Source organism: Dama dama, chromosome 21 (assembly GCF_033118175.1).
Source record: "Dama dama isolate Ldn47 chromosome 21, ASM3311817v1, whole genome shotgun sequence".
Taxonomy (NCBI): Eukaryota; Metazoa; Chordata; class Mammalia; order Artiodactyla; family Cervidae; genus Dama; species Dama dama.
The window spans coordinates 73889155-74033333 of record NC_083701.1 but is presented as its reverse complement, the minus strand read 5'-3'; the positions used below and the strand labels follow the sequence as shown (position 1 = coordinate 74033333).

At 42.9% G+C, this 144179-nt stretch overlaps 1 protein-coding gene across 3 annotated transcripts; it reads left to right on the top strand.

Moving 5' to 3' along the window:
- Nucleotides 1–80685: 80685 nt before the first annotated feature.
- On the top strand, nt 80686–130245 carry ATP6V0D2 (ATPase H+ transporting V0 subunit d2). 3 transcript variants are annotated; one of them, XM_061122879.1, is made up of 8 exons: nt 80686–81082; nt 94408–94579; nt 118136–118314; nt 119498–119577; nt 121370–121447; nt 125931–126089; nt 127257–127334; nt 129364–130245. In XM_061122879.1, exons 1-8 carry the CDS (start codon nt 80953–80955, stop codon nt 129523–129525), a joined length of 1038 nt encoding a protein of 345 aa, XP_060978862.1. In that variant the 5' UTR covers nt 80686–80952; the 3' UTR covers nt 129526–130245. The 3 variants fall into 3 exon arrangements, with proteins under 3 accessions (XP_060978862.1, XP_060978861.1, XP_060978863.1); XM_061122878.1 differs by having other exon boundaries at nt 80692–81082; nt 125931–126107; XM_061122880.1 differs by lacking the exons at nt 80686–81082; nt 94408–94579 and adding an exon at nt 115563–115771 and having other exon boundaries at nt 125931–126107.
- The last annotated feature ends 13934 nt before the right edge of the window (nt 130246–144179 follow it).

Sequence of the window (144179 nt, the reverse complement as noted above, 5' to 3'; positions counted from 1 at the left end):
TCTACAAAGATGAACAGAAAAATGACTCATTATCTCTTCTGGGAAGGAAAGACTATAGGGGTTTATTTTAATAATTTAAATCCTCTTTCCATAAAATACTCTTTACACAGACTATACCTTTTAAACTCATTGTTAGGGAGAAGCTGATACTCGGTGTGACTTCAGCTCAGGAACTCAATAATTAATCCCTTAGAGACAATAGAATGTTTAACCACTGGATGTTTACTTGAGACATTGCTAATGAAAAATATTCTAAGCCTCCCAATTTTACAATTTGCACGTGGAATGAGAAAATGTTCACTTAGGGGAAGATACTGAAATATTGAATAATAGAAATGGGAATTTGCTTATGAATAAGATAAACTCTAAGCTGTGAGGAGCTGGGGTAAAGTTTGGGGGTCATGGTGGAGGACACTAACAGGATCATTTAGGAAAGCCAGCTCTGAGGAAGGGCTCTGGGCAAAGGCCGGGCAGCCTACGGTCTTCTCCTGGGCCTTCTCCGGCCAGCTGTGACCTTCATCACAGGGACTGGCTCCGTTTCTAGAGGTAGAGGGGAGGAGGGAGGCAGTGTGAGAAGCCAGAGGAGCTGCGGTGGTTAAAGGGCTTTATCCAAACATTCTAGAACTAAGTGGTATCCCCACAACCCCAAACACCTTAAAGAAGGTTTCTACCTGTGCAGGAACTCAGAGTTTTTAAAGTGAAGTCGCTCAGTCGTGTCCGACTCTTTGCGACCCCGTGGACTGTAGCCCACCAGGCTCCTCCGTCCAAGGGATTCTCCAGGCAAGAATACTGGAGTGGGTTGCCATTTCCTTCTCCAGGGGATCTTCCCGACCCAGGGATTGAACCAGGTCTCCCACATTGCAGGCAGATGCTTTAATCTCTGAGCCACCAGGCAAGCCCAAACAAGGTCCTAAATACAGACACCCACACACACACACACACACACAAAGATGGGTAGGAAATTCTCTTTTCTGTCAAGGCTAATTAGAAATGCTTATTAAGCAATTCAGACAAAGAATACAAAGAGAAGGAAAGTGAATGACAGATCACAAGGACTTACTAATTCAGCTACAGGGGCTCAGTCTAACTCCCTAATTTAAATGATGGTGTATTTTCCCTCGACACTCTCAGTCAGACACACCACTTCTTAACTACAGCTAAGTGATACTTCCATGGTCACAGGAAGGGCAGTCCCTACTTCTCAGAGACCATTCACCCCTGAGCACCTCCCAGCGCTGTGGCTTTATGAGGAACACAACAGAAGACGCTCAAACCGTGTGTTCTCCCGTCAGTCACATAGCTTGCCCAGTGGCTTTGTATCCTGCAAGGAAAAGTAAGAACTGTTCTCAAAAGTGACTTTGCAAGCAGGTAATGTAGGAAAATCCCTGGAGAAGGAGAACGAGGCAGGGCTTTCTTGACATAAGAGAAACCATTTTTCGTCTGAGCCATTTTGTGATCTAAGTTTGGCCACAATGCTCATCCTTGAACAGGTCTCAATAATTAATAATCTTATGGCAGCAGGAGAATGCAGAAACAAACAACTGTTATCAGGCAAGAAAAGTAACCACAGCAAAAATAATATGTCAGTTGGCAAGACTCCCAGTTCTGTTTCCATGGTAAAGATTAGCCTGAAGTTCTCAACCACTAGATTAACTGAAACATACTGCAGCCATGAAACTAAAAGATGCTTGCTCCTGGAAGGAAAGTTATGACCAACCCAGACAGCATGTTAAAAGCAGAGACATTACTTTGCCGACAAAGGTCCATCTGGTCAAGGCTATGGTTTTTCCAGTGGTCATGTATGGATGTGAGAGTTGGACCATAAAGAAGGCTGAGCACCGAAGAACTGATGCTTTTGAACTATGGTGTTGGAGAAGACTCTTGAGAGTCCCTTGGACTGCAAGGAGATCCAACCAGTCCATCCTAAAGGAAATCAGTCCTGAATATTCATGGGAAGGACTGATGCTGAAGCTGAAACTCCAATCCTTTGGCCACCTGATGCAAAGAGCTGACTCATTGGAAATGACCCTGATGCTGGGAAAGATTGAAGGTGGGAAGAGAAGGGGAAGACAGAGGATAAGATGGCTGGATGGCATCACCAACTTGATGGACATGAGTCTGAGCATGCCCAGGAGTTGGTGATGGATAGGGAGGCCTGGCATGCTGCAGTTCATGGGGTCGCAAAGAGTCAGACACGACTGAGCAACTGAGCTGAAGGGATGATTAGGTTGCTCTTTTCTGATGCTCATCACTTCAATCAATTAAAACTTGGGCTCTGTCAACAGTCCAAGCTCCTTCATAAGATACTGCTTTGGGAAAGACCCCTGGTATTCTCCTTACTTGCTCCAAGTGCTAAATCCTTCCTTCTCCCGCTCTTTGGCCTAGTTGTGCCTTTTGGCTCAATACCTACCAAGAGGCAGTTTTCAGGTAACATCTTTATAGGTAGGTGCTGCATGCAGCTGTCCGCTCTGGTTCAAGGCTCCTTACTCCATCAAGTTTTGTTCATTTGTTTCTTTTTCAAATAGCTTTATTGAAGCACAGTTTATATACAGTAAACTGTACATATCTAATATGTACACTTTGATATGTTTTGGCATACATGTACAATCACAAAACCATCATCACAGTCAAGACACCAAATATGTCCATCATCCCCAAAGTCTCCTTGTGCCATTTTGAAACCCCTACCTCCTGTCCCTTCCCAGTCCCTCAAATTTACTTTGCACTTTCTAAAGTTTTACATAAATACTGTCATATGATATATACCCTTTTGGTCTAACTCCTTTCACTCGGCGTATTTTTTTATTCATTTATACTATTATATGTATCAACAGCTCAGTCCTTTTTATTACTCAATTAAGTTTTCCTACACAACCTCCAAAAACTTCTAATCCCACCATGAAACTCCGCTTTGGGTCAAGAAAAGTTTTTCATGTTTAACTTGCCACATTTAAAAAGGCAAACCTCTACCCAAAATGTGTCAGTTGGCAGCTTCCTTGAGAGGCTGGTGGCAGCCAGCTGTGAATTTGATGCAAGTAGAAGGGCTCCAAGGGAAAAATAGAAACAGGGATGATGGCAGTGGGACTCACCAGAGAGAAATGATGAGTTTTTGCTGCTTCAGTGATGCCCACATTCAGCCTATCAGCTATGGCTACTCGAATTACATTCCCTATTTTCAGTAACTGAATAATTACCTTTCCTTATTTCTCAGTTTCACTGCCAGCCAGCCTCATTCAAGTGCCAGGGCTGGGGTTTTCTCCGACACATTCCCATCCCCTTTTGAGTACTGAGGATAACTATTCTGTTGCCCAGAGCCTAAGCCTGTCCTGGACTGCTGAGAGTTCATGGGCATCAGAGACTCTCCGGCATCAGTTGGGATCATCTGGGTCTCTGACAGTGGAGAGACGCTTGGCAGTTTCCCCAAAGCAAGGAGTTCTGCTTCCCTCAAGAGACGGCTGGCACCCCTCAGCCTGTGTGGTTCTCAGCAGTTTCACACCCCAGCTCCACACCTGGGGTCTGGCTAGCTCCCACCCTCCCCTTTCCCCTCCGTCCAGTCTCCTGGAAGTGAAGTTCCTACCTCCTGCTCGCCCTCCGTCATTTCTGCCTCTTTCTAAAAACTCCGATTCTGATCTCAAGGGGTTGGAGGACAGTGTGGGTAGAGTGCTTGCTTCTTCCATGTCTTTCCAAATCTATTGTTAATTCACACCATCTGGGGCTGGTTTACTTCACATATTTCTTCCTGGTGATTAACAAGAGCGTGACTTGGATCTTTTTTTTTTGTTTAAATAATAAAGATGGACAAACTATTAATCTTTTGGTCCTAGTAAAACAATCTTATTCTTGGATTAATGTGGAAGAAAGATCATGCATAAATAAGTGGGGAAAAGTAAAACACAAATGAATATGTGTGTTTTATGAATATTTCAAGATACTGTTTTACTACATGTATTTAAATAATTTACATGTATTTGCAATCCCTTAATATTAATGTATTTAAAAACATTTTTAAACAGAATTTAGTAAAATATCTCCAAGTCTTAGAAATACCTACAATATAACAATAAAATTTACCTGTCCAAGATATGCTTTTTGACCCCAGACAGCCTCCTTAGCTATGGCTAAATGGAAAGATTATTCTGCAGCCCTTTATGAAGATGAACACTTTTTAAAATTTTTTAAAATTGATATACTTATTATCCAAAACTATTTACCAAATATATGTAGCACGTCTGCTATTTTGAGCAAGTGAAGTCAAGTTGGGCTGAATGTGCAATGAGGCCCTGAGGATCACCTCAAGACAAGCACCTTCCTTTGATGGGAACATTTTTGATCCCTGAGCAAAGCAAGGGGCTTGGCAGGGAAAAGGAAAGAGCCATCCTGTATAAAGAAAGAGCTTGCAGGTAAGGAAAAATTGTGAAACTTACAGCCAAACTTGTTTCAAAGTTTTCAGAAGGCAGTGCAGCTCCCGTCTGTCCTTGATGAGTGACAGGCTTCCCTCCGCCAGCACATGGGATCTGGTGCTTCCCTGAGACCACACAGGCAAAGGTCTACTTGTCCTGGAAACCATCAAGAAAGCCATGCCAGCAGATTTGATCAGAGGGGTCACGTGAATGGCAATTTCACCTAGAAATGTAGCCTCACAAGCACATTTGAAGGTTCCAAAGACCATTCATCCATCAAGTGCTAACTCTACAATCAGCTCACTCACAAGCCAGCAGAAAATGGATCTTGCCTCTTTCACTGAATAACCGTCCTTTCTTGTCTCAAAAGCACTCAGCTCAATATCCTTTTAGAGGCAAGAGTCCTTTGTTTTCATTTGATGTACATGAGCTTATCTTATCTTTCATGGGCCAAGAGGAGATTCATAGCCTAGGAATCATAACTGATACCCCCATGTATTTATTTTTTTAATAATTAAATGCCAATGTAACAATTTAGTACCCTTGGCAACTATGACATCTTCAATTTATTTTTTCCTTTTTAAAAAAATTGTTATTGAAATATAGTTGATTTACAATGTTGTGTTAGTTTCAATTGTACAGAAAAGTGATTCAGTTATACATATATATGTAGAGTGTTTCTACATTCTCTTCCATTATAGTTTATTACAAGATATTGAGCATAGTTCCTGTGCTATATAGTAGGTCCTTGTTGTTATCTACTTTATGCAATAGTAATGTGACTATTTTAACCCCAGATTCCTAATTTATCCTTACCTCCTTTTTCCTTTTTTAAAAAAAGCACCTAGATGTTCCTGAGATTCTGAAGACAAACAAAAAAAAATTATGTAAATGATTGTATTTACATGACATCATGAAAAACACAAAACTATAGGAATGAAAAAACAGATCAGTGGTTGCCAGGGATTAAGTGTGGAGAGAGGGGTGACTAAAAATACAGCAGGAAGGGGTGGTGGAGGGTGTTTGGCTGTCTTCTCTACACCTTGATTTTGGCGGTAGTCACAAGACTTTACACACGTGTCAAAAATCTTAGAACAGTACGTCCCCAAATGTGAAGTCTTCTATACATAAATTAAAAAAGAAAGTGCACTGAATCTTATTAAACTGGCTTCTATATGAAATGGAGTTCGGAAAATGTCTTGCTGTATCTCACTGTTCCGCTGAACCCAAGGTAGGCAAGGCACGAGCGGGGAAGCTGGAAGAAAACTCGGACATGCTTACCCTCTGCGGACCGGCACGGCCGCCATAGCAGCAGACACGCTGCATTCCGTCCTGGCTGACCCAGCGGACACGGCCACAACGCCTCCGTAACGCGGACGCCAGGGCTTCTCAGGGGCAGCTTACACGTGTTTACTCGGCCTGTGGCCAAACAGGTACATTGCGATGCGCATGTGCAGTGCTATGAGCGCGCTCAGCCGTTACGTAACCACGCATTCACAAAACGTGGGGTCAGAGCGAGAGGGCGACGGGCGAGAAAGCATGCCCGCCACCATCTTGGCCAACTGCTCTTTCCCTACAGAGAAGCAGTGGAAAGGACAGAGGCTCAACTTCTTTTTTTCTGTTGACATCTGGGAAAATCATCTACTTCTGTATAACTGTAATTAGAATCGTAATCATCTTCTCAAATTATGCATTATACGGATATTATGGCATATAAAGGATAGCAAGGTAGATACAACTACAGCCTTGTCCGGTATTAACAGAACCCTTTAAGCATTATTCCCAGCCCCCATCCAATCTTCTTTACCTTTCTCTTCCTAGGTAGACACTTCTCAGCTAAAGAAGATTTTATTAAAGGGATATATTGTTTTTTTATCCTGAAGCACTTGACACTTACAAAAAAGTCAGACACCCACCCCATCAGTGGAAACTGGTTAATCATCTTCACATATCAGATTGTTTACTGGTAAAGCTGAACTGTCTTGCAGTTTTTATTCACATCTGTGTCTCCAGAAGCTCTTCAGCCTGCTCATGTGTTAGTAGCCAAAGACCTTTTCTCTTGGGTAGAAACTGCAAATTTGCTAGTTAATTAGCTAATTTGTTTCCATGCTTTATGAGCAGATTCATGCTGCTTGATTCTTTTCCAGTTTGAACATCTTCCACTTCCCCCGAACCCCAAGTAAGATGACTAGAGTCAATTCATTGCCTACATATTTTTTTCATGTGGGTGTGGGTGTGGGTGTGGGTGTGTGTGTGTGTGTGTGGGGGGGGGTTATGTGTGTTTAATTAAAAAAAAAAAAAAGACAAGGAATAACATGGTCTGGAATAGTTCTTCTCTAAGGATCTCTCTGAGAGAAATAGTACTACTTTTTTTTTAAGTATAGTAAGTTTCCAGCTGATATGTGAAGACAAGCAATGCTCACTAGATCAGTTTAGGGTGATATCTCTCAACCAATTAAAAGGAGCATTTTTTAGCTCTAAGGGATATTCCTATAGGAATATCTAACTTAGAGCTAAAATATGAGTCAATAGAAACAAATGAGTCAATAGAAGCAAAATACTTAAAGGTCAACCAGCTATTATTCCTCCTGGTCTCATCTCTACCCATTTGGCAGCCCATTAAAGAAATAACTTTACAGGGAGAGGTATAATGGCAGCAATGTATCAGTACCTTTTTACATTCTCGAAACCATAATTTTTCCTTTCACTTTACCCCCCGAAACAACATAAAGTCTGAGTGAATATTTAGAGACCTGTTCTTACACAAGTGACCTATTAAGAGAGAAAACTGTTAGGCTTGAAAACAATAGGGTAATTTTGCTTTGGGTTAATACTTGCACTATCTTAAAAACTATCTGTAAAAACAAATGACCTGATTATCACTAAAACATCCGAGAGACTAATTTGAATTCTAACAGTCTGTATTCTTTTCTCCAACTTCAGGGCTGGGATTGCATGTCTCCCTGGCCTCTGAATGCGTCACTGTAGCCTTGACTACAAGGGAGCCATTGATTTGAAACACAAAGCAGACCCAGGACCAACCCTGAAAAACAGACACCCTGCACCTGACTCAAATCTCTCCTGGACCTGGGCAAATGCTTTAGGCTACGCTACACTCAATCTGACAAGTCCCTCATAGTGAATAATTCCATGAGTTTTAGAATAAGGTTTAAAAAAAAAAAGTATCAACTTTTAAAAACCTACAATGATGTCAGCATACACATATTCTTTTTGTTGGGTGACCCAGCAGCAGATTAGAGGATATTTAACTAAGCTTCAAAACTCCTTGGCATCTCAATAACCTTTTGAACCGAGATTATTCTGACTGTAAAAGAATACAGTCCAAACTGATTTTCTACCATGGGTAGCTAAGAAAAATATTTGAATATGTGCTGACATAATTAAATAGTGAAAAAATTATATGGCAAAGACAGAAAATTGGAAAACAAGCATGATTTTCTACCACCTTCTTCAGTTTTTTAAAGTTGGTTTTGCACTGGATTTTTTTCATACTTACGAATTTCTAGGATCTAAATTTGAAAGCATTTGTATCATCTTTTATCAGCAATGAATAGTAATAATCTTCCAAAAATACTATAGTCCCCAAAATAATTTCTGATGTGTACAGCTATACTAAGATTAATTTATGTTGATATCTGATCAATGTTAAATTCTTCATCCAGTTGTCAAGCATCAATACCCAGAACTTGAGCATGATAGTCTCATAAGTCTATTTTATATGGCAGAAAGTGAAGAACCAAAAAGCCTCTTGATGAAAGCTAAAGAGGAGAGCGAAAAAGTTGGCTTAAAACTCAACATTCAGAAAACAAAGATCATGGCATCTGGTCCCATCACTTCATGGCAAATAGGTGGGGAAACAATGGAAACAGTGACAGACTTTATTTTTGGCCTCCAAAATCACTGCAGATGGTGATTGCAGCCATGAAATTAAAAGATGCTTGCTCCTTGGAAGAAAAGTTATGACCAACGTAGACAACATATTAAAAATAGAGGCATTACTTTGCTAACAAAGGTCCATCTAGTCAAAGCTATGGCTTTTCCAGTAGTCATGTATGAATGTGAGAGTTGGACTATAAAGAAAGCTGAGCGCCGAAGAATTGATGCTTTTGGGCTGTGTTGGAAAAGACTCTTGAGAGTCCCTTGGACTGCAAGGAGATCCAACAAGTCCACCCTAAAGGAAATCAATCCTGAATATTCATTGGAAGGACTGATACTGAAGCGGAAATTCCAATACTTTGGCCACCTGATGTGAAGAACTGACTCCCTGGAAAAGACTCTGATGCTGGGAAAGATTGAATGCAGAAGGAGAAGGGGATGACAGGATGAGATGGTTGGATGGCACCACCAACTCAATGGACATGAGTTTGAGCAAACTCTGGGAGCTGGTGATAGACAGGGAGACCTGGCTTGCTGCAGTCCGTGAGATCGCAAAGAGCTGGACATGACTGAGCAACTGAACTGAACTGATGATTAATACATGTTATCAATATTAAATATAAATTTTAGGGTTAAATCTAAATTTTCTTTTATCTCTTGGTGAAAGAATAATACACAGAACATAAACCACTGTTTGGCAAAGTCTTCATAATCTAGCTTCAGAAAACAGATGGAGACAAACATACAATTCAGTAAAGCATCAACTTGCACCTTCAATGACTCACAAAATAAGTCTGAATGCTTTTGCATAGCATTCAAGACCACCAACGTTTGCACCCTGCTTCCTCATCACAACTGTTCCAACATGCACTTTCAAATATAAAATGCCCAAGATTGCTCTTTTTTTTTTAAATTCAGCACTCATTCATTTTTTTGTTATAAAATCCAGGCACTTTTTCAGCACTGGAAATAGATCAGTGAACAAAACAGATAAAAATGTGTACTACTATGGACCTCACATTCTAATGGAGAGAGAATCAGTTCAGTTCCGTTCAGTCATCCGGTCGTATCTGACTTTTTGTGACCCCATGGACTGCAGCACGCCAGGCTTCCCTGTCCATCACCAACTCCCAGAGCTTACTCAAACTCATGTCCATCGTGTCAGTAATGCCAGTCAACCATCTCATCCTCTGTCATCTCCTTCTCCTCAAGGAAAGAGAATAGCAATAAATAAATGATCAATTCATAGCATTCCTTTTTCACATTTTTCACCTGTAGCTACCATTAAAGGGTAATTATTCCTCAAAATAAAAACTTGTATATTGATATAAAATAAACACGTGTTAAATATTTTATTTAGCTAAATAAATGAAGGTACCATGTAGATGTTATAGAAGAAACCAAAAAGCAGACTTATTTACAAATCAGAAATATTGAAATGAATGTGCAAATGGGAGCAAACCTGGTTTTTCCAAAAGGGGCTGAGAGGTGGGAAAGTCAAGTGAACCTCTAAGAAAAGACATAATGTGCTTGGCTGCAGATAAGAGTTACTTTGCACTGTAGCAGGTTGAATGGTAGTCCTCAGAAAGATGTGGCCCTGTATTAGCTCCTAGAAACTGTAAATGTTAATTTATTTGGAAAGAGGGTCTTTGCAGATGTAGTTAAGAATCTTGACATGAAGAGATCATCCGGGATTATCAGGGTGTGGCCTCAGTCCAGTATTCTATTCTTAAGGGACACACAGAGGAGACCGGCAGACGGAAGGGGAGGGGGCAGTGAGAGTCGGAGGCAGGAGGACCTGGAGCCGCCACCCTCAGAGAGACAAGGGGCAGAATCTCCCGAGGGCCTTCGAAGGGAGAGGGCCCTGCGGCATCGGCCCCGCGGCACCTTGGTTTCAGGCCTCCGGCCTCCAAAATTACTGGAGAATAAATTTCTATTGTTTTATGCTACCAAGTTTGTGGCAATTTGTTAAGGCAGCCTCAGGAAACTAACGTACATTGCGATCAGTTACCTCCAATTTACAAAGTTGTAAAACAGGTCTCAGAATCAGATAACCGAAAGGATCTTTCTCTAGAGCTTAGCTTTCCACTGAAGCACAATTTTGGCAGACAAACTTGCCCCTGAAATAGCCTTCCCCATGCTTTCTCTGCCCATCAGAACCCTATTCATCTTTAGAAGCTAAGTTCAAATGCCATCATTTGTTTCTTAATGAGTTTCTATTGAATATTTTAAAATCCATCTAACTAGAATGGACCGCTCTGCTAATAACTCCTTTGACCCTTAAGCGTGCCCCCTTACCTGTATTTCTCAGGTACTGTAGTGTCCTAGCAGGGCACCGTGTACATGGCAGGTCTCACTACTTGTTTGAAGAAATGGAGTTGAGCTGGGGAGCGCTTGGCCTCTGGCGGTTCAAAGGAAAACTGGATCCCTTCCAGTAGTTACTGACCGGTCTTTGTCCAGGCTTGTCGTGTCCACACTTAATGTTATAGAGTCTCACATCCAAAGCATCTGACTACATAATTGTGCGTGTGGTCAGTGTATCGGTTATCTAACAAGAGGCTTGGTCCTTTTAGAAAATCAGCATCTAAGGCATGGGGTGGGAGGGGTGATATAACAATAGCTTTAATGATAAAATAATAATAACTTTCCCTTTATCTCGCTGAAGATTCACTTAAAGCAGATTTAATGAGACTGCATTTTATATACATATACATATGTGTATATATATATATGCTTGAAACTCACTTGCAGACACAATTCAGATTGTTTTCCTAGGAAACACTTTCAAACCTCTGTATAACAGTAGTTGCAAAGAGATGTTGCAACTCTTTGATGCAAAGAGATCAACTGCAACCTGATGCAACTCAGTAGATGCAAAGAGTAGTTGCAAATATCCAACAGATACTCCCCAGTCTCAGTCCCTTTCAACTGGCCCCACTCCCGCTCTCATATAGAAAATGGACTTCTCCTCATGGGACATTTATGGAAATTAAGATTATGTGACGTCTCATAGATCAATGCAACAGAATAAACACCCCAGAAATAAAAGCATGCACCCAGCTGATTAATCTGTGGTAGAGGAGGCTAGACTATACAACAGAGAAAAGACAGCCTCTTTAGCAAGTGGTGTTGGGACAATTGGGCAGCCACATGTAAATCAATGAAATTAGAGCACTCCACCCCATACACAAAATTAACTCAAGACGGCTTAATGACTTAAGTACAAGACAGGACACCATAAAACTCCTAGAAGAGAATAAAGGGAAAACATTCTCTGATATAAACTGCAGGAATGCTTCCTTAGATCAGTCTATCAAGGTAAAAAAAAAAAAAAAGCAAAAATAAACACATGGAACCTCATTAAACTTAAAAGCTTTTGCACAGCAAAGGAAACTGTCAACAAAACAAAGACAACCTACAGAATGGGAGAATAATGTTTTCAAATGATGGAACTGACAACAGGATAATATGCAAAATATAAACAGTTCTTGCAACTCAATCTCAAAAAAACCAAACAAAGCAAACAATCCAATCGGAAACTGGGCAGAAGATTTGAATAGACATTTTTCCAAATAATACATACAGACTACTAACAAGTACCTGAAAAAAAGCTCAGTATTGTTAATTATTAGATAAATACTAATAAAAACCACAATGAAATATCGCCTCACACCTGTCAGAATGGCTATCAGCAAAAAGGCTATAAAAAACAAATGTTGTTAATAGGACGTGGAGAAAAACAAACCCTCCTACCCTGTTGATGGGATGTAAATTGGTGCAGCCACTATGGAGGACATTGAAGAGGTTCCTTAAAAACTAAAAGTAGAGATACTATATGATCCAGCAATCCCACACTTGGGTATGTATCTATAAAAAACAAAAACACTAATTTGAAAAGATACACACAACCCAAAGTTCACAGCAGCACTACTTTCAGTAGTCAAGATATGGAAGCAACCCTAGTGCCCATCAACAGATGACGGTGTGAAGATGTATAAATACACGGGCTCCCCAGGTCATGCTCCTGGTAAAGCATCCGCCTGGCACTGCAGGAGACAGTGGCTGCGGTCACCATCTGCAGGGACTCTGGGGCCAAAAAATAAAGTCTGACACTGTTTCCACTGCTTCCCCATCCATTTGCCATGAAGTGATGGGACCAGATGCCATGATCTTCGTTTTCTGAATGTTGAATTTTAAGCCAACTTTTTCACTCTCCTCCTTCACGTTCATCAAGAGGCTCTTTACTTCCTCTTCGCTTTCTGCTATAAGGGTGGTGTCATCTGCATATCTGAGGTTATTGGTATTTCTCCCGGCAATCTTGTTTCCAGCTTGTGCTTCATCTAGCCCAGGGTTTCTCATGATGTACTCTGCAAATACGTAAAAAAAAAAAACCAGGGTGACAATATACAGCCTGACGCATTCCTTTCCTGGTTTAGAACTAGTCTGTTGTTCCATGTCCAGTTCTAACTGTTGCTTCCTGAGCTGCATATAGGTTTCTCAAGAGGTAGGTCAGGTGGTCTGGTATTCCCATCTCTTGAAGAATTTTCCACAGTTTATTGTGATCCACACAGTCAAAGGTTTTGACATAGTCAGTAAAGCAGAAATAGGCATTTTTCTGGAACTCTCTTGCTTTTTCAATGATCCAGTGGATGTTGGCAATTTGATCTCTGGTTCCTCTGCCTTTTCTAAATCCAGCTTGAACATCTGGAAGTTCACAGTTCATGTACTATTGAAGGCTGGCTTGGGAGTTTTGAACATTACTAGCGTGTGAAATGAGTGCAATTGTGCGGTAGTTTGAGCATTCTTTGACATTGCCTTTCTTTGGGATTGGAATGAAAACTGACCTTCTCCAGTCCTGTGGCCACTGCTGAGTTTTCCAAATTTGCTGGCATATTGAGTGCAGCACTTTCACAACATCATCTTTCAGGATTTGAAATAGCTCAACTGGAATTCCATCACCTCCACTAGCTTTGTTCACAGTGATGCTTCCTAAGGCCCACTTGACTTCACATTCCAGGATATCTCGCTCTAGGTGAGTGATCACACTATCGTGATTATCTGGGTTGTGAAGATCTTTTTTGTATAGTTCTTCTGTGTATTCTTGCTACCTCTTCTTAATATCTTCTGCTTCTGTTAGGTCCATACCATTTCTGTCCTTTATTGAGTCTTTGCTTGAAATGTTCCCTTGGTATCTCTAATTTTCTTGAAGAGATCTCTAGTCTTTCCCATTCTATTGTTTTCCTCTATTTCTTTGCATTGATCACTGAGGAAGGCTTTCTTATCTCTCCTGGCTGTTCTTTCGAGCTTTGCATTCAAATGGGAATATCTTTCCTTTTCTCCTTTGCCTTTCACTTCTCTTCTTTTCCCAGGTATTTGTAAGGCCTCCTCAGACAAACATTTTGCCTTTTTGCATTTCTTTTTCTTGGGGAGGTATTGATCACTGCCTCCTGTACAATGTCACGAACCTCCAATGATAGTTCTTCAGGCACTCTGTCTATCAGATCTAATCCCTTGAATCTATTTCTCACTTCCACTGTATAATTATAAGGGATTTAATTTAGGTCATACCTGAATGGTCTAGTGCTTTTCCCTACTTTCTTCAATTTAAGTCTGAATTTGGCAATAAGAAGTTTATGATCTGAGCCACGGTCAGCTCCTGGTCTTATTTTTGCTGACTGTAGAGAGCTTCTCCATCTTTGGCTGCAAGAATATAATTGATCTGATTTCAGTGTTGACCATCTGGTGATGTCGATGTGTAGAGTCTTCTCTTGCATTGTTGGAAGAGGATGTTTGCTATGACCTGTGTGTTCTCTTGGCAAAACTCTACTAGCCTTTGCCCTGCTTCATTTTGTACTCGAGGCCAAATTTTCCTGTTATTCCAGATATCTCTTGACTTCCTACTTTTGCATTCCAGTCCCCTATAATGAAAAGGACATCTTTTTGTGGTGTTAGTTCTAGAAGGTGTTGTAGGTCTTCATAGCACCATTCAACTTCAGCTTTTTCAGCATAGACTTGGGTTACTGTGGTATTGAATGGTTTGCCTTGGAAACTAACAGAGATCATTCTGTCATTTAGGACATTGCATCCAAGTACTGCATTTCAGAATCTTTTGTTGACCTTGATGGCTACTCCATTTCTTCTAAGGGATTCTTGCCCACAGTAGTAGATATAATGGTCATCTGAGTTAAATTCACTGATTCCAGTCCACCTTAGTTCACTGATTCCTAAAATGTTGATGTTCACTCTTGCCATCTCCTGTTTGACCACTTCCAATTTGCCTTGATTCATGGACCTAAGATTCCAGTTCCTATGCAATGTTGCTCTTTACAGCATCGGATCTTGCTTCCATCACCAGTCCCATCCACAACTGGGTGTTGTCTTTGCTTTGACTCCGTCTCTTTATTCTTTCTGGAGTTATTTCTCCACTGATCTCCAGTAGCATATTGGGCACCTACCAACCTGGCTAGTTCATCTTTCAGTGTCCTATCTTTTTGCCTTTTCATGCTGTTCATGGGGTTCTCAAAGCAAGAATACTGAAATGGTTTGCCATTCCCTTCTTGAGTGGACCACATTTTGTCAGAACTGTCCACCATGACCCGTCTGTCTTAGTTGGCCCTACAGGGCATGGCTCATAGTTTCACTGAGTTAAACAAGGCTGTGGTCTATGTCATCAGATTGGTTAGTTTTCTGTGATGGTGGTTTTCAGTCTGTCTACCCTCTGATGGAGAAGGATAAGAGGCTTATGGAAGCTTCCTGATGGGAGAGACTGACTGAGGGGGATACTGGGTCTTGTTCTGATGGGCAGGGCCATGCTCAGTGAATCTTTAATCCAATTTTCTGCTGATGGGTGGGGCTGTGTTCCCTCCCTGCTATTTACCTGGGGCCAAACCATGGTGAGGTAATGAAGGTAATGGTGAGCTCCTTCAAAGGGTCCCATGAATGCACTGCTACAGTCAGTCCCCCAGCCCTGCAGCAGGCCACCACTGACCCACGCCTCTGCCAGAGACTCCTGGGCAAGTCTGGGTCCGTCTCCTGTGAGGTCCCTGCTCCTTTCTCCTGGGTCCTGGTGCACAAGGTTTGTTGTGCCCTCCAAGAGTCTATTTCCCAGTCCTGTGTAAGTTCTGGCAGCATTATAGTGGGGTTAATGGTGACCCCCTCCAAGAGGGCTAATGCCATACCCAAGTCTGCTGCACCCAGAGCCCTGTGGCAGTCCACTGCTGACCCGCGCCTCCACAGAAGACGCCCAAACACAGTCTGTCTCAGTCTCTGTGGGGTCCCTGGGTCCTGGTGCACACAAGGTTTGTTTGAGCCCTCTGAGCGTCTCTGGTGGGAATGGGATTTGATTCTAAATGCGATTCACCCCTCCTACCATCTTGCTGGGGCTTCTTCTTTGCCCATGGATGTGGGGTGTCTCCTCAAAATTGCTCCAGCGCCACGCAGCCACATTTATATAATGGAATATTACTCAACCATAAAAAAGAATGGAATACTGTCATTTGCAGCAACATGGATAAATCTAGAGACTATTATGCATAGCGAAGTCAGACAGAGAAAGACAAGTACTGTTTGAGACTCCTTATATGTGGAGTCTAAAAAGTAATACAAATGAATCTACATACAAAACAGGAACAGATTCAGAGACATAGAAAATGATATTATGGTTACCAAAGGGGAGAGAGAAGGGGGAAGGACAAATTAGTGGTATATGATTAACAGACACAAACTACCATATGTAAAATAGATAAGCATTATATACAAAAAGCTGCTGGAGGAGAACATGGCAACCCATTCTAGTATTCTTGCCTGGAGAATCCCATGGATAGAGGATCCTGGCGAGCTACATTCCATGGGGTCACAAAAGAGTCTGACACTACTGACGTGACTGAGCACAGCGCATATATAACAACATCATATAGCACAGGCATTATACCCTTTGTTTTTTTAATAACCTGTAGTGGAATACATGTTGTTGTGGTTTAGTCGCTCAGTAGTGTCTGACTCTCTTGCGATCCCATGGACTGCAGCTTGCCAAGCTTCTCTGTCCATGGGATTTCTCAGGCAAGACTACTAGAGTGGATTGTCATTTCTTTCTCCAGGGGATCTTCACAACCCAGGGATCAGACTCACGTCTCCCGCACTGCAGACAGATTCTTTACCACTGAGCCCCCTGGGAAGCCCATAGTGGGATATAATCTGTGAAACACTGATTCCTTGATTTGCACACCTATTGCTGCTGTTGTTGTTCAGTCACTAATTTGTCCAGCTCTTTGCAACCTCATGGACTGCAGCATGCCAGGCTCCCCTGTCCTTCGCTATCTCCTGGAGTTTGCTGAGACTGATGTCTATTGAGTCAGTGATGCTATCTAACCATCTCATCCTCTGCCACCCCCTTCTTCTTTTGCCTTCAATCTTTCCCAGCATCAGTGTCTTCTTCAGTGAGTTGGCTCTTCATATCAGGTGGACAGTGTATTGCAGTTTCAACTTCAGCATCAGTCTTTCCAATGAATATTCAGGGTTTATTTCCTTTAGGATTGACTGGTCACCTGAAACTAACACAATATGGCAAATCAGCTATACTTCAATTTTTAAATTGCATTAACTGTCAAAAAGAAAAAAGATTAGGTGATATCTGGGGAACATTCTCAGACTTTTCTTTCTAGACTTTCCATAGATGAAACCAAAACCAGTAAATTGGAATTACTGTACAAATAAGATACACTTCAAATAAAAAATAAAAAAAGATACACTTCAAACTAATCTCAGATATTAATTTTACTGGGCCATTATTTTTACTGAAGCAAAACATTATACTTAACCTTCGAGAAAACTCATTTGAACCAGAATTACACCTATTATCTTCATTTTACAGCTGAGGAAATTTGAAATTTAGTTCATATACAAGACAGCTTCTCGCCTCCCCAACACTCCTAGTTCTTCTAGGGCAGGTATTCACCTCTCAGTTTCTGGTACCTGCAAAGGGTAAGCCAAATAGTTGATGATCAAAAAGATTGTTTAACTGAAATAAAAGTTGCATGCTGTGTCCCAAAAAAGCATAACTAAGACATAATTCTCCTGACTCATTTATCTACAACAAAAATGTGTCTGTAACTGAACAGTCTCTGATCACATTGCTATGATTAGTATTATAGGAACCGTGCTTATCCTCCTCCCACATTTAGAGCAGACGTGAGCAGCCCTTCTGCTTTCAAGACCATTCACCACTTCTCTGGTCCACTTACTTTCTTTGTTGTTTAACTCCTTACGTTTTCTTTAACCTGGATAAATGTAACTTCTTAATAGGTTCTTTCCAATTTTTGCCTTTTCATACTGCACTTTCATACATCACTTTGTCAACAGAGGTCCATCGAGTCAAAGCTATGGTTTTTCCAGTAGTCATATATGGCTGTGAGAGTTGGACTCTAAAGAAGGCTATGTGCCAAAGAATTAACCCTTTTGAACTGTGGTGCTGGAAAAGACTCTTGAAAGTCCCTTGGACAGCAAGGAGAGCAAACCAATCAATCCTAAAGGAGATCAACCTTGAATATTTATTGGAAGGACTGATGCTGAAGCTAAAGCTCCAAAACATGGCCACCTGATGTGAAGAGCCAACTCACTAGTAAAGACCCTGATGCTGGGAAAGATTGAAGGCAGGAGGAGAAGGGGACGTCAGAGGATGAGATGGTTGGATGGCATTACTGATTCAATGGATGTGCATTTGAGCAAACTCCGGGAGATAGTGAAGGATGGGGAAGACTGGCAAGTTGCAGTCCATGAGGTTGCAAACAGACATGACTCAGCGACTGAACAACAAGATAGGTTCTTTAATTTTTCTCATAGCTGGACTTTCTTTTCTTCTTTGTATGCATATGAACAAAATAAATGAGCTCACTAGCTTGTTTCCTTTTCTTCCTTCATACTAATCTTTTCTCAAACCCCACCTTTCCTTGGAGCCAGCTTGAATCACCTTAAGATTTCCAGGGTCCACTCAACAATGCCGAGCATTTTTGCTTTCTGACGTATGAGGATCTCCTTCCCCTTGAGTGATCCCTGTCCTCTCTCTGCGACTTGCCTGTGTCACGTTTAGATTGTAAACCTAATGGACAAGGAATGTAAGTAATGCTGTGTGTACACAATCCAGCATCAAAGTGAAAATTGTCATTAGCAGCTAGGACTATAACATTCAGAATTTTAATTAACTTGCAGGCAATTGCATTAATACACCTATAGTAAAACTCTCTTGGAACATATTTGACTCATTTTAATCACCACTGAAGTAATGAGCACAAGTGAAAAGCTGATGCAATGTCGATGGGCCTTAGGAAAAATTCTCTGGAACAATCTTCAAGGTGTTTGTGTACTTCAGAACACACAGTCTCTTTTGTTGCTACGTCATTTACATTTTGGAAATGATATTAAGCAGCCAAAGTAATATATTACATATATTCTCATGTTTTACAGACCATGTATTAATGGGTAAATATGCAGGTTTGTTTATAGGTAAGTTATTATTAGTGAGAATTATGGTTTTCCCTCTGTGTGACACTGAAAATCTGAATCTGAAAGCCTAATTATCACTTGCTACCTTCTCTTAATATAAAATAATAAGATAATCATTTGAGACTCATAAACTCTTGATTTTTCATCTTGAAGGGCATGAACAATGTCACAAACTGTCATGAGACAGTTTGTGTTCTGTAGCTAGTGCTAATAGAAAACAGGAGTCCATCAGCAAATATGTCCTTGAATTACCTCTGAAAATGGAACTGATCTCTTTTTGTATAATAACACATCTCTATCCAAAAGATAAAATTTGATTTATATCAAGAATTTGTATAAAAGACTCATTTCTGAAGATACTCCATAGACCATTCTTCTCTTAATTTTCTGTGTAATAGTTAAAATCCTGATGACCTAAACCAATTTTTATAAATATGCAATAGTGGAATAAACTCAGAGTAGTTAAATTATTGTTACTGAATACATTTTGAGTCATCCATTTCTATAAAAAGATAAAAATGCATTTAATTAAATTCTATATAATTTTATTGAGTGCTTGTGCCAAACGCTGGGATTGTGATGCAAGTATGGGGGTCTTTGCTTTCTTGGAAGTCACAGTTCATAATGGAAAGCATATTAAGTAGGTAATCATGGGACGTTACAAGAGGGTAAAAACAGGCAACTATAGGAGCATGTGAAAATGTGATCTAACTTAAACAGAAGATCCATCACCTCATGACTTAGAAAGCAGTACATTTTGGACAGTCAAGCCTTCTATTCAACAGAGCCAGAACTAACTCTTCATGCACGAGCCAGTTCAGCAGAGCAAGGGCCAGCCTAGATCGTTCTGTTGATAACAGTCTGGAGCTGCTGAAGTACAAATTCTATCCATTTTAGATCACTTGGCTTTCCTCAAGAGGAATCTCTCCCTCACCAGCCCCTGCACCTCACACCCTGGCTCCTGGCCCAGGTCTCTAGCAAAATATGTAAAATAGAAACTGGATATAAGAATATGAATGACTCAGCATTAACTCTTCTTCACTGGCAAGTCTCAGGAAAAGGTCCTGCTGATTGGGTCAGCCACTGTCTTTCCATGTGATTACAAAGCTTATTATCACACAGACAATACTTGGAAACAAACGTGAATATAAATAAGAAGCTCAGCTCTTGCCAGCATGTTTATTAAAATGCTCTTTAAATATTTGGAGTAAGGGAAGAAGGGAGATTTCATGGAGTTTAGAGCCAGAATCATATACATTAAAAGCCATACTAAATTTTTCAAAGCTATCCTGCCATCTAAGCAAGGAAATGAAAGCAGACAGATTTTAATGAAAGCTTTCAAAATGAGCAATCAGAATATTCCTTTACACATGGCAATCAAAAATATCTGTAGACTGAATGAATTACTGTGGAGTTGAATCAGTGGGCTCAAGTTCTTGCCACATAAATCCCCTTAGGAAGAACCAAGTTTGCCTTCTAACAGGATACACAATCCTACTTGTGTTGACAAGATGGTACTTTTCTCCAGTATACTGTTGACCTCTTTTCTGATACCATTTCAGCTTTCGCTTCCTTGAGAAGAGAAAGTGATAACGGAACAAGGTCCCTTCCAGGCCATCCCCCCAGACTTTGGTGAGGTTATTAGCTTGAGATAAAGCACGCAGCGGCCCTGGTGGTAGGGCCCCTGGGCGTGTAGGGGCAGCTCTCTGATGAGACGCAGCAGGAGGGTTAGAAGCAGCAGAAAGCAAAGGATTATGATGTTGCTTATTCCAAACTGATAATGATGAAGACCCTCTAAGATGTAAACGGTAAGACATTGACCACAGACTTGACTGCGGCCTAGATAGAATCCCTAAAAATAAGAGCCTAAATCTTCTCCATATAACTGGCATTTCTGTTTGTCCCCTCAGGGTACATCTTTGTAGTTTACCTATCTTCAGCATTTGAATGCCTTAACAGCTGACAAAAAGGTGGAGTTTGCTTATGGGGATCAAAACCTTAACTGAGAGCTGAGAACAAGAGAATATTTTCAAAGAAGTGCTAAATGCTTTCATGCCTGGAGCCCTCAATCAGCAAGAAGTGGCCAGAGCAGTCATCGCCCCTCTTCCTCCAAGACTGAGAAATGATCAGAGATGAGAGAAGTGGAACAAGGAGTCATCAGTCATCACATCCACTTCCCCTGCCTTCACCACTCAAGGCTGCCGATGACAGACTTACTCCAAGTAGCACCTCAACAGAACGACGTCTGCCCCAGCTGTTTTCCAGGAACCTGGACTCAGCAGTGTCTAGTCCAAGCCGAGCTATTAAGACTAGCTAGGACCACTGACCCTCTGACCGCACATGAGCAAAGGTCCGCTTGGTGATCTTTTGATATCAGAGGGCGAAAACTCCACCCTCAGATCATGCTGAGCATCTCTATTTCTTAACATGCACAGGCCTGTAGCTTAGTTACCTCTGGGCAGAACTGGACCTTTTTCCACTCACTTTTTCCCATGCTCCCCATTCCTCAGACTGCCCTGATTCTTTACTCTTCACTCCATAAATACCCTGAGCCCTTTGCCTTTTGAGAGGCAGATCTAAGACGTATTCTTTCCTCTCTTGGATGTCTTGTGAATAACCCTCTCTGTATTGCAAATGTCAGCGTCTCAGACTTTTGGCGTGATGCTCATGGGGCAAAATGAACCTGGTTTGGTAATATAAAAAAAGTCATCCCCTTCCCAAATTCTGTTCTGACTGCTGAGTATTCCAATGCATGAGGCGATATTTTTAAAGCATCCTTTTAGTTGCACATGTCAAACTGAGCCCACTTAACCTCTCATTTTGTCTGCATGTGGATCCGAATCTACAGGGAACTGTGTACTTCTCCTTCCTTCATCCCCCTTTCTTCTGCGTTAGTCTCCTCAGGCCGCCGTAATAAAAACACCACAGACTGGGTGACTTAGAAATTTATTTCTCATGGTTCTAGAGACTGGGAGTTCCAGAGCAAGGTCCAGGAGGCAGGGTTTGGTTTCTGGTGGGAATTCTCTTCCTGACTTGCGATTGGCCCCCTCCTCACTATGGTCATATGGCCCTCCCTCTCATCACATGCCGAAAGACATCTCTCTCTTCCTCATCTTATAAGGCCACCAATTCCATCAAATCAGGGCCCCACCCTTTGTCATTGTTATTCAGTCTCTGAGTCATATCTGACTCTTCACAACCCCATGGACTGCAACATACTAGGCTTCCCTGACCTTCACCGTCTCCCAGAGTTCACTCAGATTCATGTCCATTGAGTAGGTGATGCTATCTAACCATCTTATCCTCACCTACCCCCTTCTCCTCTTTCCTCAATCTTTCCCAGCATCAAGGTCTTTTCCAATGAGTCAGCTCTTCACATCAGGTGGCCAAAGTATTGGAGTTTCAGCTTCAGCATCAGTCCTTCCCATGAATATTCAGGGTTGATTTCCTTTAGAATGGACTGGTTGGATCTCCTTGTAGTCCAAGGGACTCTCAAGAGTCTTCTCCAACACCACAGTTCAAAAGCATCAATTCTTCTGTGCTCAGCTTTCTTTATGGTCTAACTCTCACACCCATACCTGACTACTAGAAAAACCATAGCCTTGACTAGATGGACCTTTTTCAGAAAAGTGATATCTTTGCTTTTTAATGCACTACCTAGGTTTGTCAAAGCTTTCTTTCCAAGGAGCATCTGTTAATTTTATGGCTGCAGAAAGGTAAAGCTTCAGAAATCTCTTGTGTGTTCTGGAAGTCCTTAACGCAAAGAAGTAAGTGCCCATGTGACTCAGGTAAGACTCGAGGACACCTTGTGTTTACCTCTGACAAGGCCAAACATAGACCCGCCAGATCTCCATGTTTGCTTCATAAATAGAACTGCTTTGTCCCCACTGCTCAGTCAGAACAAAGGGTTTGTTCTTCAGATTTGGGATGAGATGAACTTTGGTCCCATCAGTGTGAGCCAGCAAGCCGCCCCTCCTCAACCACCCCTCCTGAAAGCCAGCCGTGTCCTGAGAACACTCTCTGCTGACGGGGTCCTAGAGGCCACGTCCATTCCACCCAAGTCCACAACCCAGTTCTTTCTAGCCTTGTTTACTCCTCCACAAAGAGAAGCCCTTGCAGACTTCACAGTCAGAGCATTCTCCCTATTGCGATAGTTCATCTCACACTCTTCCTTCATCTCTTCGCAATCATCCTTTGGAAAAAAGTCTTTCCTTACAAAGTCTGGACCTGTTGTGGTTTTTTGTTTTTTGTTTTTCACCAACAGATTCCAACAGAAAATTCCACCCCGCCCCGCCCCCCCCCCCACCAAATTTGTTTTTTCCTTCCAACAGGGCTGGAGCAAGTCTGGAGCCCACACCGAACCGCTGCAATTACTCAGGCCAGAGCTGATGGGCGTCTGCAGTGGTATGCAGCAGCAGGAGCCTTTCGCTGGGGTAACTTTGTAGGCACTGACGATGCTCTGGCGTGAAGAGCCGCCTGCTGCCTAGGCGTCCTCACCGTGGGCGACCTCCGCCCGGGGCTCCTGCCGGGGCCGCCTTGGGGCTCCCGTTACCCCTACGCCTCCCCCTGCCCCCGTGTCATTGCCGGTGCGCTGCGCAACCCCGCGTCTCTGGAACGACTTCCCCTTTGGGCTGTGAGCTTCCTGCAAACGGGGTTCATGTTTAGTCACTCCCGCACGCTCAGCACCCAGCCTAGTGTCCTGCTGTCCAAGAGTTCGCTGATTGATTAGACATTAATTCATAAAACTGATTTAAGATGTCTCATGACTTCCCTGGGTGGCACAGTGGATAACAGTCCGCCCCCAGGTGGCGCTAGTGGCAAAGACCCCACCCCTGCCAGCGCAGAAGGGGTCAGAGATGCGCGCTGACGCCTGGGCTGGGAAGATCCCCTGGAGGAGTAAATAGTAACCCACTCCAGTGTTCTCGCCCGGAGAGTCCACATGGACAGAGGAGCCTTGGCGGGGTCGGCGGGGGGAAGGCGAGGGGGTTGGCTACAGTCCATTTGGTAGCAAAGAGGCAGACACAACTGAGGTGACTTAGCACGCATGCCAATGCGAGGGACAAGTGCTCCATCCCCTGTCTGGGAAGACTCCACCTGCCCGGGAGCAACTAAGACTGCGCACAACTGCTGAGCTCCAGGGCCCACGAGACGCAGCTGCTGAATCCGCGTGGGGCAACCGCTGGAGCCCCGTGCCTAGGGCCTGCGATCGGCAGCACAGACAATCACTGCAAGGGGAAGCCCCACACCTCAGTGAAGAGTGCCCCAGCCTCCCCAGCAGCTAGAGAAAGTATCCCCCCCTCAAAAAAAAAAAACAAACCCAGCACAGCCAAAAATAATAAAATTAAATTAAAAAAGTAAAAAGATTTCTCAAGACATACGTATGTGTGCAAGTCCTCTGGCTTCTGAACTGATAGGAATGATTGGGAAAATAATTTGAGCTAATATATTTTCTAGATTTTGTTTGTGTGTCATTTCACCTATAATCTTCACCAACCCCCTAAGAACAGGTACAATTGCTATATGATCTTTATTTGACTGATCGGTACACTGAGATTAAAGAGGTTGAGCTATTTTGAGTAAGAAGCAGAGCTGAGAGCTCACACACTTCATCTCTGCATGCTATCACCTTCCTGCAACCTCAGAAGTAGCAGTGACCAGCTCCTCACAGGAGGGACTGCCCATCGTTCGTGTAAGGGAAGATCTGGATGATAATACGTCAAAGAGAGGGATGATTGAAAAGAGCAAAGGAACTTACTCTTTCAAGCAAATGCCAGAAAGACAAAAATGGTTTGGGAATGTGCAGGCAATATTTAGAACTCAACAGAAACGCTGACTGAGGGACGAATTGTGATCGTGAGACCTTTGATGTTCTGTGCTAACCATCACTCAGTACTTGAATTATCGTCCAAAGAAAGCAGTCAGGCACACAGAAAAAAAAAAAAAAACTGAAAAGCATCGGGTTTTTTCCATAAATTTTTGCTCTTCTCAAATAGTCTGTGTACATTTTCTTGGCACGTTTCTGTATGTAAGCAGCTAGAAAATGCAGAGATCTAGACAAGTCAGCATGGTCCACGGTAGAGCTGATGTCTGCAAATGGGAGCTTCCTCGAGAACAGCCTCCAGCCCTCTAAGATGTGACTCTGCGAGCCATCCACACTTTCACAGCCCGTGAGACGTGCTTTAGAATATTTTAGCTAAGGTGCACTGCAGAGTGATGGCCATGTCACAGACTTCAGCAGACAAAAACATGACTAACAGGAGCCTTAGTCCTGGCCAGCTTCCAGAAGGAAATAGAGACATTTAAGAACCAAGATGATCCCTTATATACCTGAAGCTTCCACAATATTGTAAATCAACTACGCCTCAATAAGAAAAGGGAGAGGAAAAAAAAAAAAAACCACCAGGATGATCCTAAGGTCACTTCAGACGGACTCATTTCCTCCTGAAAGGCTGCGGACCAAGCACCAGCTTTGACAACTAACCTCCGAACAGAAGTCACAGCGCCTCTGTTTCTGGGAGTTCTCAGGGTCAAAGTGATAGGTGAGGTTGATGACTCGTAGCTAAACATTTTTCGATTGATGTTCCATAGATTTTCTTGCTATTATATAGACTTCTGAACTGAGTTACAAATAATCAGGCTTATTCTTAGAAAGTATAATCTATCAAAATTAGATATCTTTCAATGACAATAAAAAGCAAGAGTGAAGTGATGAGAAGAATCGTTAAGGATGACAGTCTCTCTGAGCAGGTGGGATCTGGGAGACCCGCACGTGGCCCTGGAAGAGAGACGCTTGGGACACTCGTCAAGTACAGGAGCGGAAGGCGAGGCGGGAGACTGCCCACGGCGGGACTAGACGCTGGGCGAGGGGTCTGGAGCTTTCTAGCGGTGCCCCACCCAGTAACCCGGCAAGAGTTGCTTCCTGCACTTTCCTCTCCTCACCCTTTTAGTCGTTTGAACTGCTTGAGTCATTTGCAAGTAACACTTTTCTCCTCCTCTTCTCAACCTGTGCTCTTTCAAGTTTGGAAAACAGTGCTACTTAGTTTCGACTTCATCAAGGTCACAAAGAGTGAAAAAGAGAGGCGAGATTGCTAATGGGCAATTGCCCTCATCCAGTCAGGTGAAGGCTTTAGAGCAAAATCTGCGAGTTCCCTGAGAAGAAGGAAATCTGCCTCAAGACTTCAGCAGAGGACTCCTCCCTAAGTTTGCAGCCTGTCAGCCAGCCCCACACACTCCATTCTCGAGACTGCAAATCCGCTCTTGCCTGTGGCCTGCCCGACAGATTCAGGGCTTGCCAGTCCCCAGGATTGCATAAGCCAACTTCTTAAATCTACATCTGTCTCCAAAAAAACTTCTCAAAATTTCTCTTCTTGTTGGATCTCTTCTGTAAGCCTTTTTTAAGAAAAATATCTTTCCCTTTTGTTTTAGATTTGTGTGTGTGTGTGTGTGTGGACCATTTTTGAAATCTTTTTTGAATCTGTTATAATATTGCCTTTTTTGTTCATTTTTTGGTTTTTTGGCCATGCGGCATGAGGGATCTTAGCTGCTGGACTAGGGATCGAACCTCCACCCTCTGCATTGGAGGACCAAGTCTTAACCACTGGACTGCCAGAAAAGTTCCTACCTTTCCCTTTTGACTGAACAAACAGATAAACCAAAAAACCACAATGAAACAGCAAAGGCCTTCAACTTCACGTTTGTCCCCGTCATCTGCACCAGGGAGTGTTCATAATACCATTTGCTCTCTCTAGACTGTTTCCTTTGCGATTGCACTCGGTAATGCTACAACAAAGCTTGGAATGAAAACACCATCATAACTGATTCATGATTAAAATCAGTACAATATGTGTAAGTATATATAAACCAAAGAAACGAGTATTCCATTAGCTATTCACTGATCTACAGTCTGTAACTGCAGGTAAGATCTTGTATTAAGAAAGAGCTATGAAGCAGAGAGGTTGACTTCTAGTCTGCCATAATAATGGGCAAGTTAAATGACCTCCCCTTTCTCAAATTATTTGATTGGGAACTAAATGGTTGATGAGCATATATAGTGATAGTTTTAATGAGCATAAAATGAAGTATTAATAATGTTATGGTTTGCATTGTATCACTCAGATACGTTGGAGTCCTAACTTCCAGTATTTCGTAATGTGACCTTATAAATAGGATGTGATTAGCTAGAGGTATATAGTCAGTTGAGTTGAGGTCACACTGGAGTTCATTGGGCCCTTAACCCACGATGACTGGTGTCCTTGTAGAAAAAGGAGAGACAGTCTCACAAGGAGAACAGCATGTGATGATGGAGGCAGAGACTGAAGGCGGCAGCTGCAAGGCAGGGTCCGACAGGAAACCCCTGAAGCGAGGGAGAGAACCCTCCCACGGATCCCTGGGGGAGTGTGGTCCTGCCAGCACCTTAATCTTGGACTTCTCATCTCTGTTGTTTTGAGCCACCCAGTCCGTGGGGCTTAGAAATAAGATGATAAAAGTTTTGAAAGATACAACACCCCGAGTGAAATGTCCTGCAGTGCATTTACAAGCCTGGGACGTGCCACGTTAGTAAACAGCACACACGTCAGGCCCTGGGATGTGACTTCACTTGTGTTATGTCATTGTATTATCCCAGTAACCAAATGAGGCCGGAACCGCTATTGTTCACATTTACAGTCAGTGAAAGCCTGGCGCTGCCAGCGTACACGGCTTACCCAAGGTCACATTCAGTTCAGCTCAGCTCAGCCGCTCAGTCGTGTCCGACTCTGTGACCCCATGGACCACCAGGCCTCCCTGTCCATTAGGAGTAGCTATAAGATGTTGTGGGAACACTGTAATGTTTTTTGCCTTTAAGGTCTTTAAAATCTAGTTGATAAAAGTTAAAATTAACTTAATGTTAACTAGCATGTTAATTTAGTCATTCATTAGTTCTGTTTCTGATGTGTGTTGTTCTCCTTGAAATACTACTGAAATAATAAAAGGACTGAGAGAGAGACAGAAAAAGAGAGGCAGAAAGAATGTGTATTGTATCAACACTATCCCCAGCAGACCTAAGACCTAAGACCTAATACAAGTGCAAGCCTGCCAGTTCCTCCATATCAGCTTCACATACGAGAAGAATTCATTTCCACAGTCCCCAGAGTCAAACCAGCAGTTTGGGGTGAGGTGACTTTCTAAGTCAGCATCATTGTTTCTTTGTGGAATTTCTCATTTCTCTGTGGCTTCTGCACTTCATCGCCTCCCTCCCGTTGTCTGTGGTCACTCGGCGGTGAGTGGAGATGAGCTAAATGAAAAAGGTCTTTCCCTTCTTGGTAAAATGAGAAGAGCTGCCTCTCACCCCTTTTAACAAAAATGTTTTCTGCATATTCTGTTGTGTTTCCTTTGTTAACATTCACAGTGTCTAGGACTGGTCTCTAGACGTTGTCGATGTCGTGGGTCTGCTAAACTAGATACTCAGCCAATCTTTCCCCACGCCATCTCATCCTCCAGTCCTGCTGAGACAGGAGAAGCAGAGATCAACAGCTGTTCTTACCAGCCATTTCTTTCAAAGCTCTTCTCTTGGGGCCTTTTAACTCCACCGCCTTCCACTTGCCTGACTACACCCCTTCTTTGCATCTTCTAAGCCACGCTGTGTAAGAATGTACACTTGACTCTCCACTAATGTCCATGTTTTAGCTCGTTTCATTCTTTCATTATCATGATGACAGGAGTAATGGCCTCTCCAAAGTTCCTCCAATCTTTCTGCTTCACAAGAACCAAAAATGTGATTTTCAACGATCTTACTTGTCACAAAAATAATTGAGAGAAAACCACTTGTGTTCAGATTTATGGTCTTAATGACTTCAGGGTCTCAGAGAGGCAGATGCACAGATAGCTGTTGCTCATCCATCCTTGGGAAGGAATACTTAGTAAGGTCCCAGGAAGCAAGACTCGCTTCTAACTTCAGTGAATTTCTAGTGAGGCAGCTCTCAAGTGGAACCGTGACAGACTCAGGCTCCATGGACAGAGGACTGGATTCTGATGTGCACTAGATGCGTCTTGGATAATAGTTGGATCTTTTGTTAGTTAATATCTACTGAGAGTTTCCTTGTGCTGGAGGTACTGAGTTAGACGCTCTACAAGCGTGATCTCAGTCGTATGTAGCCCCATGGGGTGACTAGCATTATTTTCATATTGTTTCACAGCTAAGCCTGGGTGCTTCTAAGGGACTACTAACTTACTTATGGCGGAGTCAGGATGCAAACCCAGGCACTCTGAAGCCACAATTGTTCTCCTAACCACTGCACTATCCGGCTCACTGTCTCCTTCTAGAATAACTCCACTGAGGAGTCAGGAGATCTGCTCTTGCCTTTGAAGCCCTCCTAACTGCCACAGTAATTGAGGCAGTAGCATACCTGCTGAAGAATTCTCTGACTGTGCTGTCTACTGTGAGAACCTCAGAAGGGCCGGTTCCACCAGAAGCCAGACAGAAACTGTTCACCCCAGGAAGTCGTTAATCGCTGTGCTGTTTTTAAAAGGACAAAGTAAGCTTTTTTCCCGTTGCCAACGCCAAAAATTACCTCACGCATTTTTCAGCATGGCATACAGTTCCTCACATCCCAGCCACAGCCTGGCCTCCTGGCCGACCTCCCCCCATGACCCGCCCCCTGCCTCCTCCTCATTTCCACCCTGTTTCACTCTGATCTCTGATACATTCATGCTGTTATGTACGTATTTCTTCTTGCTGGAGTCTCCTTCCTTCTTTTTGACAGGTTGCAGGCCCCTACTCAGCTTCCCTGATGGCTCAGCGGGTAAAGAACCTGCTTGCATTGCAGGAGACGTGAGTTCTATCCCTGAGTTGGGAAGATGCCCTGGAGGAGGAAATCGCAACCCACTCCAGTGTTCTTGCCTGGAGAATCGCATGGACAGAGGAGCCTGGTGGGCTACAGTCCAAAGGGAAGAAGAAAAAAAAGAGCCTGACATGACTGAGTGACTAAGCAGCACACAAGCGTGAGGATAAGCCCCTACTCATCTTCCAGGACTTCGTTTGTGGTCACCCGCTCTGAACAGCCTTCCTATAGACGCTCCAAGGCAGAATTAATCTATTCTTTGTAGTATCATGAGCTTCCCAGGTGGTGCTAATGGTAAAGAATCCACTTGCCAATGCAAGAGATGCAAGAGACACAGGTTCAGTCCCTGGGTTGGAAAGATCCCCTGGAGAAGGAAATGGCAATCCACTTCAGTATTCTTGCCTGGAAAATTCCATGGACAGAGGAGCCTGATGGGCTACAATCCATCAGTTCAGTTCACTTCAGTCACTCAGTCTCGTCCAACTCTTTGCAACCCCATGGACCACAGCACACCAGGCCTCCCTGTGCATCACCAACTCCCAAAGTTTACCCAAACTCATGTCCATTGAGTCAGTGATGCCATCCAACCATCTCATCCTCTGTCGTCCCCTTCTCCTCCCACCCTCAATCATTCCCAGCATCAGGGTCTTTTCTAATGAGTCAGCTCTTTGCATCAGGTGGCCAAAATATTGGAGTTTCAGCTTCAAGTTCAGTTCTTCCAATGAATATCAGGACTGATCTCCTTTAGGAAATCAGTAGATCAGGTTTGATCTCCTTGCAGCCCAAGGGACTCTCAAGAGCCTTCTCCAACACCACAGTTCAAAAGCATCAATTCTTCGGCACTCAGCTTTCTTTATAGTCCAACTCTCACATCCATATATGACTACTGGAAAAACCATAGCTTTGACTAGATGGAACTTGTTGGTAAAGTAATGTCTCTGATTTTAATATGCTGTCTAGGTTGGTCATAACTTTTCTTCCAAGGAGCAAGCATCTTTTAATTTCATGGCTGCAGTCACCATCTGCAGTGATTTTGGCACCCCCCCAAAATAGTCTCTCACAATAGTCTCATTGTTTCCCCATCTATTTGCCATGAAGTGATGGGACTGGATGCCATGATCTTAGTTTTCTGAATGTTGAGTTTTAAGCCAACTTTTTCACTCTCTACTTTCACTTTATCAAGAGACTCTTTAGTTCTCTTTTGCTTTCTGCCATAAGTGTGGTGTCATCTGCATATCTGAGGTTATTGATATTTCTCCCAGCAATCTTGATTCCAGCTTGTGCTTCCTCCAGCCCAGCGTTTCTCATGACGTACTCTGCATATAAGTTAAATAAGCAGGGTGACAATATACAGCCTTGACGTACTCCTTTTCCTATTTGGAACCAGTCTGTTGTTCCATGTCCAGTTCTAACTGTTGCTTCTTGACCTGAATACAGATTTCTCAGGGAGCAGGTCAGGTGGTCTGGTATTCCCATCTCTTTCAGAATTTTCCACAGTTTATTGTGATCCACACAGTCAAAGGTTTTGGCATGGACAATAAAGCAGAAGTAGATGTTTTTCTGGAGCTCTCTTGCTTTTTCAATGATCCAGTGGATGTTGGCAACTTGATCTCTGGCTCCTCTGCCTTTTCTAAGTCCAGCTTGAACATCTGGAAGTTCACAGTTCATTTACTTTTGAAGCCTGGTTTGGAGAATTTTGAGCATTACTTTACTAGCATGTGAGATGAGTGCAATTGTACAGTAGTTTGAACCTTCTTTGGCATTACCTTTCTTAGGGATTGGAATGAAATCTAACCTTTTCAGTCCTGTGGCCACTGCTGAGTTTTCCAGATTTGCTGGCATATTGAGTGCAGCACTTTCACAGCATCATCTTTCAGGATTGGAAATAGCTCAACTGGAATTCCATCACCTCCACTAGCTTTGTTCATAGTGATGCTTCCTAAGGCCCACTTGACTTCGCAGTCCAGGATGTCTGGTTCTAGGTGAGTGATCACACCATTGTGGTTATCTGGGTCATGAAGTTCTTTTTTGTACAGTTCTTCTGTGTATTCTTGCCACCTCTTCTTAATACAAACCATGCGGTCACAGAATTGGACATGACTGAGTGCACACACACACACACACACACACACACTGTACTATCATGTATTTCTATTAATACCACAGGTATTGCTCTTATTTTCTCTATCTGTCCAGTTATCTCTTATCCCACAAGCTTGTCACTAAATATTGGACTATTGTAAGTCCAGCAAAAGAGCGGTGGTCACGGTTGCACGTTCTGCATGTCAACTGCCCTCTGCCAGAGTGTGCCTGTGTTCTTCCCACTCAGCAAGCATAAAGTCTTATATCCACACCAGATGCCTTTCTTACCGATCTCGGGAAATGCATGTCTAGAATCCATTAGTTTTGAAGACTATATGAAGATTTTTATAAAGGTGAAAAAATGTAGACTTTAGAAACCGTGCCCTTTCTTTAATGAATTTTTTCAACCTCAAGCTTCAGTTTGAACTCCAGACTGCCAAAATACTAACACATGAGTGCCTCATGGCGCCATCTAGTGTCAGAGTTACTACTGTAATCTGCTCTTCTAGGACTAGGTATCCCCATCCAATACTTTGGCCACCTGATGGGAAGGACTGACTCATTTGAGAAGACCCTGATGCTGGGAAAGATTGAAGACAGGAGGAGAAGGGGACAACAGAGGGTGAGATGGTTGGATGGCATCACCGACACAAAGGACATGGGTTTGGGTGGACTCCGGGAGTTGGTGATGGACAGGGAGGCCTGGCGTGCTGTGGCTTATGGGGTCACAAAGAGTCAGACACAACTGAATCGACTCTCAACCTACCGCCCATTGAATCCATGTGGTTTTCACCCCCAGTCATGCCCATTTCCTGCCTGGACAGGTAGGAACCCAGCAAAGGGCAGGGCGAGTCCTCTCTGCAGCTGCCATGCTGATCATAGTACCTAAAACAAGGGTTAGGGTTATAAGCTAAGCAAGTTGAATGGATGAGAATAGAATTATAGTGGCAGAATTACACTGTCTTTTAAAAAGAAAATATTGATGACCGAAACAATTGTCAATAAAATTAAATAAAAAATAAGGTAAACTAGAAAAGCGAGCAATTGGTATTTTCATTGCTTCGTGAGAAGTTGTTGGCTATTATGCCGTCCCCACCCAGTGAGCCCACTGCCCGTTAGCTCTCATGAATGAGTCTTTAAATTTTGCACTTTTTGCATAAGAAAGTACCTATGAGACTCCACAGCTTCCCAAGTTTGAGCAAAGCCACTTGACTGCAGGCTCCTTAAAAGCATGAACGAATAATCAGATCCACAGAATTCGCTGAGAGCAGCCACTCACAGTGACAGAGGAGGTCCTTTCTGTCATCCGTATGTCAGCTCACGGAAACGTGGGCGCAAGTGAAGTCCATCCCTGCCTCTGCCCCAAGCGGAAGGTCATAAACAGTCAGACTGCCATCCTTCAGGCCAGGCCGACACGGGCCTCACCCAGGATGGGGAAGCCAGGCAGGCCTTTCTAGGCGCTGAGGTGGGCATCAGAGGACAGAGCCTCTGAGTCACCAAGACTATCTGATTAAAATAAGCTGCTTTGTGCAATTTGGTGATAAATTATAGACTATTTCTCCTCTGGATTTGTTTGCCTTATTCCTGATAGGTAAAGCAAAAGAGGGAGGAGGGGTCTGAATTTTAAAGTCTTGCCAAATAACACAACACACTGTCCTTGCACACGTGTGTTTAGTTATGTTCTCTACCCTCCAGTTCACCTTCGGCATCACCTGCAGCTGAATGGTAAAAAAGCAGTTCAAGGTGCCATTTTCTTTCTTTCTTTCTTTTTTTTTTTTTTTTGTACCTATTTTGAGTAGATTCTTTTAAAACTACCAGTACCCAATATTTTGGCAAGAGTGTGGGAGGTATCAATTTATACAGAATGTCTAGAAAATAAAAAGTGCATGCCCTCTGATACCTCAATTCCATCCTGAAGGTGTATTCCAAGGACAAATGTGGAAAGACGGATGCTACAAATATTTTCACTGTACTTTTATTTACAATAACAAAGTTTTGGAAACAACCTAAACACTCAAAAGTAGAGTCTATAATGGCTAAATAAGTCACGATCTTATCCGCATGATAAAGCACCATGTAGTCATTTTTAAAATTTTATGGAAGAATCTTTAAAAAGAGAAAATTTTCACAATCTAAAAATAGAGAAAAAAACATACTATAAAACAGAGTGTACATATTTATGAAGTACGGCAATTTGAACTGTAGCTATCTCTGGTTATTGTTACTGTAAGTAATTTGACTTTCTCTTTGCAGTTTATAGATTTGTACAATGAGCATGTATGTCCATTGTAATCTGGAAGATAAAATTGCATATAAAAAAGGAAAAGGAGGAAGTGTCATGTGTTGGATCGAGTCACGAGCTGAATGAAGAAACAAGCGTCCATTGTTCTCCTGAGATTCTCATGACTGTGTAAGGGCAGCTCCGCAGGCCTGCAGGGGCCAGCCAGGTGTCACCGCTGCTTCGGATCCAAGCGGTGAGACGACATGACTCTCCTTCAGCTCTCGTTTTCCTGAGAGCTTACACGCGTGTCCGGCAGCAGGATTAGACGCCGCACACACCTCTGCAGGCTCGCGCTGCCGGGCGGGGAGGAGGAGGCCCGCGGGGGTTTCAGGACGCGCGGGCGGCGTGACCACAGTCAGAGCCGTCAGGGAACGGGCCGGAAAGGTGGCTTTAAGCGTCTTAGAAAGATGGCACGAAGACTCTGCTTGGAGCTTGGACGTATTCAGTAGGTCGTTGGAGGACATTTCTCAGGCATTTTCAGCACTCCGGGAGTTGATGGACAGGGAGGCCTGGCGTGCTGCGATTCATGGGGTCGCAAAGAGTCGGACACGACTGAGCTACTGAACTGAACTGATGCCACAATTAAGATCTGTGTTTCAGAAGCACAGGGTGTGTGTGTGTGTGTGTGTGTGATGTGGAAGACAAATGGAAAGAAAAGAAACCACAGGCAGAGCTTCCAGAGTGGAAGCTACTACAGTGGTGCAGAATTTAGAAAATAAAAATAAATGGTCGTTATCAAAAAAGTCTACAAATAGCAAATGCTGGAGACAGGAGGAAAGGGAACCTCCAGCACTGTTGGTAGCAATGTAAACTGGTGCAGGTACTATGGAGCATAGGATGGAAGTGCCCGAAAAACTAAAAGCAGAGTCGCCATATGACCCAGATTTTTCAAGAAAAAGTTGTTAAATAATGTTTTATATAGAGAGAAGGTGGAACAGAAACGATGTTAATTAACCAACAAGCTGATATTCTGCCTTCAAAACTTTGTAACAATTGTTGTGAATCTTGAGCTTCAATCCTGGCCTCTTTGGTTATAACATCTGTGACGTTATCCTGTGGCCAGTGATCGTCTTTCCCATTTTTAAAGGAGCAATTCTCTTCCTAAGTCTAAACTATTAACTTCTTGGACATTGCAAAGAAATGCCATTTCTCACTGTCCTTCTTTCATTTACTGACGGCTATGCTGGGCCTCCCTTGCTCTTTGAGAGCTTCTCACTGCCGGGGCTGCTCTTATTCCAGGGCCCAGGCTGAAGGGTGCGTGGTTCAGTAGCTGCTCCACGGCACACGGGATCTTCCCGGACCAGGGATCAAACCTGTGTCCCCTGCACTGGCAGTACCAGGGACGTCCCCCGTTTTTCTTCTTGACTAATTCTAAACTAAGCTATTGACCACAATTATATACTTTTAATCTTTCGAGGGAAAATTTGTCAGGAATAGCAAAATTATTTGTGGATTTTACTGGCCTTTCTTCTGAATTTGACTCTGTAAGTTTGCATTCCTGAATTCAAAGCAGAACTCAGAATATTCAGTAATATCGAAAAGTTAAATCTGAGTGTGCTAATCATCAGAAATACTCTTTTGATAGCTTAAACAAATGGTCCCCAAACTTTCCTATCTAGTTTTTAATCAGTAAATGTATTTGTGTTTTTATATACTTTAAAATTGTTTGCAAATACTATTAGGTTGACCAAAAAGTTCATACCCTTAGAGAAAAACTCAGGAACTTTTGGCCAACCAATATTCTATTGATAGAGACTTTAGGGAAAATGCACAGTGATTTCAAAGGGGTAGACTAAAGATAAAATAAAATTTTTTAAGAAACCTAAGTTTTACTTATTAACAGTAAAATGTCATTGGCTAAAAAAATAAATTTTACTTTTATTAAAATATGTATTACAATATAATATAGTCAATTATGCATTATTATTGTTGGAAACCTTGTCTAAGCTTTACAACATTGTAATTAGATGTTTGTTTCTAAATGAAATGTATTTCTCTACTTGTTTTGAATGGCTATCACATTTGTGAAAGTTCTCTCGTATAGATGTGTACATTCCAATAGACGTAATATATCAAAGGCTGATATTCTAAGGTCTGAAACATATTTCAATCTATCAGTTATATAAAGGCTTCTGATAAAGTTTTGTTCATAGGTTTTTTTCCTTCTTGAAGGTTTGACTAGGTAGGAATTTTGAGGATCCTTCTGGACTAGTTTTTGCCTCTTTTTTTCTTTTTCTCTCCAGCAGCTACAGGGTTTTGTTTTTTCGTTTGTTTTTCTTTATTTGTTTCAGACTTTAAAGAAAGACCTATTTTCAGAAACACCCATATCTGGACATAGAAAGCAGTTGCTCCTGTGATACTGGTCTTTCATGGAGAATAATTCCCACGGGGGGCACCGCAGGGTCCCTGCAGAAGACTCCCGCTCACAACCCATCACCGCGGCTCCTGCACACGGTCACATCCCCATAGTGCCAGCCTCCTCCCCGGCTTTCCCGCCGGGCAGCAGTGAGCACGCCCCCCCCCCCCCCCCCGCCCCGTCCCCAGCTGATGGAGTCTTCTGCTCTGTCGGGGACCCCAGTGGAGACCAGCCGGCCCTTGGAAAAGTACCAGTCCAGGGCCCTGTCTTGGCAGGAGCCCAGACTAATGGAAACCTCAACCCAAGCTGGAATTCACGGCTCACCCTGGGGCGCCTTCTCCACTCCAGAGCGCAGCGTTGCTTTGGGTTCCTCAGGGACACTGGCGTGTGTGCAGAGAAGTGACCTGTCCTTGATTCCCTTCCCCTCGGCTTTGCGCTTCTGTCTTGAGCACAGATCTTTCCTAAAAGGCCATAAAATGCTGTCTCCCACACCACCCACCCCTTGTCACTATCCGGCTTGTCCCTAACCCACTCTGAGTTGGTGGCATTTATTCTGGCATAAATGTCCTTAGCACGGAAGTCCTGCAATGCACAGCACCTGGGACTGCACCGCACTCATCACTCTTGATCCAAAGCCAGCCCTGGCACCGGGCTCTTCTGAAGTTGCTCTAAACTGCGGCTAGAGCCGCCACACCAAGTTAGTACCAGGAGCACTGCCGGGGGGCCTGAATCCAACTTCAAATGGACCTGATGTGAAGAACTGACTCATTAGAAAAGACCCTGAGGCTGGGAAAGACTGAGGGCGGGAGGAGAAGGGGACAACAGAGGGTGAGATCATTGGATGGCATCACTGACTCAATGGACATGAGTTTGAGAAACTCCAGGAGTTGGTGATGGATGGGGAGGCCTGGCATGCTGCGGTCCATGGGGTTGCAAACAGTCAGACACAACTGAGCCTGAACTGAGCTGAACTGAAGAACAAGCAGAACTCTGCCTCTGGATTCACAGGAGAACCATCCAACTGAACCCTGCAAGTTAACCCCCTGGATGGCCCCACAGACCCTGAGCAGCCCTCCTGCTCCAGGCTCTCTGCCCCAATTTTTAAATGCTGGAGGAACTGGTGTTTAAGGGGACCGGAGGTGCAGGCTTCCTAGATGGTGCTAGTGTAAAGAACCCGCCTGCCAACACAGGAGACATAAGAATCAAGGTTTCGATCCCTAAGTCAAGAAGATCCCCTGGAGGAGGGCATGGCAATCCACTCCAGTATTCTCACCTGGAGAATCCCTTGGACGGAGGAGCCTGGTGGGCTACAATCCATGGGGTCGCAAAGAGTTGGACATGTCTGAAGTGACTTGGCATGCACACACAAGATGCGTGTGGTCAAGTACCCAGCCTAAAAGTGACAACCCCGCTCACGCATCCCAAACCTTTGCAGTGATGGGAGGCAAGTGAAACTGGCTTCTTTCTGGTCCTGCTAGGACATAAGGTGGCCAAAACAAACTTGTGCTTGCTCTTTTGCTAAAACAAAGATTTTTTTTCCTTGCCACTGAGAGGAGTTTATCTTCTATCTGTAGCTAGATCATTTATTTTATCAACAAAATGTGCTAATAGCTGGTAAGGAATCCTATATAAAATAAAACCATAGGTAGCCATTTTTTAAAAATGCAGAATAGAAGGTTCTGTTGCCACAAACTAGATATGATTTCAGTAGACAAATGAGACTGCTGTCTGGTATCCATTGAAAAGAAGGGCTAGTGATCTTTTAAAATCAAAGTCAATTGTTTTGGTCAGATGATTCCCAGCTTTTAACTAGCATTAAGTTATTTGTCTACATGATATGTTAATTTACTATTACTCTAGAAATAGCTTTTTTAAAAATTTTTCTTGAATAAATGCAATAAGGCAGAATTAATAACATGCTTTATTTGTTTAGATAGATAGATAGAGATGTATATTTTAAGTTTTGACTCTGCTGGATCTGTGCTGCGGCCCCTGGATTCCTGATTGAGGCTCACAGGCTCTACAGTCTGAAGGCTCAGTAGTCGTGCGTGGCCCTTCGGGGTTTTCTCAAGTTGCTGTGCATGGGCTTACTTGCCCCACGGCGTGTGGGATCTTACTTCCCTGACCAGGGATCCAGTCTGAAACCCCTGCCTTGGAAGGTGGATTCTTAACCACTGGACCACCAGGGGAGTCCCTAGAAATAGTTTTTTTTATGCTCATTTATTTTAGAAGTTCAGTTCCGTGCAGTTCAGTCGCTCAGTCATGTCCGACTCTTTGCAACCCCATGAACTGCAGCACGCCGGGCTTCCCTGTCCATTACCAACTCCCGGAGCTTACTCAAACTCATGTCCATAGAGTCAGTGATGCCATCCAACCATCTCATCCTCTGTCGTCCCCTTCTCCTCCCGCCTTCAATCTTTCCCAGCATCAGGGCCTTTCCAATGAGTCAGTTCTTTGCATCAGGTGACCAAAGTGTTGGAGTTTCAGCTTCAGCATCTCTCCTTCCAATGAATATTCAGAAGTTACACCAAGAAAAAAAAATTATTTAATAGTAAAGGTTCTGTGAAACTTTCCTGAAATGTTTTCACATCTGCAGTAAGTATTTAGCCGTAAACATCTAAAGATTTTTCAAATCTGAAATCACCGCTCTCGTTTTGCTGTGGAGTTTCGGTGGTTCTGGATGCCCTTTCCTCGGGGCACTGGGTAAGCGCTCAGTTAGTTGCTAAGTGGGGTCCGACTCGGTGACCACAAGGACTGTCGCCCACCGGGCCCCTCTGTCCGTGGGATTCCCCAGGCCAGAATACTGGAGTGGGTTGCCATGCCCTCCTCCGGGGGATCTTCCTGCGTCTCCTGCATTGGCAGGCAGATGCTTTACCACTGAGCTGCCCGGGAAGCCCCTTCGGGCCCTGCAGCAGGCGCTGGCTCCTGGAGGAAATCATGCGGCCCCCAAGGCGGTGCCCTCACCCTCCCGCCCTGCGGCAGGAGCCAGGCTGGCCGTCCGCCCGCCCGTCTGACTGCCGGCCGGAACACAGACAGCTCAGCCTGCAGGACGCCAGCCGCCAGGCTCTGCGACAGCCTGCTGCCGCGCTTACAGCACAAGCCAAAATCACGCTGAGAAGCAATATATTTGCAGTATCACTTGGAAGACATGTGAGATATCCCTTCCTCTTGATTTTCTCACAAGCCCTCTCTCCAGCAATCCGGACAAACGCTTGGGCTCAGTCCCTGGTGCTCTGGAGCTCCCAGGACCTATCTTCACCAAATCACCCACTGGTTTATATTCAGGGACATCATGAACAAGAAAACTTGTTGAAACTTCTCACTGTGTTTACTCTAAAGATGCTGCTAATTGTATTGCACTTGCGCGTCCTCTCCGGGGGATCCCATAAGAAATTTTCTTTTGAGTCCCAGAGTCAGGAATGAATGTGCTCCCTCCAAGCAACTAATTAAAATTAATTTGCTTTGATATTACAGGCACTTTGAAGCATGTAGCTGTTTTCTTCTTTGAATAGACTCCTAGAAAGCAGAGAGTCAAATTTGAAGTTTATCTTTAGCAAATCGCCTTCTACAATCTATGGTTTTTAATATTTTTACTTATAAATTTCATGTAATAATCTTGCCTTCTAACTTATTCCTATCCTTTCTGCTCCCATTTTGCTTTTTCCAGCCTTCCTCTTCTACTTAACTCAAACTGATTTTTACCTCATTTTTTATCTACTTATGTAAGATACCTTACAACCTTTGAAACAAGAAATGGATAAATTAATAAAGATTTCAGAATAAGTCATACTTTATTTCTCAGAGGCAAAATTAAACTGTTCCCATTTCCTGAACTGATATACTAGGAAATAGAATGGAATTATGCAATTTTATAGACTTGGGACAATTCCATAGAACACTGTTTCAAACAAACCCACCAGTTAATAATACTCAGAGCTCCATTTCATGAAAGATTGGAAGTGGAGCCCCAAGGCCAGGGCCACTGGCAACAGATAGAGGAAGGCGATGCTTTAGGCAGGCTAAATGAAGGACCTAATGAAGGACCTAATCTAATGAAGGACCCCACGTGTGACCTCAGGGCCGCAGATACAGATGCTTATTTCCATCCGTGGTGGGTTGAATGATGACCCTAAAACACACGTCCAAGAAGAGCTTCAGAACATGATCTTGTTTGGATTAAGATTCAAGTATAATCAAGGTTAAGATCCAGAGATGAGATCATCCTAAATTAAGGCGGGAAATCTGGTAATGGGCATCCTTATAAAAGACAGAGAACGAGACAGAGACACACAGAGGGCGGCCCCAGGCCAAAGAGCGCCAAGTGTCGCCAGCAGCCGCCGGAAGCCAGGAAAGCGGCACGGAGCCGATTCCCCCGAGAACCTCCACGAGGAATCAAACCCGCTGGGACCCGGACTTCAGACTCTGGTCTCCAGAGCACATTCCCGTTGTTTTGAGACACTCAGTCTGTGATCATTTGTTCCAGCAGCCCTGGGAAATTGATGCACCATCTCCAGATTCAGATTCACACAAATCCATGTTTCATGTTTCAGAACCTTTGTCTATGAATTTAACTCTTGGTTAAAGTGCCTTTTTGAAAGTGAAACTTCTTCACTTCAAAAAAAAAATATATATATATATATATTTCAAACACAAATCAGTAATTAGTCCACATATCCAGTTGAAGATGCTTTCACTGTAGCTTAAGTGTTTTAACTTTCCAGAAGTTTGTACACTTATAGGCTATTTGCCATTACATTTTTATATGATGTATTTTAATAAATAATGCTATGATATGCAATAGAATGAAAAAATATAGCTCATATGTGCATGATTTCTATTATTCAGATTATATCAATCAAACATTGAACTCCTTGAAATATAGTTATCAACCTTATATCATGGAAAGTGGATTTTTTTGACAAACAATTTTAAAATATGCAAACAGATAATAGTAAACAGTCACATAACCACCAGGAGACAAGGAGAAAGAGTAAGAGAGAAAATATTTAGATATAAAAAAAACTCAGGACAAATAATAATACAAGACAATGTAAATGGATGGATGAAGGAGGAAATTGATATTATTCAGGATAAATCTTTTTTCTCTATTAGAAAAATAGAAACGATTTCTATTAATAAAAAAAGAAATGTAAAAGGAAATATGAGACAACGTATCTTTTGTAAAATTAGTTGTGTTCTTTTCAGTCAATTCATATTAACCACGTTCAAGTAAAGAAGATCCAAAAGTTTAGAAATTGGTTTGCAATACCTCATTTCACCAGAGGATGGTAGGAGAGGGTCAAAACATATGAAACACGGCTAATTTGTATTTTTCTCTCAGGAGCTCTCAACAGAATTCCGTGATTTGTAGACCTGTCAAAGTCGTTTTATTCAGGACTTCCCTGGCGGTTCCGCGGTATTAATAACATGCCTGGCATTCAGGGGACGCAGGTTCGATTCCTGGTCCGGGAAGATCGCACATGCCATGAGACAGTTCAGCTGGCCCCAGTGCTGCAACGAAGGCCCGGCGCCACCATAAATAAATAAATGAGCATGTTTTTATTCAAAACTAGCATGTCGGAAGATGATACTGCCAGGGTTTTGGTGGACTGGCTCATCAGTCTGTTTCTCCGTGGTGGAGAGAGGCGGTGGGACGAACACCCCGGACGTTAGAACACAACCTACAAGCTCCTGCTCACGTCAAACCAGCTGAACAAGGAAGCGAGCCTGTGAAAAGTTTATGAATTTCTCAGTGAAAGTGTTAGCCTCTCCGCCGAGTCCGACTCTTTGCCACCCCATGGACTGTTTCAGGGAGACAACTGAAAGCAGAGTAAGTCGATTTGTAGGAACGTCACAAAAGCTGGAGCGAAGGGGGCTTGCCCAGTCGCAGCCCTCTGTTTAAAATCCTTTATCCGGGCAGGGACAGCGAGCCGGGCCCCGGGGTAGCCAGCAGGAGAGGGGAGGGTGTTTCTCCTGCTCATGAAAACCCCCGGTGTCCACCCTGCTAGGCCGCTGGAGCCTTTCCCGTCTCATCCCCCCAGTGTCTACATTTGACTAAGATTTAGGTCAGCGAGGACTTTGATTTTTCACTGAGGAAACCCTTGGGACAAGGGCAGGGGGAGACCAGGCCAGTCCAGCTTCACTTTCAAACAGCGCGTGCCTGCCAAGTGCAGACTACCAAGCTCTGGAGTTTCTGAAGCAAATAAGGTCTGGTCCCTGCTCTTCAGAGGCTGAGCATGTAGGAGACGTGGATCACACGAGCCACGATCCCGCTGGGCCCTTCTGGTCTGCGGGGTCTCTCGCCAATGGTCCCCAGTCACCGTGGAAACAAGCGCTCTGCCCCTGGGGAACCGTGGGCCTGGTGTCAAGCTCCTCTCCTGGGCGCTGAGTCCTGGTTGCCGCCCTCCACCTGGGTGCCCGATCCTCCTGGTCTGGTCCCCGCTGCCCCAGATCGCCTCCCTGGACTCCACTCTCCCCGCTGCTGTTCTTCTCTGGGACTCAGCCCATCTTCCCGGCCAGCCCTGCCTCTCCTAAGCCCGAAAGCCACCACACTGTCTGCCACAGTAGCTGCACCAATGCACGTTTCCGCTAACACTGCACAAGAATTCCCTTTTCTCCACATCCTCGCAAACACTTACTGTCTTTTGCTTCGTTCGTGACAGCTGTGAGATGACCTTGTGGTTTTGATTTGCATTTCACTGATGATTAGTGATGTTGAGGACCTTTTTATGTACTTAATAGCCATCTGTACGTCATCTCAGAGAGATGTCTACTCAAGTCTTTAGCCCATTTTTAAAACTGCTAGTTTTTTTGTTTTGTTTTTTAATATTGACCTGTAGAAGTCTCTTTTATATCGGAGATGAACCTCTTGTCGGATATATGGTTTGCAAATACTCTCTCCTGTCTTGTGGGCTGTCTTTTGTAGCTTGCTGTGCAGAAGCTCTTTAGTCTGAAGTAACATCACCGTTTATTTTTATTCTATTGCCCATATACACAACCACGTGGAACACAGACAGCCGCTGGGAAGCTGCTCTATAACACAGAACCCAGCTTGGTACTCTCTGAGGACCTAGAGAGCTGGGGGTGGGGGGAGTGGAGGAAAGCGCAAGAGGGCGGTGATACATGTATAACTATGGCTGATTTGCCCTGTTATAAGGCAGAAACCAACACACCATTATAAAGCAATTTTCCTCCAATTAAAAAATAAATTTAAAAAATTAAAACAACAACAGCAACAAGAAGAAAGCTTGCTCTGGACTTACTACGCCTACATCTCCAGTGTGGAGAGAGAAGGGGGCTTCAGGGGAGAACCCACCACAGCGCATTTCCTCTGAGCACCGAAGGCCTCACTGCGCCAGTTGGCTGCCTACAGTTCCGCCGGTAGCAGAAATATGACATGTGCATTCAGCTATTTGAGGTTTCAGGCGCATATTCTGGCAAAGTCTACAGCTTTTGCACTTCGGTGCAATGGCAGAAAATCACAGTGACTTTTCTGAGAACGGGGACAAAAGGACACTTGCTTTTTCTCAAACTCCTACTCTGTGTTACCTACCAATGCGCAGCATGTATCTAGGAAAAAAAAAATACTACGATTCTGTATCCCTCCTCATCTACAAAGGAGAGAGATTGAGAAGACTGCCCATATATTTGCTATATCTCAAACAACAATTTCTAGTTGATGTGTATTTTTTTTAATTGTAAATCTCAAGATAAATAAGGGAATCCCTACAAACTATTGTCTTTGTTCTTGTGGGGGGAAAAAAATCAAATTCTGTACATAAACATTACATCCTCCAATCTCTTACCGTTCTGAAAATTTGGATCAAAGAAACCAGTATAAGAATTATTTTTCTTGTTTTTCCCCTCTGTTTATTTAGATAGATGACCTGTGAGAAATATTTTTCCCCAAAGTAAAATTCTTAAAATAAATGAATGTGTTTGCCAAATACTCAAACACAGGGAAAATCAAACATAAACCTCGCAAGTCTAGACCAAACATGTCAGTGGCTGACACTCATGATGGCACGTCCTCTGATTCTGACTAGACTTTTATTTGGTCCTGAATCCATACATATTTATTTGGGTTCAAGACTACTTAAAGTTAAATCATTTGTCTTTAGTGGAACATTATAATGAGACAAGCCACTGAAAGCTGGAAAGAATACAAAATATGTGCAATGAGACTTATGGAGAGCTCATTAAGATGACCAAATGAATATACATTGAAAATGCAGAAAATAAGGTTAACTGATGTCCTGGACAAAAATTCTTCAGACAAAGCTCATTATTCAAACAAGTTATAAATTACAGAATCCCTGAGCCATAAAGAACAGCTGGAGAGTATATAGAAGACGATTTCATGTTGCATATTAGAAAACAACAAGTACAAGGGGGAAAATGCTAGAACGCCTACTATATTTTTATCTTCTTAATCTAAATTTTATTTTTGCCTATGTTTCATAAAGTAGAAAACAGATTAATATGCATACATGTATATATTCTAGAAATGCATGAAAATAGCGTGCATGCTCAAACTTTTTGACTAGTGTAATGTGACATGAAACGATCAGTTCCTGAGACCACAAGTTTAATCAGATTCCTCCTCTGGAGCTCTGTCATCTGGTGAGGTCATCCAGTCCCGTCAGCAGCTTTCACACCCATGTGACAGCCACTGAGGCTGTCCGCATCATTTCTCCTCCGAGAGTTGGCCGTGTCCACTCTTCGGATTGAAAATCCCCATCCGGCGTTTCTCCTCAGCCTAGGAAGACAATGATGTCAACTGTCCTGTCAACCCGCCGTCACGCAGAAAGAGCTGGGGACGGAGGTCAGTGGGACTGGATCAGAGAGGCTGAGCGGCCACACTCAACTTGGGATCGTGAGATCTTGGTTTCTGCACCAGAAAAGTGGGATCACCAGCTCTCTTTCATAAGGTTGCCTTTAGGGGACGTCCCTAGGGGTCCAGTGGTTAAGAATCTGCCTTGCAATGCAGGAGATACAGGTTCGATCCCTGGTCTGGGAACTAAGGTCCCACCTGCCACAGAGCAGGTAAGCCCACACGCCATAACTACTGACCAGAGAGCTCTGGAGCCCGGGTGCCCCACGAGAGAGTCTGTGCGCTACAAAGAAAGGAAGATCTCATGCAGGGAAGATCTCGAATGCCACGACTGAGACCCCATGTGGGCAAATACATACGAAACATCCAGAAAGAAAAAAAAAAAAAAGAAAAGATTTGCTGTTAGGACCAAAGTAATAAGGTATGTGAGAAATGATTTTCAAAGTATAAAATATTACCTCAATTGCTGTTGCTCTTGTTCTAGTTACTATTAAATCACCATGTGACTCTTTTATAGATACATTTCACTAACAACCTTTGGAGGACTAGAAAATGAAAATTGTCCGAAAGTTCTCAGACCTATTCCACTACTATTACCGTGACAAATATGTGCCCTCAAAACTAAAAATGAAAACAGCCTTCTGTGTGAAGAAGTAATGAACCATGTAAAGGCAAAGACCGCCCTTTCCTTTTATTCCAGGCTCATCCAGTTAGTTACAAGCACACTGTAATACTCATGAACAGTTTGGGCCCTTTTCTCCTTTCTTGTCTCTTTCTTTATCTGTGCCTATTTCTCTGTCTTCTGTAACAGAAACTGGCTAACTGTACAAAACAACAACAGAGAAGGCAGAAAACTGAAACTCGGTATTAGAAATTGCACTGTTAGCTTTGGAGAAATAAAAGAAATTGAGAGCAATGGGGAAGATTCCTGGGAAAGACTGGAGGCAGGAGGAGAAGGGGGCGACAGAGGATGAGATGGTTGGATGGCATCACCGACTCGATGGACAGGACTTTGAGTAAACTCTGGGAAACGGTGAAGGACAGGAAGGCCTGGTGTGCTGCAGTCCATGGGGTCTCATGGAGTCGGACACGACTGAGAAGCTGAACCACAGGAGCAATGGTACATGTTCCATTCATGTATTTACTCTTTTGCCTCTAAACAGAGAACTAGAGAATGACTGTAGTGTTCTGCTTTCCGATTTGCTGATGAATAATTCTCTTTCAGTGTGACCTAGTGCAGGGCCTTCTGAGAGGCTGGCCCGAGGAGCCTGCCCTGCAGAGGGCCCCGCAGGCGTGCTGTCCTGCAGAGTCTGCCAGCTCCCTCCCCTCTGCATGCTCCATTCACCGGCTCTGTCCTCCACCCCACCCACGACTGCCCCCCCTCCCCTCGTTCTGACAAACAGGCCCCGCTTTCATCTCTGATTTTCTGCATCAGCTCCCAAATTAAATCCTTTGCACAAGGTTCTCTTACCTAGGGTTTACCCACGGCTTTGTATCCCGCAGCCTCCTTCATTCTCCCAGACCTGGAGCCCCAGGAGTCTCCATGGAGATTCCCAGCCTCCCCTTCAAGGACAACAGAGTCCTACCTTCCAGATTCCCACATTCATTCTCTCCTTTAATGAACACCAGTTAATAAAGCCAAAGTAGCAGCTTGTACAGAAGATGGGGTGTGTGCGCAACCGCTTGGTCGTGTCCGACTCTGCGATCCCATGGACTGTACCCACCAGACTCCTTTGTCCATGGGATTCTCCAGGCAAGAAAACTGCAGTGGGTTTCCATTTCCTTCTCCAGAGGATCTTCCTGACCCAGGAATTGAACCCATATCTCCTGCAGCTCCGGCATTGGCAGGCAGATTCTTTACCACTGAGCCACCTGGGCAGCTTAAAAAATACACATCTGACTGAGGCATTGGTCACACAGTGGTTAGTATAGCTGCTTTCCAAAAACTAAATAACTAATTTATAAATGAATAATGGTCCTATGACTAGTCAAAGCTTTCATATTTCTTGGTTCCTCTGAGGCATTCTCACAGAGAATTATTTTAAATCATAATTTAAAACCCAGACATTACAAGCATACATGGACACAATATAGATACTGTACCTAAAATTCTAGATGAGACATCTTAAATTTTAAAGAGTGTAGGGGTGATCATTTTCTGATGCACAGAAATATCAAATTGCTATATTGTGCACTAGGAGCTAACACATTGTTGTAGGACAATTACTTTAAAAACAAACTATAGAGAAAGAGAGCAGATTTCTGGTTACCAGAGGCAGGTGAGAGGGCAGAAGAGGAATTGGATGAAGGTGGTCAAAAGGCAGAACATTCTAGTTACAAGATCAATACATATTGAGGATGTACAACAAGATTAAGTAAGTAATCCTGATGCATGTTATATGTGAAAGTTGTTTAAAAGAGTAAATCCTAAGAGTCCTCAGCACAAGGAAAAAATTTTTTTCTTTTACTTTGTATCTATAGGAGATGATGGATGTTCACTAAACTTATTGTGATAATCATTTCATGATACATGTAAGTCAAATAATTATGCCAGATGCCTTAAACTCATACAATGCTGTTATGTCAATGAGACCTCGATAAAACAGGAAGAAAAAAATGTATGGATTATAATTGGTGTTGAAACTCGATAAATAAAAGAGCTTATAGAAGTATAGGGTAATTATTGACAGATTTAATTATAAGTTTTCATAAAACTACAAATAGTCATTTTTTAAAGTAGATGGTTAAGCTATCATTCATATCTTTGGACTAGGAGCACTCAGAGTAGCATTAATTTTCTCAAGAACAGTAATTTTTATTAAAAATTTCTACTGATGATAACCCTCAGACTAATATTTTCCTTCCTTCTTTGAACATTAGCCTGTAGCTTTGGTAGGATTTCACTTGAGCTTTGCAATTAAATTTTATGTAAATGTGTCCCAAAGTACTGACTAACTCTACATAACATTATTAATAATAGAGCAAAATTGTTTTCTTCTTTATTTCAAAAAGCAAGAGATTTTGTATATCGTCTTTATATCATAGATAGTTAAGGTTTGTCTCTTCCCAATATTCAAAGAAGACTTCAAATTGTGTCTTATATTTGCCAAAACTGAAACTACTCAAAGTCAAGCTTTGACTAAGTCAGAATGCTCTATCTGTTGGGACACTTGTAAACCCTAGAAAAAGCAAATAGACATTCACAAGTTAATTATAGGTGACGTCTAATAAAAAAAAAAAAATAGAGAAAGAGCGAATTGATCCCACACGGAGCGCACAGAGAGGATATTTTTCTAAGTGTAAGAGGCTCTTGACACGAGAGGAAGGATGCTCTCAGCCCCTGACTTCTAAAGAAAGCACCGAAGCTAAAAGGGCTGGGCAGGGCTTCCCTGACGGCTCGGTGGCAAAGGGTCTGCCTGCCCGCGCAGGAGACGCGCATCCCGAACCCGGAGGCGCCCGCGTGCGTGGAGCACCTAGGCCTGGACGCCGCCACCGCCAGCCGGCGCTCTAGAGCCCGGAGCCGCGGCGACTGCGCCCACGCGCTGCAGCTCCCGAAACCCGGGCCCTGAGGCCTGTGCTCCGCAGCAAGAGAGGCCGCTGAGGCGCGGAGCCCGTGCGCTGCAACCAGAGAAAAGCCCGTGCCGCAGCAGGGACTCCGCACAGCCAGAAATAAAAGTGCAAATCAAACTATGTTTGAACAGGGATCCATCCAAGAAGACATATCAAGCATACACATTTACGCACCCAACATCAGTTCAGTTCAGTTCAGTCGCTCAGTCGTGTCCGACTCTTTGCGACCCCATGAATCACAGCACGCCAGGCCTCCCTGGCCATCACCAACTCCCGGAGTTTACTCAAGCTCAGGCCCATCGAGTCGGGGATGCCATCCAGCCGCCCTAAATACATAAGGCAAGTGCTAACAACCATAAAAGAAGAAATGGACAGTAACACGGCAGTAGTGTGGGACTTTAATAGCCCACTTACACCCATTCACAGATCATCTACACAGAAAATAAATAAGGAAACACAAGCGTTAAATAACACAATAGACCAGGTAGATTTAATTGATATTTATATCAAGCTTTTTTAAAGCTTCTCATGATTTGCGTTGTGTGTGAATTCTTTCCATCCTTTCCTACCTCCCTGTGTAAATCTCAGTTCTCAATTACCAATTTGTATTCAAACATAGACATGTACAATAAGACATTAAATCTGCAAGAGGATAGAAAATATTATTTTTCAATTTGTTATTTAACTTTTAATTTTGCTTAAGATGTTATACATATAGATGTTACACTTTAAGTATGTATGATCAAACTATCAATACTTTTCCGTATGAGAAAAAAAAAGCCCTTTCATCATTAAACATAAAATAAATTTGGTCACTTGCTCAGTAAGAAGTAAATCTCGTTTTGTCAGGCTTTCCACACAGAGGTATTGGCAGCTTTCCTTCCCTAAACAAAACAACGAAACGTTAACGCATTCCTAAGCACTGGGAGTTCTGAGTTTAAACAATGGATAAATATTCTACACAAACTGCAAGGTTAAACATTTGACTGAGAAAACACCACATCTCACAAAGGGCTTGGATCCTCTAGAATCAAGGCAGATAAATGTCTCACCAAACATTCAAGCATCACTCTGAGCCTCCGGGTACACGTTAGTCTACACTGGGGGCTCAGGCTCTGCATGATGACTGAAGCCTTGGCAAACTCACTTCTCTACTTGATTGTCAACACTATGTGCTAGCCACAGACAGCACCGTCATTGAAACCCTTTGCTACCTTGAAACGTGATTTCAATCAGGGGTGATTTTTGCCCCATAGAGGCCATTTAAGAATGTCTGAAGACAATATTAATTGTCACAAATTGGGGGAAGGTGTGTATCTAGTGTAGCTACTGGATACCAGTATCTACCAGACTCAGCTGGTGGTGTATCTCCTGGTACCCAGCTGGTAGGCTTAGCATCCTACTGCACACAGTGTTGCAGCCACACGTTCAGAGAAACAAACTCACTCAGAAGGACACTGCAGATAGTGGAGTGCAGTTGCACCAGCGGGCCCAAGGCAGAGTCTCCTCTTAGCCAAGGACCCTGACCAGCTTTTGTGAAAACCTGATATACCCTAAGGATACTTGCTCAAACCCACCTCCCCAAATTCCTTGAAACTAGTCTGGACAAGGTAAAAGAGAGATACGATCAAAGTTAACCCATGATTCATGTGTCACAATACTAGATAAACAGTGGATATTTATCAATAGGCCTGTGGTCATATCCCGATAAACATAATGGAATTTACCACTTTGTTCTGTTACAGAGATAATCAGCATATTCTTTTAGGCAACAGAGAGTCCAAGTACAAGTCCTGAGGCTCTTCCATCCAGGGGTCTGGTTTTCCATTGGTATGCCATTTCTATAGACATCGGGCGCCAAGTTCAGAGTCCACTGGGAGGGTGACCATGCGTGTAGCCTGATGTTCACAGCCTGGGCGAAGACGGAGCCCAGCTCTGTCTGTTTCCTGTTTCAGCAGGACAGCCATACCCCGCACCTCTCCCCACCCCACTCCAGTAAAGAGCCATCCTGCTGCAAATGCCAGTAGTGTGGAAATTGAGGAACTCTGTTCAACTGCCTGCCAATGCAGGGATACAGGTTCAAACCCTGGCTCGGGAAGATCCCACATGCCGCAGGGTAGCTAAGCCCACACACCACAGCTACTGAACCCGAGCTCTGGAGCCCACAAGTCACAACGACTGAGCCCACGGGCGGCAGCTACTGAAAGCCACGCACCTCGAGGCTGTGCTCTGCAAGACGAGAAGCCTCCTCAGTAAGAAGCCTGCGCCCGGCAACGAGAGAAAGCCCGCAAGCAGCAACAAAGACCCCGTACAACCCAAACTAAAACAAATTAATTTCTTTTAAAAAGAAGATCTATTCAAGACCAAGTCAATAGGAAGACACTGGGCTGTTACCTTTCCTGTATAACTGTCTCTGCCTTTCAGAATCTTCCTATAAAGCCTCACATGGTTTTCATCGTCAAAAGACAGGGATCTGCCAAGTAACACATACTCGATTAGGCCAAAAATCCACATGTCAACTGAGCTGGTATAAGATTTTCTCAGCAAAACTTTGGGAGCTATGTACTCTGGGGTCCCACCAAGCATCCTCACTGTCCAGTCACCCCTTTTGTTCCTAGAGTGTGCCAAATCAAGGTCTGTGATTAAAATGTGTGAGTCTACTCCTGGGTGATCGTGTAAGAGCTTTTCAGGCTTTAGGTCTCTGTTGAGTTATTCTCAATGCATGCACATACCTCATGCCATCAGCAACCACGTGGGGGATTCTGACAGCGTCCTGCTCTGTAAAGGATCCCTGAGAGATGAGTCGATCAAAGAACTCCCTTTCTGGAGCCAACCCCATCACCACATAAACTCGATCTCGGGCCCCAAAGATCTCCAGGAGCTGGATGATGGAACAGTGGCCAACCCCCCATAGGACGGGCAGCTCAGACTCACACACCTCTCTGCCTTCTCTCATTCTGGTTTCCATCACTTTTATTGCAAAAGGTTTCTTGGTGGTCCTTGGCTCCACCCTGACCACCTCCTGAAACCGCCAATCCCAATAAAAGTCTTGATATCATATCTGTTGGAAGCAAAGTCAAATAAATCTGCTATCCTCTCAAGTGATGATTTTCAAAATGATTTAATTCGATGTTTTACATCAATTTTTCTAGCTTTACATCCCCACATCCAGTTTCCTTACTTGTGTTCATTATTTTTAAAAATTCCCCCAAGTCTTTTGAAATGGAGACAAGGGATAAAAAGTAATTAGTTGGTCGAAAGACAAACAATCTTAATAACAATAACTACCATTTATTACACATTTATTATGTGCTAGGATTTTTTTAAATTTTATCCAATAAAATCCCTGCTGGGCAATATTAAAAAGCTAAGTAATTCCCCAAGGCTACACAGTTTCAGTAGATGAAATTTAAATCTAATTCCTTCAAATGCATTGCTCCAAATTTTCCTTGAAGAATTTTGGGACCTCCATCTACCATTTTCTCTCCTCCCTCCAACTCTTATTTTTATCATTCTGCAACAGCAACCACCAAGCCAGGTGAAGAAAATAAAAAAGAAACTTAGTTCTATTTATAACTTCTCCAAAGAGGAGGAAACCATATCAGGAGGCAGGGTACAAGCAGTAGGCTTCCTCAGGTTGCTTGACTGTGAGCTCTCAGTCCCAGGAATGCCTCGTATCTCCCTCAGGTTCTTGCCCAGAGATGCTCCTTAGTCGATGACCACTGAGAAAGCCAACGTGGTTATGCTATTGAAAGGGCAGCTTTCAGAAGATGGAAGGGGGTGGTATCGGGACCTCCCTGCAGCCAGCAGCTCTCGTTGTTTCCCTGACGCCCCTGCACCTGCAAGATTTAAGGAGCCAACAGAATTTTGTGTGCCAGTAACGTGTAATCATTTCTCAGAAAGACCAGGAAGTCAAATGGATTTCAAAGGCTAGGGCTCTTCACCTTGAATTATCTGTGTTAATGTCTATGCAAATTTAAGAATCCTATCAGAATTTAATCTCCTGTCTTTATTTAAGAAATGTTGAGAAAGCGCTTGACTTAGAATCATGATTTTACAGCTGGAAAGAATATTAGAGAATGATTTCATCCAATCTCTCATTTTAGCAATGAAGCCATTTGAAGATCAGGTTAGCTGATTGGTTAAGCTATGGAGTGGGGACTAAAACCCAGGTGTCTTTACCTGCATCATAACTTGGTGCTTTTCCCACTTTATTAAAACTTCTCCCAAGTAAGGATTTCAACAAACGAAATGTACTCAAGGAGGGTACAAGGAAAAGATAATTTTTTTAGACACATACTCAATACCAAAGATTCAAATGAGGATATCAACCTGTACTTTAGATAATCTTATTTCTTTTTGCTGAATTTATTCTTCCTCTAATTTCTTTTTGGTTTGATCCACTTACTTATTCCTTGTATTCCTGTGCTTGCTTGCTGAATAAAAATGACATTTGGCTGTACCAGCTTACAGGAAATAGCTTTGTTCTATACAGTGCATTTAATTTTCTGGCCAATTACCTTATCAAAACAGATAGCAATTTAGCAATCTTAAATGGATTCTGCCCCTTCTTCTCTTGCCAACTCTGTTATTTTTATTCGCATGCACTCCCAAGGTGATTTTGAAGATAATCACAGGCATTTCAAATTCAGTTGGTCTGCAGATGAACACATTACCTCTAATGTGGATGAAAGCATTTTGCAAATACTAATTTATCACTCTGCCCTCAAAACTGCAGGAAAATTCATTTGCTCATGGGATTAATCATCAGCTATCAGAATTTACCATTTCTGAGGAACCACGCTCCTACTCAAATAAAAGAAGCTTTACTCAACACTGTTACAGGCTTTTATATATCAACAATTTGAAAAAAAAAAAATGCTAGCGATTTGGCATTGGAAGAAACAGGAAGCTTTAAGCCAAAATTTAGAGTTGTGGAAATAAATGGTTTTAGAAAACCAACGTCCCATAACAAGTTGGAAGCTGTGGCCTTGCTTGTGAGCCGCTGATGGCCGTGGATGGTGACTATTTTTATGACTTGGGTAGCTATATCTTGTGCAGCGTCTGACACAGAGGGAACAGCAATAAATGTTGAATGAGAGACCCATTCACTGAATGCATATTATTTCCAATTTTCACTTGTATTTTGAAAACATTAAGAAAGGAATCATTCTGCAACAGCAACCATGGGAGAATGCATCTACAAGGCCATTCCACCTCCTGCACTTCCACCCTCCATCCCTGCCCCCCTGCAAAGAAGCCCCAAAGGTAGTTTTGTAGGTCATCGTCTCAGAGATTACAGGAGACAAATTATTACTTTGACGTCAGCTGCCACAAACTGGGAATCTTCCGAACATGATTTTTTAAAAAAATGGAAAAGACAGTAATACCTATTTGACAGAAGCAATTGTAATGAATTCCCAAGAAGAAAGTGAATATAGTCAGACTTAAATTCTATCATCTATCTCTCACTGCGGGCTCACAATGGAGAGGAAAGACAGTTGTTTTCTAGACCTCATTCTGCCACCAACTTGGACAAGTCACTTAATCCTCTGGGGCTCAACTCCCCACTGGTTAAAGAAGAGCCTTGAGTTAGTCTCTAAAGTCCTTCCAGTGTTGAGATCCTCTCCTTTTATGACCCTTTCATACTGGAAGGAGCTGAGTTACAAGCATAGTTAAAGACTAGACCAGAGCCCCCCTGGCTACAGATGACCAGAGATGTCACCCAACCATTTCAGGCTTTGCAAGATCCCACGTCCCTTTTGATTCGAGTTCAGTTGCATCAGCCAACTTAGTTCCCTTCTAAGGTTAGTGGATACTAGACTAATCATGAAGTCATCTTTGTTCCAGAACTTCCCATGGAGGGCAGGAAATGGCTCTGCATAGATTCTGGTCAGAATACTGTGAAGAAGCGACCAAATAACCCCAGGGCTAGAATCCAGTTGGGCCGTCCACACCTGTGTCCCACCAAATGCTGCCGAATGGAGAGGATTCCGTGACGACCTTCCTCCACTTGGCCAACCTGGGACGCTCAGGAAACTCTTTCTCAGGCCAACCAACTGGCTGGCCTTTCTTGCTCATTACTTACATGTCAGTTACATCTTATGTCTCCCTTCAGTTCAGTTCAGTTCAGTCGCTCAGTCGAGTCCGACTCTTTGTGACCCCGTGGGCTGCAGCACGCCAGGCCTCCCTGTCCATCACCATCTCCTGGAGCTTGCCCAAGTTCATGTCCATTGAGTCGGTGATGCCGTCCAGCCATCTCATCCTCTGATGCCCTCTGCCCTCAATCTTTCCCAGCATCAGGGACTTCTCCAAGGAGTTGGCTGTTCACCTCAGTCAGTCAGTCAGTTCAGTCGCTCCGTCACGTCCGACTCTTTGTAACCCTGTGAATCTCAGCACACCAGGCCTCCCTGTCCATCACCAATTCCCGGAGTTTACCCAAATTCATGTCCATCGAGTCAGTGATGCCATGCAGCCATCTCATCCTCTGTCGGCCCCTTCTCCTCCTGCCCCCAATCCCTCCCAGCATCAGGGTCTTTTCCAATGAGTCAACTCTTCTCATGAGGTGGCCAAAGTACTGGAGTTTCAGCTTCAGCATCAGTCCTTCCAATGAACATTCAGGACTGATCTCCTCTAGGACGGACTGGTTGGATCTCCTTGCAGTCCAAGGGACTCTCAAGAGTCTTCTCCAACACCATAGTTCAAAAGCGTCAATTCTTCAGCACTCAGGTTTCTTCACCGTCCAACTCTAAAGGACTTTTCCTGTCTCCAAAGCAGAGGTCAGTCATATAAAGATGATATGAACTTTAAATATATTATTTTTCAGTGCTAAAAGCTTGTAATATATAAAGTATAAAACATCACTGTACTCTTTTGCATGAGTTGCATACTCTAGTCCGTGTCTGGCACTCTGCTAGCTCCTACAGCCAGAAGAGACATGAGCTACACTCTCCCAGTGATGCATGTGAGATGCAAACACTCTGGGCAAAACCAGATGTCCAGAACTAAGTGTGATACACTATGCAAACACAAGGATAAAATCTATGTGTGTGGGGGAATTGTATTAATAATTAGGTGGTGGTTTAGTTGCTAAGTCACGTCTGATTCTTGCAACCCCCATGGACTGTAGCCCACCAGGCTCCTCTGTCCATGGGATTTTTCCAGGCAAGAATACTGGAGTGGGTTGCCATTTCCTTCTCCAGGGGATCTTCCTGACCCAGGAATCGAACCAGGGTCTCCTGAATTGCAGGCGGATTCTTTACTGACTGAGCTACGAGGCTCAGATGTTAATAATTATACAGAATATTAATTAATATAATTGTGTTATAATTGTTCTTATATAATATATAATCTTCTGTTTTGTCTATTTCATTCTTACATTCATAATTGTTTTTATGTGTTTGCATATAAGTATTTTAATAAATGATATTTAAAGTTTGGGTTATATATCAATATATTGATTTTATATGATTTATATTGATAATGTTTATATAAATGATGTGCAGGAAGTGAAATTCAGTGAAGATCAGACACCCCTCACAGGTTATAGAGCCAGAGCTGGAGGCCAAGTCTCCCAGTTTAGTGCCCTTTCCGTGGTCATTTCTTTTCTAATTTCAGTTAACCTTGGTCTTCCCAGGAGGCTCAGTGGTAAAGAATCTGCCTGCCAAGCAGGAGATGTGGGTTCAGTCCCTGGGCCACAAAGGTCCCCTGGAGAAGGAAATGGCAACCCACTCCAGTATGCTTGCCTGGAAAACCCCATGGACAGAGAAGCCTGGCGGGCTACAGTCCATTGGGTCACAAAAGAGTCAAACAGGACTGAACACTCCCAGATAACACAGTCCATCTTAACAGGGAACATCTGTGATGGGTCAATTAGTCCTGGATTTGCCCGAAAGAACTAACTGTATTTTGAAGGAAATTATAAAATTGACTGGGGTGTAGGTTAGAGAAAATGAGCCCATCCTGCAGAGGGAGCTTAAGTGCCAGATAAACAGACTTTTTATGAAAAAGACCCTCAGGATTCCCCAAGTACTGGGGGACAAAGAGAGAAGGTTGACGGTTAGCCAGTAAAGAATTTGCGCTTTTGCGTTTCAGGCTTTTGAATGAATTGGCAGAATAGGCCAAAGACCAAAAGACGTGGAATGAGAAAGAGAAGAAAGGGCGCTGATGGAGAGAAATAAAGCCTTTAGAGGCTGCTCAAGAAGCGAGCTCGCTGCTCCAGGAGCCCAGAGCTGTGAGCTGAGGATGAGAACGGCGGCCCAGGGCACGGGAAACGCCCTCCTAAATCCGGGCCCAGGGGCCGCCAGGACAGCCTCCCACAGCTCCCCGAGGAGGTCCGTCCTTGGAGCTGGCCGCCCTGCGGTGAGAGCTTCATCAAGAGCCTACTGCTAAGCCTGAACTTTCCTTGAAAATTGGCTAATAGAATCTCTGGCTTTTAAGCCCTTTCAAAATGAAAACAGTAAATTAGAAACCACTGATCAGTTCTCTTTTGAAAAGCACCAACTATTGTTAATAACTGCAAGTGTTGTTGAAAATATAAATTCCGTGCCTGGAGAGAAAATTTAACTACTTACGTAGTCAAAACTTTTATGGGTTTTCACCAAGCTTTGAAATGCAAAATGTTAAGCACACATCATCAACGTGTTCTTGTAGCCTGTCTAACCCCTCGGAAAGAACCGGTCTTGTGTAGAATAGCATCCGACGGAAGTGTCCCTTGTGTGTATTTCTCTTTGTTGTCATATTTGTTTCATTGTTTTTGAAACCATGCAAAAGTTGTTTGGGATCACAGGCTGTTGACACATTAATTAACTATTTATAGTTATTTAAATTATATATTTTATCCTAATTGAAGTAATACAGCTGTTGAAGTTAAGTTTTAGATGTAAGGCTCATTTTAAATGAACTTTTCTTTTTATGTTCATGAGTTTAATGCTTATAAACGGCTTCCTGTGAGACTCACACCAGTTGAAGAAGGACGATGGTGTTTAACTAACATCTGGTTCTGGTGCTAAAGTTTGATCCAGTGGTATTTTCTGAAGAGGATGAAATAAATTGAACCTGCAGTTTATAAAGAAAAAAAAATCCAACCTCATCCTCAACTCCCACTCATTACCCCCAAGTCACAAATTCTCATTGAATAGTTGGTTATGACATTCAAAACAATTTGTAATACATTGCACCAATCACTCAGTGCTGGGTTCTCTCCTACACCCAGTTTTCAAAAAGTAGGGTTAGAAGGGCCCAGGGAATCCTAGGCAACAGAGATTCTCAACTAAGTACCTTGATGTGTGAAAGATACAGTCAACAAATTAGAAACCAATCCCTAGGGAATATTGCACTGAAAGGATTTAAGAGAACGTGCTTGTCTGACTCTTTGCAACGCAGTGGACTGTAGCCCAACAGGTTCCTCTGTCCATGGGATTTTTCAGGCAGGAATACTCAAGTGGGTTGCTATTTCCTCCTCCAGGAGATCTTCCCTACCCAGGGATCGACTTTGTATCTCCTGCATCTCTTGCATTGGCAGGCAGATTCTTTACCACTGAGACACGTGGGAAGCCATTGAAAGGATATATGGAATTACACCAAATTAAAAGCTCATTAAAGACTTAGACTATCATTTAGGGAAAATTCATTTCTCTCTTACATGAACAATATTGGTAAAAAACACACAAAAAATACAAATTTTTGTATTCTCTTCTATTGTCAGTCTTTAGTATAATTCACTAAAGGAAAGAGAGCAACACAAGAGATTAGAGGTGTCACAAAAAATGATGCACTGGGAAGTCCTACAATTCAATAACCTCCTCTTTAGATTTAGAATAAAAAGATAATCAAACGACATATTTAACAGATAAAAATGAGGAATTTGCTGCATTTGGGATGGGTTTTTTTTTTTTTTGGATAGCTGCAGTTTTGTTGTTTTTCAACTTTTCCTTCTTTTTAGAGCCCCCCCATTGGGATTAATTTTCTCTAGAATGAACTCATGCCTGAAACATCAATTTGAAGGTGTTCATCTTCTTGACTTCCAGTTTCCCAAGGTGCAGGGTCTGTGTTTGTAATGAGGACTAGGATGGGGCTCTTTTAAGTCAATTTCCCATACACAGTGAAGCACGGAGCCAACAGTGCAAAACTCCCCTCTGAGCTTTCTTTCCATAAAACCATTAATAAAGAACCATTAAGTAGGATGCCTTTGTGTGAAATTTAGAGGTGAGAAGAACGTTCCTGCTACCGCTGGCAGACTATTTTTCATTATCACAACACACACACATTAAAAAAAATCATAATAATTCAGACAAGTCAGCAAGAAATTTTTAATTACCTTAAATATTTTGCCTCCACTATAGTAGTGAGTCATTCCTGTTAATTTGCATAGCTCTACATTTAGCACTGGAAAAGAGTATTTCATTTTTGTAGAATTTCAATAATTACAAAAAGAAGATAAACGTTAACATACAGCAATAAATCACCGGTAAGATCTCTGCTGTCAAATAAAAACACAAATCTTTCTTTTTTTTAAATAGCAATGAATCAAAGAAGCCAACAGCCAACTGTGAGAAATTTTAGTGCATAAATCAAAGAAGATAAAGTGAAGTTTTCCATAATATTTTAAATGATTTGCCCAAAACAATTTTGCATTTTTAAGTTGATAAATTGTATCCAAACCCTTTTAAAAAATTATTATTAAAAATAAGTTTAGTTACAGGGGAAAAAATTTACAATATATTAATATTTCTGGGTGGGAAAAAAGATAAAGAAACCCTATATTGTGTGATCTCATTTGTAAACTCACTAATGAGATAAGTTCCTGTGGCGTGGAAGGAAGCCTCCAGCCAAAAATCAAACAGCAAGGAGCCAGGGCCTGCTGACAACTGTGTGACAGAGCAGGGACAGATTCCCCGTCCCCAGCTGAGACTTGAGATGACTTCAGCCCCAGATGACAGCTTGATGCCACTTCAGCAAAGCTTGGCTCTGAAAGTAGACTCCCAAGTTCAAGTCCTGTTAGCACCACTCCCCCACGCTGCGACCTTAGGAAAGTTACCTAGCCTGTCTATTCCCCCACCTTTATCCATGAATTTGAAATGGTAACATCACAAATGTCTAAGGTTGCTGTGAATAATTTCACTCATGTAAAGCACTTAGAACAATTACCTAGAACATTATAAATGCTCAATAAATATCACTATTGTAATGTATTTTTTCCGTTTATTTTTATTAGTTGGAGGCTAATTACAATATTGTAGTGGTTTTTGCCATACATTGACATGAAAATAAATGGTTTTAAGGGATTGTGTTAGTTAGCTCCAAATTTAGCCGCTTTTGGCTAAGTGAAGTTGGTCAACCGTGGCCAACTCTTTGCGACCCCATGGGCTGTAGCCCACCAGGCTTCTCCATCCATGGGATTTTCCAGGCAAGAGTACTGGGGTGGGCTGCCATTTCCTTCTCCAGGGGATCTTCCTGACCCACGGACCGAACCCGGTCTCATTGCAGGCAAACTCTTTACCATCTGAGCCGCAAGGGAAGCCCCATAATAATTACATAGTGCACTAAAAGCTAGCCTAAATAAATGGCTTTAAGGGATTGTGTTAGTTATCTCTTGTTTCACAACACATTTCCAAATTTAGCTGCTTTCAAACAACAAAGTCGGCGGAGAAGCATCAGGACTAAGTCTCTCCGAGCACCCCTCCCGCGCTGGGGCACCAGAGAGGCTGCCTGTCCGGACACGCGCGGTCGGTCGGCTCCTCTGTCAGTTCCCTCCAGCAGGAAGTTCTCAAGGTGTGGTTCTCACGGCTGCCGCAGGTAATCAAGTATCAAGACAATTAGTATGAAAAGAAAGCCATATCTCAACAGCTAAACTACTTTGAAATGAGCTTTTTAACAAACAAAACTCAAAACTTGGGGTTTTTTTTAATGTGCATTTATTTCGCTTCGTTGCTGAGCGGGCTTTTCTCTAGGTTGCGGCTCGCGGAGGCGCCTGTCCGGCTGTGGGGCCAAGCTTGTGATTGCAGAGTCTTCCCTTGTGAAGCATGATCTGGGGCGCGTGGGCTCAGTCGTTGCGGCTCCTGGGCTCCTAGAGCGCAGGCTCAGTAGTTGCCGCCCTCGGGCTTGCCTGCCCGCAGCACGTGGGATCCCCCCGCACCAGGGGTCGGATCCGTGCCTCCCGCTTTGGTGGGCAGATTCTCCACCACTGAGCCACCAGGGAAAGCCCGCAAATCAAAACGCTTATTCCAAGACAGTTTGCGCAGTTTTCATAAGCATTTCAAAAACCAGTGACCTAGAGACTGATTCCTAACTTGAATAAATCAAAATGTCTTAACTGTTTACTGAAACGTGCTCTGGATTTCCCCGCTGCAATATTTAATTCAAACAAGACTCTAAAAAAAGTCAACGGGGAGGAGAACCTTGGTTATTTACTGACTTGCGCTTTCAAGGCATTTCCACAACGTGATACTTCTCTGATATCTGTTATTCCCACATAAGCCTCTCTCTCCAGGGAAATAGCTTTCTCGTCCTTGGACACCGTCAACTGTATCCCTGGCAGGGCTTTTCTCTCCAACTGTTAGTCTGTGACTAATTTTCTCTCTCCAGCATTTTGTGGAAACCCGCTGCGGATTGAAATCGGAGGTCACCGTTTCCTTGCAAACGTTAGTCTCACAACGTAGGACACAAGCTTACTGCCGAGAGGAGCCCATGGTCAAGCTGAAACCAGCGGTGAAAGCTTTCAAGATCTGAGCTCTCCACCCTGCCATCAGCGCCTCTGGCATTCAAATTCATCAGGTGCCATTGGACTTCAGGAATAGCAGAGAATGTCTAAATCCAGACTTATCCCTCCACTATGTGAAGTGAGTTTTTGAAATGATGCTTTGTTTATTTTGCTTTTTTAAGACATTGTTTCTTGGTTTATTTACTGCAGTTTCCACATATATGCTGGGTGCTTTTATGGAATAGCAAAATTTTTATGACCGGTGGGGAAGCACTTAGGTTATTAAAGTGATGATCATTAGTTGGTCGCCATATGTTTGTGCCTTTAAAAATATTGAATATATAAGCATCTGTTGGAAAAAATAGCTCAGATGAGACGTCTGATAAATATTCAGACTTTAAAAGTGTTCCCTAATTTGATATTTTCACTCTTGTTCTTCTCACACTTGATCCCAACCATTACCAACAATTCTCAAATTTCAATATGCATAAAAATAACTCAAGGAGCTAATTAAAAATGAAAATCCCAGAACACTATTTCCAAAATTTCAGATTCATTGAGCCTGGGAAAAAGCCCAAGAATCTGCATTTTTAACAAATCAATGCAAGGTGGTCTATAAAGCCCAGTTTGAAAATATCATTGAAAACTAAAAGTCATTAAAATTTAAACCAAAGAATCATAACTATATTCAGTACTATTACTCATGAATGGCAAAACTGACCACCTAGACAGCGAACTCACAGACACTACCCAAGTGCCATTGCCTCCAGGGACATCAGATATTAGGTAGTCACAACCACTACCAGGAGAAGGAGAGAGAAAAAGAAAGAGAAAGGGCAGGACAAGCTTTCCATGGCTTGGACAGCAGGAGCTCAATGGGTAAAGGAGTTGCTTTACCAGCCTTTCTGTTAAATGTTTAGTTTTGTTGTCTTCCAATTTCAGAGATAATACATGCTTAGTGCAACACTTTTGAAAACACGAAAAGAAAGCTGACCTTTAAAAAGAACTTTGATTTATGGATGTAAATAAATGTCATTATTTTTCATTTTTATTTATTATTATTCCCTAAACATATTATGGTATATATTGATATAATGTAACATTTTTTCCATCTATCAGTATCTTTATTTCCCATGTAAAGAATTAATAATTATTTTAAATGACTAACCAGCATCATGCAGATATTCCACAATTTAAATATTCCTTTATCATTGAATATTTAGTCTCACTGTGTGGTGGAGGTGGGATGTCTTTCAAAATAGATGTTTCACTTTATTTATTTTTAATATTGATTGATTGATTTGACTGCATCGTCTCAGTTGCAGCATGCAGGGTCTTCGCTACATCACCTGGATCTTTTGTTGTGATGCATGAACTCTCTAGTTGTGGTCTTCGAGCTTAGCTGCTGCTGGACCTTAGTTCCCCAACCAGGGATCGAACCTGCATCCCCTGCATGGCAAAGCAAATTCTCAACCACTGTACCACCAGTGAAATCCCAACACGTAGATATTTTAAATATTCGTGTTGAAGTCTTTTGAGTTTTTCTTTTATTGTTTCTGCTTTTTGCATTATACTCATAAAGGACTCCCGAATTGGCTACACTGTGATGTAGAAATACACTGTGCAATCAGCCTTTGAACTTTAAACTTTTCATCAGTTTCTTATTTTCTACCCATTGCACAGATTGGAGATCACCAAAGCAAATTATATCTCAGGGTTCAAGAGTTGTTAGACCTGGCTCTCACTGCTTTAGAAGTAAAGTGGGGGAAAGTTGTGGCCTGGTTCTCCTCGGGTAAATCCCATATCACCAGGCTGTTTATAACTTACTATCTCTTGTGACTTTGCAACTTGCCATTCTTCTCATTGACCCTACTTAAACACTCTAGACCAGTGAAATCCTGAATTGTGTGTTATTCAGCAGCCTGCTATCTAGTGGTGGAAATAGGGAAGTGAAGGTTTTTTCCCGCTTAGAGAATAATCCCATTTCATAATACAGCTCTAAGGTCACTCCAGTAATAACTTCATATTTGTATAAAACTGTGAATAGCTTAGGCTTTCCCGGTGGCTCAGCAGTAAAGGATCCGCCTGCAATGGAGACACAGGAGATTTGGGTTCAGTCCCTGGGTGGGGAAGATCCCCTGGAGGAGGGCATGGTGACTCACTCCAGTGTTCTCGCCTGGAGAATCCCGTGGACAGAAGACCCTGGTGGGCTACAGTCCACGGGGTGGCAGAGAGTAGGATATGACGGAAGCACTGAACGCATACGCACGCATGAATAGTTTATGGGGGCTTCCCAGGTGGCCTGTGGTAAAGAATCCGCCTGCCAATGCAGGAGACTCAGGTTCAATTCCTAGGTCGGGAAGATCCCCTGGAGAAGGAAATGGTAACCCACTCCGGTATTCTTGCCTGGGAAACCCCGTGGACAGAGGAGCCTGGCTACAATCCATAGGGTCGCAAAGACTCAGCATGATAGTGACTAAACAACAACAAACAACAGTGTGAATAATTTATGAGTCACTTTTTAAATAGTAGAATGAATCATAAACCTAGGGTCAGAATATCTTTATCTCCAGATTTGCAATTATTGATTTGTAATATCTGGGGTTTTTTTAATCCTTAACTTTTTTGAAGTTGGGCTGCCTTTCTTTGAGGTAAGAAGGTTGGTTTTCTGTGGGTTTTTTTTTTTTTTTTTTTTTTTTTTTAATATTTATTTATTTGTTTTTGGCTACGCTGGGTCTTGGTTGTTGTGCATAGGCTTTCTCTAGTTCTCTCGTTGTAGGAGCTTCCCTGGTGGCTCAGAGGGTAAAGCGTCTGCCGGCAACACGGGAGGCCTGGGTTTGATCCCTGGGCCGGGAAGATCCCCTGGAGGAGGAAATGGCAACCCGCTCCAGCATTCTTGCCTGAGAAATGCCATGGACTGAGGAGCAGGCTACAGTCTATGGGGTCGCAAGGAGTCGGACGACTGAGCGACTTCGCTTTCCCTTGCACTAGCTGTAGAGAGTGGGGACCACTCTCTGGCCGCCGTGTGCAGACTTCTCGTTGCAGTAGCTTCCCCCGTGGGGGAGCGCAGGCCCTGGGACGTGGGCTCGGCCGCTGCGGCTCAGGGCCTCCGCAGTGCAGGCTCAGTAGCTGTGGCCTTTGGGCCAAGTCGTCCCGCGACGTGGGGGAGCTTCCCGGACGGGAGATCCGACCAGTGTCCCCTGCATTCCCTGGACCACCAGGGAAGCCCAAGAAGACTGCTTCTGAGGTTCCTAAACTCTTTATAATTTCCAGTACGCTTTATAATCTTATGAAATGTGGCACTGGGATAGCTCAAATCAAGAAATTTCTTTTCCAGACTCTGTAAAGAATTAGCCACGAAAAGCCATGAGTGTCTCCATACTTCTTCGGTTGGTATGACATCCTACCAAATTTTCTCTGATAACATCCCTTCCTATGCTAAGATTATAAGGTTTGTATGTATAAAACTGTTTCTAATTACAAATCTTTCTTCTGTGCCATTTTTAAAAAGTAAATATAATGTATAATAATGACCTCTATAATAATGTAAAGTAATGGCCTTTCTACCTAATAATTCATTTTTTCTTAGTTCATATTTTCTCATAGAAATAATGTTCTCAGCATAACAATGCCATTTATTATTCCCACTGGTGAATTTTCCATCATTAGTTCCTGTAATTACCATATAAGCTTACTGTTGTAGCAAGACAGGTCCTGGGATCTCTGCCATCAAGACAGAAAAAAATGAAAAATCAGAAATATCTGGAGTGGAAAAGAAAAACACTGTAAGGGTATTACATTTTAAAATACACATGAATTCAAAAATAGATAATTTCTTCAAGTAAAAACATGATTATACAATCATGTGATAAATGAGTTTTATAACTTTTTAAAATAATTAATGTTATAAATCAGAATTTCTCAAACACTATTCAAAAGAATACTACTTCTTCAAGTCACTAAAGACATTAGTTGCCCAAACAAAGGGAGCCACTGTCCAATCAACTGTTTGGAAAATGCTATCTTAAAGTTAAATGGCTCTAATCACCAAAGGACTTCCCAGAGACTTCAGCATGTTAGCATGCATTTTGATTGTCCAAGTTGGGGGGTACTATCTAACCTGTTTGTTCACAGAACTTTTCCTTCCACCATAGAACATCTCCCAAGGAAATATCGACTGAAAATAAAAATTAGAAAACCAAAATCACGGCTTAAAAGCAGTGAGTTTCAGTTTTATTTGGAAACATTACTGAGGACTGTAGCCCAGGAGACACACTCTCAGATAGCTCTGAAAAATGGCTCTGAAGAGGTAGAGAAAGAGCCACCAATATATATGTGAATTTGGGGCTGGAAAATATATGTAGTCAAGCATACATCTTGATAAAAGGTTATTGCTAATCACACACACACACACAAACCAGATATATGAAGTCAATGAGTTTAGTGCTTTTCTATTTATGGGAAGGTGCAAGAATCTGGAGTCACCAAAATTCTTCCTCAGTTATGCATCTTAACTATCTTGGGACCAAACTCCAAAACACGGAATGCTCATCCTATTTTTTCCGTCCTGAGTTCCCTGAATTCAGGACTTACTGTTGGAGGCTGACTGCAGTCGGTTGCAACCTAACCCTCTGTGTAACTGGATGACGAGCAACATTCTGGTTTTTTCTGTTTACAGATCCTTAAAACAAGGTAAGTTGCAGTGAATATGTACGGTAAATGCAACCCGATTGTGAAATAACAGATGAAAACATTTTTTTAAAATGCTATTTAGGATGAAGAAAAGGGCTTGCATTATGGGGGAAGCCAGTGACGGCTTTGTTGCAGGAAGGGGGACGCCCACCAGGGCCCCCGAGTAGGCTCTTGTGTAACACTGGGAAATGGGTTATCTGAGGAGACGCAGATGCTGACAAAACCAGAGGCTTCCTTGGGAAGGGGCACCCGCATGGAGAGCAGGAGGGCGAGAGAACCCAGCTCTGCCACGAGGCTCTCCGTCTCCAGGCTCATGGTGAGGGGATTGGTTTCCAGGTTGTCTCTGGCCAGTCATTCTGGCTCAGGGTCCTTCTTGGTGGCACACGCATCGCTCAGCCAAGATGGATTCCAGCAAGGAGGATTCTGGGAGGTGGGTAGGACACACGGACTGCTGTTTCCTTTTGACCTTTCCCGAATTCTTCTGGTTGGTGGTGGCTTGTCAGTTCCTTGCTCCTGACCAGGCCTCCCGTCATAAAATAGCTGTAAAATAACTCATGCAAATGGTCACTGTGGTGCCTGGCCAGGGTGGACGGTTTCAGTCAGTGTTTCCCCTAACAGTCTGGTCAGCAGAGTAAGAGATAGAAAGTAGGAGAGCTCCTTGATGTTTGTTAATGTATGTTAAAGAAAAACGGTAATGTACGTTAAAGAGAAAAACCATAGGCCACATATAGTGCCACCTGTGCCAAAGCCCATGATTCCACCTGGATTTAATCTAACTGTAGTTTCAACCTTCCTCCAAAATACATTAATGAAGAAGCTGGAATTTTCTGGGCATAAGCCCTCTTGGATGAGGTAGCCGTTAACCCCACCATAGAGCCGCCAGGACTTCCACAGGACTGGGAGATAGGCTCTTGGAGGCACAGCAGGACCTTGGGCCCCAGGACCCTGGAGAAGGGAGCAGTGGCCCCACAGGAGACTGAGCAGACTTGCCCGTGAGGGCCCAGGGGTCTCTGGAGGAGGCGAGGGTCGGCGGAGGCCTGCTGCAGGGTCGGGAGCGCTGGGTGCGGCAGTGCATGGACCTTCTGAAGGAGGTCACCATTATCTCTGTTACATACAATATCCAGTGAAGTCACGTACGCATGTCCCACTCTTTGCAACCACATGGACTGTAGACTACCAGGTTCCTCCATCAATGGATATTTTCCAGGCAAAAGTACTGGAGTGGGTTGCCATTTCCTTCTCCAGGGTCCCGACCCAGGGATCAAACCCAGGTCTCCAGCATTGCAGGCAAAAGCTTTACCTCTGAGCCACCAGGGAAGCCCCTTTTACCTTCATTACCTCCACCACAGTTTGGCCCCAGGTAATAGCAGGGAGGGAACACAGCCCCACCCATCAAGAGAAAATTGGATTAAAGACTTGCTGAGCATGGCCCCACCCATCAGAACAAGACCCAGTATCCCCCTCAGTCAGTCTCTCCCATCAGGAAGCTTCCATAAGCCTCTTATCCTTCTCCATCAGAGGGCAAACAGACTGAAAACCACAATCACAGAAAACTAACCAATCTGATGACATGGACCCCAGCCTTCTCTAACTCAATGAAACTATGAGCCATGCCGTGTAGGGCCACCCAAGATGGACAGGTCATGATGGAGAGTTCTGACAAAACATGCTCCACTGGAGAAGGGAATGGCAAACCACTTCAATATTCCTGCCTTGAGAACCCCATGAACAGTAGGGAAAGGCAGATTGATAGGACACTGAAAGAAGAACTCCCCAGGTTGGTAGGTGCCCAAAATGCTACTGGAGATCAGTGGAGAAATAACTCCAGAAAGAATGAAGAGACGGAGCCAAAGTCAAAACAACGCCCAGCTGTGGATGTGACTGGTGATGGAAGCAAGGTCTGATACTGTAAAGAGCAATATTGCATAGGAATCTGGAATGTTAGGTCCATGAATCAAGGCAAATTGAAAGTGGTCAAACAGGAGATGGCAAGAGGGAACGTTGACATTTTAGGAATCAGTGAACTAAAATGGACTGGAATGGGTGAATTTAACTCAGATGACCATTATATCTACTACTCTGGGCAAGAATCCCTTAGAAGAAATGGAGTGGCCATCATAGCCAACAAAAGAGTCCAAAATGCAGTACTTGGGTGAATCTCAAAAATGACAGAATGATCTCTGTTCGTTTCCAAGGCAAATCATTCAATATCACGGTAATCCAAGTCTATGCCCCGACCAGTAATGCTGAAGAAGCTGAAGTTGAACAGGTTTATGAAGACCTACAAGACCTTGTAGAACTAACACCCAAAAAAGATGTCCTTTTCACTATAGGGAACTAGAATGCAAAAGTAGGGAATCAAGAGATACCTGGAGTAACAGGCAAGTTTGACCTTGGAGTACAGAATGAAGCAGGGCAAAGGCTAAAAGAGTTTTGCCAAGAGAACGCACTGGTCATAGCAAACACCCTCTTCCAACAATACAAGAGAAAACTCTACACATGGACATTGCCAGACTGTCAATACCGAAGGAAGATTGATTATATTCTTTGTAGCCAAAGATGGAGAAGCTCTATACAGTCAGCAAAAACAAGACCGGGAGCTGACTGTGGCTGAGATCATGAACTCCTTATTGCCAAATTCAGACTGAAATTGAAGAAAGCAGGGAAAACCACTAGACCATTCAGGTATGACCTAAATCAAATCCCTTACGATTATACAGTGGAAGTGAGAAATAGATTCAAGGGATTAGATCTAATAGACATGGTGCCTGAAGAACTATGCACAGAAGTTTGTGACATTGTACAGGAGGAAGTGATCAAGACCATTCTCCAAGAAAAAGAAATGCAAAAGGCAAAACAGTTGTCTGAGGAGGCCTTACAAATAGCTGAGTAAAGAAGAGAAGCCAAAGGCAAAGGAGAAAAGGAAAGATATACCATTTGAATGCAGATTTCCAACGAATTGCAAGGAGAAATAAGAAAGCCTTCCTCAGTGATCAGTGCAAAGAAATAGAGGAAAACAATAGAATGGGAAGGACTAGAGATCTCTTCAAGAAAATTAGAGATACCAAGGGAACATTTCAAGCAAAGATGGGCTCAATAAAGGACAGAAATGGTATGGACCTAACAGAAGCAGAAGCTTTTAAGAAGAGGTGGCAAGAATACACAAAAGAACTGTACAGAAAATATCTTCACGACCCAGATAACCATGATGGTGTGATCACTCACCTAGAGCCAGACATCCTGGAATGTGAAGTCAAGTGGGCCTTAGGAAGCATCACTATGAACAAAGCTAGTGGAGGTGATGGAATTCCAGTTCAGCTATTTCAAATCCTGAAAGATGATGCTGTGAAAATGCTGCACTCAATATGCCAGCAAATCTGGAAAACTCAGCAGTGGCCACAGGACTGGAAAAGGTCTGTTTTCATTCCAATCCCAAAGAAAGGCAATGCCAAAGAATGCTCAAACTACCGCACAATTGCACTAATCTCACATGCTAGTAAAGTAGTGCTCAAAATTCTCCAAGCCAGGTTTCAACAGTATGTGAACCGTGAACTTCCAAATGTTCAAGCTGGATTTAGAAAAGGCAGAGGAACCAGAGACCAAATTGCCAACATTCGCTGGATCATCAAAAACCCAGAGATTTCCCAAAAAGATGCCTACTTCTGCTTTATTGACTATACCAAAGCCTTTGACTGTGTAGATAACAAATATTATGGAAAATTCTTAAAGAGATGGAAATACCAGACCACCTTACCTGCTGCTTGAGAAATCTGTATGAAGGTCAAGAAGCAATAATTAGAACTGTACATGGAACAACAGACTGCTTCCAAATCGAGAAAGGACTACGTCAAGGCTGTATACTGTTACCCTGCTTATTTAACTTATATGCAACTTATATGCATATACATTATGCATCATGAGAAATGCTGGGCTGGATGAAGCACAAGCTGGAATCAAGATTGCCAGGAGAAATATCAATAACCTCAGATATGCAGATGACACCACCCTTATGGCAGATAGTGAAGAACTAAAGACCCCCTTGATGAAAGTGAAAGAGGAGAGTGAAAAAGTTGGGTTAAAACTCAACATTCAGAAAACTAAGATCATGGCCTCCAGTCCCATCACTTCATGGGAAATAGACGGGGAAACAATGGAAACAGTGACAGACTTTATCTTTTGGGCTCCAAAATCACTGCAGATGGTGACTGCAGTCATGAAATTAAAAGTCGCTTGCTCCTTGGAAGAAAAGCTATGACCAACCTAGACAGCATACTAAAAAGCAGAGACATTACTTTGCCAACAAAGGTCTGTCTAGTCAAGGCTATGGTTTTTCCAGTGGTCATGTATGGATGTGAGCGTTGGACTATAAAGAAAGCTGAGCGCTGAAGAACTGATGCTTTTGAACTGTGGTGTTAGAGAAGACTCTTGAGAGTCTCTTGGACAGCAAGGAGATCCAACCAGTCCATCCTAAAGGAGATCAGTCCTGAATATTCATTGGAAGGACTGATGGTGAAGCTGAAGCTCCAATACTTTGGCTACCTGATGCGAAGAACCAACTCATTAGAAAAGACCCTGATGCTGGAAAAGACTGAAGTCAGGATGAGAAGGAGACGACAGAGGATGAGATGGTTGGATGGCATCACTGACTTGATGGACATGGGTTTGCGTGGGCTCCGGGAGTTGGTGATGGACAGGGAGGCCTGGCGTGCTGCAGTCCATGGGGTTGCAAAGAGTCGGATACGACTGAGTGACTGAACTGACTGAACTGAGTCAGCACATGGGCCTTCTCCCTGACACCACACAAGAGGAAGAAGAGGGAATCACATGATAAAACCCTGGGGTCTCTTCCTTCCAAAAAAAAGTTGTCCTGGCCCCAAACAATCCTTCCTCTTCTTTTACTAATGACTTCCTCACCCCACCCTGCTTTCTGTAAAAGCCTTCTCTCTTGCCCAGCTCCTGGCCTCCTGTAGGGCCCTTCTAGTACCAGGTGGAATGCTTTCTGGTTCATGAGTTGTCGAATAAAGCTAATTACACCTTCAGAGGTACTCAGTTGAATTGGTTTTTGACTGGTAAATCAAATGAAAAGGTGCTTGCTATAATGTTATGATGACCCCTTGTGGTTCAAAGTCAAAATGATCCTTTGAAAAATTAATCCTGGTACCATGAGCAGCAAGTATCTTAGAGTTTAAGTAACTCCTTTCAATGTTTGCCCATACTATTGTCAGTGGTTATCTCTTCCGAGTGGTATTAGAGGGATTTTCATCTCATATATTGCTGTAATAGTCAAAAGTTTTGCAAAAAGTATGCGTTGCTCTGGTGATCAGAGCAAAATACAAGGGAAACAATCACCCTTCTCAGGTTGACATTCATTTCTCTGCAAGTCCAAAGATAGATTCTGGATTAAAGTACATTAATGCCCTTAATCTTTCTAAACAAACAGGATTTTACCTTTATTTTACCTTCGCTTTAGAGCTATATAAATATTTTATCTAAATATTATGAGTGATGATTCATTTTTGTACTTTTCTAATCAGATTAAAAAATTTTTTTCCCTAGAACATATTTTGTAATAAGTCATTAGATAGGGTCACTGAAGAACAGTAAGATATTATGAAGGAAGACACATATTATATCAGGTCCAGGTTTAATTAACATATAAAGGATATTATTTTGATAAAATATAAAAGATTAATCATTAGGGCAAATAGCACATTACAAATTCCTGACAAAATAGATTTCATCACCAGCTAACACGTGAAGTACTTTTAGTCTTCTATTCAGCAAGAAGAAAAATATTAAAACATCCTTAAAACTTTAAATTAGCCAAAGCCAACAAAGCAAAAATAGGCCCACTTTTAACCTGAAACAAGGGATTCTCCTGACCGACGTGGCCCAGAAAGGCAATGATGCTGAGGACAGTTGGCAAACCCTCCTGCTTTTAAGAGAGTTAAACCAGGAGCGCCGCCGGGCAGAGCACCGTGATGGCTGTTCTGAATCAGTGTCAGGGGAGCGCCCTGCTTCGCCTGCGGAGTCCTTGTGCTGAATTCAGGCACGTGCTCTCTGGGGTCTCTCACTGTAACCCCCTCTAATCCAGCTGGGATTCTTGAAAAACACACACGGAAGTTAAGTTCATGTGGCTTCAAAACTCAATTTTTCATCATGATGGGGTGTTTTGGACTGATATGGGAAGTCTGTGTTTTTGTTCACATGTTCTAATTGGAGAGCTTGAGTACTGGAGAAAACAGTGAAGGAGAAGTAACTGCAAACCCATCGACACAAGCATTGCCTGCCCTGGGTCCACGTGCTCTTAGAAATCACCCACCTGCAGCTTCCAGTGAGCAGTGTGGGGCCATCGCACACCACTGAGCACATTGTCCGCCCCACTGCAGAGAATGTGCTTTTTTCCTGAACACTCTTTTCTGAACTGCAGTGTTAAAGCAGAGCTCCTTGGAGAAACAGCTGATTCTAGGTCTGGGTAAAAATGGAACAAAATAAGCATGGACCAGCCTGTCCTTACAGAAAGCAAGGCAGTTGTCGAAGACTGCTAGGGTTAAATCAAAAGAACATGATGGGGACTTCCCTGGTGGTCCAGAGGCAGAGACTCTGGGCTGTCAGTGCAGAGAGCCTGGGTTCGATCCCCGGTCAGGGAACTAGATCCCACGTGCTGCAACTAAGGCCCTGGTACAGCCAAATGAATAAGTAAATATTTAAAAAGAAGAAGATGACGACTCTGCTTAAATCTATGTGTTAATAATAATATTTTTTATCAAAAAGAAAAACCCACAGATAAATCCACGCACCTATGGACACGTTATCTTCAACAAAGGAGACAAGAACATACAACGGAGAAAAGACAATCTCTTTGACAAGTGGTGCTGGGAAAACTGGTCAACCACCTGTAAAAGAATGAAACTAGAACACTTTATAACACGATGCACAAAAATAAACTCAAAATGGATTAAAGATCTAAATGTAAGACCAGAAACTATAAAACGCCTAGAGGAAAACACAGGCAAAACACTCTATGACATAAGTTATAGCCGGATCCTCTATGACCCACCTCCCAGAATATTGGAAACAGAAGCAAAAATCAACAAGTGGGACCTAATGAAACTTAAAAGCTTTTGTACAATGAAGGAAACTATAAACAAAGTGAAAAGACAGCCTTCAGAATGGGAGAAAATAATAGCAAACGAAGCAACTGACAAAGAATTGATCTTAAAAATATACAAGCAGCTCATGCAGCTCAATTCCAGAAAAATAAACAGCCCAATCAAAAAATGAACCAAAGAACTAAACAGACATTTCTCCTAAGAAGACATACAGATGGCTAACAAACACATGAAAAGATGCTCAACATCACTCATTATCAGAGAAATGCAAATCAAAACCACAATGAGTTACCATTACATGCCAGTCAGGATGGCTGCTATCCAAAAGTCTACAAACAATAAATGCTGGAGAGGATGTGGAGAAAAGGGAACCCTTTTACACTGTTGGTGGGAATACAAACTAGTACAGCCACTATGGAGAACAGTGTGGAGATTCAACTGGAAATAGAATTGCCATACGACCCAGAAATCCCATTGCTGGGCATACACACCGAGGATTTCAGAACTGAAAGAGACACGCGCACCCCAATGTTCATCGCAGCACTGTTTATAATAGCCAGGACATGGAAGCAACCTAGATGCCCATCAGCAGACGAATGGATAAGGAAGCTATGGTACATATACACCATGGAATATTCCTCAGCTATTAAAAAGAATACATTTGAATCAGTTCTAATGAGGTGGATGAAAGTGGAACCTATTATACAGAGTGAAGTAAGTCAGAAAGAAAAACACCAATACAGTATATTAACACACTTATATGGAATTTAGAAAGATGGTAATGATGACCCTACATGCGAGACAGCAAAAGAGACACAGATGTACAGAACAGTCTTTTGGACTCTACAGGAAGAGAGGGTGGGGTACTTTGAGAGAAGAGCATTGAAACACGTATCTTACCGTATGTGAAATAGATGACCAGTGCAAGTTCGACGCATGAGACAGGGCCCTCAAAGCTAGTGCACTGAGACGACCCTGAGGGATTGGGGGGGTGGGGGCGGTGGGAGGGGGTTCAGGATGAGCGGGGGGAGCACATGTACACCCGTGGCTGATTCATGTCAGTGTATGGCAAAACCACTACAACATTGTAAATTAATTAGCCTCCAACTAAAATAAATATTAAATAAAAAGAAAAACTTTTATTGGTCACTTTTGGAGGATTCTAGGGAACCAACACATTATTTGGAAAGCTGGTCAATGGAATGAGTTAAGTATTTACCCAGTCTTTTTTTTTTTTTTTGGCGGTGCTGGATCTTCGTGCAGCCCGCTGACTTTCCCTAGTTGCCGTGCGCAGGCTTCTCCAAGCACAGGCTGTAGAGTGTGCGGGTTCAGTAGTGGAGACAGGCAGCCTTCTCTAATCGGAGCACACGGGCTTAGCCATCCTGCACACGTGGGGCTGAGTTCTCCAACCAGGGATCAAACCCATGACCCCTCCGCTGGAAGGCAGGTTCTTGACCCACCAGGGAAGTCCTTATCCTACCTTTCCTGAATGAAATGTAAGCTAAGGTAACCAACAGTTGATGTTGCAAAGTCTCTTTTTCTATAAGTTCTCTGGCTAATAAATGAAGAAGGGATGATAGTCTAAAATATAATCATTTTGTGACAGTGAAACAGTGGATCTAAGTAGTAATCATAAATGGCAGGTGAAATTTAAAATGAAAAAAAAAAAAAAGATATGTTACATGCATCCTGATAGAAGTAGTCAATACTGCTAGGAAGTGTTCTTACAAAAACTCTAACATGAAAGTGATCAAGCCGCCAGATTTAACTACCAATTTATAGGAATAACAGGAGATAGAGCAACAAGTTCAGTGACACTTCAGGATGTAATCAGCAAATTCCAAACTGTGAAAGACTCTCTAGAATCTGTGACCAGGTTTTTTAAACAAAATGTGAAGCTAACAGAGAGAAAGTGTACCTAAAAGGAAATTAAGATACATAAAATAAAACTGTAATGTCTCTTCATTAAAGCAAACCAAGTGTAAAAAATCATTACCTTGAGAAAATTTGGACATTGACTGGATATTTAATACTAAGGAATAACTTCAAGTATAAATATGATTATATTATATAATATTTGTTGTTCAATCGCTAAGTCATGTCCAACTCTTTGCAACCCCATGGACTGCAGCACTCCAGGCTTCCCTGTCCTTTACCATCTCCCAGAATTTGCTTAAACTCAGGTACACTGAGTAAGTGATGCCATCCAACCATCTCGTCCTCTATTGTTCCCTTCTCCTCTGGCCCTCAACCTTTTCCAGCATCAGGATCTTTTCAAATGAGTCAGTTCTTCACATCAGGTGGCCAAAGTACTGGAGCTTCAGCTTCACCATTAATCCTTCCAATGAATATTCAGGACTGATTTCCTTTAGGATTGACTGGTTGGATCTCCTTGCAGTCCAAGGGACTCTCAAGAGTCTTCTCCAATGCCACAATTCAAAAGCATCAATTCTTTGGCACTAAGCCTTCTTTATGGTCCAACTCTCACATCTTTACATGACTACTGAAAAAATCATGGCTTCGATTATATAAAATTTTGTCAGCTGAAAGTTGTATCTGCTTTTTAGTATGCTGTCTAGTTTGGTCATAGCTTTTCTTTCAAGAGCAAGCATTTTTTTAATTTCATGGCTGCAGTCACCTTCCACAGTGATTTTGGAGCCCAAGAATATAAAGTTTGTCACTGTTTCCATTGTTGCCCCATCTATCTGCCATGAAGTGATGGGACCAGATGCCATGGTCTTAGCTTTTTGAATGTTGAGCTTTAAGCCAGCTTTTTCACTCTCCTCTTTCACCTTCATTTAGAGGCTCTTTAGTTCCTCTTCACTTTCTGCAGTTAGAGTGGTATCATCTGTATATCTGAGGTTATTGATATTTTTCCCAGCAATCTTGATTCCAGCTTGTGCTTCATCCAGCCTTGCATTTCTCATGTTGTACTCTTTATAGAAATTAAATAAGCAGGGTAATAATATATGGTCTTGACATACTTCTTTCCCAATTTGGAGCCAGTCCATGGTTCCATGTCTGGTTCTAACTGTTGCTTCTTGACCTGCCTACAGGTTTCTCAAGAGACAGGTAAGGTGGTCTGGTATTCCCATCTCTTTAAGAATTTTCAACAGTTTGTTGTGATCCATACAGTTTAGAGGCTTTAGCGTAGTCAGTGAAGCAGAAGTAGATATTTCTCTAGAATTCCCTTGCTTTTTATGATCCAACTGATGTTGGCCATTTGATCTCTGATTCCTCTGCCTTTTCTAAACCCAAGTTGTACATCTGGAAGTTCTCAGTTCACATACTATTGACGTCTAGTTTGAAGGATTTTGAGCATTACATTGCTAGCATGTGAAATGAGTGCTGTTATGCAATAGTTTAAACATTCTTTGGCAGTGCCTTTCTTTGGGCCTGGAATGAACTCTGACCTTTTCCAGTCCTGTGGCCACAGCTGAGTTTTCCAAATTTGCTGGCATATTGAGTGTAGCACTTTAACGGCATCATCTTTTAGGATTTGAAATAGCTCAGCTGAAATTCCATCACCTCCACTAGCTTTTTTTGTAGTAATTCTTCCTAAGCCCCACTTGACTTCACACTCCAGGATGTTAAGTTCTAGGTGAGTAACCACACCATTGTGGTTATCCAGGTCATTAAGATGTAATATAGTATATACTGGTGGCTCAGACGGTAAAGCGTCTGTCTGCAATGCTGGAGACCCGGGTTCAGTCCCTAGGTCAGGAAGATCCCCTGGAGAAGGAAATGGCAACCCACTCCAGTATGCTTGTCTGGAGAATCCCATGGACAGAGGAGCCTGGTAGGCTACAGTCCATGGGGTCGCAAAGAGTCGGACACGATTGAGCAACTTTACTTACTTACTTACTTATACATCAGTGGACTTTCCCGGTGGCTCAGATGGTAAAGAATCTGACTGCAATGCAGGAGACCCAGGTTTGATCCCATGTTTGGGAAGATCCCAAGGAGAAGCAAATGGTTACCCACTCCAGTCTTCTTGTCTGGAAAACTCCATGGACAGAGGAACCTGATGGGCTACAGTTCATGGTATCACAAAAAGTTGGACACAACTGAGTGACTAACACACACACTCAGATAACAATATTGTATTATTACTAAAGGCTTTTTGTCTTTTACAGATACTGACATATTTATGGACAAGACATAAGATATCTTTGGTTTCCTTGACAGTCACTCAGGGAAGGAAGGAGATGGACGATGTTATAGAGTAGATCCAGAAACTGTGATCCAGAGGCCAAATCTGGCACAGCACATGGTCTTGGTGAAGTTTTACTGGAAAACAGTCAAGTTCATTTGTTTCTGTGACCGAGGACTGCTGCTCAGGCAGAGGTGAAAGTTGCAACAGAGACTGTTTAAGTGCTGCTAGCTTTAAGAAAGGCCTTTGACTTTGTTATTGAGGATGGCACCCTGGGCCCACCCCAGGGTGAATCCAACACAACGCGGCCCTTAAAGACACTCTGAGGGACTGTTTGAGGGCAGGTGTGGCTGTCCACAACTACCTCAGAGTGTAGCCCTGGCTTGCCTTGGTCAGCCACATGGTGACCTGCAGAGGACTGCTCGTGGGAAGGGGTCTAGATCTTCTTTGCTTCCTCGGGTCCTCTTGAGAGCCTCAGTCCAGTCCAGTTCAGTTCAGTCTCTCAGTCACGTCCGACTCCTTGCGAACCCATGAACCACAGCACACCAGGCCTCCCTGTCCATCACCAACTCCTGGAGTTTACTCAAACTCATGTCCACCGAGTCGGTGATGCCATCCAGCCATCTCATCCTCTGTCGTCCCCTTCTCCTCCTGCCCCCAATCCCTCCCAGCATCAGGGTCTTTTCCAATGAGTCAGCTCTTCGCATCAGGTGGCCAAAGTATTGGAGTTTCAGCTTCAGCATCAGTCCTTCCAATGAACACCCAGGACTGATCTCCTTTAGGATGGATTGGTTGGATCTCCTTGCAGTCCAAGGGACTCTCAAGAGTTTCCCCAACACCACAGTTCAGAAGCCTCAATTCTTCTGTGCTCAGCTTTCTTTATAGTGCAACTCTCACATCCATACATGACCACTGGAAAAAACATAGAAACCCACAAAATACCTTCATTCTTCAAATACAATTTCCAGATATAGTGTTTCCTAGAGACACATGGAGCTAAAGATTCTGTAAGTGTAACTTTATCCAGTGGACAGCTATTGAGTATCTGCTTCCCTCAAGGCATTCTAGTAGGCACTTGAGAGACAGAAAGATGAATAAGATACTGTTCCTGGCTTTCAGGAATGCAGTCTAGTTGATGAACTGAAATTACAGTGTTTTACAGTAACAAGAGGAAGAGGAGAAGCTGTTGCAGTTGCTTCTTAGCACATATATCCACACTTGCTAAGTATATTTAGGATTGTATCTCATTGAATATTTACAACAAACCGAGGTGTTATTATCTTCATTTTACACATGGAAACACTGGCACTCAGAGAAAAGAAGTCATTTAAACTCATGCTCTGTCGCACGCCAAAGCCCACTCTCCTAAACATCACTGGTAGTTTAAACATGTAAGTGAATATTTTTATTATGCTTCCACCAGAAGGACCCATTTAAGAACAAGCTCTAGATTATTGTCACTGTCCTGGGTTTCCTCTCATATCCCATGAGTTTGAGCTCATTTTTTATAAGTATCTTTAGCAAGAATAAGACATGTCTGCTCATCCAAGAAAAAGGGAAATACTTTGCTTACCTCATCCTCAAATTTCATAAAAGTAGAGAAAGTAGATGTGTATAATTTTAAAGAAACATTGGAACTTATCTGCTTATGAATATAAAATATGAGAAACAACTTTTCACACACACACAAAATCTATTCTTTTTTGAGTGTGTGAAGATTTTGTGTTGCACTGTAAATGCTTAAGAACTGCAAAGAGCCCCTCCAAAATAGGTACATATGTTTCTCATAATTTTTATGATATAATGGATGTGTATCACCCAACTTACAAATAACAATAAAATAATATTTTTTCATATAAATTCCATTTAGCCTATTGATTTTCACAGTATGCTTTCATTGATTCTTGTTCAGCTCTAGTATCTGTTGCCAGCATCTGGTTGCAACTGACAAACGAGTGTAGTTCCAATGACGGTGGGCTGGAAATGGCAACCCAGTCCAGCATTCTTGCTGGAAAATTCACTGGACAGAGGAGCCTGGAGGGGCTACAGTAAAGAGCAGGACAGGACCTACCTCAGTAACAGGATCAGTTCAGATACTCCTCTGAGTAAATCCTGAGATCTAAAAGGGAAAAAACCAGTCCATCCTATAGGAGATCAGTCCTGGGTGTTTTTTGGAAGGACTGATGCTGAAGCTGAAATTCCAATAATTTGGCCACCTGATGCGAAGAGCTGACTCATTGGAAAAGACCCTGATGCTGGGAAAGATTGAGGGCAGGAGGAGAAGGGGGTGACAGAGGATGAGATGGTTGGATGGCATCACCAACTCAATGGACGTGGGTTTGGGTGACTCCCGGAGTTGGTGATGGACAGGGAGGCCTGGCGTGCTGCGGGTCATGGGGTCGCAAACAGTCGGACACGACTGAGCGAATGAACTGAACTGAACTGAAAAGGGGAAAAGAGAATGAAGAGCACCTCCTAAAGACTCAGATTTTGCAAAGACAGTGGCTTATTACTATAGAATCACAGCACTGTGTACCTGCTTCCAAGATTGCCTTCTGGTCTCTGCCCCAGGACCGAGCTGAGAGGGAAGCAGCTAGGAGACTTGGAGCAGGGTAAGGCATTCCGGGGGCCTCCCTCCCTGGTGTCTCAGACGGTAAAGAATCAGCCTGCAATGCAGGAGACCTGGGTTCGAACCCTGGGTCAGGAAGATCCCCTGGAGGAGGGCGTGGCAACCCACTCCAGGATTCTTGCCTGGAGAATCCCCATGGGCAGAGAAGCCTGGTGGGCTACAGCGCATGGGGTCGGAAAGAGTCGGACGCGACTGAGCGGCTAAGCGGGGCATTACTAGAGTTTTGTTTTGCAGACACTGTGCTGTCAGATGAGTTTGTCGGGGTTCTCCAAACCGCCTGCTCACATTCGATCTATTCACATAAGGTGTGCGTGGGGTGTGTGTGTGTGTGTTTGTGTGTGAGAGAGAGAGAGAAACTCCAGAGAAAGAGAGAGAGAGAGAGAGAGAGAGAGAGAGAGAGAGAGAAACTCCTCTCTTCTTAGTAGCCCTCAAGACATTTAAGAAGAATGTAATTTGCAATTGAAAGCACAGAAGCTCGACTCTGGGAGGACTGTTTGCACAACATTCAGGTGTAGCCGGGTTGCAATAGCAGAGCGGGGCCGGCATCGGGCGTCTGACCCTCCGTCCCTCCCACGATCCCAGTCTCCCTGCAGGGCTTTGCTCCCGGGTCCCCCTCGGGTTATCTGGCTGATCCACTGTGGATGGAAAAACAGGGCTGGGCCGGCTGTGTGGAAAGCCGCCGAAAGCGGAGGAAACCGGTCACCACAGCGTGACTATCAGCTGAGAGATCGCCGTCTGGCCACCGGAGAGAACCGCGCGCTCGCTTCCAGACCCGCGCGCCCCTGCAGTCCCGCGCGCCTCTCCGGACCTGCGCGCCCCTGCAGACCCGCGTCCCTGGGGACCCGCAAGCCCCTCCAGCCCCGCGCGCCGCTGCAGACCCGAGCTCCCCTCCAGCCCCGCGCGCCGCTGCAGCCTCCGGCGGCCGCTCCCGCGATGCTCGAAAGCGCAGAGCTGAACTTCAACGCCGACCACGGCTACCTGGAGGGCCTGGTGCGCGGCTGCAAGGCCGGCCTCCTGACCCGGCAGGACTACGTCAACCTGGTCCAGTGTGAGAACCTGGAAGGTAAGCGCCGCTCTTTAAAAGGAAAAAAAAGGGGGCTAATGCCGCCCGCTGGAAGGAAGCTCCAGCCCCTGGCCCAGAGTCCAAGGCAGGGTGTTCAGCCCAAGATCCAGACTTCAGGGGTCCCTGAATTTGGACAAGGGGGAAAAAAGAAGATTGCATCTCTATTTTTCGATAATCTCTAAGTGAAATTTAGCATTTCCTTTCATTGTGAATGTAGGCAACAATCACAGCTGGTTAGCACTTTGAATAGAAATTCAGTGTTTTCATATCCTCTTACTGTTCTTGCAGATGCCTTGAAATATCATTTATGCTTTCACTGCTTCAAAGTATGCTAGATATTGGACTCATCCTTGATATTTACTGTCTTAATAAAGAAGTACGTTGTTACACATTTTACAATATCTTAGTAACTCTATTTTGATATATTTTGTTTCCTTTGTAATTCTATATATTTTCATTCTACATATTTATAAATGTTTGGAGAAAGGTGTCACCAAACTGTCCAGGGATCCACAGCCTAAATACCCACCCCTCCCAAATCTTGGTCTAGAAAATTTTATTCTATCCTCTTTCTCGGTGTATATTAATATGAGGGCATGTGTATTTGAGATTTGTCTTCATTGGAGCATAAGAAAAAAAATCAAGAGACAGGCATGTGGTGAGGCCATCCTGGATTCAAAAGTCCTGACTTTGATTTCTACAAAAGGTCAGTAGGTGACCTGAGGCTCAAAACCTCCGAGCTTGATTCCTTACTTGTAAAACCGGATGGTAATGCTGCCTGCTTTGCTGAGTTGTTTGGACAAATAAATAAGGCAGTACATAAGAGAATGTGTTAAGAGCTATGAAGCACTCTTGTTGTTCTTTAGTCGCTAAGATGTGTCCAACTCTTTGCCACCCCATGGACTGCGGCGCGCCAGGCCTGCCTATTCTTCACCAGTTTGCAGAGTTTGCTCAAACTCATGTCCATTGAGTCAGTGGTGCCATCCAACCGTCTGTCATCCCCTTCTCCTCCCGCCTTCAATCTTTCCCAGCATCAGGGTCTTTTTCTTCCAGTTAATCAGCTCTTCGCATCAGGTGGCCAAAGTATCAGAGCTTCAGCTTCACCATCAGTCCTTTCAGTGAACATTCAAGGTTGATTTCCTTTAGGACTCTACAAAGGCAATTATCTATTTTTTAAACCACTTTAAAAACTGAGATATGGTTGACGTACGAAAGCTGTACATATTTAATGTATACAACTTGATGAGTTTAGGGATAAGTGTACACCTGGGAAATCACCACAGTCTGTGCCATAAACCCATCTGACACCTCTGAAAGTTTCCTCCGGCCCTCTGTTGTTGTGTGTGTGTGTGCATGTGTGTGTGAGAACGATACCTTCTGTGCTCTATAGCAGATCTCTAGGACATGCTTGTCTTGTGTAACCAACACTGCATACCCTTCGACCAGTCCCTCCCAATTTCCCCTTCCTCTCTGGAAACTACACTACAATGTTTTCAAAGCCTTACCAAAGATTTCACATCGATAATATAGTGTTTTTATTATTTAAAAAGGCTACATTTACTAACTTTGAAACATGCTCATAAAATCATTATAATGCCAATAATAGGGTGCTTTAAAATGTCTAGATCTTTCTAGAAAAAGCAAGAAAGTAATAAACTGCCAGGAAGAGTATCAGAAAGCGAAAAGGAAACAAAAAAACAAGGTGACTTTGTAGGCTTCTCAGGCAGGGCTGAGGGCGGAGCCAAGCAGAGTTAAGGCAGAAATGCCCGAATTAAGGGAGTGCCTCTCCTTTCATTAGCGATGGACATGGCTGGACAGATCTTGTAGATGATAACTAATCCTGTTGGCTACAAATAATTGCAATATAATCCTAAATCATTTCAGCATATTTAATTTGGAGTTTCGTGCCTGGAGAATGTTAATCACATATAGAAAATATGTGTAAATTGAGGTAGAAAAAATTAACACAAGGCAGAATGCATGCTTCTGAGAGAAGCCATTTGAATGAATTCAGTAGTTTTCAGGCTTTTAAATGAGTTGAGAAATGCAGATTTAAACACAAACCATACATAAACGTCTTCATGATACAAAGCAAGGCTTAAGCCTGCTCACTAAAGAATTCAAAGAGAAACCACCCTCAGCTTCAATTTGGGGGAGAAGGAAAGGTTTCAGACTCTTGAAGGCCTGAAGAGTGAATTTCTTAGAAAAATACACACAGGTGCACACATACAGAATTTTCCATACGATTTCAAGGAGTCGCGACTACCTGAAGTCATCCTGAACCCTGAATAAGAAACCTTCCTAAATACACCATTTGTTATTTTCATCATATCTCATGGTTTCTACCTTTCTTTTCTCCCAGTAATAGTTCTTTTTCAACCATTCATTTCACAACTATGTTTGAATCTGTTTCCAATCTTTTTGGAGACTCTTGGGAATATCAAATATGCCCTCAAACTGCAGGTTATAATGACTGCTGAGAAAATCAATCCAAATAAAGGTTTCATGTCTTCAGTTGAAGACTCTGAGGCTTGGCGTGGCTGTGACCAGTCTAACCACCTCACCAGGTGTGAGGTATGCAGACATCTGCATCTATTTTACTTTTTCCACTAAAATGTCTGCCTCCTGAGCATGAATGGAAGATCCATGAATAGGTTGCTGTTGCTCTCAGCTCCATTTTGATATAGAAAATAATAAGGTCTGCCTTGCTTGTTTATCTCATAGGATGTTGGGAAATAAGGCACTTGTGAAAAGCAACTCAGCTACTGCATCTGTGAATTTACTGAGAGAAACTAGCCACCTTCCCAGCTGGTTTAAAACACGCGGACACTCCTTGGGACAGAAGTTAAGAACTTTAGGATTTCTGTTTACTTTTGCACACAATATACACCATACAAGTGATGGGTAAAGAAGGGCAGGTAAAACAGTGTCAGGATAGTACTGCGTGTTGAAGCAGGCACTTACTGTAAAGGAAAGCTAATTTAGCAAAGATTAAATTGGCCTTTAGTCTTTTAAATTTCTCTAGTTTTTAAAAGAAAAGTATCCTGATACCAACGAATTGTTTTAGAACCATTTATCAGGAACACAGGAGGTTTCAGGTCATTTTTGGAAGAGAGAAATATGAAGATTGTTGAGAGGGTAACAGGCAGGAAGGCCAGGGGTCTCCAAACGGAGGAAATAGGCTGCAAGTGCCAGACATTTTTCTCTCTCTTAAGCAGCAGGAGGAAGCAAACTGGCGATATTTTTTTCCTTCTCTATACAAATTGAAAAGGAGGTTTCTTTTAAAATGCTGTGTTGCCATGAAACCTGGTTTCACCTGAAGCTAACTATTCTCAAACCTTGAGTTAACCAATACATTTTTTCTTATGGAAATGTTTGTCTTAAGCTATGTTAATGTACCCCAGACTCTGTCTTCAAGTTCCACGAAATGACTCAGAAGCTACTTGACAAACCAGCCTGTCATACTCAGATATTGTTCCCCTAATCTATGTAAACGAAACTATTTGTATGGTAATCTGCCCTTCTACAAGATTATGGCCTGGGATGAATCATCTGGTGCCAGAATTATCACAAAATGCAATTTATGGATGAGGGGCCTGGTGCCATTCTGAGTTAAGACATTCCTTTCTTTTCATTAACAGACTGCTAGTGACTATATAACATACAGCTGAAGACTAGCAGGGAGGCACTCTTTCTGCCCCCTTCTGATGCCTACGTCAGAAGCTTTCTCCTTTATACTTTAATCAAACTTTATTGCACAAACGTTCTGAGCAATCCAGCCTGTCTCTGGCCCCGGATTGAATTCGTCTCCTCCGGAGGCCAAGAATCCCGGCATCTTATCATTCAGCAACAACCTTTCATTGTCCACAAAAGCTTTGAAAAATCCTGGCATTTATGATTGTGCAAGTGAGTGTGGTCAGAAATATTCGTCTTCTCCACGGCCTGACCCTGACTAACAGTCACCTGAACCAGTCACTAGGACCCTCCATGACTCAGTCCTTCCCGGGAATAGGAGAGGAAGCCAATTCACATAGCCCGTCTCACTGGTATGGCACATAGAAAATTCCTAAAAAGTGACTTTTTTTTAAAGTTATTTAAAATTAACTTGATCCAAAATAATAATGTGAAAGGGGCATAAAATAGTCTTTAGAAGAATTAGCACCACTAAGTTTTAATTAATTTTTTTTTAGAGCAGCTATAGGTTCACAGCAAAATTTAGGAGAAAGTACAGAGACTTTTTATATAATGCCTGCTCCCACACATGCATAACCTCCCCCGTTATCAACATCCTGCACTAGAGAGGCACATTTTTTATAATCCTCGAGCCTGTGCTCGGTACCTTGTAATCACGCAGAGTCCAGAGTTTACACTGCGGTCACTCTTACACATCCTGCGTTGTTCAGTCTGTCAGTCGTGTCCGACCCTGCGACCCCGTGGACCGCAGCACGCCAGGTTTCCCTGTCCTTCAACACCTCCCAGAGCTTTCTCAAACTCGTGTCCACTGAGTCAGTGATGCCATCCAGCCATCTCATCCTCTGTCGTCCCCTTCTCCTCCTGCCCCCAACCCCTCCCAGCATCAGGGTCTTTTCTAGTGAGTCAGCTCTTCGAATCAGGTGGCCAAAATATTGGAGCTTCAGCTTCAGCATCAGTCTTTCCAGTGAATATTCAGGATCGATTTCCTTTCGGATGGACTGGTTTTATCTCCTTATAGTCCCAGAGACTCTCAAGAGTCTTCTCCAACACCACGGTTCAAAAGTGTCAATTCTTCAGTGCTCAGCCTTCTTTATGGTCCAGTTCTCACATCCATACACGACTATCAGAAAAACCATAGCTTTGATTATATGGATCTTTGTTGGCAAAGTAGTATCTCTGCTCTTTATATACTGTCTAGGTTAGTCATAGTTTTTCTCCCAAGGATCACGTGTCTTCTAACTTCAGGGCTGCAGTCACCATCTGCAGTGGTTTTGGAGCCCAAGAAAATAAAGTCTGTCACTGTTTCCATTATTTCCCCATCTATTTGCCCTGAAGTGACGGGACAGACGCCATGATCTTAGTTTTTTGACTACTGAGTTTTAAGCTCTCACTTAAGTTTTTCACTCTCCTCTTTCACATTCTCTGGGAATGGACAAATGTACAGCACGTACCCACCACTGTTACATTATACAGAGTATTTTCACTGCCCTGTGCTCTGACTATTCTCCATACTGGTGACCCCCTGCGGGAACCACTGATCATTGTGCCATTTCCCTGGTTTGGCCTTTTCCAGAATGTCACACCTTTGGGATCATTAAGTAAGTATGTAACCTTTCCAGACTGGTTTCTTTCACTTAATAACATACATTTGAGGCTCCTTCATGTCCTTTCATGGCAACACTGCTATTTTCATTAGATTTTTAAATTACAAACCAGACTGTTCTAAGTATTCTTTCCTCTTCAAAAAAAAAGACAAAGTGGAAACATTAACACTTCAAAGCTCAAAAATTTAGTAAGAAATAGCCTTCCCTGGTGGCTCAGAGGTAAAGAATCCACTTGCAATGCTAGAGACGCAGGTTGGATCCTTGGGTGGTGAAGGTCCCCTGGAGAAGGAAATGGCCACCCACTCTAGTATTCCTGCCTGGAGAATTCCATGGACAAAGGAGCCTGATGGGCTGCAGTCCATGGGGCTGCAACTAAACAACGAACAACAACAAGCTTTCTCTGAAATACGTGGGGAAAGTGATCCCTGCTCTCAGGTTACGGTGAGAGGCCTGGACCCAGCCTGGACCTTGTCTTCTCCGCCGTCATTTTTGGGAGGCGAGTGAGAGGAGCTGGTTACAGCTTACGGCCAATTATTAATGCTTCCTCTTCAAGGAACATGACCTTCATTCCTTTCCAACGGTGCCTTCACGTGGGAATTAATGCATGTACTCAGCACTTTCTAGTTAGAGCCAAGGAACGAAAGATGAAAAAGATACACCCCACCCTAAAGGGCTCCCACTCTAACAAATAGAAATATTAAAAGAATAAGAGCCCCTTAATGAGAGTGGTTGGGCCTCAGAATTCTAAATGCATGTACACTTGGCCTGGGACTTCGTGTAGCACTGTTGGGAATGGCAGAAAATGACAAACAAATCAAATGTCCACGGTAAGGGAGCTGGTTAAATAAATGATGGAGCAGTTATATAATGTAATATCCTATAACTACAAAAAAAAGAGGAAATAAGGAAGTGTGAAAGGATTCATATGGAACTAAAAATAGTAGTTACTGGGGCTAGTAATAAGTGGCAGGGGTGTGGATATTAGTTTACAAGTAGGAGGCCTTTACCTACTATCTATTAAAAGGTAGTCTAAATTTTAAAAAACTCTCACAGAAGGAAGGCTTTTATTTCAAAGGGCTTTCACCAATCTCCTTTACACATTATTTGTACCTCTCATTATGTGAAAATGAAAGTGTTAGTCACTCAGGCATGTCCAACTCTTTGGGACCCCGTGGACTGGGGCCCACCAGGCTCCTCTGTCCGTGGGATTCTCCAGGCAAGGATACTGCAGTGGGTTGCCATGCCTCCTCCAGGGCATCGTCCCAACCCAGGGATGGGACCCAGGTCTCCCGCATTGCAGGCAGATTCTTTACTATTTGAGCTACCCAGGAAGCCCTAATTAGAGTACTTATTTTCTCTGCCTTGTATTAAAAATGCATATACAATATTGTCAAGTGTTCAGAAATACTCTCATCAGGCAGGATAAACTTAGCTCAGTTTAAAGGCTAGATAGCTTGGCTGGTACGAGGATCAAACCAGTGATCTTGGCGTTGTTAGCACCACACTCTAACCAACTGTGACTTGTCTGGTGGCTGAGATGGTTAAGAATCTGCCTGCAATGCAGGAGACCTGGGTTTGACTCCTGGGTCAGGAAGATCCATGGATGAGGGCATGGCAACCCACTCCAGTATTCATGCCTGGAGAATCCCACGGACAGAGGAGCCTGGCGGGCTACAGTCCACGGGGTCACACAGAGTCAGACACGATTGGAGCAGCTGAGCAGCGGCAGCTAACCAGCTGAGCTGAGGCCAGTTAGCATCCCATCTCTACCTGGGAAGCGCTTCCTCAGAGCTCTTCGGCCTTTCTCTAAGGTTATTCCTCAGCCACAAATTCCATTCTGCATCTTGCTTACCTGGAGAACACCCATTTTTCTTTGAAGTCTCCATTTCGAAGTCACTTTCTCTATAAACCCTTTTCTACTCATTTCTATTGGGATAGAATTGACAAGCCTCAATTTTGTGATTTATCGAGCCGAGTAATGTACCTAATTCTGTATAGCATCTGTGATATTTGCATAAGTATGTCACTCTGGGGCAGTTTGTCTCCTTTATCTGTCTCTTCCCCTGAGTGATCACAGTTAAGGGCTTAACTCTTAAGTGAATAAATGAATAAGTGAATAAATGAACCTATCCCCTCCTAAACTGTAAGCTTCTCAAGGGCAGAAACTATAAATACGTCTGCTTATAGAGGTGTTAGTTAAGGAGGTGGGAGAAGCCTTTCACAGCGTTAAGAGTGTATCAGAGCACCACGATGTATACTTTAAATGCCTTAGAATTTTATTTGTTGGTTATACCTCAATAGAACTGAACTTTAAAAAAAAAAAAAAAAGACTTTTTTAAAGTATAGAAACCACACCATATCCTTCTTTGTCTCCTAGCTTCCCTAGCCTAAGGCTGTGTTTTGCACGTAGTAAGAATTTGAAGTAAGAATTTGAAAATACACAATAGACATGTCTGCATGTTTAAGTCCTGACTCTGCTTTCTGGCCCTGGGATGTTAAGCCAACTGCTTAACTTTTAGCCATGGTGCTTTCCTTTCTGGTAGATGGTATCTCCCTGGCCTAACTCCCAGTTACTAAGGGAATCAGAAATTTCTGAAAATGTTTTGTATACTGTAAATCATGAGAATTCCCAGGAAGTCATAAGAACACCGCCTGAACTGCCGTGTATATACAACAAGAGTTAATTTACCCTCTTCTGCTAGACTTTTAAATTCCTAAAATAATCTGTCCCGTTTCTTGGTTATGGTTAACGGTGTTTGGTGTATGCCTCTATGTTGTTGATTCTGTTTTCCTTCAAAGAGCATTGGTTTGTTTTGGAAACAATCATTCTATAAATAAATAAAAACTATTAAAATTTATGAAGAGTTTATAGCTAGAGGATATATTCGAAAGTAAGCTGAATCTTGAAGGACAGTGGGTTGGGAAAATGCCAGTGTAATGGGGAACTGGAGGTGGGGTCAGGGGAGTTGAGATGATAAGATGTCCTAGGCTCTTGGGGAGAATTAATGGGCTATAAATAGAAAAACATAAAAGCATACTGGTGAGGATAAAGCGGTTGCCTGCAATACTAGAGTATTATAATAACGCAGGAGTTTATGCTGTGAAAATTTTTGAGGGCCACCAAAGGTCTAATTATGGAACTTCAGAATATTGAGTGAAGAGAGAGGCGTGTCTGAATCTTCAGTCAAATACATGTATGCTTGGAAAGATGGTCAAGTTGTTTCTCTGAGTCTTGGCTTCTTCATCTATGAAATGGGGATTATTGTTAAGGCTTATATTGGTGTTAAAATCATCTGTCAGTGGTAAAATAAAAGTAATTTGCAAGTTGCTTTTAATCTGCCTAAAATTCAGTAGCTCCAGGATACTTAAGAGGATTATTCTAAAATCCAAACATTTCTTAAGAAAGATTCAAGTTTGAGGCATGGAGGACAGAAGGGAAACAAACCTGGGAGAATGTATTAGAGATTGCCACAGTGATCTAGGTTAACGATATCATCATTCTAAACTGGGGTATAAGGAGAGGAAATCTGGGAAGATATTCAGAAACAATGCAGGGGATTTGAAGTTAATAAATCTTCAAAGAGGACTTGAAGTTTTATAACCGTGAGATGGCAGTACCTTAGCAAAAATGGAGAAAGAAACATCTGGCTTTTAAAATACTGATAGGTTTATTCAAATTTAAGTAACTGTAAGATATGATGGTAATATATTATTTAAAAAAAGTCTGATTTAGGGAATAAAAATCAAAGTCTTAGCCAATCGAATCAAATTATTTTGGAAGGAGATAGGTACAAGTAAGGGGGCAAAAGAGGTCTTCATCTACATTATCTTCTTTAAAGCTCCACAGTAACCCAAAAAGCATACATTGTAACCCATTTTGTAGGTGAGAAAACTGAGTTCAGAAAGGTCAGGTAATTCCCATAAGTTCAGCATCAAGCAGAGTGTGGGACAGAGGTGGGAGCTGCTCAAAGATAGCATCCTTCACAAGCATAGGTGCTGCCTTGGCATAAAGCTACCTGGAGTGTGAACAGTCGGGACGTTCATTTTTAAAGAGCTCCAACAGGAAGCTGCACGGGAACGAAAAAGGAATGACCCAGCAAAGCAACAGAGAAAAGATAGCAGCCAGAGAGTATTCCTGCCTCACTAGTCAAGAGATCTCAGTTAATTCCCCGAGCCCAATGACTGCAACCCACGGAAGGAGCATTTTTACATTATGACTCTTTGTACACGCATATATGCTATTATACTCTGTGTGACATGCTCAGATATTTTTTATAATAGCTGAATCTGTTCCCATTGTACTATTGTGTTTGGGACCTGTAAAATTGATTTAGTTGGCAGTGATCTCATGGTTCCTCATTTGAATAAAAAAGAAAAAGTGTCACTTGCAACACGACTCTGGATGAAAAAAAGTGTAATTTTCCAAAGCGTGCTCTGTGGGTGGCTGCATTGTTTTCTAGTGGCTTGGGAAGTTCTGTACCAAACTCTTTCCAAAGAAATCATTCAAATTAATGTATTAAAGGCTTTCAGTTCCTGCAGTGAAGAAGCCTGTTTATTCCAAATGTATCTGACCACAAACCTCTATTTATCACATACCTATTAAGATAAGCATGGCTTCCCAGGTGGCTCGGGGAGAATCACCCAGCCAGTGTAGGAGATGCAGGAGATAGCAAGTTCCACCCGTGGGTTAGCAAGATCCCCTGGAGCAGGAAATGGCAACCCACTCCAGTACTCGTGCCTGGAAAAGTCCCACGGACGGAGGAACCCGGTGGACGGCAGTCCGTGGGGTCGCAGAGAGTCGGACACGACCGAGCACGTTGGCACACGTGCTTAAATAAGCACTGGGGGAAATTCGAGGAAAAAAATGTGACCCCGTTTGTAAAACTATAAAGCTATCAGCGTGATCGTTATCATTGAAAGATAATAATATTAACTCAGAGCAGATACTTCAAGCCAAGATTTTCTTTCTTTTTTTTTTTTTTTATTATTATTATTTTTTTTTTCCAGTGGGTTTTGTCATACATTGATATGAATCAGCCATGGATTTACATGTATTCCCCATCCCGATCCCCCCTCCCACCTCCCTCTCCACCCGATTCCTCTGGGTCCTCCCAGTGCACCAGGCCCGAGCACTTGTCTCATGCATCCCACCTGGGCTGGTGATCTGTTTCACCATAGATAGTATACATGCTGTTCTTTTGAAATATCCCACCCTCACATTCTCCCACAGAGTTCAAAAGTCTGTTCTGTATTTCTGTGTCTCTTTTTCTGTTTTGCATAAAGGGTTGTCGTTACCATCTTTCTAAATTCCATATATATGTGTTAGTATGCTGTAATGTTCTTTATCTTTCTGGCTTACTTCACTCTGTATAAGGGGCTCCAGTTTCATCCATCTCATTAGGACTGGTTCAAATGAATTCTTTTTAATGGCTGAGTAATATTCCATGGTGTATATGTACCACAGCTTCCTTATCCATTCATCTGCTGATGGGCATCTAGGTTGCTTCCATGTCCTGGCTATTATAAACAGTGCTGTGATGAACATTGGGGTGCACGTGTCTCTTTCAGATCTGGTTTCCTCGGTGTGTATGCCCAGAAGTGGGATTGCTGGGTCATATGGCAGTTCTATTTCCAGTTTTTTAAGAAATCTCCACACTGTTTTCCATAGCGAAGCCAAGATTTTCTTCGCATCTGATTTCCAGGGTCTCGTGGACCACCTTGGGGTGGGGAGGCGAGGCTCCTTCTGTCTTAACTATCTGTCCACCAGCCACAATTTTTTACAAGATTGCCTAAGCAGGGTCTGAAACACTTGAGACATTTCATTTCAGCATCTCACTGGCAGCTGAAAGGTTTGGAAGTTATTTTGCCTAAGAGAAACATATGTCACATGAGCCATATATCATGGTTTTGGAAGAAACACCATTTGTGTCACTCCTGTTGGCAAATATTTCTCCATGCTGAGACTACACCCTGTCAAATTGTATAAAAACCTGAACTGTCAAAATAAAAGCCAAACAAGACATGGCAAAAGAGTATGCTTTTTTTTTTTTTTTGAATTAAGCTAATTAAATAGGTAATTGAGCAAATAAATTCTGCGGTCAGTCAGATGAAGAGCATTTCTGATGCATGATCTACTCCAGACCCTGAAGAATGCCTGTCTGCTGAGACTCAAGAACCACTTGAGTGCAAATGCCCCCTCCCCCATCAGCTACCAGAGGGATTAGCTCATCACCCACAGGGGCTCCCTATTATCCTCAGGATCAAGGATGTCACGCCAAGTCTTCCTGGGGACAGCCCCTGCGTCCTTCTCTGGCTTCACATTTTACCCCTCCTCCTCTCCCACTCAGCGCTTCAACAGCACTCAACTGCTTTGAACTTCTTGCCTCCTCCCCACCTGTACAAATTCATGGAACACCTTCCTTGCACTCTTGCGTAGCACTTGAAGGCTCATCTCTGGCTTAACCTTCTTCCAGAAACTCTCCTAGGCTTGTTTTGCTTTCATCCCTCTGAGTCTTGCTCTCATTTTCTCAATTCAGTTCAGTCGCTCAGTCGTGTCCGACTTTTCGTGACCCCATGGACTGCAGCACGCCAGGCCTCCCTGTCCATCACCAACTCCCGGAGTTTACCCAAACCCATGTCCATCGAGTCATTTTCTATGTTCCCGTAAATCAAGGTTCTTATCTTTATCCTGAACTCAGTGGGTTGCATCATCTGTTTTTTTCGTGCCTCTACCTCCACCAGATTATGAGTTTCCTTGAAGATGAGGAATATGTTTTGTCCCCTGTGGTAACAGCACATAATAGATACTCAATAAATGTTTCAATGAAAATTACAATAAGGTCTAGGACACTCTATTGACTCCAGTCATGTGCTAGATGGTGCCAAAGACATTTCTGATGTTCAGATATTTGAGACACTTATGTTGGGTACCACACAAGGAACCAAAAGATAAAAGATATTACTAAGAAACTGGAACTGCCCCTTTGGAGTTAACATATTAAGACTTTGTGATATCCCAAGACAGGAGGTGTGCTAGAAGTATTATCCAAGTATTTTGAAATTCAGATGAGTGAGGTTAAATAATTCTACCAGACAGAATTAAATAACAGAATAATTGATAATCCAGTTTTAATTGATTGGTAATAAAATACAGTTTTTTTTTTAAGGTATAATACTGGCTTTGAATCAATTTCTCAAATTGATATTGATGAAGTGATGGGACCGGATCTTTGTCTTTTGATGAAGTGATGGGCCATGATCTTCGTTTTTTGAATGTTAAAACCCATTTAGACACACATAGACTCAATTTCTTCATCTGTAGGGTAAATATTCTTTGCCATCAAGCTGGGATGGAGGCTTGGTATCCTCAAACAGTTTTCCTAGCACTATTTGCAAATGACTAAGTTGGTTCAGTTAAAACCAATTTGTAATCTCTGGACTAGGTGGTTTCTAATGTTCTTTTCAACTGTGCTCAATAATTCTATAGTTCTTATGTAATTAAAAGTTATTTTCGATTATCTGCATTAACATTGAATCCTTTATTGCTGTAGAGATTAACATTCAAGTCTAAATCATATGTAGACTTTATATTAAGGCCTAATAAGATAGCAATAATTAAATATGCGTTTATGAGACTTCCCTGGTGGTAGAGTGGATAAGAATTCACCTGCCGGTGCAGGAGTCAGGAGTTCCATCCCTGGTCCCGGAAGATTCCACACGCTGTGGAGCAGCTAAGCCCCTGAGTCACAACTACTGAAGCCTGCGAGCCCCAGGCCCCGCAAGTCACAACTCCTGAGCCCACGGGCTGTAACTACCGACCTTCGTGCACCAGAGCCTGTGCCCTGCAGCAGGAAAGGTCATCGCAACTAGAGTCCGCAGGCAGAAACGAAGACTAGTGCAACCAAATCAGTAATAAACAGTGCATAATCATGCGTTTATCATAAAGTTACCGCAAATTCAGTCAGTGTTGTAAAGCTTTTTCATGCATGTTCCAAATTTAGCCTGATCTGGTGCTTTCCTTAATTTCAGATCTGAAAATTCATCTCCAGACCACCGATTACGGCAACTTCTTGGCTAATCAAGCCACCCCTCTTACTGTTTCCGTTATTGACACGGAGATGAGGAAGAAGCTGTGCAGAGAGTTTGAGTATTTCCGGAATCACTCCTTGGAGCCGCTAAGCAGCTTTTTCACATACATGACGTGAGTGACAGGAGGGCCCCTGCTCCCCCCAGGGTGACTGCGAACCACCCCTAAGAGCTCCAGGTGGGGATCAGGCTGGCCTGAAGTTCAAGACCACTTCTGTTGTTTGTAAGTTTGAATGCATTCATCTGGGAACTGATAAGCGCGTGTCTTATCTTAGTGTGAGTCACTCCATCCCCAGACTCTTTGCGACCCCATCGACTGTGGCCCACCAGGCTCCTCCGCCCACGGGATTCTCCAGGCAAGAACACGGGAATGGGTGGCCACTGCCTTCTCCGGGGGATCTTCCTGACCCAGGGATCAAACCCGGGTCTCCCATATCACTGGCAGAGTCTTTATCGTCTGAGCCACCAGGGAAGGGCATAGATCCACATTTTCACTGTTAGAAAATAGATTTCATTTATTTATTTCATTTACTTATAAACATGATCAGGTCATTCACTCTTAGCAGTGATAAGTGCTGCTGATGTCTGAAACATTCCAGCTCTTGGAACTGAAGGTAGGTATTACGCCACATTTTCAGATCGCTTGTCAAGGTAGGGTTGGAATATCACAGATCTTTCTTAAAGCCACACCTACCCCTTCAACAGAATCAGGTGCTCCCATCATAGTTAGATGTGTCTTATTTTTATCCCTCTCCATCACCAGTGGTTCCAGTCTTTTGGTGTGAAGGCCCTTCTTTCTAAAATGTTTGAATTTCTATACAATAGTAAACTGTATTTCTTAATCTAGTTAATAAACTATATCCAGTGCTCAAACCTTTGGGCCCCTTTAGTTGTCTTAGCTGACAAGCTGAGAACGAATGCCCACAAAGGATGAGCTGTCTACATATATTATATGTATATTACATATATTACATATACATATATTATATGTACATATAATTTAGATTAATATGCAGCGGTGATTACTACATCCAGGCCATAGACTGGTTGAGAAAGGCATATAATAAAAATATCCCTCTATTCCACCTATCCCCTTCCTCCCCACACAGTTCCTCTCCCTAAAAGTAAGCACTTCTTAGTTTATTATTTTTCTAAACAAAAAATTGCATTGTATATGTATAATGATACATATTCAACCCACCCTACTCCCACATTTCAAATTCATACAGAGGACATCAGTTTTTCCCCACTTAATATTTGTTAGAAATATCCTCATCCGTGTCATGCATTTTTAATAACTGTGTAGAAGTCCATGTTTGGTATACATTATAACTCAATTTATCAGGAATCTATTAACAAATAACTAACTTTTTTTTCCTTATTACAAAAAGTTTTGTACCTGGCTCTAGCTTATTATAGTGTAGGTCTTGAATTTATTTCTAAGCTAAATTTCTAGCAGTGCAAGTAGTGAGTCAAAGGAATGTCCCTTCATTTATTTTAGAAAATCTGCTAGCTTGAACACAACAGAAGTAGCACCAGTTTGTACCCCCAAAACAGTGCATGAGAAGGCCTGTGCCCCTACACCATTACCAACATCAGATACTATATTTTTCATTTTTACCTTGACAGTAAGTTAAAAACTATCTCTTTGCTTTAATTTATACTTCTTTATGGGCTTTTGTGGCATCTCAGCTTGTAAAGAATCTGCCTGTTAATGCAGGAGACCCCGGTTCAATTCCTGGGTCAGGAAGATCCCCTGGAGAAGGGATAAGCTACCCACTCCCGTATTCTTGGAATTCCCTGGTGGCTCAGGCAGTAGAGACTCCACCTGCAATGCAGGAGATGTGGGTTCGATCCCTGGGTTGGGAAGATCCACTGGAGAAGGGAGTGAAGAGAACAGCTACTCTCTCCAGTATTCTTGCCTGGAGAATTCCTTGGACAGAGGAGCCTGGCAGGCTGCAGTCCATAGGGTCCCAAAGAGTCGGACGTGACTGAGTGACTTTCACTTTGCGTATTTCTTTATTAGCAAAATGGAACATCTTTTCACATTTACACATTTAGTCATGTGTATTTGCTACCTGACCAAATTCCTTGTCTATTTTTCTTATTAGAATGTGCAGCATTTCTTGTTGATATATAAGGACTCTTTATAAGTTAAGAAAGTTAGCCTTTCATCAGTTTGATATAACTTAATTTTTATTTTGATTTTTTTGCTGTAGGAATATTGAACTTTTTAATTTAGTTATCACCAGTCTTTTTATTGTACAATCTTTTGATTATTGTGTCCTGCTTAGAAAATCCTTCACTCCAAAGGATTAGTAAATTCACCTGTCCTTTCTTGCATTCTTTTGTTGTCGTTTCACTTCTTAACATTTAAAAGTTTGATTCATCTAAAATGTATTTTTGTGTAAAGAATGAGAGTAGGGATCCAGCTCAAATTGTTTTTCCCAAACAATGATCCAGTAAGCAGTTAGAAGGAATGATCAAACAGGAAGTAGTCACTGATGCACTTGAGACGTGTTGTTAGCACCTGTGTTCCTTGTTTGTGCAATCTAGCCTCCTAGCAGCTCTGTAGTCTGGGAATTTGTTTACAGACAAGATATAGATGCTGACGTTTTGAAAGAATCCACCAATAAACAACTAGTGAAAATGAAGATCCGATATGAACTTGGGTCTGACTCAGTCCAAAGCCCAAGCATTTTCTTTGAGAAAGATTCTGGAAAGGTCTCCCAGAAGGGCCAACATTGCTGCCAAGGCTGGAAATGGAGTAGAAATTGGAGATTCCGGAGAAGGCTGGGGTTGAAGCAAGCCGATGGGAAGGACGCTGCCGGTCAGTTTTGGCTGGAGCAGGCTGTGCAGGAAGAGGAGAGGAATGGGGAAGGGAGGCTAGGGGAGAAAATTCCAGTCAGATTATGGAGTCTTCAGTGACAAGTCTTACTTAGTTCTGATCATCACCATTTTAAGGATGAGGAAATGAAAACTTAAGAGGAGGAACTTGCCCAAATCACTAAAAAGTGATTCGAAATAAATGCTAGCAGTAGGCTTTGCAGAATTATTTTGCTCAGATTTTAGATGAGTGCAGAAAAGCTGACCTGTGATGAAGACAGGGCAAGTCCAATTTTAACTCAATCTGAAAGCTGCCAGGTTTTGTACTTTTTAGGTTGAGAGACGATCTCACATGATGAAAATTTTCCCCCAAGTATGTTAAGAAGTGCTCTAAGAATGACTCTGAGTCATTTGGTCAGTAGTTCCTCTTATGTGATGATTCCATGATTTATTGTTTTCTAACTATAGAATCTTAAACCTGGAAGGAACCTTAGATTAATTCAGCAAGCCTTCTTATTTCACAACAAACTATCATATCGATCTAGTTAAAATATACTGTTTCTAAAAATAATTACTTAAAATTCCAAATATTTCTAGTCATTAGTGATATTTCAAAACTGTGCATAAGTATGCATAGACAGTCACAGATACCTGGGTAGGATGTTAATGCAGAAATAGACACGGAAGCATAGATTTGGTAGTATTAGTATTGTTAATAATGGACATGCTTTAATTCATCCTCTTCCTCTCTCCCTTTCTCTCTCTTGATGATAAACTCTTTGAACTAGTTCTTTTAAGGATCTCTGACTCATTAGTATACTGAATATTTGTTGAATCAGTATATGATCCTGTATCTAGCAGCATCCTACACATGCATATAGAAACATACTTTCAGACAATTCAGGATTTTATATCTTACATTTAATTAATATATGGTACTTGAGGATTGGTTATTTATTGAAGGTATGTTAGGGCTAAAAGCCAGATGTCATTCCTATAGATGTGTTTTATGTGACCAGGGTAGTCTTTACAGTAATATTAAAAAATGTGTTTCATTAAGACTTGCATTCCCCAATTAGCCATGGTCTCCAACACACTCTTCTGTCTTATGATCTGCAGGTATTTAAGTTACTTATCAGACCCCAGATGTTTAGGTTTCTTGTCAGACATCAGACCTAGATGTTTTACCTACATCTTTGCACCAGAACCATGCAAAGAAGTGTTTATATCTCCAATTTTCAAATTAGAGAAACGGAGGCTCAATGAATCAATGTGTATTTCAAAGTCAGAGCATTATTAAGAGATTTGGAAAGCATTTGGTGTGGGTCCATCATTCTAGAAAGCTGATGGTCTTGCACTCACTCCATAGTTTGTCAAAACGCAAGTAAATCAGAAGTATCTGTGGGCCTTTAGAATAGAAGTATATTCCTGATCCCTATCCCAGGAGGTTCTGACCTAGTTGATCTGGGAGTGGGGCCCCCCTGTATTTTGGAAGGCACCCAGATTATTCAGATGTGCACCCCTAATTGAAAATGTCCCATTATGGTGCCCCAACTTTATGACTTGGACGTCACTTTCACAATTATTCTCATGAGTCTCTTGCCACAGTTAATGACAATGAATGGCGTTCTCTCCTTGTCGGAGACCAAAGGAATCACACCGAAGCCCAGGTCTTCTGAATCTCAGTCCATGGTTTGTCCCACCATTCATGTGACCTGCCAGCATCCAGCAGTGCCTGGATGTATGTTACCAAAACAAAAGGTGTCTGTGTGCGGGACAGGTGTCCAGTAGTTCTGAAACTGTTTTTCTTACTTCTCCTTTAGAACGTGTTGCAAAGTCAAGTGTCTGTCTAGCACCTCTGAACTGCCCTACTAGGGAATTCCCAGGGTATCATTATGAAAATGACTAAGCCAACCCTAATAGAAATGCTCTATATTTAAAGTGGTATGATAAACACAATATGAATGTTCAAGAACTGTACATTCGTGTGATAGAATTACCCTACATGTGAAACTTGTTTTGAAACTCTGGAGTGTATATTTTTAAATGCCTAATCGCAGGAAGATCTGGCGGTTTTGTGTACTATAATTATACATAGTGCTGTGAAACAAAGGAGTGAATCCTATAGCATTTTAATGAAGAGACTATGTAATAGAGGCTTGGATTGTTTTTTCTTCCCTCCTACTCAACACTTTCCAGCAGCATTTCAACTTCTATCTTTTGAGATTAGCTCTCTGACTCAAATATTTTAATATTCAAAATACTGATTTAATTCTTTAAGCTTTAAATTTTATTAATCTTTCAAAATAAATTTTCTCAATGTAGGATAACCAAGGAAATATAATTGTCAATACTTCACAGTAACATCAACCAAGAATCATAGGTTAAGATCCACACAGTGAAGAAATCTTTAGAGATTCATTTTTAAAAGCTAATCAAAAGTTCTTGACTATCTCAGTGACACTTTATAACCCTCCACAGGTTTTGCGTTGTGTTGTACTTTAGAGGGCTATGCAGTTTGGTTTGCCCTAAAAAGCTTCTCAGAATCAGGTCGTTTGGTGCTAACATGAGGAAGCAAAAGTTGCTCAATCGTGTCTGACTCTTTGCGACCCCATGGACCATACAGTCCATGGCGTACTCCAGGCCAGAATACTGGAGTGGGCAGCCTATCCCTTCTCCAGCGGATCTCCCCGACCCAGGAGTTGAGCCGGGGTCTCCTGCACTGCAGGCAGATTCTTTACCAGAGTCCTCCACAAACTGCATCACGAACTTGCTCACCCCTTCACGTGTTAGTCAAAACGTAAATAGTATAATTCTGAGTCAGTGGGAACTCCCATTCTGATGGAGCAGGTAGATGCGTCCACAAAGGGTGAAACAATGACAGAATTACGCAGCAGCTGTGACAGAGGCTTGGACATTGAACTGGAGGGACCTGGAGGGTGAAATGACTAATCCTGATTTTGCACGCTTTTGCAGAGAAGGTAGCATTTGAACCAGTATTTCAAGTGGGCATCAGATTGAAAGAATACATTGCGTAAGAGAGACATGAGAATATTGTGTACCTAGGGGTGAGAAGCATCTCAGGCGTGGCTGGAGCCCAGCCAAGAGCGGAGCATGGCTGGGGAACGAGACGAGAGGCTGGCTGACGCAGGGCTTCACCTGTCTCCATCAGCAACAGCCAGTCGAGGGGAGATTTCAGGAAGGATGCTACCACGTCCCGCTTCAAACATCCACGTCCTTTCTGTTAGTAAGTAGTAGAGACCCTAAGATGTGATACTGTGTGTGTGTGTGTTAGCTGCTTAGTCGTGTCCGACTCTTTGCAGCCCCACATACTGCAGCCCACCAGGCCCCCCGTCCATGGGATTCTCCAGGCAAGCACACTGGAGTGGGTGGCCATTTCCTTCCCCAAAAGGAACGGTAGAAAGAAAGAAAGTGAAGTCGCTCAGTCGTGTCCGACCCTTTGCGACCCCATGGACCGTAGCCTACCAGGCTCCTCCGTCCGTGGAGTTTTCCAGGCGAGAGTTCTGGAGCGGGGTGCCAGTTCCTTCCCCAATGTGACATTGGGTTTTCCAAACAGCATTTCAAAGATGCTACTTTTTCTTGTTTGTTTTTACTTTTCAACTCTCATTGTCTTGAAAAGTGAGGGGGAATGATCTGCTACATATTTCAGGAAGATGATTCTGCTGGTATTGTGAAAGATGCATTGAAGACATGAGACCTGAAGCAGAGAAACTATAGAGGAAGCTATTTTAAACGTTTACATTGAAAATATCGATGGTAGAGACAGGAAGGAGGGAACAGTGATTGGATGAATTTGATAGGTAGACTTGACAGAATTTAGCGTCTTGATTTATGATGCAACGAGTGAGAGAAAGCAATCAATGATTCCTAGAATCCTAAGCTAAGGGAGAAAAGAATTTGCAAATGAGATAAAGGGTTTTGTTTTATTTCTAGTCAAAAAGAATAAGAAGCCTATTTAACTTAGATAAAATTAAATTAACAAATTATCCTTAGTCTCACCATGATTTGACATATTTTTATACTCACACATTTTAAAGGAATTAAGATCACTCTGTAAAATAATTTAATCTTTAATATCTATTACCAAAATTTTTTCACATCAGTTTTTTTCTAGTATTTTTAAATGACTGCATAGGCTTCCATCTGATCATGATCATTGTAGGTATGTTTTGTTTCTTCCTGACCTCCAAGTCTGCAAAATATTTAATTTGTTAAATTCTGATTTCAAGAATCAAATTCCCAATAAAAATATCAGGTTGAATAATATCTGTTTGACAACACTGTGTATTTGTGATTCTGACTCTGGCCAGAAAAGGTCTTCTGAAATCTTACAGATTGCACCAACTTAAAGGTTTTATGTCCAGAGATTCTATGTGAATATTCAATGGAAGAAGCAAAAATGTCTCTAATCCAGCTGCTGATGAGACCTTCTTTGTGTAATATTCTCCAAGTGCTGGAATTGAAAACACTGGTGCTTTTCTACAAAAGCAATACTTGTCTTTCTGTAACTGAATGATACTTAATCAGCATGAGTGAGTGAGTAAAAGTCACTCAGTCGTGTCCGACTCTTTGAGAATTTTCCAGGCCCTAATACTGGAGTTGGTAGCCTTTCCCTTCTCCAGGGGATCTTCCAACCCAGGGACCGAACCCTCATTGCAGTCAGATTCTTTACCAGCTGAGCCACAGGGAAGCCTAATTAATCAGCATAACCTTTATTAAGTGACTGCTATGAGTGAAGGCCTAGGCTAGGTTCTAAGACTGGAGACGAATTGAATACGGACTTGCTTCTCTAAGCCAGTGGAAGAGTTACTTAAGGCGCAGATTCCAAGACCATGCCTCTAAAAATCAGGTTTTAGAAAGTCCTGGACTGCAGTTTAGGAATCCACACTTTCAGAAGGCCCTCCGGTGACCCTGATCTACATGAGAAATTCTCACAGCCAGCACGCAGGCTGGGAGTCTGCAATACACCAGCTGTGGGGCCCTGGAAAAGTGCCTCAGTCAGTCAAAGCCTTTTCCTCGTCCAGAATAATAATTATATACAATTGCAAGTTTAACTGAAAACACATATATAATATAGAGTCTAAGTGTTAATTGAAAGTTATGTGTTTCATGAGGCCCGGTGAAATGAAAATACATGGCCCTTGTTAAAAAACAGTAATTTCAAGAGACCAACAGCAGAGAATTAAACCGAGCATGGTGATGGTTTAGTACCCAAGTTGTGCCCAACTCTTTGCGACCCCATGGACCGTAGCCCGCCAGGCTCCTCTGTCCATGGGATTCTCCAGGCAAGAATACTGGAGTGGGTTGCTGTGGCCTCCTCCAGGGGCTCTCCCCAACCCAAGGATGGAACCCGTGTCTCTTGCATCTCCTGCATTGACAGGTGGATTCTTTACCACTAGCGCCATAGGGGAAGCTCACTGAAAAATGTACACATATATAATATATAAATAAATCCACACACACAGTATATCTACATGCATTTGCTCAATACAGCTAACTTTATGCATTAGGGTCTTATCACCTGTGAAAGTGGGAAAAGGTTGCATAATAAAGGCGGTAATGCTGAGACTGAGGTTGGAAAGATGGGACCCTGTTTGTACCCAGCCAGGAGGGAAAAATCTAGCGGAGAGAGCAGAAACGTAGGCTTAACCAGTCCTGCTGCTGGGTTGCCCACTTAACTGATAACAGCAAAAGTGGTGTCTGAGGATTAAGGATGCTAATAAGGTCATGGGTGTAAAAGACCTCAGGATGCTACAACAGTTCTCCCGAGTGAGAAATACATCAGGGTCAAGGTAGATGGATTGTTTCCTTTGTTTTATCAACAGTCTGGCTAGGCGGCAGTCAACCACCAGGGGGCGCGATTGATCCCCGTAACCCTTTTTCCAAATCTACTCCTTCCCCAGCCATTGTTTAGTACGACTTGAGACTGTCCCATAGCCCTGGTACTAATTCAGATAACCACTGCCCTAGTTGTATTTTATCTTGTTTATTTTTTTAAATTTAAAATGAAGCACCTGTATTTTTAAAAATAGCTTTTATTAAAAAATTTATTTAGTGCTCTCTGCAGACCAACAATTTTATAGTCGCTTTGTTGTTGTCTAGTTGCTAAGTTGTGTCTGACTTTTGAGAGCCCATGGGATAGCCTGCCAGGCTCCTGTCCTTGGGATTTCCCGGCAAGAATACTGGGATGTGTTGCCATTTCCTGCTGCAGGGCATCTTCCCCACCCAGAAGTCGAACCCAAGTTTCCTGCATTGGCAGGGGGGTTCTCTACCACTGAACCACCTGGGAAGCCCTACAGTCACTCTTCATGCGTTAAATTTAATTCTCACAACAATCCTGTGAGGGGCTTTTTAGAAATACAGAACAGAGGTTTTATAAGTTAAGACTGTAATTCAGTACCTATTTCCCAAAGCCCAGAAGTAAGCACTCATAAATTTTATGTATGCCTTTTCAAATTTCTTTCAACATGAAAAAAGTTTGTATGTGTGCATATATTTATATCTAAACCAACATATAAAATATACATAACTGGTTTTAATTTTTTTAGAACAGTTAGGTTATATGATATACTGTTTACAATTTTTTTTTAGTGTAACCTATTGATATCAAGAATTTTCTACAGATGTTGTTGTTTAGTGGCTAAGTCGTATCTGGCTCTTTTGTGACCCCACGGACTGTAGCCCACCAGTCTCCTCTGTCCATGGGACTTCCCAGTCAAGAATACTTTCCTGGGTTGCCATTTCCTTCTCCAGGGGATCTTCTTGACCCAGAGATTGGACTCGTGGCTCCTGCCTTAGCAGGCAGATTCTTTACCACTGAGCCACCTGGAAAGCCCATAAGTGCACACAGATCTGTCTTATTTTAAAGCATACATTGTATTCTGTTCCCTCTTTTGTCCATATACTTTATTTTATTTCTTTGTTATTTCAAGTAATACAACAGAAATCATTGTACCTATTATGTTTGCTTCCTTTTGCCGGCATTTCTTTACGAGGGATTTCCAGAAGTGAAATTGCTTTGTCCATAACTGTGCAGGTTCTAGATTTTGACAGTTATTAGCAGATTGCTCTCTCATACTCCAACAATTTGGAATGTTTTGTTCCTCTCCCTATCTTCTCAGCTGTTTCTTTTTTTCTTTCCTCATTGGAAGAAATAAGATTCTCCAAAACCTGTTGTGACTGGTGTTTTGAATATAATATACGAGATTCACCAGTCACTGTTCTTGACCAGATAGGGAACAGCCTATAATAGACACTCACAGCACGCGTAACTGTCTAGTGGACAAGAAGAATCGTCACCCCGTTGGTGTTTTCCTGTCCATTTCTGTAATATTTACATACACTGCTGCGGAAGAGGCAGCACTGAAGCCATCTCACTAATATTGTTCTTCTCAATAGAAAAGTATAAGCAGCCTTGATCCCTAGAAAAAGTACCAGGTATCTCCTTCATCCTTTTTACCCAGGGACTATCAGAGTTAACATACTTGTCTGAACGTAGGAAAAAACGTACTCATCCACTGAAAAAAATCATCACTGTGCTCGTGTTCTGGGCAAGTATGGTTCAAGCCTCATGGAGGCCACAAAAAATGAACAGAGTCTCTAAGGATATTGTAGGAATTATCTGTAAATAATTACATTTAAATGAACATGTGAAATCACTTACCCAAGATTACACAATTGAAGTGTGACAGAATTAATGCTGAATCCAGGTCTCAGCTCCTTAGATATATAATAAATATTTGTGAATGAATGAGCTAACTCCTCCCTGTGTTCACCATGGCTACTGCCAACGTATACTAAAAATTAATTTCACACCAAGATAAATATAAATACAGAGCTTTAGAGACAGAAGAAAGATATCACTTCTAGCTACAGATATTTTAAAATCTTAAATATTTGAATATTGGCCTTAAAGGATGGGGAGGATTTCGGCATTTAGCAATTGGTGGGGAATGGATACTTTTCCCATCTAAAGAGGGGGTAGGAACAAAGACACTGATATAGAAAAGGACGAATGAGTTTGAAGAATTTTTAATCCAAACAAATGGGTTAGACCGAGGTTGTCGAGAATCTTAAGTACTAGGGAAGAATGCTAAAGATTCCAGAGCTACCAAGGGTTTGAGAAATGCATAGTGACCAGCATTCTTGTTCGAAATGTGCTGTTCCAGCAATGCTGACTTCAGGATAATTTTTCAATATTTTATTTTCCTAGAAGGAAAAAAAATGCACGTGACAGCAAAATGAACTGCTTTTAAAAATTGCTGTAATTTTCACTTCCTCTATTTAAAAAGTGGGAAACTTCAGGGGAGTAAGAAATGTTACCCCAAATGTCCACTTTCAAGAAGGTACAGAATATTAATGGGGAGATTCTAAACCTCAACAGCCTCTTCAACAAATCGGACTAAATGCAAGGGCTGCCCCACCTGAATATCTGGGATTGGCATTGGACTTAGTACATCTGAGGTAACACAGAAATGTTTATCAATGCAGTCAAGAAAAGCTTTCATTTGAAAATTAACACATTGGAAAATACTTCCTACATGGCCCTATCGCTTGCTGTCGTGCTAAGGCGCCTCAGTCGTGTCCGACTCTTTGTGACCCCATGGCCTGTAGCCCGCCAGGCCCCTCTGAGCACGCGATTCTCCAGGCAGGAATACTGAGTGGGTCTCCACGCCCTCCTCCAGGGGACCGAACCGTCTCCTGACCGGCTGGCAGGTTCTTGGCCTGAGAAGCAGCCCGGCTGTCTGGGCCACAGTGAAGAGCTGGCGGGCCTGTTAAGGCGGATCGGGGCGCTGCTGAGGAATGAAGTAAGTGCGCCTAATACATTTCACGCGCCCTCCCCCGACACTTCCCATGAATTGTGCGTTTTACGTCCCTCTTCCTGTGTTTTCCATACGTACAAGCGTGACCCGGAAACATACCGTCCTGCTCACCCGGAACAGAACTGTTGGCGCTGAGAACACCGTATTACATGCTGCAGATGAAAGGATGCTGACCCGGCTGCTTAGGTAGAAGGAACCAGTCTTGATATCAGGGTATGCTCCCGTGATGAAGCCAAACCTTAGCCACAGTGCTTTGAGATGATGAATCTATTGTCCATCTCCAAGTTCACCAAGTTATTTCCTATCCAGCTGTGCCTGGAGGAGGGAGTTCAGTCGGAGTCATGAAGAGCTTCCGTCTTCACTAAGGGGCTCAGGCTTTTTTATACATAAAATCAGCTATCATTTACGATGAGTTAACCAGCATGTTCTGAAATTAGTGATTACATTTCCAAAGAGAAAATATTAAACATTTTGAAGTTCAGATATCTTAACGGAGACATCGTATGAAACGATGACCACACAAAGATGATTCTAGGGTTAGAAGATGCAGAACAGGTTGGTAACAGATTTTATCAAAGGTATAAATCAGACCTGAGGGCCAGTATCCCAACAGGTATCGTGGTTTATGTCCTGGGGATGTTCTGTCTCCCAGATGACTGTAGCCCTCAGCCTCATATCTCCACGCCATCCCAGGGGTTAATCCCTTGTCTTCTATGAGCAATAGGTAAATTTTAGAAGGATTCTATTAACTAGAACTAAGTGTAAAAGTATAGAGATATAGAAATCTCAGGCTTGATGAAAGAGTATAAACATTGCAAAATTTTTACACTAAATATTATGTATACAGCTTCTAATTTTTATCTCCTCTTCCTCCAAGGTCCAGTTTACAGGGAATTAGCTTTGTCTAAGGGTATGTGACTTTCCTTCACTGGAGGCACTGTACTAGTGTTTTCAGATGTATGACTAATCCTGGTGCCAGCAATTTAAGTTGAATAAATATTTCCATTTGAGACTGAGGAAATGGAGCTCTTTTTAAACTGGTTTTTAAGTGACAGAGCTGGGCTTAAAATTAGGCTTATCTATTTCAAAGCTTGGCCTCCTTTTACTGTTGTAATTGATGATTTACAAACTATTTTCATATGTGTGATTTGATTTAGTTTGCACTGCAGTCATGTGAAGACAATGATATTCTGCCCTTTCCCACCCCTTGATGCCAAGCTTCTTAAAAAGGATGGTCTCTACTCCTATCTTCTCACTTATTTTCTCAACCCCCCTCAGTCTTATTTCTGACCCCACCATGCCCTCAAAACCACTCTAGTTGCTAAGTCTAATGGGTATAAAATTTTCAGCTCTTTTGTTAGATCTTGGTTTCTAAAACCATTCCCCCATAAAGGGAACTGACATTCCTTGGATAAACAGCTATCTGAGGACTCGAGCGAGAAATATACAAGATGAACTTGAACTATCTTGTAATACCAGAATATAAGGATGTGAAAAATGAAACAAAGCAAAAAAAACCTGCAATGGTTTGGGGTGTGTTAAAGGCGCTCACAGGAACCGACTGCAAGAGCTCCCAGGGGCCAAAGCTGGAGCAATTTGAGCAGCGAAATAAAGGAAATTGTACTGAATTATCATCCAAAGTATAAAATAAATATTTTTTAAGACCATCCTGGTCTAAATAAATGATTTACTAATTTAATAAATGAGCGAGAAGGGACACATCTCCCTTACAGAATGATTTGTGTAGATGCTCCATCCTCAAGGAGGGTACCATAGTTCCCTCTTCTCTTATGCTTGACTTCCAAAGAGGACAATATGGAAAGAGGAGGCAGGGCCTTTTTGGTGGAGGAGTCTGGCAAACACTGCCTCAGCCGGGTGCTCGTGATGGCACAGGCGGTGCCAGGAGGCTCCTTTGATAGAATGTGATGGCAGTGGGTCCTCCGGCTTCTGCTTTGCAGGTGGAGGTGCAGAACTCGTCTGCAGGGGTGACTGGGGGGCTGTGTGGGGCAGAGCCCTTCTCCAAGCTTCTGGATTTCAAGCTTCCAACTTTTCCCTCTGCACCCTTTAAGATTAAGACTCCCCCGGCTCCACCTTCCATCACACCCAGGACTCAATGCAAAGCAGCAGTGAGTCCCCAAGGAGAGAAGAGAGGAAAGGGTGAAAAACTGTTCAAAGAAGCAATGACTGGAAACCCTCGGAATTTGGCAAAAGACACAAACCTACTGATTCAAGAACTAAACGAACCCCAAATAAGAGGAACCCAGTGAAACCCAAGCCAAGATACATCATAGTCAAACTTCTGAAAGACAAAGACAAAAATGCCTAAAAGCTGTGATACTCATGGGGGAAAAGCAATGTGAACAGGAGTGGATTTCTCCTTAGAAACCACGGTGTTCAGAAGGAAGGGTTATAGCATTGTTTAATGCTAAAGGGAAAGAAATGTTAACCCAGAATTCTGTATACAATGAAGGCATCTTTCAAGATTGAAGGGTGACTCAAAACAGCCTCAGAAGAATGAAAACTAAGAATCTGTGGCCCATAGACCTACCCTAAAAGAATGGCTGAACAAAATTCTTGAAACAAAGGAAATGATAAAAGAAGGAATCTGGGAACAGCAAGAAAAGAACAACAAAATAGGAGGAAAACATGGGTAAATACAACAGACTTCCTCCTCTTGGTTTTCTATTTTATAGTTGACATTTGAAGCAAAAATTAATATTTTTCTGATGTGGTCTGTATATGGAGGAAATATTTAAGACAGTTCTCTTATAAGTAGGGAAGGTAAGAGAAAATCTTAAGAGATAAGATTTATGCAGTTTCTTAAAAAACTAAACATAGTCTACCATACAACTCAAATTGCACTTCTAAGCATTATTCCAGATAAACTGAAATTTATTTCTACATAAAAACTGACACACAAGTGTCCATATTTGTATTATTTACAGGCAACAACTTGTATTACATGTATCTCAAGGGAATTAGTGAAAGTGAAAGTCACTCGGTCGTGTCCGACTCTTTGCGACCCCATGGTCTATACAGTCCATGGAATTCCCCAGACCAGAATATTGGAGTGGGGAGCCTTTCACTTCTCCAGGGGATGTTCCCAACCCAGGGATCAAACCCAGGTCTCCCACATTGCAGGCGGACTCGTTACCAGCTGAACCACAATAAGCTGAATTAAAATAGCCAATCTCAAAATGTCACATAATAAACAATTCCTGTTAAATATTATGCACAAAAATGGCAAAGTTATAGAAAGAACAAATTAGTATTTGCCAGAGGTTCGGAGATGGGCTTCCCAAGTGGTTCAGATGGTAAAGAATCCACCTGTGATGCAGGAGACTTGGGTTCAAACCCTGGGTTGGGAAGATCCCCTGGAGGAGGGCATGGCAACCACTGCAGTATTATTGACCTGGAGAATCCCCATGGACAGAGGAGCCTGGCGGACTACAGTCCATGGGGTCACAAAGAGTCATGACTGAGTGACTGAACTCTACAGCACAGGAGATGGTTGGCGGGAAAAGGATGTGACGATGAAGGGGTGGCACACTGGAGGTCTTTAGATGAGGTGGGAGTTCCGTGCCTTGACTATGGTGGTGCCTGCACCAATCTACGCATGGGATAAAGTAAGACAGAACTACACACATGCGGATGATTGATGTCAATTGTCTAATTCTAACATAAGAGCTATGAAGATGTAACCCCTGGTGGAAACTGGGTGAAGAGGACGTAGGACCTCTCTGTATGATTTTTTTCAACTTCCTAGAGAATCTGTAATTATTTCAAGATAAAAAGCTTTAAAAATTTATTCCATATTTTTGTATCCACATAGTAGTAACAGTAATAATAACTCATAAAATCTAACATCTGAAGCCTATGATCACAGGAAATGACAAATTAGTATTTAATTGCACGTATAGAGAGTTATAGAGAGCCATAAAAGACTTTCAACATGAAGACATAAATGCTATATTAGTGTAAAATTTCATCAGAGAATTGGAGTAGAAATAACATTTCCAGAAAAAAAAAAGAACAACATAATTTCTTTGTTTATGTATTTGTAATTGAATAGTGGTGGTGTCTTAGTGAGCTTGAGTTTCTGTAACAAAATGGCACAGACTTGGTGGATTGGATAATTGGACTTTATTCCTTACAGTTTTGGAGGCACGGAAGTCCAAAATTAAGGTGCCATCCAATTTGGTCCCCTGGTGAAGGCTCTCTTCCTCACTGTGTCCTCACACAGCAGGAGAGAGAGCAAGATGCCGGTGTCTGTCCTTAGAAGGACACTAATCCTGTCATGCAGGCTGCACCGTCAGGACCTCACTTGAACCTAATTAACAGCCCCAGTGGCCCCAACTCCATATACCATCACACTGGGGCTAGGGTGTCAACATGAATTTTTTGTTTAGTCACCCAGTCATGTCTGACTCTTTGCAACCCCATGGACTGCAGCACACCCGGCCTCCCTGTCCCTCCCCATCTCCCGGAGTTTGCCCAAGCTCATGCTCATTGCATCAGTGATGCCGTCCAGCCATCTCATCCTCTGACGCCCTCTTTTCCTTCTGCCCTCAATCTTTCCCAGCATGAGGGACTTTTCTACTGAGTCATCTACTGTTTGCATCAGGTGACCAAAATACTGGAGCTTCAGCTTCAACATCAGTCCTTCCAGTGAATATTGAGGGTTGATCTTCCTTGAGGTTGACTGGTTTGATCTCCTTGCTGTCCAAGGGACTTTCAGGAATCTTCTCCAGCACCACAGTTTGAAGACATCAATGCTTTGGTGTTCTACCTTTACAGTCCAGCTCTCACAACCTACATGGCCACTGGGAAGACCATAGCCTGGACTGGATGGACCTTTGCTGGCAGAGGAATGTCTCTGCTTTTCAACACACTGTCTAGGTTTGTCATCACTTTTCTGCCGAGGAGCAATCATCTTCTGATTTCATGGCTGCAGTCACCATCTGCAGTGATTTTAGAGCCCAAGAAGAGGAAATCTGTCACAGCTTCCACCTTTTCCCCTCTATTTGCCATGCAGTAATGGGGCCAGATGCCATGATCTTAGTTTAATATTTAGTCTTAAGCTGGCTCTTTCATTCTCCTCCTTCACCCTCATCAACAGCCTGTTTCACTCCTCTTCACTTTCTGCCATTAAAGTGGTATCATCCTCATATCCCAGGTTGTTGCTGTTTCTCCCGCCTATCTTGATTCCAGCTTGTAACTCCTCCAGCCCGGCATTTCTCAGGATGGGCTCCGTGTGTAGGTTGAACAAACCGGGTGACAGCAGGCGGCCCTGGGGTACGCCTTTCTCAGCCTTGAACCAATCGGCTGTTCCACACAGGGTCCTAACTGTTGCAGCTTGACCCCCCCATACAGGTATTCTCATCTCGCTGAGAGCTTTCCAAGTTTGTCATGATCCACACAGTCAAAGGCTTTAGTGTCATCTATGATACAGAGACAGATGTTTTTCTGAAATTCCCTTGCTTTATGATCCAGCGAATGTTGGCAGTTTGATCTCTAGTTCCTCTTCCTTTTCTAAACCCAGCCTGGACACCTGGAAGTTCTTGGTTTGAATAACGCGTCCAGCTCCGGGCCTCCGCGGCCATCGCTGCCTGCGCTGTTCCTTACCTTCGCCCGCCCCCGGCCCTCCCGAACCGAGTGGAGCCGGTGGGCGTCGGCAGCGTCGCCCAAGGGGCGCCGCAGGCTTCAGGGGCTGGGCCTCCGCGCAGCGCGATGACAGGCCGCGAAAGCCCTGTGAGTCCGAGGCCGCGGCCGTGGCCCTGGGCAGCGGCGGGTCCTGGCCGGGTGCGCTAGTGGTGCCGCCAGGACGCCATCCCGGGGCAGGAAGGCGAGGTGCGCTGAGTTCTTCACCTCCGTTTAGACTCGGATCTGCTGAGTTTTCAGGCATCGCTCTTCAAGACCTCAGAAAGGCCTTTAAAATAAGACTGCAAATAGTGTGTGTGTTTATCATGAACCGAATGAATTCCCAGAGCAGTGGTTTCACTCAGCGGAAGCGAATGGCTCTTAGGATTGTTATTCTCCTACTTGTTGATGTGATATGGGTTGCATCCTCAGAACTTATTTCGGTATGCAAGCTTTATCTAGGAATGATGCTGTGTTATTGAAATGTAATTATATTTCTAGCCATTACTGTCTCTCATGCCCACTTAAGTGATATTTTGAATATTGTTAAATTTTCTCTTCTAACGAACTAGCATGCATTGGAGAAGGAAATGGCAACCCACTCCAGTATTCTTGCCTGGAGAATCCCAGGGATGGAGGAGCCTGGTGGGCTGCCGTCTATGGGGTCACACAGAGTCAGACATGACTGAGGCGACTTAGCAGCAGCAGAAGCCTAGCATGCAAGATTTTAAGCATGACCTTCTTAGCCTGGGAGATGAGTGCAATTGTCCGATGGTTAGCACATTCATTAGTACCACCCTTCTTGGGAATTGGGATGAGGATTGACCTTTTCCAGTCCGTGGCCACTACCAGGTCTTCCAGATTTGCTGACATAATGAAAGCAAAACCTTGATGGCATCATCCTTTAAGGATTTGAATAGTTTTCTGGAATTTCATTCAATGTGAATTTTAGGAGGACAGAAATCAGCATATAGCAGGTGAGTATCCAGACACTTCACTGAATAATTTAATTTGACTGATTTAAGAGTTTCATTTTAAATACTGGCATCTATGATACACCAGAAATGTCTTTGCAGTGTGTAAGCTTACAGTAAAAGTTTTTACGGATCGACTTAAAGTAAATGAGGTATGCATAATTTTCAGCAATTGTTTCGTGTGGTTGCACGGCAATGCTCCTAAGACTTGCTGCCTTGCCCCACCTGGGAGGTCACGTCCCTGGAAAATTATTGTAGTTAATTGCCCTGACCCTTGCCTTACAGCCTTGAACCAATTGTCACTGTTCCTGAACCAGCCCAAGCCTGACACCTTTCATGGCAATTTCCCAACTCTGCATCTGCTTTATCACATGTACCTTCTGATCAGGGACTTCTTTTGCTCTAAAGCCATCAACAAAATTCTATGTGTTTGAGATCTTATAGAGATTTATTGAAATCTCTTTTTCCCCTCATTTCACTGTATTAATGAATGTTTTCCTTTTCATATATCTTGAATATTAACTTGGTTGGGGAGGGGGGTCAAATGGTGCATGATATGGTTAGACCAAAATCCGACCAGAGAAGCCTAAAGGATTTGTAAAACCCTCTGGCTTTTCCCTCTGCCTACCATCTTGGTAGATGTGTCTTCAGAAAAGACATGACCACTTTCTTCTGAACCTCTGCTAACTACATTCTTAAAAGAAGAATATGGTTCTTTGCCTATAGAGGTACAGTTCTTATACCTCTCTTTGCCTAACTATCTCACGCCAGAGTGCTTCGGGAATGATGGTCATTTCTCAGCCACTGCTAATGACACCTAAGTACTTAAAACTTTTATTCATAGAACAGTTCCACTAGCACCAAATTATGGCTCGCTCTAGTGTCTGACCATATAACAACTGTTACATTAGCCCAGAATTTGATAGTTATATCACAGGAAAGTTAATTTAGTTAGCTTCCAGATCCTTAAATAAGTTTGGGAGCAGAAGGAAAAAGAACAGCATTAAGTCCAAAAGGAAATATTAAAATATCTTCTGGGCGAAGCTGCTTTATCTAAATCCAGCATGGAGCCGGGCTTTGGCGGTGGGGTCCCAACACTGCCCCTCTGCAGCGGGGCGGCCTTGGACAAGGTATGGAACCCCCACAGCCTATTCCTCTGTGTGAAGTGGTCCTTAAGCGCTGGCTGGTGGGGAGTCTTGAGTAGAACCATGCGTGTATTGCATGTAATGTCTGACACATATTAACAACCTCAAGCAAGGTTGGCATTTTTAAAAATTCGTCTTTTTAAAACCTAAACTTTTTGAAATTGTGTCATTTACTCTCACAATTTTAGGTTCATTCATGCACTTCCCTGGGGGCTCAGCTGGTAAAGAATCTGCCTGCAATACGGGAGACCTGGGTTCTATCCCTGGGTTGGGAAGATCCCCTGGAGAAGGGAAATTTTTCTGGCCTGGAGAATTCCACAGACTGTATAGTCCATGGGGTCACAAAGAGTCAGACATGACTGAGCAACTTTCACTTCACTTCACTTCATGATTTTCAGAGGTGCCAATGTCAGCGTTATAGAGAAAATATTTAGAAGGGGCTCAGTGAGAATGTTTGTCTAGGCCATGAGTGGGAAAAACATTGACCCCACTGAGTGGACACAAGTCTTGGCTGTTACTACTTATAAGCACAAGTATTTAAAACATGAGGAGTTTGAACTTGGTGAGCAGCCAGGTGACTTTAAACTCAAACATGACTCAAGTGACCCATTAGAGATTTCATTCCTAACCCCTGGAGGCATGGCCCTGAAGGTTATCAGGATTATTGTCTGGAGAGAACAAGCTATCTTCTGGGCATACTACCCCATTCCACCCCAAACCGCCACTCATTATGCACCCAGGGCCTGTGTGATGGAGGTAAGGAAAGAGACGCCTCTCACCTGCCATGGTCCAGTCTTGAGTTCTCACTTCGTTTTCTGGACACAGCTGAGAACTGCTATTATTATCCCATCTTGGAAACAAGGCCACTTAAATGAGTTGAAATAAAACAATTCAATCTCCATACACCTTTCTCTTTGCAATGTAGGACTAGCCTCTCCATTAACTTTAAAAAAAAAGGCACCCAGTACACACATGTGTACACACACACGTACACATGCCCACATGCATCATACAGGCATGGGCTTGAGTCTTGTTACCTGTGGGCTGAAGTCTCACTGACTTTGTTCGCCCCCGTGAGCGTCAGTCTAATAGTCCTCTGCAAATCGGGAATGTTGGCGGCTCACCTGCTTTTACATCACAGCGGTGCTGTGGGGAACAATTAAATATCTCGAGTCTGCTAAGATTATTAAGTGCTGGCAATTCCCCTCTCAGGTAATAGCTTCTGAGCCATAAAGGGACAGTTAAGTAAGCACTTCCATTTTAATATCCTTTTCAGGAGATAAAAAGGATTCTCCAATTCCATAATGTCTAAATGTGGCACTGCTGTTTGGAGGGGGTGAAGAAACTTTATAGTTACACAATTTCATGAAGGGATACGTGCCTTCTTCTAAACTCCTTTAGGTAAAATTTTTGTTGGGATAACTTTGAGAAGCTCAGGGGCCATGCAGGAGACTATTTTCCTGCTGGAAATGCATTCTTGCCCAGGAAGCCTGTAACCCAGGCAGCCAGACTCCAGTGACTGTGCTTCTGAGTGGACAGGCTTATTTTCATCCAGTGAAAGGTGGGTTTTTGCGTTTTTTTTTTTTTCACATTTATTTATTCAGCTTTGGCTGTGTCTGGTCTTAGTTGTGACCTGCGGGATCTTCCGTCACGGTGCCTGGGCCTCTGTGCTTGTGGCGGGGCTCCGGAGTGCGTGGACTGTAGTTTCCAGCACACGAGTCTCTAGTGAGGCGTGTGAGCTTAGTCGCATGTGGGATCTTGGCTCTCTGACCAGGGATGAAGCCCGCGTCCTGTACATTGCAAGGCAGAGTCTTAACCACTGGACCACCAGGGGAAGTCCTGAAAGGCGTTTGTTTTTCAAGCTTGAACTGTGCAGTGGGTGAGTCCCCTTGCTGTCAGACCTGAGGACTGTGTCTCACCGCTTAGCTGTCCTTTCTGGCTCGTCCACCTCAGCCTCTCGCTGCCTCTTTCCCCTCAGCTCTTAATCACGTTCTCTTCGCTCCCATCTTTAGGGGAAAAACACCAAAACTGGAAGTCCAAAGTTCCTTCAGCCCCTAGGTCTCCATATTAGTTACCTTCCGCCGCCCTGTAGCGTGAACTCTTTTAAAAAACAAAGCGAACGAAACCTCTTTACTTCCCTCTCGTTCTAAACACACAGTGGCCAGCTTTCTGCCTTCTTCCCTTCCCCTTCCACAAGCAAACCCCCCTGAACGCGTGTTCGCTCTGGCGTTAGAGGACCTCTTAGTGGCTGCATCCTGAGAACACTTGCTTTAGTGTCCAACTTGATTTTCCTGGGGCCTTTGACGTCTTCTTTCTGAAATGTCCTAGAACTCCTTCTTGTGGCTTTCTTCCTACCGTCTGCTCATTCCTGCTGAGTTCTGTCCAGGGCCTTGAATGTTGGGGCTCCCCAGAATTCTCAAGACTGAACTCTTGAGGTACCTGCCAAGGTGTGACCTCAAGCACTCCCAAACATCTGCTTCTACCTTTAAACTGCCCGGTTCCCTGACCGTCTCTGCCCCAGCGCTGTCTTCAGGACTCAGGTGGCTGAAGCCTGCCTGGTATCTCCTCCTGGGCATCTGAGCTCACTCTGCTCCAAACCTGCTCCTATTATAACCTGTTCTTCCTCCAACGCTCGCATCTCAATAAATGGCTCCAGCTTCTAACTGTTAAAACCAGAAACCGATGCGTCATCCTTGACAACTAAACACAACATAACCTGAGCGTTCAGAGAAAGGTTCCAGGAGCAGACCAAGTTTGACACACCGCTCTCTCGTTTGTTAGCTGTGTCATCATGGCTGAGATTTTTACCTGTCTGGGCCTCTAGTTGCTTGCCTGTAAAATTTCATTAATAATAGTACCTATTATCATTACAGTGTGATTATCATAATTAAATAAAAATGCAGTATAACTTTTGTAAAGCACTTTGCTATATAAGTGTATTTCCCTCTTCTGTTTTAATACCTATTCTGTCTACATAGATCGTAATTCTCCCCTGTCCTTAAAGGCACTCAGCATCTCCCATGGCCCTCGATCTACATTCCTCATCTTGTCCTTCAGGACCCCGCCTGTTCAGTCTGGGCCCCACCTCCAGCACTCAGCCTCAGGCAGAAGGATGTCCTTGTTCCTGGCTCTCCACCTCTGGGGCTTTCCACGTGTTCTCCCTTCTGCCTGCAAGCACTCTTTCGCCCCATTCCCGGCTGCTTTTGCTTAGACAGCTCTTACTCATTCTGCAAGCTGCAGCCTGAAGTCACTCCCCAGGAAGTCTGATCCCAATTCAGTTCAGTCGCTCAGTCGTGTCCGACTCTCTGCGACCCCATGGACTGCAGCACCCCAGGCCTCCCTGTCCCAGAGTTTACTCAAACTCATGTCCATCGAGCCGGTGATGCCATCCAACCACCTCATCAGTCTGATCCCAGACAGGTTTAAACGCCCAGCTCTGAAGCCGCACGCCACCCTCAATCTTTGCACAGCCTGCCTGCTGCGCTGCAGGGCATCCCAGTGGATCCTTCTCCAGGACCTCCCTCAAGCTGTGTTCTCTACACAGGAGGCGACTGTGTCTCTCTTACTTCTTCACCTCATCGTTTGCAACATCCTGGGAATATAGGGCTTTGTATTGAAGAAAGAAATCACATAAAGTGTGAATCTATGGACTCCTGGGGTTCTGGGAGGGGGGAGAGGTTAGAAAGCTCACTCTCTCATAAGAGAAAAAGACCAGAACAGTCTAATTTTAAATACATAAAACATTTTAATTTTAAAATGAATATGTTAATTTTATTCCTTTTTATTTTAAATACTTAAAACTTTGAATCCTCAGTGATGGGGCTTCATCACAGATTTCAACAGTCAGCTTTTAAAGTAGAAAGAAACCCTTCAGTTCTGTGTTTCTCAACTTTGTCAGTCCACAGTCCATTACGAGAAATCAAACAATCTTACACCCTCGCGGCTCTCTGCCCCCAGCCCCACCCCCCACATACGATAGTTAGCGTGTAGGGTCCTCTCCTACGGGGTTCACCGGTCAGTTATTAGAGCTATGAATACGGTTTTTCAAACTACAGTTCCCTCTGCGAGTCGTGTATCTTACCCCACCCACATCTCTCACACGCCAGAGCTTAAACTTAAAGGAGATGTGATTTCCTTCGAGAACGCGGACGTGCCTGGACGGTGTGTGCTGCTTTAACCGGTGGGGTGCTCCTTATCCTCACGCGATCGTGTCCCTAACGACCGGGTCCCCCTTCCACCCCAGGTGCAGTTACATGATAGACAACGTGATTCTCCTGATGAACGGCGCTCTGCAGAGCAAACCCGTGAAGGACATTCTGGGGAAGTGCCACCCCCTCGGCCACTTCACGGAAATGGAAGCAGTCAACATCGCAGAGACGCCTTCTGACCTCTTCAACGCCATTCTGGTGGAGACGCCCTTAGGTACGAGCGCCCAAGTCACCGTGCGGCTGTTTGTGCGCGTTATCACACCATCAGAAAACACACTTGCAACTCAGAGTTGTCTCCATGAACGCAGCGTCATACTATACAGATTCCTAGAAGGGGAAGGGGACATTGCAGAATCATCTGGTCCAGCTCCCTCCTTTTTCAGGTCAAGACAAGTGATGTAATTCCGCCCCAGACCCCACGCAGACCACTGGTAGCCGAGCAGAGCCAGGCCTCACCTTCCAACATCCAAGCCCATGGGCTTCACTCCTGATCACAGCAAATAAATGATAACACTTGTAATTTTTCAAAAAATTTTCTAGCTGTGTTTTAGGTGATTAAGTTCCTTACCTTTTCATTTTAAATTTCTGTATAGGGCTGTGTCTGGGAAACACTTTGTTTTAGGAAGTTTGGGAATGCCATTTTTTTCTGAGATGCTCAGGAGTGTTTGTCAAACGACCTGAAGCAGTGAGAAAATAAATGTTAATGTCATCATACTTTGGCATGGACAATATTTGCAGCATTTAAAATGCTGAAGGAATCATTTTATACCTCCGTTGTCAGGAAACCCTGATAATGGCAGTTCACTGCTGATCATTCATCATAATAGCTGCCATTTAAAACAAACTTTAAAAAGAAAAGTAATTGCATCATTATTAAGGGTCAGTTGCTCCAGAAGCATAGTGTGACTGAAAGACGATGAGTCTGAAAACCCATGTTCACAGGCATGAAGCCAGGCCCTGCCACCCCCAACCACGGGACATGGGACAATTCATTTCACTCAAGTTTCCTCATGCTGAAAACAATACTTTCTTCCTATCAAAGAGTTTTAAAAACTAGGACAGTTTTTAATACAGCTCCATACTTGTCACACTGTAAGGTTGCAAATGGTAACTATGGCTGGCTGATGTGGGGAGGGACTTCAAAAGCGGAAACCATAAAGTGAGGAGTACAAGGTTGGGAGGATTGAAAATGTTCAAGTGTATCCAGTGATTACTGAGGGCTTGCGCAGAGCAAATGCTTCCTCAGTAGTCACTCCCCCATCACCGCCACTGTTAGCTTCACTGAGGCTGTCAATTGTCCTAGTTAGCAGTGAGGAGGGGGTGGTACATTCAGGAGACATTTTCTACAATTTAAAATCCTCTTTTGATTTATTTTGGATGATAATTTCTGCTTTCAGCTCCATTCTTTCAAGACTGTACGTCTGAAAATGCTCTAGATGAACTGAATATTGAAATCCTACGTAATAAACTGTACAAGGTAACTGTTTCCCCAGATATGATATTCTCCTTTATTATATAATACATTGTAACCAGAGTTCTTCATCAGATGTTACTTACTTGCTAGCAGCTCAGCTGGTAGAGAATCCACCTGCAAAGCATGAGACCCAGGTTCCATTCCTGGGTCAGGAAGATCCCCTGGAGAAGTAAATGGCAACCTACCCCATTATTCTTGCCTGGGTTGCAAAGAGTAGGACACGACTGGGCAAATAACACTTTCTCTATATTGACCGACAATTGGCTCAGCTGTTTGGTTTTGGGCTTCCCAGGTGGTGCTAGCGGTAAAGAACTTGCCTGCCAATGCAGGAGACATAAGAGATGTGGGTTCGATCCCTGGGTCGGGAAGATCCCCTGGAGAAGGAAATGGAAACCCACTCCAGTATTCTTGCCCGGAGAATCCCATGGACACAGGAGCCTGGTAGGCTACAGTCCATGGGGGCGCACAGAGTTGGACACGACTGAAAGTGACTTAGCGCTAGCATTTGTTAGCCAGCCTCTGAACTGTGAAGTCAGGCATCATGGGAACAAAGCTCTTTTTAGTCCTGACCTTTCTTCTAGTTAAATATTCGTATGTCAACTTCTGCCATCCAGCAAGATTCCTGAGATGATCCCATTCTTCTCTGTATCCTTAGCTTGTACGTGGTGCCTGGCACATAAAAGGTGTCAACTGGATGGATGGAAGGATGGATAGGTAGATAGATGAGTGGGGTGAACAACGTCAGTCCATTTCAAAAGCAGCAGCTTACACCGTGAGCCCTGTGTTATGTAGTTTTCGTCTCTGACCTCAGCCCTGTTACAGAGCCCGTGAGTCTCACAGTGAACCTGCCCACAGAATTTTAATTTACTGACGGTGCGCACCAGGATGAGCCGCCCGTGGACACCACACCACCATGTGCAGCGTGACTGTCTCTCTGGACCACGCCGCCGCCCTCTGAGACGCTCTGTGTGACGGGCTGAGTCACAGGGGCTGTCCGTGTCCCCCATGCAACCACAGCATCCTTACAGTCTCACAGAGCACCTGAACGGACATGGCCTCTATCTAGCTTCTCATGCTGCAACGTATGAACCCTCCTCTCCAAGGCACCGCATTGCCGCTGCTTCCTTTTTATAAGGAGACCATGGGCTTAGAGGAGGCATCCCTGAGATACAGCTAGCAGAAGCCACTGTTTTAAGCATTTCTAGGCATGAGTTCATTTACTCTACTCAGCAAATCTACATGCCATCCCCACTCCCCAGATGAGAAAACTGAAATGTGGAGAGGTAAATTTAGTTGGCAGAAGTCAGCGAGCTAGTAGGTAATAGAGTTGAGACTCAAACACAGACCGTCTGACTCTGCGCCTAGACTCTGCCTTCCCCATGTATTGTCCACACTCAGCACCATCCCAAATGTGTCTCCTGAGCGCTTGGACTTTCACTTTTTCATAGGCCCAATTCTGGATTTATTTGCTGAGCTCATAAGAGAGTTTCATACTCTTGTTAGAATAGCGAGAATTAACTATGAAATAATCCAAGAGCCATGCAAAAAAGTGCTTGGTAAGTTATTTCAAGCTATGACAAGTTCGATTTTGTTCTTTTACGGAGTTTTGCTTTTTAGGCTCTGCAATGTACTGCAAGGTGAAAGTTTGCATCAAACGTATTATAAGATATCTCCCTATGGGAGAAGTAATTCAATTTTCATTAAACAGTTTAATAAGTAGTGAAAAGCTGATCTAGAAATTTGCAAAATGAAAATATGCTCATTTTCTTGTTTTGTGGTCTTTCTTCTTTTTAAGTCCTACATCGAGGCATTCTACAAATTCTGTAAGAATCACGGTGATGTCACAGCAGAAGTCATGTGTCCCATTCTGGAGGTAAGAAAGAGACCTTGACTTTTTTATGCCAAATAACAGGTTTACACACTTTTTACTTATATAATCCTACCATTTTTTTTATTCTTAGAAGTTATTTTATCTAGAAATAAAATAGCAATATATTTTATTATGTGTATCATGTGATGTCTTCAAATAAAGTGGTGTTTTCCTAGTTTTCTACAGAGAAGAGCTTATTTGGAAATTAAAAAAGAATAATGCTTATAGAAGTTTGATCATGATTTACTTGGATGTAGTAGGAAGAAAGCAGATTATAATTCATTAAAAATTTAGTATGCTTTGGACAACTGGTGCACTATAGGTACCCGTAACAATCACCAAGTTCCCTCCCGACTTTGGGCCTGTTGGGAACCCCCACAACTTGTCAACAAAACCCCTGTGGGTGGCGCTCCTCATGTAAGTCCTAAAGGACAGGCCTCCACGAGCAACCCCTGAGCATCACCACTCCCAGCAGAAAGACCAGGGGTGGTGATTCCCAGTTGGCGTGCCCAGTTACTCCTCACAGAGTGGCAGATGCCACCATCGGCGCCCACCTCTCTAACTGATGCTATACTCCCTTTAATTCCTCTTCATCATCACAGCTTTCATCTGTGCCCAGAGGCCCTCCTGCTTGCAAATGTCAGTCTGCACACACACGCGAGACTCAGGCCAGAGATCAAGGGATCAGAGGGGAATTCTGGGCGTAGTTTGTGCTGAGTGTTTTACCTGGATCTCTCTTGCTGACTTACTATTTCACCTGGATCTTAAAAAAAAAAAGTATTCCCGGTGGTCCAGTGCTAGGATTCTTCGCTTTCACTGCCAAGAGCACAGGTTCAATCCCTGGTTGGGGAACTAAGAATCCCTGAAGCCATGTGGCACAGCCAAAAGATAAAACACAAAAGCTTACTGGGCTTAGAAAGCTCTTGCTTTGCCCTGTGGAAAGGAGTTTTGTCTAAAGAATATCCTTAATCATTAGATTATCAGTTATAGTGGCTTTATTGGTGGGTTCAGTTCAGTCTCTCAGTCGTGTCTGACTCTTTGCAACCAGCACGCCAGGCCTCCCTGTCCATCACCAACTCCCAGAGTTTACTCAAATTCATGTCCATCGAGTCGGTGATGCCATCCAATCATCTCATCCTCTGCTGTCCCCTTCTCCTCCCGCCTTCAATCTTTCCCAGCATCAGGGTCTTTTCAAATGAGTCAGCTCTTTGCATCAGGTGGCCAAAGTATTGGAGTTTCAGCTTCAGCATCAGTCCTTCCAATGAACACTCAGGACTGGGTAGATATTAATATTTACAAATTGGAATGACTTCTGATTTCAAGAAAAGCCTGATAAGAACTGTTCATTGAAGAAGAAGAAAAAAAAGCTGAAATAATGTCATCTGCACATGTTTTAACCTAACGTTCTGATACTGTGTTTGATAAAAGTGTGTGTGCGCTTAGTCGCTTCAGTCATGTCCAACTCTGCAACCCCATGGACTGTAGCCCACCAGGCTCCTCTGTCTTTGGGATTCTCCAGGCAAGAATACTGGAGTGGGTTATCATGCCCTCCTCCAGGGGGTCTTCCCGACCCAGGGATCAAACCACATCTCTCACATCTCCTACATTAGCAGTTTAAGTTCTTTACCACTAGTGCCACCTGGGAAGCCCCTTGATAAAAGTAATTCCCTTCAAATATCTGATTATTAAACTTTTATAGTTAAAGATACTGTTGAAAATTTAAAGTCAAAGCAGTTCTTGAAGTTAAGAACTCTTTGGAGGACTCCAAAAATATTTTCTATCTCTATCTGTATTACACGGGCAGTGGGCATCAAAAAAGATTTTTTTCAAGGCATGCCAGTTGTCAAAAAGTGAGTTCCAGACATGCTGAGCGCATAACACAAGCAGCCTAGTGACCCTCTGAAGCACCTCACTTTCTTTTCATAAATTTAAGTACTAGCCATTTTATAAAAAGCCACATTATCTATGGCTCAAAGTATAGATTCTACATGGCATAATTCCTGTGGCTTAGCAATGATTCACATACTTTGTACCTAACAAATATGTGGGAAAGAGTTATGTTAAGATTAATAACTTTCACATCTGTCAAAATGACTATCACCAAAAAGAATATAAACAACAAATGTTGGCAAGGATGTGGAGAAAAGGAAACCATCATCACTGTTGCTAGGAATATAAATTGGTGCAGCCACTGTGGAAAATGGTATGGGATTTTCTAAAAAAAAAAAAAAAATGAAACTAGAACTACCACATGACCCAGCAGTTCCACTCCTGATACATATCTGAAAAAAGCAAAGATACTAATTTGAAAAGATACATACACTCCAATGTGCATAGTAGCATTATTTACAATTTCCAAAGTATGGAAGCAACCTAAATGTCTATCAACAGATGAAAAGGTAAAGAAGATGTAGTACATATATACAATGGAATACTATTCATCCATGAAAAGGGATGAAATCTTGCCATTTGCAGCAACTTGGATGGATTTGGAGGGCATTGTACTAAGTGAAATAAAACAGAGAGACACAAGTACTGTATGTTATCTTATATGTGGAATCTAAAAAATAAACCAGTGAATAAACCAAAAAGAAGCAGACTCGGGGATAAAGAGAACAAACTAGTGGTTACCAGTGAAGTGAGTGAAGGGGGAAGGACAGAATAAGGGGAAGGGTTATTATGGGATTATATGAAACGTGAAACTTGAAAATCATAAAGCACTATAGAATAATCTTTCATTTAATAAAAATGAAAAAAGAATAATAACCTTACAGAGGTATACAATAGCACTATTAATAGCTAACATTTATTATATACCAGATACTGGGTTTCTTATTGCCATGAAATCTCCCTCTTGCATTTCTTTTCTTATCCCTGGAAGGCCTAAGATTACTGACAGGATTGGTTATATTCAGTAGCCAGAAGAAGCGACCTTTGCTTCCATATAAGGCCTCCCCTTGCTTCTGACGTGCCCATAATTTCCATGAGAGCAATCAAAAGAATCAGAAGAAACCAACTCTCGCTCTGATAGGAAACACCTGTTCTAACAAAACAGTTCCAGTAAGATGTGTTGTAAGTCTGGATTTGCTATTGGTTAATTAGTAAAAAAAAACAAAAAAAAATGATACTGTAGAGCAATTCATTTCAGCTCTGATGTGCATATGAGTAAGCTTGGGATCTCATTTCAAATGCAGATTCTAGTTCACTAGGTCTGGACTACAGTCTAAGATTCTGAACTTCTAATAAGCTTTCCATTGATGTCAAAGCTACGAACCCTTGAAACACACCTCCGGTAGCAATAAGGTAGAGAATTTTAGAGTGGTAGGACGGTGGACCGTTCTGTTGGAGTTGGTAAACATTTAAGATCTTCCTGTGTCAGGCACTAGATATCCAAAAATAAGGAACAAGACAGACATGACCCCTCAAAGATTTTAGAGTGCAGTGGGATGAAAGACACACGTGGAGATTTTAAAATAATGTGGTAAGCGCAGGTAGCTTTGGGTAGGTGGAGAAGGCCTTCTTAGCCCAAGGTCATCATAGCAGATTCCCCCGGCAGGCAGAGGAGGTGAAATGGGGGACAGACTGAGATGGAATGGTCAGAGTGGGGAGAAGCAGAACCAAGAGGAGTGTGAAGACATAGAAGGCGATTTCAAGAAGGGTCTGGCGGTAAGATGAAGAAGAGAGTCGGCACGTGGGGCTGGGAGCTCAGCGTCTAGGAGGGCTCAGCGCAGAGGAGACAGGTGGGGAGCAGACTGACCCCTCCTGAGAGAGCGTGTGGTCAGACCTCACCGTTGACAAATAAGGAAACAGGTATTTCCTTGTCCCAAGTCCCATGATCCTTAGTGACAGGCTTAGATTTACTGATTTGAGTGAACTCTGGGAGTTGGTGATAGACAGGGAAGCCTGGCGTGCTGCGATTCATGGGGTCACAAAGAGTCGGACATGACTGAGTGACTGAACTGAACTGACCCTAGGACTTGAAAGAAGAAAAAAGTACAAACAGATGGTAAGTAGCCCGGTTTGTTTTAAAGATCCTACTGATGTCAGCATTCAGAAAGGGATGTTAACTGGTAGGACATGCACTTTTTGGTTCTATACATTTTGCCAGGACCTTCTATCTGCATTATCTTGTCCTGTCTCTGAATCGATCCCAGCAAGTAGGTCTTACTTTGATCTTTATGGAAGAGCCGTTCGAGACTCTAGGCGCCTATGCGAGAGAAACGTTTGAGTAACTGATAACAGAGCCTGGGAACTGAGTTTTAGTGGAATGCCCTGGCCTCCTGGGCTGTCGTCACTGCTGTGAGCTCCTTCTCTGGCCAGCCGAGTTGCTCCGTGACAGGAAGAGACTGTGGGAACATTAATAACACATGTCCACATTATAATTAGCCATAGATTGGAAAGAAGGCAGATCGTTCTGAAAATGAATTTGTCTAGAGCATTTAGTACCTGGTTCAATTTCACTGACTCTGATGTCTTGCAAATTAAGTTTGAGGCTGACCGGCGTGCTTTTATCATCACTCTGAACTCCTTTGGCACCGAGTTGAGCAAAGAGGACCGGGAGACCCTCTACCCGACCTGCGGCAAGCTCTTCCCCGAGGGGCTGCGCCTGCTGGCCCAAGCCGAGGACTTCGAGCAGATGAAGAGGGTAGCGGACAGTTACGGAGTGCGTGCTTGCCCTGGAATGTCTCACGTGCTTTCGTCTCGCGTGCTTTAGAAAGTCCACACATCACATTGACACTTTATCTAATGCGGTTATAATGTTTATAGGCTAGAAGGCAGTCTCTTGCTAGGATGTCTCTCCCAAAGAAATACACCGAGTTTCTAACCCAAGCTAGTGTGTTTTCTAAGATTCCTGCCAAGCAAGTACTTGTTTAAATCTCCAGGGGATGGTCATTTGAGCCTTTTTTTTTTTTTTTTTTATAAAGTGCTTGATAGAGCAAATTCCCCAAGGGACTGGTGCGGTGGAAATGTGAGCTCATGTCGGAGTTATGCGAAAGAGCCTGCCCCAGCCGCCCTTTCAAGTGCCCACTGGGCAAACATTGCTAGGTACAGAATGTCTCCTAGGAGGGCAGAATATGGTCATACTGTTTATAGCACTCTCTTTGCTCGGTGGCCAGCATTCGGGCAAGAGGGCTGCCACGTCCTCTTACTGCGCGCCTGGTTGCTCTTGGACAGCCTGAAGCTTCTCAGCTCAAGGTTATAACCTCATCCCCTGGCACCCTCCCTTCTCACTTGCAGACAGTAACACACAGACCCTCCAGGGAGCTTTTCCAGGACTAGAATGACACCCCTCTCATCTTTGCCCCCAGGGAAAGAGAAGCCAACCAACAATGCATGAACCTTTGTGTCACTGCAAGAGGCTCTTGAGCATAATCCTAAAATTTGAGCTTCTCCCCATTTTCACCCCTTCCTCACTTAAAATTCCACATGAATTTTATCAGTTGTCATCTCAAAAAACCTGTGAACCCATACCGATTAAACCATTTAGCCTCTACGATGTGTCTAACCAGCGCTAAGAGACAAATATGGAAATTAGCTTAAACTGTGTGCACAGAGAGTAGAATTGCTTTTGCCTCCTGCCTTATAGGCCTGAATAAGCCAACAGAATGGAATTCCATCCCTACTCTCCTTGTTTGGATTTTTTTTGTTATTCCCTCAAGAGACCAAAGAGCCTACAAAAAACATCCAGGCCTTCTGGATAGATGTTCTAAAATAGATGCGCAATTCTTTTGTTGCTGGAAAGATATAATTTTTATGCTTGTAAAACGTGAAAACTTGTTTTAAAAAACAATGTCTTGTCTTTCTTTTTCAGGCATACAAGCCTTTGTTTGAGGCTGTAAGTGCCAGCAGTGGGGGAAAGACCCTGGAGGATGTGTTTTATGAGCGTGAGGTATGATGGAAATGGAAATGCTCCTAACGTTTACACCCTTTTTCTCATACTCTGGGCTTTAGGGGTTTTTCTTATTTTTTATGCTTTGGGTTTTCTTTTTACAGTTGACCAGGCCAACTGACTAGGCACATTCGTAGCTTGGACAGGTATCAGTTAGTGTGCCTGCCGTGGAGCGTCAAGGCCCTGAGGGTCACAAATGGTGGCTTCGCGTGGGATTGTCCCATCCAGACAGATGTGCTCATAGTGAGGTTCCGGGAGTGAGCCAGCCGTGTGTGCTAAGTCGCTTCAGTCATGCCCGATTCTGTGCGACCCCCTGGGCTGTAGCCCACCAGCCTCCTCTGTCCAGGGGACCCTCCAGCATAGCATATGCTAGTGAGGCAGCTCGTCCATAGTTACCTAGGGAAACAAAGCTAGGATGCCCTCATGATCGCGTGTTGACTGTCATCATGGAGCTCACTCTGTTAAGTGCACACCCTCTAACCCATCCCTTCTTCAAGGAGGATTTATCACTCCTGTGCTGTTATAATAGTTCAGAATTATTTGCATGGAAATCCATCCAGTCTAGATTATTGTGTTTCCCTGAAAAGGCAGAAGAGTACTTTAATCTTATAGCCAATTCGTGGGCTACTGGAATGTGGAACAAGAGGCAGGTAGCTCTATGGGGGCCCCCAAATCTGGAGAGTTTTTTATGATGTGTTTTATTCATCTCCCTAAAACCACTGGTTTTAGAGAGAAGCCTGAAATTTACCCACACTTTAGGGTCAGACTGGCTCCAGAAAGCAGTATGAGAGTCTTCCTGTAAGTCCTACTCTAGGTATTTTCTAACAGCTCTCTAGAAGGAAGTGAAAACAATGCAAGTTGTTTCATATATTAGGGATGTTTTAAAAGCCCACACTCTTGCACTTCTGCTGCAAAGACGGCTGTTAAAGGGGCCCCCTTGGCAGGAAAAATGCCTGCCTGCTCCTGACAGAGGGGAGCCTCCCCTTCCTGACAACTTTGCTTGAGGTTTTCAGAACTAAGGGACTTGGTACCTCTTCTTTTTCCTAAATGGAAAAGAATAAAGGCATTGTTCCATTTCAGACTGTACCCTAGTTAAAAAAAATTTTTTTTTTTTTAATGTTCTTTTAACAGTTTAACTATATGTCAAGTTTCTAAGGAAACTCATAGCGTCACTTGGTCCAGATTTGATTCCTGTATGACATTGCCCTGAAAAGGAGTTCAGTAGCTTAAAAACTACTTGAGAATTGTAAACGTTGTGGCCAAGGGAAAATATCTAAATGAGAGAAGCCCACTAGCTAGAAGCCAAATCAATATCACTACCAAGTTACACACACACACACTCACACACACTCACACACACACTCTCACACTCACACACACTCTCACACTCACACACACATACTCACAGACACACACACACAGTCACACACACTCACACATACACTCACACACTCACACATACACACACACACACACTCACACACTCACAGACACACACACAGTCACACACACACACACATACACTCACACACACTCACACACACACTCACACATACTCTCACACTCACACACACAGTCACAGTCACACACACTCTCACACACACACACTCACAAACTCACACTCTCACACACACTCACACTCACAAACACACACACACTCACACACACACACACACTCTCACACACACACTTGCACACACTCACACACTGACACACTGACACAGTTGAAGTCCTAGGAATGAGTGAGTCAGTGCTAGCAGTGCTGCTGAGATCCGGAGCCTGTCTTACAATTTTCCAAACTTACTTCCTAAACTGCTGGTTGTCTGCCTTTCTCTGCAAAGTGACACCCTCCCTTTAGACTTGCTAAATTTCCTGCTGTTTCCCTTTCTTTGACCCAACTGGAAATTGTCTATTTAAATACAGATAAACACTAAACAAGCTGGTCTGTGGCTTCCTATTCTTTCACTAATGTAGTATGTTCCATATAAGGTGATGGTCGATGTTTTTCTTTTTTTTCTTCCTTCGTCAGGTACAGATGAACTTGCTGGCATTTAACAGGCAATTCCACTACGGCGTGTTTTACGCATACACCAAGCTGAAGGAACAAGAAATGAGAAACATCGTGTGGATAGCCGAATGCATTTCGCAGAGACAACGAACTAAAATCAACAGTTACATTCCAATCTTATAACCCAGTGAGGGGCCTCAAATGCAGAAAACCATAAATGTTAAGAGGAGGTGATGAGGGAAATAAAGGAGTTGTGCCGTATTATCTAGACGCTGCACTTCATGAACTGTACACCCACTGGAGGCACAGCAAAGCAACCGGAAACAAAGCGTATCTTTTTCCGGGAGCCTCAAATCTTGTGACGCCTCATTCTCCACTGGGCCTTAGACATTAATTTTAACTAACCTGTGGTACTTTCCCTATTCTCGTTTTCTTCTTATAAAATCAAATCTATTAAAAAGTGTTTGCTTTCCCATGTTTATCCACAGGCCCAAATACTGAGTGTCTCCTTTACTTGTTAACTGTCCATTCCTTATCTATGTCCACAGAAATCCAGAGTAGTACATAGGCATCTAGGACCACACATGGTGGAAAACACTATTTTTTCCCAATACACTTTGATCTGGTACGCTTGGGAAAGCTACACAGTTCCAAATTATATTCCATAGGTGCAGGTAGTGTTAAATTTCCTACTAAGGCTACCAACTATAACTTATTCTCTCACAACTTTCATTTAAGAAAAAGGTATACCTCTCTTTCTTACAGTTTCTTCATATTAATACTTTGAGAATAAAAAGTTGTTATATTTTATTTCGTTCAGAAACATAAATCATAGGTTCACAGGATATGGCAACTCTATAAAACTCAAGTTTACCAGAGAAAGAAAAATCAACAAACACTGCTCCAGTGCTTTCTTTAAAAATAAAAATAAAAAATTCCTAAATAGAAAAATCTGGGGTTTTTTTGTTATATTTTAAAAGGTAAACATATATTTATATTTGAAAAGTTCTTGAAGTAAGAATATTTACAGAGAGTATGGAAAGTGAAATCACTCAGTCGTGTCCGACTCTGTGCGACCCCCATGGACTGTAGCCCACCAAACTCCTCCGTCCATGGGATTTTACAGGCAAGAATACTGGAGTGGGTTGCCATTTCCTTCTCCAGGGGATCGGATCTTCCCGACCCGGGGATCGAACTCGGGTCTCCCGCACTGTAGGCAGACGTTTTACCGTCTGAGCCACCAGGGCAGCCCAGGAATATTCAGTATACCTATACTGAATTAGGCCCAAAGAACAAGAAGTAAATCCATTTTGGGGGAAAAAAAAATTAAACTTATCGTAAAATAGTTCTAATTTCAGTGATAGGAATTTTTAAGCAGGAGGAAAAGCAGTGGCTCTCGCAGTCAGAAGGAAGGCGGTGCCTCTCCGCCCAGCTGCGCAGGGGGCCCAGGCCGTGTTCCCACGGGGAGGCCGCCCTGCTCAGGCTCCAGCGCGGATTCAGCAGCCGGACACGGGAGCTGCTCCAGGGCCGCCTCTGGCGTGGAAAGCGTCCTCCCCGGCTGGCCCCTGCCCCTACCTGCCGCTGCCGTCTTCCCCTCCGAAGCCCGGAGGCCAGGAGACGCCCGTAGGCTACATTTCCACCCAGGGTGTCTGCAGCGGGGGAGACGCGTAAGACTGGGCGTCCGGAAGGGTCGAGGGCAAAGATGCTGGTTGCAAAGCGGCCCCTTAGAGAAAGTCCAGTGCTTTCTCAGACCGGGCCGTTCCCACCCGCCTCTCCATGACCCGTGTGGGCCCTTCACGTGCCCCAGGGCTGCGGGCTGCGGTTACCTCTCATCACCTCCATGCCAGCAAGGAAGCCGCCAGCCCCCCGAAGCCCTCCCTAGCCACCAAGTCTAACCATCGTGCGGACAGAAGAGAAAGGAATTTCCTGTCCCCTCATGAGGCACATTCTGTAGGATGTGCCCTGTTAGACATCGGGGCGCACACTGCTGTTGGGAAAACTTGGCTTCGAAGTTACAGCCTCTAAGTGGCTGGGATCCGATTTCTCTGTAATACCTCGGGGACCCTTTGGAAACGAGGCCAGTAAATCAGGTACATGGAGCAACACAAAAAACTATGAGGCAAAAATGTATTTCGTTTCCTAAGTGGTGGGAGCTGAGGCTGCTTGTCATCCCTTTAGCACCCACCTCCCAGCAGTATTCAATCAGTCTCAGATGTCCACCTCCATAAACGGCTGCAGTTTGTCTTGGAACACTGTATTCTAGTGGATTCTACACCCAGAAATGCTTGGTCTGCACCCGGTCCAGCCCGCGCCACAGGCAGACTTCCGGCCACTCCCAACCCCTTCATTCCCACCCCCTTCTCGAAGGTTCCAAAGTCATTTATCAGTTTATCCGTGGGCAGGAACCTGTTAAATCTCTAAGAAAGTTTTGCAGTCAGGAGAATTTGCGGTGCTTGGGGATTCAAAATCAGCAATTGCAGTTCTCAGGAAATTTGGAGAATATCTGGGGGGTGGGGGGGGGGGGGGAATTGCAGTCCTTTTATTTGTCGCAATGCTTTAGGAATGCTGAGAGCAAATAAAAAGGACCATTCTGGGTGAACTTCGCCTAAGGCTGTCTTGCTGAATATTGGACAAGTTGAATTAACCCTTCCCCCCAGCATGGCAACAACTTAATAAGACATTAAGAAAGATAAATAAAACTTTGTAGAGTGAAGAAGGACTTGGTGGTCAGATTTGAGAGGTTTCATCAGTAATAACTTTTAACCTACCACTTGAAACATGCTGATAATGTCAGACCTCATAGGTAAGATGCAGATATATGTGAAAGTGAAAGTGTTGGTCACTCAGGCATGTCCGATTCTTTGCAATCCTATGGACTGTAGCCCGCCAGGCTCTGCTGTCCATGGAATTCTCAAGGCAAGAATACAAGGGATCCTCCCAACCCAGGGATCCAACCCGTGTCTCCCGTATTGTGGCAAGACCTGATAGTGGGAGTTTTTATGTCAGTTTGGATTGCTGCATAGTTACAAAATGTATGAGGTTTATGAATAATAGGCTGCAGAAACTATCATAACGGCCAAACCACCTGCCCTGAGCAATTTCCCATCTTCATTTTTCTCTTTTACATCTTCATTACTCTATCTGGCCTCCCATCAATTACTTTTTCACTTTCTCCTCAGTCACTTTGTGCTGCAGTTTCCAGCTTACACAACCCGCTTGATCACTAAGTGAAATACAGTTGCTCAGAGCACTGCTCAATGAGAGAGTTTGGCTGTTTGTCCCACGGAAGGCGAGTTGGACTTCTCTTTGAAAAGGAAAGAGAATACACTAAGGAGATGCATACAGAAACAAGTGTCAATCAATATACTGGAAATGGTCCCCAGGAAATTGTCCTTCTGTCCAGATCCACAAAATGTCATTTAAAGACTAGGATCATTGATGAGCTATAAAAGTACATTAGTAGCTCTAGGCAGACTTCTGATCTCTGTAAGAATGTTGTTAACATTCCAGTTAGTGTGGATCTTATTGACAAAGTTGGAAGCAAGTTTTATAAATAAATAATAAGAAATTATTAGATCTCCATTTCAGGAAGCAAGTACCAGACTCCCTCTCAATAGAGCAGGCTGTCATTAAGACTGTTTGCAGTGGCTTTTCTGCAAGGCTGCATATGTCTTCACATTCTTTAAAACCCCTCCACCTAGAGATGGGGGTCTTTGTCCCCCCCTCCTTGCACATAAGCTATCTTTAGTGACTTACGCATAACCCACAAAATCCAGAAAAGCAGTGCTGTATGCCGTCCAAGGTTATTCCGTTCCCTTTGCTTACTGGATTTTAAGTCCTGAGCTACCATGGAAGTCGTCCAGCTTACCTGAGCCTCCCAGACTGTGAGGAAGGCAAACCACATTCAGCAGCCAAGTTTAGACACTCAGACAATATGGAGAAGCAAGGTATATTCAATATGACAATCCCAGTTGAACTCCTACCAATAGTATTATGTCTAGACTGCCATGTCTAGCCCAGGCCAGCCTTCAGGTACTAAAGCTTAACCCAATACCTAACCACAACTGCATGAGAGACCCCAGGCAAGAACTACCTAGACAAGTCCTGTCCTAAACTACTGACCCACAGTATCCTTGAGCTCAATAAAGAGTTGTTGCTTTGAACCGATCAATCAGGGGTACTTTTATGCAGTAGTACAAATGGAACAATGGCGCTCAGTAGTCATCCACTGATATGTCTTAGAGTGTCTGTGGCCACCCTGAAGTCCTTCTTTGGCCTGCCTAAGTCGTCCACTCTCCAGTCATCTTTGCAGGCGGTTGGGGAAGGTAACGGTTTTTTACATATATCACCTGCAAATGAGTCTTGACGCTGACCCGGAGGGACTACTTCTGTGCCATTTGAAGACAGACATGTCATGCCCAAAGCCAGATAGGAGCAAGCAACTCTAGATGACAGTGTAGCGTCTTGCTTTCCAATAAGATCAGGCAGTACCAGATTCACTGACACTGAGTCTAGCTCTTCAGAGGTGATAGTCCTTATTACCTTTGTTATTTTTTGAACAAACAGCAATTTTAGATTTTAAACTATTTAAACATTTTCAGATTCTTCTTTTGTAAGTTTTTAAAAATTAAAGCAGTTCATTCTGTATTCAACTCTTCATGCTGATGAGATACATATTTTGTTGTATAAGATGTTCACTGTTTTTAAATTTTTGGTTTGTTTTACTGTTCTATTTTTAATTTTCTGCTTTTTTAAAAAATGAGTGAAATGCTAATATATTATAGTTCATTTCTGCAACATCAGTTTAGTTCAGTTCAGTCACTCGGTAGTGTCCGACTCTTTGCGACCCCATGAATCGCAGCATGCCAGGCCTCCCTGTCCATCACCAACTCCCGGAGTCCACCCAAACCCATGTCCATTGAGTTGGTGATTTAATCCAACCATCTCATCCTCTGTTGTCCCCTTCTCCTCCCACCTTCAATCTTTCGCAGCATCAGGGTCTTTTCAAATGAGTCAGCTCTCCACATCAGGTGGCCAAAGTATTGGAGTTTCAACTTCAACATCAGTCCCTCCAATGAACACCCAGGACTGATCTCCTCTTGGATGGACTGGTTGGATCCCCTTGCAGTACAAGGGACTCTCAAGAGTCTTCTCCAATGCCACAGTTCAAAAGCATCAATTCTTCGGTGCTCAACCTTCTTTATAGTCCAACTCTCACATCCATACATGACCGCTGGAAAAATCATTGCCTTGACTAGATGGACCTTTGTTGGCAAAGTAATGTCTCTGCTTTTTAATATGTTGTCATAACTTTCCTTCCAAGGAGTAAGCGTCTCTTAATTTCATGACTGCAATCACCATCTGCAATGATTTTGGAGCCCAGAAAAACAAAGTCAGCCACTGTTTCCACTGTTTCCCCATCTATTTCCCATGAAATAATGGGACCAGATGCCATGATCTTAGTTTTCTGAATGTTGAGCTTTAAGCCAACTTTTCACTCTCCTCTTTCACTTTCATCAAGAGGCTTTTTAGTTCCTCTTCACTTTCTGCCATAAGGGTGGTGTCATCTGCATATCTGAGGTTATTGATATTTCTCCTCACAATCTTGATTCCAGCTTGTGCTTCATCCAGCCCAGCGTAACTCATGATGTACTCTGCATATAAGTTAAATAAGCAGGGTGACAATATACAGCCTTGAGGTACTCCTTTCCCAATTTGGAACCAGTCTGTTGTTCCATGTCCAGTTCTAACTGTTTCTTCCTGACCTGCATACAGGTTTCTCAAGAGGCAGGTCAGGTGGTCTGGTGGTCCCATCTCTTGAAGAATTTTACACAGTTTATTGTGATCCACACAGTCAAAGGTTTTGGCATGGACAATAAAGCAGAAACAGATGTTTTTCTGGAACTCTCTTGCTTTTCTGATGATACAGCGGATGTTGGCAATTTGATCTCTGGTTCCTCTGCCTTTTCTAAAACCAGCTTGAACATCTGGAAGTTCACAGTTCATGTATTACTGAAGCTTGGCTTGGAAAATTTTGATCATTGCTTTGCTAGTGTGTGAGATGAGTGCAATTGTGCAGTAGTTTTGAGCATTGACTTTCTTTGGGATTGGAATGAAAACTGACATTTTCCAGTCCTGTGGCCACTGCTGAGTTTTCCAAATTTGCTGGCATATTGAGTGCAGCACTTTCACAGCGTCATCTTTCAGGATTTGAAATAGCTCAACTGGAATTCCATCACCTCCACTAGCTTTGCTCGTAGTGATGCTTCCTAAGGCCCACTTGACTTCGCATTCCAGGATGTCTGGCTCTAGGTGAGTGATCACACCATCATGATTATCTGGGTCATTAAGATCTTTTTTGTACAGTTCTTCTGTGTATTCTTGCTACCTCTTCTTAATATCTTCTGCTTCTGTTAGGTCTCTACCATTTCTGTCCTTTATTGAGCCCATCTTTGCATCTGCAACGTCAGGAATTTTTTAAAGTAACAGATTTTCATTTTTTTCAGTTTTTTTGAAGTACAATTGACAAAATTGTAAGGTATTTTAGTGCACAATATGATTTGATATGCATAGACACCGACACTGTGAAAGGATTCCTCCCATCACATTAACACCTTTATTCTTATCTGTGAGAGAATATTTAAGTTCTACTCTCTTAGCAAATTTCAAACATGCAATACAGTGTTATCAACTATAGTCACCATGTAACACATTAGATTCTATTAATAAGACCTTATTCATCTTATAACCAAAGGTTTGGACCTTTTTTTTACCAACTTCTCCCTGTTGGTACCTCTCCCTGGCCCTGTTGGTCACTTATCTACTCTCTGTTTCTATGACACTGACTTCTTTTTTTCCCAAATGTAAGTGAAGATTAAAAGGAAATCTATAGGTAATATTTCAGTGATCACGATTGTTGGTTGTTGTGGTTGGGGTAGTTGCTCAGGCATGTCTGACTCTTTGCCACTGCATGTGCTGTGGCCTGCCTGCCAGGCTCTTCTGTCCATAGGAGTCTCCGGGCAAGAGTATTGGCATGCTCTGCCACGCCCTTCTCCAGGGAATCTTCCCACCCAGGAGTTGAACCCAGGTCTCCTGCATTGTAGACAGATTCTTTACTGTCTGAGCTATCAGGGACGCCCCTTAGTGATCATGATTAGATATATATTAACTCAATCTATTTCTTAAGATATGTGGCAACATGGAAGCTTGGTTGGCCATCAGTTCTAGCCCTGAATGTCCAGATCACATGACTGCATGCAAGGATTCCCCCTGGTGCTGTGATGAGAGGTTTGTATTGAACAAATCTTTCAGAACCTGAAAGGCTTTCAGTAGAAAGACTGGAAGGAAGTTATGCAAGAACCACACATGCAAATAAATAAACATAAACCATATCATAGGGAATTATCAGTTCATAGTCAACTGTTCCCTGTGCTGGCGGTAATTCTGTGAAATACCAGGATTACCTGAGCATCGACTTTAAGATGAGTCACTAACCATGGCTCTAATCATTTGAATTCAAATAATCCTTTAAGAATCTGATTTAAAAAAAAAGAATCTGATGAACACAATGGACACCTTACCTAAGAATAACAGACATTACACATTCCCTTAAATCTGCAAAAGCCAATATCAAGAGAATAACAAGGCAAACTATAGACTAGGATAAAATATTGGCAAAGACACATCTGATAAAGCACTGTTACGCAAAACAAAGAATTCTTAAAACTCCACACTAGAAAAATAAACAACCTGGTTAAAAAAATACTGTAAGAGGAATTTCACCAAGGAAGATGCATAAATGGCAAATAAGCATATGGGAAGATGCTCCACATCATCGATCATTAGGGAAATGCAAATTAAGGCAACAATGAGATACTACTACACACCCATTCGAATGGCCACAGTCCAGGATGCACACACCAAATGCTGGCTGGGAGGTGGAGCAAAAGGAACTCTCATTCATTACTCGTGGGGGTGCAAGACGGTATGTTCACTCCGGAAGACAGTGTAGTGATTTCTTACAAAACTAACCAGCAATCACCTCCCCCCTCAGTATTCTCCCAAAGGAGTTGGAAGTTTATGTCCACACAAATGCCAATATACAGATGCTTGTAACAGCTTTTTTCATAACTGCCCAAACTTGGCAGCAACCAAGATGTCCTTCAGTAGGTAAACAGATAAACAGTGATACATCCAGACAGTAGAGTGTTATTCAACACTAAGGCATGAAAAGACGGAGGAAGCTTGAAAAGTGAAAGTGAAACTCACTCAGTCGTGTCCAACTCTTGTGACCCCGTGGACTGTAGCCCACCAGGCTCCTCTGTCCATGGGATTCTCCAGGCAGGAATACTGGAGCCGGTTGCCATTTCCTTCTCCAGGGGATCTTCCCGACCCAGGAATCGAACCCCAGGTCTCCTGCACAGCAGGCAGATTCTTTACCAACTGAGCTACGAGGGAAACCCTTTGCGACCCCATGGACTATCGTAAATGCATATCATTAAGTGATGTCGGGAAAGATTGAAGGCAGGAGGAGAAGGGGACGACAGAGAATGAGATGGTCAGATGGCATCACTGACTCAAGGGACGTGAGTTTGGGCGGACTCTGGGAGTTGGTGATGGACAGGGAGGCTTGGTGTGCTGCGGTTCATGGGGTCACAAAGAGTTGGACACGACTGAGCAACTGAACTGAAATGAAGTGACACAAGCCAATATAAAGGGACAACATACTGCATGATTCCAACTATATGGCATTCTGGAAAAGGCAAAATTATGAAGGCGATAAAAAGATTGGTGTTTGCCAGGGGTGGTGGGGGGAGAGATGAATAGGCCCAGCTCAGAGGATTTTTAGGTCAGTGAGTCTCCAGATATTCTGCTGATGGACATATGTCATTATACATTTGTGTAAACCCTTGCAATGTGCAACGCCAAGCCTGCACCCTAAGGTAAACCGTGGACTTTGAGTGATTATGATGTGTTAATGTAGGTTCATCCTTGATGAAAAATGTGCTATTCTGCTGAGGGATGTTGATGATGAGAGAGACTGCATGTGTCGGGTGGGAAGTACATGGAAAATCTCTGTAACTCCCTCTCAGTTTTGTTGGAAGCCTAAAACCGCTCTTAATTGTCTTAAAGACATAAATACATCAGCCCAGCTGACATTTCCTGAAGTCTATTTTCAGGATGACATGATCAAATGGGAAAAATTACTATTAAGGCAGCACCTTCAGTATAATAGCAGAAACTTGTGCCCTCACATTTTCTCATGGCACCCAGAAATGAATCATTTCTGAATTCTTTTATTTATATAAAAGTCATCTTTATGGCTTAAGGGCAACTAAAATAAGTCAAGCAGAGTAGTGAAGAGTGGGCAGGACAAATGCAGAACCTCTTTAGTAAGTATTATAAATCGAGGAAGAGCAGGTGGAAATTTAAATTGGTGTTTTCTAAAAGAAAACATACATCCTTATGTTCAGGAAGTAGCCTGTGCTATCCTGCACGGATGGGACCACTTTCAGGCAAGACCATGGAGAGATTGTAAATCAACAACAGCTGGACATGCTGCCAGCCCGTACTGAACCATGCGGAGAGCGTCCTCTGACTTAAGACAGGAGCAGTTTTACAATATGGGACAGCAACAGCAAGGAGAAGAGGGATGCTTATACGAAAATGAAGCAGATATCTGCAGTCCACAGAGAAAATGACTGTTCAACATCAGCTCTGGATCGAAGCCGTGAGAATAGTGCACTTCAAGAAATAACTTACCTGAAGAAAATACGCAGCATAATTTGGTTTGTATGCTCCAGGGAAACTGGTGTTCTCCACAGCCTCTGAAGGTAGGTCTTACGGCACAAATTCAAACTGAATGTTAGCACAATGGCTCTGAAAATAAATTGACATATGTGTATGGTCCATTAACTTTCTACAGTAAATCTGTCTGATGGCCATATCTTGCTCTAACAATTTTTTTAAATTGGATTTCTCTGACAAATTTAGTACATCAGGCTAAATGTTCCTTATTCAATATGGCCATCTAAGAAACATGTCTACATCTGTTGTATCTAGCCCAAAAAAATAAAATAAAATGGATAATTTAAGCTGGATACTGAAAGATAGGCATAAAATGGGTACGTAGAATTTCAGAACTAGAATGAGCACTAGTTTTCCAGATAAGGAAACTATAGTCATAGAAGAGCTAAGAATAGGAGTCAAAACTAGGTCTCAAGTGTTCTGTGTCTTCCATCTTAGATAGATAGATACATAGATAGATATAGATATTCTACTTTCTTAGATGTGGTAGACAAGTTTTTAATTTTCTCTTTAAGTTATAGGCTTTAAGTTACTACCTTTCTTAGAGATAACAGAAAAAAATTTTTTTTTTAATTTTCTCTTTAAGTTATCACCTCCAGTTTAAGACTAAGATTCCTGTTTGTTCCAAATGTGTCCTGTGAAAAATGACAGAAATCCTATCAAACTTCATAAAAATATGAGAAGGAAACCATCTCACGTCTTTGGGAATTTGCAGAGCTCATGGAACTGGATCCAAGGCTTCAAAGATTTCATTAAAAGTTATCTGTATTCCCCATGTCATGTCAGAGATGATGAGCTGCAGCCCAGCCTAGCCAATAGCAACAAATGCTCTGGATTAGACAGTGACTGACCTGCCAAGGCGTTTCATGTAAGTCTTTGCAATTATAATTTTTATCGTTCTGTTACTATTTGAGAATTGAGGAAGCATTTTTTAAAATTTGTTCGTTTATTTTTATAGAATAGTAGAAAATATTAGAATTAGTAGAAAAAATTAGTAGAAAATTATTAGAATAGTAGAAAAACTACCTATTTTATCGAATGATTTTAGTCATTTAGACCCTGAGCCCTTACTGACTACTGGGCCATATCATGCCCAGTGTAACTTTGAAAATAATTTTGCCATTTCATCCAATGCTAAGTGCCAAATTTTGGTCATGAGTTTGAGCACGCTCCGGGAGTTGGTGATGGGCAGGGAAGCCTGGCATGCTGCAGTCCATGGGGTCACAAAGAGTCAGACACGACTGAGTGACTGAACTGAACTGAATGTAAAATTATTTGGAATGCTAGTTATCAAAACTTTGGTATATTAACATTTTAAAGTTAAAGTTAACATTTTAAAGTTAAAATGTTAATAGCTAAGTTATATCATGACACTTTAATCTCCCTTACCCATAGTATACAACCTGTAAGTAAATTCTCCCAATTCTGCTAACAAAAATATTTCTTTAATTCACCACTTAAGTCCAATACTTCATCATCTTTTGTGTGGTTAGGTCCATAAACCTCTAACTGTCATCCCCACTACAACTGAGAGAACTTTTAAAAACCTAAGACCTTATTACCCTTTAAAGCAACAACAAAAGCTCTCCCATCATTTCCCCTTATATTTGAAATAAAATCAGGACTTTACCATGACCTACAAGGCCCGGAAAGGTCAGACCTTTGCTGCCTTCGCACTGACAGCCTCTGTCCACTACCATGCTCACTGGCCTTCTTTCACATTTTCAGTAGTCCTGATTTGTTCCCATTTAGGGCTATTATGTTCCTCTCTCTACATAGAATTTTTTCCCACTGGATTCTCCCAAGGCTGGCTCCTTTCCTTCAGGTTTTAACATGATTTTGTCACATTGCCCAGTTCCAATGGGGACTTTTCATATCTTTGAAGTTGTGCAAACCACCAGTACACGATGTTCCTCTATATTCAGCTTCTCAAAGACTTTTTTCAGTTTTAAAGAGGTACCTTGTATTGTCTCTCTCAAAGCATCCTGTTCCTTACCTTTTATATCTTACCACAATTTGTAACCATAATAGATTTGTTTATCTGTTTTGTAATGTTGGCCTTCCCCACCCAACTATGGTCTGTGAGAGCAGGAAATTTATTTTTTTGATCATCACTACATTAATATATTCAGTATTTGGAACAGAGCCTGGGATATGGCAGCATTTAATAGATATTTGTTCAATGAATGAATGCACAAATTCTTCCACCTGCAAAATACATAGATTCAAATCAAGAACTGCTGAAAAATGAACTGAGGCATACTAAAAATTTTAAGAGTTCATTTAAGCAAAATCGATTCCACTGGGGCAGCTCCACGCTGGAAGCAGTCAGGCGTGCTCCACCAACAGCAGCTAAGGGGACAGACTTACAGAGAAAAGGCTAAAGAAAAGCAAGGAGATTGTTTGAATGGCTATAGCTTAAGCATCTGCCTTGTTTGGGGAGGCCTAGTTGACTGTTTATTATGGATTGTTCTCAGGTTTTTATTTCCTAACCTTGAGGCATTTATAGGTCTAAGTTTTGGTGTGCTTACAAAGACTGCTAAGGTCTTAAAACCATCCCAATCTAATGTCCTCCTTGTTTAGTTAATTTAATAGAAGGAAAAGCCAAAATATAATTAGGCCAGGGACCCATAAATTTCCTTTGGGGCACAGATATTTTCAGTGCCAGTGAAACTGACTCGGTTGTGTCCAACTCTTTGCGACCCAAGGGACTATACAGTCCATAGAATTCCGCAGGCCAGAATACTGGAGTGGGTAGTCTTTCCCTCCTCCAGGGGATCCTCCCAACCCAGGGATCAAACCCAGGTCTCCTGCTTTGCAGGTGGATTCTTTACCAGCTGAGCCACAAGGGAAGACCAAAAAGATTTTTTTAAAAGCCCAAACAACTGAGTCTGATAGAATGTCACCTCCTCAGTCAGTTAAAACAGAAACACATTCAAAGATGGGGTCCCAGGGGGCTCCTCTGGACCACAATGAGATCTTCAGCACATAGTAGGCACCCAACATGTATTTGTTGAGTAAATAAACATATATGCAGAGCAAGTATTACATCACCACCCACTCCTGACCTTTGCAACCAAAGGGGGAAAAGTGACCCAGAATCCATCCCAAGCACAGCATTCGCTGAGAGTCAGAGCAGCCAGACTGCAGTTCTTTGTCTGCACTCACATTTGGCACAGTAACCACAGTCAGAAGCCAAGCCAATTCAATCACAGAAATACACCTCAGCCAAGAACTGCTTAACTAAATGGAGCCTATTTCCTGTCATCTACAAACACAGGTGTCTACAGAGGACAAACCCGAAGAGCAGGTAAATTAACCAAAATTGCTCCGTGGTGTTTGCACACCAAAGTAGATGTGGGTCATGACTCTCAGTCCAACTTGCCTGCCTGCTCAAACTCTTTTAACATCTAACTTGAAACTCACAGGACTCTACGATACATTAAAAAACTGGTTATTTCCCTCATTTATATGGCGTTTTAAAAGAATTGTCAAACATGGTTTACTCTGCCATGCACCGTTTATTCAACTAATTACGCTATCTCTCTCTTTCAAAGAGTTCTAGGCATGGAGATAAAAGCAAAAGTGCAGAACATTTCACTTCAATGATGAAAATTAATGGGAATATTAAGAGGGGAAAAGATGAATGATATTTAGAAAAAGGAAAGGAATGGAAATTATTTTAAATAACTGCAGGTGGAAAGGAAGGTTAATTGCAAAGTCCAGATGTTACTGATACTCGTGTCTGTGTTCACCAGGCACCAAACCACACCCCGTTCATTCTCAGAGAAGGCTATTTTCAACTAAAGGAGTGGCTGAGATTGGGGAAACAACTGTTTTGGGGGTTTCACATCTATTCCATGCTCTCAGTATGATCTCCTGGTAAGATGGCATTTAAGCATCTGTTCCAAACAATCTTCTCTATGTAACTGTGTAACCCGCAGAGAGAGAGCCTGGCCATTTCCACAGAGGTCTTCTCCAGGCATAGGTAAGACAAGGAAATCACACCCAAACACAGACTAACAGCTGCATGAAGACATGAGACCTTTGTCCTCTTGAACTTCTTTTTCGAGGTGAGGAGAGAGCTGAAAATGCACTCACTGAGGAATAGCATTGTGCTTCGTCCTTGACATCTGCTCCTTCTAAGTACTTAAGCAATTAATCTGATCTGCCAAATGAGTCTCAAATGAGTCATTCCAAAGGAGACACTCCCCAAATAAACCAGTTCAATAGTCCTAATACTTGAACTTAGGGAAACTTAGCAAGACGTGAAATAACGACCCTAGGTAAAGGAAAGCAATTATGATGAAGGTATTTTGGTAATTCTGATCATTATTTTTTTGCTTTTCTGATCATCTGTCTTAAGTTCTTTCTCCAGAACTTACTTCAGAGTTATGGAGAACTATTTTAAGACAGAGATACCTCAAAGACTATTATTTGGTTTGATATTATGTGGGAGCAGGTTTCTTTTTTCAAAACAAACAACTTTTTATTGATTTATATAATTGATTTTCTAGTTGATTTACAATGTTGTGTAAGTTTTAGATGTACAGCAAAGTGATTCCATTGTAAGTACATATATATCTATATTTTTTCAGGTTCTTTTCCCTTATAGGTTAGTACAAAACATTAAGTATAGTTCTCTGTGCTATATGGGAGGTTCTTGTTGGCTATCTATTTTATATATACTAGTGTGTATATTGGTGTTGGAGAAGACTCTTGAGAGTCCCTAGGACTACAAGGAGATCCAACCAGTCTATCCTAAAGGAGATCAGTCCTGGGTGTTCATTGGAAGGACTGATGCTGAAGCTGAAACTCCAATACTTTGGCCACCTCATGCGAAGAGCTGACTCATTTGAAAAGACCCTGATGCTGGGAAAGATTGAAAGCAGGAGGAGAAGGGGACGACAGAGGATGAGATGGGTGGATGGCATCACCGACTCAATGGACATGAGTTTGAGTAAACTCTGGGAGTTGGTGATGGACAGGGAGGCCTGGTGTGCTGCAGTCCCTGGGGTCGCAAAGAGTCA

What these genes read in the sequence shown, in the direction of transcription:
- ATP6V0D2 (XM_061122878.1), top strand. Translation starts at nt 80,953, where the DNA reads ATGCTCGAAAGCGCAGAGCTGAACTTCAACGCCGACCACGGCTACCTG. An exon ending in CCAGTGTGAGAACCTGGAAG is followed by an intron (nt 81,083 to 94,407) that starts GTAAGCGCCGCT and finishes CCTTAATTTCAG; the next exon opens with ATCTGAAAATTCATCTCCAG. An exon ending in ATGTGTTTTATGAGCGTGAG is followed by an intron (nt 127,335 to 129,363) that starts GTATGATGGAAA and finishes TTCCTTCGTCAG; the next exon opens with GTACAGATGAACTTGCTGGC.